This window comes from Mustela nigripes, chromosome 3 (genome assembly GCF_022355385.1).
Source record: "Mustela nigripes isolate SB6536 chromosome 3, MUSNIG.SB6536, whole genome shotgun sequence".
NCBI lineage: Eukaryota > Metazoa > Chordata > Mammalia > Carnivora > Mustelidae > Mustela > Mustela nigripes.
The window spans coordinates 17,711,402-17,855,580 of NC_081559.1; the positions used below are offsets into that span (position 1 = coordinate 17,711,402).

The 144,179-nt window shown below is 40.8% G+C and overlaps 4 protein-coding genes across 10 annotated transcripts; 2 read left to right on the forward strand and 2 right to left on the reverse strand.

The window, feature by feature from the left end:
* The first annotated feature begins 5,428 nt into the window (after positions 1 to 5,428).
* Positions 5,429 to 9,900, forward strand: FAM237A (family with sequence similarity 237 member A). Its single transcript, XM_059392650.1, has 2 exons — positions 5,429 to 5,837; positions 9,761 to 9,900. Exons 1-2 carry the CDS (start codon positions 5,429 to 5,431, stop codon positions 9,898 to 9,900), a joined length of 549 nt encoding a protein of 182 aa, XP_059248633.1.
* Positions 9,901 to 13,738: 3,838 nt separating this feature from the next.
* On the reverse strand, positions 13,739 to 59,945 carry DYTN (dystrotelin). The gene is made up of 12 exons (XM_059392651.1): positions 59,927 to 59,945; positions 56,110 to 56,184; positions 53,284 to 53,485; positions 50,927 to 51,012; positions 50,313 to 50,413; positions 45,816 to 45,887; positions 45,430 to 45,593; positions 41,129 to 41,240; positions 39,526 to 39,674; positions 23,075 to 23,234; positions 20,070 to 20,589; positions 13,739 to 13,842 (listed from the first exon to the last, which is right to left on the reverse strand). The coding sequence occupies exons 1-12, from the start codon at positions 59,943 to 59,945 to the stop codon at positions 13,739 to 13,741; spliced, it is 1,764 nt and encodes a 587-aa protein (XP_059248634.1).
* An 8,349-nt stretch (positions 59,946 to 68,294) lies between these two features.
* Positions 68,295 to 94,433, reverse strand: MDH1B (malate dehydrogenase 1B). 6 transcript variants are annotated; one of them, XM_059393310.1, is made up of 11 exons: positions 94,289 to 94,353; positions 89,921 to 90,033; positions 87,078 to 87,212; positions 86,394 to 86,536; positions 83,932 to 84,428; positions 80,591 to 80,732; positions 79,076 to 79,239; positions 75,960 to 76,099; positions 75,603 to 75,654; positions 69,811 to 69,879; positions 68,295 to 69,004 (listed from the first exon to the last, which is right to left on the reverse strand). In XM_059393310.1, the coding sequence occupies exons 1-11, from the start codon at positions 94,308 to 94,310 to the stop codon at positions 68,964 to 68,966; spliced, it is 1,518 nt and encodes a 505-aa protein (XP_059249293.1). In that variant the 5' UTR covers positions 94,311 to 94,353; the 3' UTR covers positions 68,295 to 68,963. The 6 variants fall into 6 exon arrangements, with proteins under 6 accessions (XP_059249293.1, XP_059249298.1, XP_059249294.1 ...); XM_059393315.1 differs by lacking the exon at positions 89,921 to 90,033 and having other exon boundaries at positions 94,289 to 94,433; XM_059393311.1 differs by lacking the exon at positions 75,960 to 76,099.
* A 154-nt stretch (positions 94,434 to 94,587) lies between these two features.
* Positions 94,588 to 118,646, forward strand: FASTKD2 (FAST kinase domains 2). 2 transcript variants are annotated; one of them, XM_059393309.1, is made up of 13 exons: positions 94,610 to 94,666; positions 94,908 to 95,025; positions 95,851 to 96,671; positions 99,783 to 99,886; positions 100,628 to 100,736; positions 101,264 to 101,387; positions 101,659 to 101,798; positions 103,333 to 103,505; positions 107,395 to 107,558; positions 108,540 to 108,743; positions 109,142 to 109,223; positions 110,621 to 110,735; positions 112,972 to 118,646. In XM_059393309.1, the coding sequence occupies exons 3-13, from the start codon at positions 95,949 to 95,951 to the stop codon at positions 113,089 to 113,091; spliced, it is 2,058 nt and encodes a 685-aa protein (XP_059249292.1). In that variant the 5' UTR covers positions 94,610 to 94,666; positions 94,908 to 95,025; positions 95,851 to 95,948; the 3' UTR covers positions 113,092 to 118,646. The 2 variants fall into 2 exon arrangements, with proteins under 2 accessions (XP_059249291.1, XP_059249292.1); XM_059393308.1 differs by lacking the exon at positions 94,908 to 95,025 and having other exon boundaries at positions 94,588 to 94,666.
* The last annotated feature ends 25,533 nt before the right edge of the window (positions 118,647 to 144,179 follow it).

A 144,179-nucleotide genomic window follows, 5' to 3' on the forward strand; every position in this document is an offset into this window, starting at 1 on the left:
CTAAACTTCACAGAGCGCTTCATAGGGGCTGTCCGCATTTCTTCATTTCCATTTCTCCTCAGCCCACTGCTCCTCCCTGAACACTCCTTTGAAATTTTCTCCTTAGGAGCAAACTTGGCAGCCTCCTATTTTGCAGATCCAATGGAAGATTCTTGGTCTTCATTTTATTGACCCCTTTTCTGAATCTGTGTGATATGGCTGATGTCTTACTTCTTTGTGAAAAATCTCTATCTCTTCGGCTTGTTAAGGCACCACACATTTCTGGTTTCCTTAACTCTGTTTCTTAATCATTTAAATGTGGGCATATCTCACGTTCGATCCTCTGGCTACTATTTTACCTACTTTACATACTTTTCTGTGAACTTTTAACTATTGCCTACAGGTAAACCTAAATCCCAAGTCTAGACTTTTTTCTTGAATGCTGTATCCCAAGTGTTTATAGTCTCCATATTTGCCCTGCCTATTCAGCATCTCCCTTTGGATGACAGTCGTTTCAAACCTGACATCTTGAAAACCAAATTCTTGATTTTTTCCCTCCAACTTATTCCTTAAAACACTTTTCCTCTCTTGGCTGGGGTAATTGCAAACTTCCAGTTGGTTAGCTCTCAAAAGTTGAAGTCATCTTCAGTTTCTCTTTTTTTCTTGCACTCTGTATCCAGGACATCAATAAGTCCTGTTTTTTGGTTTTTTAAAATCATCAAAATATATTCAGAATCCACTTATTTTCATCAACTCCATTGCTACACTTTTATTGAATTTGCCATATCTGGTCTTAATTTTCGTAGCAGCTCCCAACCGTACTCCCTGCCTCCGCCCTATCCCATATAGTCAATTCTTTATTGAGCAGTCAGAATCAGTTTTTGACCACCTTTCTGGCCTCACTTCCTACCACTATACCCAGAAAACACTCCTCACAACACACTTGTTCCATTCTTCCCCTGTACCTCACGTGGAGCATTTGTTCCTATGTTTATGTATGACTCACTCTTTCACCTTAATAGAATTTATTCAATATTTCCTCACCAGGAAGGGCTTCTCAGCATTCTATATAGAATAGCTCTTCTCCACATCCTTTTCCAATCCTGCTTTAGTTTTTCATGATCTTTTCCTTTTTCTTACCATATCTGACACATTTCACCAAATGTACATTTTGGAGGGCCTCGGAATGATAGACTCTCATTATGGACTCATACGTGGCACTGTTTGTTTATTAAATTAGCTAGTGAAGTGTATTTGACATAGAGCTGTAAATTCAATGTTCGACACAGAAACTGGAAACACAAATCATTATAAATATATGTAATTCTTTAAAAGAGTTATCCACTTATTTTAGAAAGAAAGAGAAGCATGAGCAAGGGAGGGGCAAAGGGAGAGGGAGAGGGAGAGAGAGAGAGAGAAGCAGACTCCCCACTAAGCATTGAGCCCCAAGAGGGGCTCAACCCCAGGACCTGAGACCAGCACCTGAGCTGAAATTAAGAGTCAGATGCTAGGGGAACCTGGGTGGTTCAGGTGGCTAAAGGCTAGACTCTTGGTTTCTGCTCAGATCATAATCCCAGGGTGTTGAGATCAAGCCTGGAGTTGGCCCAGGGTCTGTGCTGAGTTTGGAATCTGTTTGTTCCTCTCCCTCTGCTTCTCCCCCACCCCCAATCTCCAGCTCACTTGCCCTTACTCTCGCTCTCTCTCATAAGTAAATAACATCTTAAAAAAAATAAAGTCAGATGCTCAACCAACTGAGCCATCCAAGTGTGTGTGTGTGTGTTTGTGTAATTTTTAACTTAAAATATAAATGTTCTTTCCCCACTCCTAGAATGTAAACTCCATGAGTGAAGGGACTTTGTTTTGTTCCTTCTGCATACATAGCATCTAGAATAGCACCTGGCACATAGGCACTGGATAAAAAGTAAGCACTGCATATTTATATACCAGTATTTTCAAAGGAAATGTGAACATGCCCCAAACCAGAATTAAATCCTTAAACCTTACTTCTGTTCTTCCTTCTCTCTCCATACTTCTTTCCTTTCCTTTTCTTCCCAGAAACACAGAACTGCTGGATGCTCCCTCCGCGTCTTTGCTCATGCTGATCTCCTTGCCCAGAGGAGACTAGCCCCTCTCCTCTTGGCCCAGGACACCTATATAATTTCTTCTTCAAGAAGTTCATTGGTCACTTCCTCAAAAATAACTGCTCTTCCCTCTCTTTTCCCTTTCCTCTCCACAAGGTTCTCCCTGTGCTCCCACCCCTGCGTTTCTCTCAGGAACTTCTCCAGAAGGCTGAGAGCATGTTGAAGTCCAGGAAGCAAGTTCAAGACCTCACCTATTATCTTCCCCCCATCTTTAGGGTATAATTAGAAGCAGGCGTTAGCATGCTCAGTTCATAGACTGAGAAACTGAAGTACACTCCATCTAGTTTCACAGCAGGAGAAAAACCCAGAACCCCTCAGGAGTCCTTTTTGGAGCTCTGTTTCTATCCCCTGGGTAGCTGGTCAGTTCTTGTCTTTAGTAAACCTTGCCACAAGCCTGTGCTCCTCCCTGTGCCCTTCTGGAAGGTAACCATGGATACTACTGAACAGGCACAAAAGCCTTCAGTTAATGGAGACTACAAGCGGTTTTTAGGACACTTAGAAGGTTTTGAGGTGAGGGGCAAACCCTGGAAACAAACGTAGAAAGCAAACATAGAAAGCAAACGTAGAACTTTTGCTTCAGGCCCCCAGGCTGGGTGTGTTTCAGTTGAATTGGAAACAAATGTTCTACAGGGCCCTGGACTCTTGACAGTGTTTAGCCCCACAGTAAGATCTTAACTGTGAGTGGAACACCAAAACGGAGTCCCAGGCGGAAAGCAGGGACCCGGCTGTGAATCTGGAGGGGTGGACTGACCTAAGTGATGCCCGCAACAACACGGACTCCTGAGGGGATCCAGGCCACAGAGCCTGGAGGTAATGGAGTCTTCTGTCCCCAGACAGGGAGAGCCGCCAGCAAGGCCATGTCCTTTCCTCCCTCCGTCTTTGCCCCAGGTGCGTTTTTCTCCTCCCAGCCGAGGACTCCAGGTAGGCAGGAGAAATTCACACCCAGATGTCTTTAGGAGGCGCCCTATTTCCTCAGAGCCCTTTCGGACCCCATGAGTCCCGGGGTTTCCCTTTTTATTCTCAAACAAGGCACGCCTGAAGCGTGGGGATCTGGGGAGCCCCACTTGCGTCTAGACTGTCGCGGAGCTAAGTCCCAACTTTCCAGTTCCTGCCGGGAGCTCCGCGCCTTCCGAGGTAAGACCGGGAAGCCAAACCGCATATAGACTCAGTTCCACTGGGTGGAGGGTAGGTGTGCGTCAGGGTCAGTGCGCCTAAGCCTGCTGGTTACCTGAAGTGAGATCTCCAGGGGAAGGGGGGGCGGAGGAAGAGGGTTCCGGAGATGGACTTGGGGGCGAGAGGTGGCGGCAGTTCCCGGCGCTTTGACGTAGACTTGGAGAGGCGCCGAACACTCCCACTGCTTAAGAGGCACGGTATCCTTCAGGACGCCGGGGCTGGGGACCGTCACTCGCTCGGGAAGCAGCCTGCGCTTTTCCTCTTCACACACTCCAGGGAATCCGGGGAGGGTTGAGCAGGTAAGTGCGAAGGGGTGCCCTCCTACAACCTGGGAGTTGAGCATCGGTGTAAAGAATATAATGGGGCACAAAAGACACAGCCGGTCCTTGGTATCTCCGCCCTAAAGAGGATTATTAGGCCATTGAACCAGGTGTGGGATCGGGACGCAGGGAGCCCAGCGCGGGGCTGGTAGCGGGACGCACGAAGGACCCCAGGGTTGAGAACTTCCAGGGTCGGGGGAAAAACTGTCCTGAGAAGGGAACCTAAAAGAGCCAGTAAGATGAGTGCTGTGGTGCGAGCAGACAGGGAGTCCCGGACTACACTAACTTCAGCACAGTGGACAGCGTCCCGCGCTCTGTCTTCCAATAACCTCTGACGACTTGGAAGTGTCCCCGAAGGATAAACAGCCTTTGGGGCAACTTGACTTTGATATTTTAGTTCAGAAGAGGACGTATTGGATACAGTTTTGTTCAGGGAGAGATCCTGTGTAAGTGATCTGAAATATTTTTGAATAGCCTTGAATCTCAACTTGTCTTTTCCAAATGGGAAAGAGCATGTTCAAAGGCATTTCTGAAATACTGATTTAAGGGTGCCTCGGTATGTTCTGCTGCTGTGTAGAAGAGAAGGATTCAATCCTACGGTGGTATCCTTAAATGTTCCAGGATAGACGTATTCCTATGAGCTGTGCCTTGCTTGCCTTCGTGATACTCACATCTAAGAGGTTTGGAAATACAAGATAAAACCGAAAGGGAGCTGTGTATGTCCTCCTGTTTTTTCTTTATGTTAGAGTTGTTTAAGTGTGATTTTGTGTGGTCTTAAAGAGTCAGATAAGCTTTTTTCCTCGGAAAAAAGAAAATTTAGATTAGTATTATTTTAAGGACATTATTTCTCATTGCACTTGTTTGAAGTGTAACATCATAATTTCAAAGTGTTATGTAGCTTAATTTTTTAAGGATTTATTTCTTTAATAGAGAGACAGAGTTGGGGTGATGGGGCAGAGGGACAGAATCTTCAAACAGTGGGGGGCAGGGCTTGATCCCACAACCCATGAGATCATGACCTGAGCAGAAATAAAGAGTGGGAGTCCCAACCAACCGACTGAGACTTCCAGGGGCCCCTATATGGTTTAATTTTATTACAGCAGGCTTTGAGAGCCAGAAAAGTTGAATGAGAGGCAAATGTTTTCACTAAAATTCTTGAGATTCATAGGAGGAAGAAAAAAATGATAAAAACATTATCTTTATGAAAATTATATCAGAATCATGGAGCATTTTAGGTGTTGATAAAATGTCAATTGATTCTACTCTAATGGATTGAATATATACCTCTTGGCTTCCCTACTTTTAGCACACTACCTTATGTTCATTTTTATTTATAACATTTTACAATTCTTATGCTTTCTAAAAATTGAAAGTCTTCAAATAGGAAAACCTCTATGGATAAAATAGATTAAAATTCTTAATTGAATGGGGGTCCTGGATTAGAATAGGTAGGCTAAACTATATTATAAAATAATTAAAGCCATGCAGCAAGATTTTAAATTTTTACTTAATATTCTTTTAAATTATGTTCCTCTGTTCTAGGGAAAACAAGTTCACTTACTCATCTCATAAAGGAACATGTCTTAGGAATAAGTACTTCCTATCTAAATATTTTGGTTTTATAGTACATGGCTTGGCAATGTGTCATTTTAGATAGAATGGGACTTAGGGGAGGTATGATAAGACTATTCCTAGGGACAATGGTGTATTTCCTTTGCTGGCACCAAGGTTTTTAAAGGCATAATTATTTTCATTACTGAGTGGAGCTCAAGCAAGGATTTGTAATTTATTTCCATTCTATGCAGTTTCAGTGCCATGGCCGATCCTGGGAACAGAAGAGGGATCTACCGCCCCTTGACTCTTACCTGCTCTTTGCTCATTGTGGGAATGTGCTGTGTGTCTCCTTTCTTCTGCCATAGCCAGACAGACCTGCTGGCTCTTAACCAAGCTGATCCTCAGTGCTGGGAATCTTCTTCAGTGCTCCTCCTGGAAATGCGGAAGCCTCGAATTTCTAACACTGTTTCCGGTTTCTGGGATTTTATGAACTACCTGAAGTCTTCTGAGAACTTGAAGCATGGGGCACTGTTTTGGGATCTGGCCCAACTCTTCTGGGACATCTATGTGGACTGTGTCCTCTCCAGGAATCATGGCTTAGGAAGGAGGCAATTGTCTGGGAAGGAAGAGATTTCAGCAGCGCATCCACAGCACGCAGGGAGAAATCAAGGTGGTCACCTTTAGGTCCCAGGTCTTTCAAAAGGGCCAATCAAGTATGAATGTGCTCAGTTGTGAGGAAGGGGGAAATTGCTTTAGGGGAATTAATTGTGTTCTCAGGAGTGAACCCAAGAGCATACAAGAGCACACAAATGATAGAAGGATAGCACTTCCTTTTATATTTCATGGTAGCTGTTTATATCCACATATTTTCCTCATTCTCATACTTTATGTGAACAGCAGCAAGGAAAAGTAAAAATACAAGTAAGGAAAAGCATGATTCCCAAAGTACAACACAAAACTATAAAGTGATTAGCCTGAATATTAGCAGTCATAACCTGTCTACTTGCTGTGGATTTGGGAAGCTCTCACCCTTTTTAAATAGAAAAAAAAAAATGCTCCCTGTAAATGGAGGGTCTCCTTGTGATATATTTAGTTGGTGAAATGAAGGGCAGAAAAATTGGCTGGCTTGCAGATTTACTCCTTGTTGCTTTTTGAACAAATCTCAAATATGTAATTAACTTCCAGCAAGTGGAGTGATTAACTTTTAGTAATTTGGAACTTCCAACAAATTTAGAGATTCTCACTGGTGCAAATATTATATTCAAAAAAGTCTTTTCTGGGGGCAATAAAAAAAATGTCCTTTATGGAATTAGGATTAGAACAAATGAGCTACTGTGAGTAAACTGAGAAATAGATAACTTAGCCCTACCTATTCAAATTATTTTTTTTTCTGTTTTTAATGTTGTTTCAACCAATGATCTTCCAGTCCTTGCAGCAAAGGCTGTTTGGGTGGTAGGGACTCTTAGAATTACTTATGAACTAGTGCAAAACTGAGGCATAACTAATTTTTGTATATTTTATTGTGAGAATTGTTATATATCCCTATAATTATATATCCCTATAATTGTTATTTAACCCTATAATTTCTCTATTAGAATAGCACTTAACAGTAATAGTTCTAGGTCAATCCTTTCCAAAGATATTATAGAGCCTTTATATATCTAGTTTGTTTTAACCTCACTAGCTAAATATCCTCATGCTTTGCTGATCCATTAAACCAGATAATCCACTGCTGTTATTTATAGATAAGTTTATTATTTTGGCAAGTGTTATTGTTACTTAAACCAACTTCCATTTTTAGAGGAAATATTCTTTTACCAGCTTAGCTACTAAAGAAACACAAAAATAAGTGTCCTTCAGTGTTTGTTACCAATATTTAGAAACCACTTTAAGCAGAGGCTCTTCAGACGTCAGCATCCATAGAATTGGATATTTTCTTCCTTTGTAGTCTAGGACTCATTTTCCCATTCTTAACATATTTAGTTGTCATACTCAAGTCACCACCAATATTTATTGGGGTTTTTTGGTATTTCGCACTCACTTTAAATTACTAAAATATCTATGGAATAAATGAAAATCGTATTTTAGTTCAGACAAACATGAAAATAATTATATACATACACAAGGTCTTTTTCTAAAAGAGCTTCCAGTTGGTTTCCTGCAATGTCACTATCAGAATCATCTGAAGCTACGTGCAATTTTTTGGAGCATATTTCAACATAGCGTTTCCATCTTTTTTTTTTTTTTTTTTTTTTTTTTAAAGGTAGTAGATTTATCTTCAGCTTCAGGAGCCACTTCTTTTCTCTTGCTACAGAGTTGTTGTTGACTCAGCTGGTCTGCAAATTTTAGCCAGAGTGGCTATGTAGCAAGAAGGAATATTTCACTTTATTGAAGTTATTTTAATGTTGGCCATAAACAATTGTTTGCAGATCAGGAAACAAAACTTTCCATTTCGATTGTATAATCACAGTCAAAGAGGGTCTTGGGTCAAGGAGACACCATGTCTAAAAGTTAAATAGTTGCTGGAACATTGAGATTTCATCTCAAGAGGTTTGATTAAATCTCTAGTGGCTCAACTGGGCTCTGGATGTACCTGCACAGATTCTCCACTAATTTTTTCTATTGTCCTTGGGGGATTAATATACAGGTTAGGATGGGGGTGAGGGTGAAGAGATGTCTGTCTCTACAATTCTTGGGGAAATCAAATCACCAGAACAGAAGGAAAGAATGAATGTGTCTACATAATATGCAAAAAGTTTTCTGTTATTTTGACATCCTCAAATTTAAATAGTTTAAACACACTTGAGAAATGTTATGAATCATGTTTTGTTAAAAACATAAAACTCCTATATAATTTTGTATGTTAATATATCATGTTTGTCAATATTGGGCCAACAAATAGAAAAACAAGAAATCATATATATCTATGTAACCTCAATTAACTTCATTAACTTACTTAGACCTCAGTTTTTTCATCTGAAAAAGAGGGGTGAGGAAAGAATTAGAAGGCCCTCTTTACATTCTCTATTCTAATATTCTGTGATTCTGTAGGAAGGAATTAATGAAAGGCATGTATTTAACTAAGGGTAGAATCTGGAAGAGCTTTACCCCAAAGACAGCTTATTGAACTGGGTGGTGACCTGGATACTGTAGTTGTTTATAACAATGCTTGTCAGGAACAGAGGGTATCCAGAAATGAGAATTCCAAAAATTCTGAGGGCTAGAGATAGCATCACTTGGGGAAAGACTAAAAGATCATCATTATTTAGTCTAGAAAGATACAAGTCAATAACTGAATGTTAAAATGTCCAGAAGGTGTGAAGAAAGTGTACCCAGCTTAACCACTAAATTATGACACATTATGTCAAGGCAGAGAGAAAGAGAGAGTGAAAGAGAGAGTTATAAATTGAGGAAAATTAAAAAAATAAAAATTAAAATTAAAAAAATTACAAAAAAATTTAAAAAAAAATTGAGGAAAAGAGTAGACTGATAACTCCCAAATGGAGAATAACAGAGTTAAAGTTAACTCATGGGTTAATAAGGGCTTCAATGCAAATGAAGGGATTTTGAAGTATATCCCTGTTTGTGTCAAAAAATAATGGCCTTTTCCTTCAACAAACCTCGCTCTGCCAGTGAGAAACAGAAAAACCCGCCTGCCTGAGACTGGCTGTTTAATGTTCTAGAAAAATTGTGAATCTTTGCATTCCTTCATGATGAGAAAATTAAAATTTAGATATATAATTTGATGATGTTTGCAGTTGGCGTGTAACTAGCTGGCAAATGTTATTTTGTTGTTTATTTTTTAAACACCAAGCATTAGAGAAAACAATACTTCAGGAACATGTATGTAATTAGTTCCACAAATGCTTGATTTTTTTACTTTGCTTATTTCAAGAAATTTCCTAGTAACATCTTCAGAAATTACTCATCTAGAAATCGATCCTAAGGAAACGTTCAGAGATGTGGCCAACAATGCAGTACAATGCAGGATTTCACTGAAATACTGTTTATAACAGCAGAAAACTTGGAAATGATTTAAAGTAATGGTTAACTAAATTATGGAATAAAGTACATATATAAAGAACTTTAAAATAAAAATCATACAATGACCATTTTTACTTTTTTAATCAGAAAAAAGTCTTAATACATTAACAAAGAACTGTATTTATTATAACTTACTTTGTTATTTAAATTACAAAGGACACATAAACAGAGTTTTTCATATACATTCTTGCAAAAAATTTATAGAGACATAGAAAGTGACAGAAACAACAGACTTTCTTTTATTTTTAGAGATTTATTATTTGAGAGAGAAAGAAAGAGAGAGAGAGCCTGTAAGAGAGTAGGGGGAGGGGCAGAGAGAGAGAGAGAGAATCTTCAATCAGACTCCCCACTGAGCATGGAGCCTGTAATGGGGCTTAATCCCCAAACCCATGAGATCTTGACCTGAGTCAAAACCATGAGTCAGGTGCTCAATTGAGAGAGCCACCCAGGTGCTCCAACAAACTTTTTTTAAAAACCAAGGTGTTGATATTTAATTAACCTGAGAATAATTTGGTGCTCTAATAATGAGTTCCTTTTCTCTACTTTCAGGTGCATATTCTCAGCAACTAAGAACACCTTTCCTAAAGAAGAAAGAGTTGATTGAAGGTTTGATAAGCATGCACTTGCACAGGAGTGGGTCTAAGTTCTTTGGAAAAGTCACCAGTGGCCTGGAAATAAAGAGAAAATAAATCTCACCTCATAGCTATCTCACATCTTGGAATTAAAAAACAAACAAACAAACAAACAAACATGTTTTTCTTGACTATTGATCATTTGTTTAATTGAAATGGTGGAAATGTCCATAGATAAATCATAAGCTACATTCTCTTAGAGTACTTCCTAATGGTTTCATTCTTTTAGCCTGCTAGCATGTTCCTTCAAATGGTGACTTTACTGTCAGGTCATCCCACTGTCTGAGAGTTAAAATAGCTTCCAAAGAGGACCAGATTATTTGTCAGATTGTTTGTATTCACTCTGACAAATTGTTCTGGGATGCTGGATATTATTAATTAACCAGAGGGCCATACATTTAATTTGAATACACTGCCCGACTTCCAAGCTATTAACCACTGCTTATGTATAAGCATACAAAGGACTATACTTATTAATTACCAGTTACTGACTGTAATACCTAATTCTTGTTTGAAATAATATTTTTGAATAAAGCATTCTTCTAATGGAAACAAAATTAATAAAAGCTCTGGACCGCAAGTAACATTATTGGAGTATCTTTATTTAGACATTTGATGTTACCATTACTGATAACCTAAACTCTAATAAAATAGCAGTAAGTATGAGTATTTTATAATTAGTATATTTTCTATTTTTTAAAATTTTATTTATTTATTTGATAGAGAAATCACAAATAGGCAGAAAGGCAGGCAGAGAGAGAGGGGGAAGCAGGCTCCCTGCTGAGCAGAGAGCCCAATGCGGGGCTCGATCCCAGGACCCGAGATCATGACCTGAGCTGAAGGCAGAGGCTTAACCCACTGAGCCACCGATGTGCCCCAGCATATTTTCTGTTTTGATTAGATATTAAAACTCTGTAAGTGGTTAGTTATACTTTGCATCACAAAACAAACTAAAAAGTAAAATGAACAGTATTATGATAAAAGAATTCATAAAAAATTTTTCCCTGAAAAATGAACAGACCTGATGAGGTTCACAGTTCAGAAGTCCAATGAGCAAATGTATTTGAGATCCAGACACAATGTGATTTTTTATCTCTAATTACTTCCTCTTTCCAATTGTTCTTTCACAACCAATCCTGGACAATCAGTTTGAATTTCTGATACGTTAGCAATTTACTTGCTTTTTCCAGATCTAAAGGAAACATGAGTAAATGCTTTTTCATGGAAGATTGAGGGGACTCCTTAAACTAAAAACCTCATCTAAATGTAATGGGAATGTATTTATTTAGATATTCCTTAGATAAAGATGTAAAGGCAATTCCATGGAGAAAGGGTAGTCTTTTCAACAATCAGTGCTTGAAGAAATTTTGGGGAGTGATGAGTATGTTCATGACTTGACTGTGGTGACAGTTTCATAAGTGTGTAATATATCAACACTTTGTGGATCGTAATTATATGGAGTTTATGTCAATATACTTGTCAATTATACTTCAATAAAGATGCTAAAAAAGCAAAAAAAAAAAACAAAAAAAAACCCAGAAAAGGATTATCAGAAGATGCAGCTGCAATTGAGAATTAACCAAGTTCTAACAACAGGAAAATGAGTCTGGAGAAGGAAGTGGGGACGGGAACCAGCCTCAGCTTTTCTTGGTTGGGAGAATGAGCACGTTAAAAGCTGCCACATTGTATTTTTACGTGGGCTCATGGTTTTACTTTCCTGCCTCTTTCTCTGATACCTTTTATCACCTTCCTAAAAACCATCATGTAGGGTGCCTGGGTGGCTCAGTGGGTTAAGCCGCTGCCTTCGGCTCAGGTCATGATCTCGGGGTCCTGGGATCGAGTCCCGCATCGGGCTCTCTGCTCAGCGGGGAGCCTGCTTCCCTCTCTCTCTCTCTCTGCCTGCCTCTCCATCTACTTGTGATTTCTCTCTGTCAAATAAATAAATAAAATCTTAAAAAAAAACCATCATGTAAACTTATCATCTCTTATAAATCATGGAAGAAATGCCACGCCTGCTCACAGAAAAGCCTGCCCTTTGCTCTTCCCTCACCTGGGTACTATACAACAGAGGCTGCCGAATTTTTCTGTAAAGGATCAGATAGCAAATATCATGATTGTAGGCTATCTGTCTCTACTGCAACTAATAATCAATTCTGCTTTTGTAGAATATAAGAAACCGTAGACAACATGTGAGTGAGTGAGCATGGTTGTGTTCTAATAAAACTTTGTTTATGGACAATGAAATCTGAATCTGTATCATTTTCACGTGTCCCAATATATTGTTCTTTTGACTCTTCCAACAATTTTTTAAAGATGTAATGACCACTCTTAGCTCATAGTGTGGACAAAACAGGCAGTGGGCAGGATTTGGCTTGTAGGGTATGGCTTGCTGATCAGTGTTTTAGGGGTTGCTTATTAAAATCTTAAGGAATACATTATATGTTAATAAAAAACTCATAAGGAACAAGCTAGGATAAAGTGAGAAGGACAGTGAATAAAGTAAAAATAAAAAATTTGTAATGGGCTGAAAAGCAAATATTATGAGATTGAACAGGGATAACCTAGTCCTAATCCTATTCAATTGGACGTTATTTTCTTCTGGAACAGTAATAGAAATTACAGATCATATAAATAGAAATCCACATAAATAAAAAATGTCCTCTCTAAATGCAGCATGGATTGCACATGAAGATAATATGCAAAACACTAGAATCAGAGCAATAGTTATTGAGAGAAAGTACAGAGCAGAGTACAGACTCAACGTCATTTACTACTGGCCAAGAAACTTTGGAAAACTTACTGACCCTCCTTGTGCCATAGCTCCCTCATAAAATTCGATATCTACTTGCTAGTTTTGTCTTGAGGATTAAATGAGTTAGTGCTTAGAAGGTGCTTAGAAGCTAAGTGCTCTAACAGTCAAACAATTATCAGCTATATCTTTGGACATTATGGAATTAAGCATCTATACTGCAGTCATACATGCAGAGAAGGGAGGCTAACAGTTACTTTAGCCAAACTCACCACACATAGGATTTTATTTTATTATTTTTAAAAAAGATTTTATTTATTTATTTGACAAGCAGAGATCACAAGTAGGCAGAGAGGCAGGCAGGGGTGGGGTGGGGAGCAGGCTTCCCACTGAGCAAAGAGCCAGACTCAGAGCTCGATCCCAGGACCCTGAGATCATGACCTGAGCCAAAGGCAGAGGCTTTAACCCACTGAGCCACCCAGGCGCCCCACATATAGGATTTTAGCAAGAAATATTCATGACTTCAAAATAAATTTATTTTGAGATCATTTGTTGATTCCTATACAGTTATAAGAAACAATACAGAGACATCCTATATACTCTTCATCCAGTTTTCTTCCATGGTAGTGCCCCCTTGCATAATTACAGTAGAGTAATGCAACCAGGAGATTGACGTGGGTACAACCCACAGAGTTTATTCAGATTTCACCAGTTTTGCATCCACTCAATGGTGTGTGTGTGTGTGTGTATGTGTTTAGTTCTCTGCCTGTTCTCCGTCAGGAGCATCCAGATAGAAAATTTGGTCATCAATTCAATAATTTAAATGATATTTGAAGAAGACAGTAGCATGAATTCATGTAAATCACACACTTGGACATCCCTACCAAGGTATCTAAATTAAGAAGAGCCCTCTGCTGGAAGCTCAGCACACCCAGATTCAACTCGGCCTCTTACTCCCAAAGATTTACTCTGAACTGAAGAACTAAGACACATGAGTAGGGAGATTAAAAAAAAAAAATAAAACTTATTTTCTTCATGTTTCACACCAAATTCTTGAGAGGCAAAACACTTAATTCTTTAGGACAGATTATGGAAAATATGTTTCATCACCATCCTAAGGGGCCTTGGAGCCTGGACTCCTACTAATCACTTCAAGCTGGACAAGGTGATTTGATCAACAAGGGCACAGAAGGCCTTGGACAGCCGCTCAGCTCCACGGTACAGGTCCACGTTTACTGAAGGCTGCAGGCCTGAAATCAACAAATGGGAGAGTCCTTTAGAGAAAGCACCTGTAGGTTTTCAAGCTGATCTTGCTAAAGGTCTAATACAGAGAAGATATGGAAGCCAGCTCTCCCCAGGTCCTGATGACAAGGCCCTCTTTCTACCAACTGACAAATAAGACGGCTATTATTTGCCACGAACGATTCCTAATTGCACTTGGTTGTGGGTTCTTAAAGGGCATTTTTCCATGATTCTGAGCACAAATCTGAGTAACCAGAAAGCCCACTCTCGAGCAGTGGTCTTCAAACTCTGGTGTCTAAATAGATTTAGAGGGTGTAAAGACAGATTGCTGGCTCCTACTCTAAGAGCTCTGATTCAGTACATATGATGGTTAATTTTATGCCTCACCCTGACTGACTACTAAAGCCCAGAGGTTTGGTCAAACGTTATTCTGGGTGTGCTATGGGGGTGTTTCCGGACAAGATGAATATTTGAATCTGCAGGCTGACTACAGCTAATTGCCCTCCCTGATGTGGCTGGGCTTCATCCCATCAGTCGAAGGCCTGAATTAAGCAGAAAAGCTGAGTAAGAGAATTTCTTCTGCTTGACTGCCTTGTGGCTCCCACATCAGTTTTCCTCTGCCTTTAGCTTCCAATCAAAACAGCAGCTCTTCCTAAGTCTCTAGCCTGCCAGCTTTTGCACTGGTTCTTTTAGTTTTCCAGTTTGCTGACAGTAGATCTTGGGGCTTGTCAGCCTCCATAATCACATGGGCCAATTCCATAAAATAAGTCTCTTTCTGTATCTTCCTATCTCTATCCTATTGGTTCCATTCCTCTGGCAGTCCCTAATTAATATAGGGTATCAGGGAGGGGGCCCAAGAATTTGCATTTCTGGTATGGTCCCAGGTGATTCTGATGCCCTTGATCTAGGAACCACGCTAGTCTAGTCTAGATCAAGTTTAGTCTAGAATTACTGTGCTGCGAAACAGAAATGCGGAGCCTGTGTCTTCCTTACAACAATAACTAATTAAGCAAACCCATATATGTTGAATATCCACTCTGTAGTAAGACTTCTGTGAGCTCCATATTGTACATGTTGATGGACACTCTGATATCCCCCATTTCGATGTCTCTCAGGAAACTGACACTTAATGTGATCCAAACAGAACTACTGATGTGCAGTCCCCCATCTCAGCTCTCCCCATTACAATAAGTGTATCCCCATCCCCCCGGGGCAAACTACCACTTACTGCCTAGATTTCAACAGGTTTTACCCAGACTCTGTGCTCACCCCCTTGCCCTTCTCCAAACCATTCTCCACATAATGCCAGGCTACTATTTTTAAGGCCAGAGTATCTTTTTTTTTAAAGGTAAGCAGGCCATTATATATATTTTTTTTCAAAGATTTAATTTATTTATTTGACAGAGAGAAAGATCACAAGTAGGCAGAGAGTCAGGCAGAGAGAGGGGGGAAGCAGGCTCTCTGCTAAGCAGGGATGCTGAGGCAGATGCGGGGCTCGATTCCAGGACCCTGAGACCATGACCCAAGCCAAAGGCAGTGGCTCAATCCACTGAGCCACCCAGGCACCCCAAGGTACATATCTTAACAACGAAATATACTCCTTTCAAAATGAATGCCCAGCGTCTAGCAAAGAGTAATGTTGGAGGAATATTTGTTGAATGAATAAATGAGTGAATGTATGATGAATTCATTAGACTTTTTTTTTCTACATTCATGGAGCTTAGTTGCTGGAGGTCTGTATCTTCTCCCATCAACAGTAATTGCTTCTAATTTTACATACATACATACGTACATACATACATATGTACATACATATGTCTGAGAGAGAGAATGAGAGAGACAGAGAAAGATTCAATACGATTTCAGTATGCCCTTCCCCTGACCCGGGATCCCCAGGCAATTATTTGAGAAGACTACCTTCTTAAATGAGTGAGCTCGAGTGCTGCATTTCTCTCTCCTGAGCTTGCCCTGCCTTTATTTTCTTAGAATTTGCTAAAGTTCAAGCCTCATTTTCTGGTTATTTATAATAATAGTGTGGATGATAGTCTCACGTGAAGAAGAAAGGGACAGGAATAAGCCTCCCACACCTACTCCCCGGCCCTCCCTTCTCATCCTTAAAACGTACAGTGGCAGACAGATGACAAAGAGGATGGGAGAGAAGCTTGGAAAAGGGTTTCCGAGATGACACAGGACATTTCACTCACAAATGGAAGGAAAATCATTTAATGAGAAAATAATGTTATGTCTTTTTTTGTCTCACCACCGAAGCAAATAGTGTTAGATGTTTTCAAATTGAATTCCTTTACTGCAAGTGTAAGCTCAATGTTTGCTACTGATTTTCAACCCAACATTTGGCATTTAAAGAGGCTTGGGGAACCTCTTCTACATACTTTCTATTAAACTCTCAGTCTTGTGACATCCACTTACCCTGTCTTGGTGCTGAATGATTCTATGCAGTAAATGTCTACAACTCCCTGCCAACTGACCATCACGCTTGCTGTTTTAGTCTTATTAAGCTTTTAAGTAACGTATGGTTCATCTTAATTTCCAAAATGTATTGAATCCTTAGCAAAACTCCAGTCTGAAAGGACAGTCAGCTACAGGGAGGCAGGGAAACCGAAGGGACCTGTGAAGGAAAAAGCTGGGTTTTTTCCCGCTTTGCTTCTTTTTCTACTTCTATTCTTGCTACAACATGTCTCTCCAACCTATTCACCCCTTATTGTCTGTCCTCCTTGGAAGGGACAAAGAGGTATGATATTTTGGGGGTTCTTCCAACACAATCGATGGGAGGGCATGACCAGGCAGAGCCATCATGTGCCTATTCCAGATAGACATCTCCATGCCGAGACCTCCTGACTCCAGGAATAAGTGCTTATGATGGACACCTGGACCCTGTCCTTGTTCTGCCTGATTCCTGCAAACCTGAGAAGACACACGCACCACACCACAATTGCCAAGAAGAAGCCCAGACCCCAAGCAAAGACAAGACTCCCTCTTTTCCCTTCTGAGTCTCCTGGACACTCGTTCCTCTCTCTCTCTCTCTCTATATATATATCTTCAATAAATTTTGCTTTTGCCTCCTGGTGGGTCACATTTGATTTCCATTCTAGGACTCCTGCGGAATCACTAGGATGATCACAGCACCGGCTGGAGACAGCACCGGCTGGAGTCGTTGACACTATCTGAGTAAATCTTGGCGTGTTACAAACAGTGGAACTTTCTAATTTTCCAAATAATCCTCAAGTTAAAAAAAAAAAAAAAAAAGAACTGAAGCAGTAAGATGACCAAAAGCTTCCTGCTGTCATTGGATGCATCCGAGACAGAGAGAGAAAACAAAGGTTGCCAAGACCCTATTTTCGTTTGTTTGCTTTTCCTCCTCTTCATCAGTGTGGTCATGACACTTCTGGTTCTGATTAGGTTTGGTGTCGTTTTGGTAAGCGTGCATAGAATGTGCATAAATTATGGAGTGTACTTTTATAATCCATATTGCCAATGGCTGAGTAGAATTTGCAAAGAGGATCATATTCAAAACCAGACCGAACAAAGATATAAACTTACTTAGAAATATTTGAGTGAGAGGTGACAGTATTTATGAAATGCAAATAGCTATGGAGATTAACATAGATGCTTAAAAGCATTAAGGAGGGTCACCTGGGTGGTTTAGTCATTAAGCATCTGCCTTAGCTCAGGTCATGATCCCAGGGTCCTGGGATCGAGCCCCACATCAGGCTCTCTGCTCAGTGGGGAGCCTGCTTTCCCCTCTCTCTCTCTGCCTGCCTCTCTGCCAACTTGTGATCTCTCTCTGTCAAATAAATAAATAAAAAATCTTAAAAAAATAAAAAAATAAAAAGAGCATTAAGGAAACAAGGCTGATGTAAGAGAAATAAGACTGTCAGTTTAAATCTTATCAATTAGCATTTGCTGAATCATCACAAAATATACACACTATAATAACAAAAGGGAAAATGTGCACTTCTTGCTAACATTGTAAGCACTTTTGTATGATAATGCACACTTCTAACAGAAGCATCTCATTGGTTTTGTTTAAATTTGAAGTGGAAGAAGAGGTCATTTTTTAAGACTCTTTTTTTCATTTCCTACAAGACTGGACAATGCTAATTGCATCTTTATACATTATTGCGTCATCTAAATGTAGAAATAAGCTTTATCCTTTCCTGATTTCCCTTTTAATAATATAATCATGTGTGTATGTATAGGTATATAGATTTTTTTAAATAAATAGACTTGATAAAGTAACTTAAAATACGCATGAATCTTTCAGTTTCAGATATAAAACTGCGTAAGTGTTGGGACAATGTCTTCCCAACGTGTGTAGTCAATGTAGCTTATTAGTATACTGGAATGTGCAACACAGCCACTGGATTTGTGAAGGCTGTGAGGAAGCAGCTCAGCTGGAGAAACCTAATGAAAAATAAAAATGAAGATGTTAAGGACTAAAAGACTTTTATAAAATAAAAGTCAAATTTTTATGTGAAATTTTCCTAAGAAGTTCAAGTAGGTGTTGACTTTGCTTTGAGTGCTCATCATGACCCCAAAGAAGTAAAGATAGAAACACAGTGGGAGGAAACTTCTGTTGGCCTCGGAATTAGGCACAAGGAGTTCCCATTCTGTCTTGGTCTCGGGCAGTCTGAGCATGCGTCTGACATTTTTGTGATCTTGTCTTCTCTAATACAAAGACTGTAACTCCAACTTTTCACAGCACATATTTTTAGAATCACCAAATAATGATTTCATTGATTGGGCTCTGCCAACTTCAATACACAACTGACATTATAATGTCCTGATTCTATAGCTCTCCAACTATTATGGGATGGATTGTGTGTCTCCCTGCCTAAATCATATGTGAAGTCCTCACCCTGGCCCCCGTACCTCAGAATGGGAATATATTTGGAGTAGATTCTTTAAAGAGATAATTAAATCAAAAAAGTTATGTGGGGTGGGTCCTAATCCAATATGAGTGGTGCCTTCATAAAAAGCAAATTTGGATACGGGACCCCCACAGAGGGACACCTTGATCTCAGCCTTCTAGCCTCCAGGACTGTGAGAAAATTAATCTGGGATGTTTAAGTTACCCAGCCTGTGGTAGGTACTTCGTTATGGTAGCTCTAGCAACTCAACCACCAATTCAGAAATATTCTGAGAAGGCCTCCTCCCATTCAGAAACACATGAGAATGTTATCCTTCATTTTATCACAAATCTCTAGATGATCCCTCAAATATAAAAGATCTGAGGCTTTCAAAAAAGACATGGATATATGTACATAGATATATTAAGGTAACAAAACACTATAAATAAGACAGTCGAAAACACAAGAAATAACTATAGTTAAAAAACATTTTTTAAAAGAGCCTTCAGAATTTAGCAATGAGCTATATCTTACGAAGTAGACGGTGATGCTAATGATGGCACTACTTACATGACAGAAACCTAATCAATGATCCTCTGGGAAGAGGGTCCTTATTACCTCCACTTGTAAGTGGGAACATCAGGCTGCTCAGTTACATTTGTTGTAGTATTATTGATAATATTAACTGCAATAATAAAATCATCTAATATTTGTTATTTATTTTATATTTTATAATTTAACATTTTGTAACGTAAATGCTATGGAATTTAAATTTCACATAAAACTTGACTCTTTTTCTAGAAAAGCCTTTTAGTCTTTGACATCTTCATCTCATTTTTTTGGTTTGTTTTTGTTTCTCCAGTTCAGCTTCTGAAAGCTGCTGATTTGTAAAATATTTGTAGTTATTTACTATTATTGAATGCTTGGACTGTGTCAGGTGCTGTGGTAAAGCCTCTTATGGTCTATCAACATTAATGCTCACAAAAACACTGTGAACTGGGCAATACTAGACATCAATTTCACCGATGCTACTGATGTCCAAAAGGTTCCCAACTCTGTTACTCACTTGATAAATTACACTGTTGGGATAATGCTATAAAATCAAGCATTTAGGGACACCTGGGTGGCTCAGTTGGTTAATCACCTAACACTTGATTTCAGCTCAGGTCATGATCTCAGGGTCGTGGGATCGAGCCCCATGTAAGGCTCTTTGCTCACCAGGGAAATCTGCTTGAGGATCCTCTCTCCCTCTCTCTCTCTCTCTCTCTCTCTCTCTCTGCACCTCCCTGCTGTAACAAAAATTAAGTGTTTAAAAGGCAGCCTCAATCCCTGGCCATCACTATCTCCCTTGATTGTGAAAACCTTACCTGATGGCATTTCTAGAGTGAAGGCATCTGTCAGTTTTGACAACAGTTCTTGCAGTTCCTTTTCCTCGAGCTCATCCTTTCCCTCCTGGATGTTAACTGTCTCTTTCCTTTTTGCCAGTGCCAGAGTAGGACTGTTCATTTCAGTGGGAACAATCTGGGAGTTGTCCCGCAGCAGTCCCTCCTGAGAACTGGTTGGGGAGCTAAAGATTTCCTTTGAGATCTTTTGTGCTTGGCTTTGTGCCCTGGTGCTTTGTGTTGACTTCAGCTGTGAAATGGCCTCTGGTGATTCTGAATTTGGTAGAGCTTGCTCTGCATTTGCTTGACTTTGGTGACTTTTAGTGACTTTGGTGTCAGTTGCGGTTAGGGAGGCAAGAGGTTCCCATTCTGAACAATCCTCATTGGCTTTTGTGACCTGGGAAGAATCTCCTCCCCTGCAAAGCCTTTCAGCCTTTCCATGGTCACCCTTGGAAATCATACTTTGACAGGAAGACGAGGAAGGAGGGAGTGACTGTAACACTGCCTGAATAAAGAAAACTTGATGAAGAAACCAAAATTTATCTTACCGTTTTCATAAATGTGTTTAGTTTTAATCTCATACTAAGATTTTTTTTTTTCACAGACCTGTACCCCTGGGGATAAAAATATATGTTTATAAAAAATAAAAAATTATTAAAAAAAAAATCTCATACTAAGATATTTAATGCAAGATTTTTCTTTCTCCTTTCCAAATCCATTATTATTGATTTTATTTTATGCTGTCAGTTCAATGTCCATCTAAAACTATCCACAAAAGAGACAACAGCTCAGATTTTAAAATATCACAGGGAGTAATCACGAAGCATTTGGGGAAAAAAAAAATCTAGGTCCTAAATGTTCAGGTTCCAAAAATATCATAAGGAATTTCTAAGAACATCAGCATCTATTGAATTGGTAGCTAAAATGTATTACAATAAAACATGTTCATAAGAATCCACCTGAGAAGCTATGTCAGGGTGGGAGGCAGTCATAATAAGGCACAGGTTTAAAATCTAGGGCACAATTCCCAAAGTGTGGTCCACAGACTCCTGGAAATCCCTAAAACCCTTTCAGAGGTCTGTGAAGTCAAAATTATTTTCACAAGGATACTTAGATGGTCACTATGTTGACATTTGCCCAGATAGTGAAAAGTCAAAAGTAAGTAAGGCTAAAGGAGTTAAAGCACTCTTGTTGTCTTAGTACAAATCAAGGCAACACCAAATAGTGCTAGTGGTCATGGTACTCCTCACCATCACGCTCTCACAGCTAAAAAACAACCAAATAACAACAATGAACAGTTCCACTTAAGAATTCCCCCCCCCCTTTTTTTAAAGATTTTATTTACTTATTTGAGAGAGAGAGATAAAGCTAGAGACAGAGCACAAAGAGAAGAGGAGGGGCAGAGGGAGAGAGAGAAGCAGACTGCCTGCAAGGCAGGGAGCCCAACATGGGGCTCAACCCCAGGACCCTAGGATCAAGACCTAACCCAAAGGCAGACACCTAACCAACTGAGCCATTCAGGCACCCCAAGAATATCCTTGATGACCTAAAACTCTCGATTTTCTTAATTACAATTTGTCTTTTTAATATTGTATAGGATGAAATGGGAACCGTGTAAAATACCACTAATATTATTGAAACACAGAAGTTGCCTTTGGTGTGAAAGAATGACTTGCAGGCTCTAGTTCAGACTTGGATATTTGGTAAATATTTTCTCAAAAATGAGTGAAGTGAGATTGGCACAGTAAGGAAATAATTAACAACATGTATTGCCAATTTTAAGAGTTGAGTTTGTAAGCAAAAATCAGAATTTCAGAAAACACATTCATTACCATGTGCCTAACAGATTTCCAATTCCTAAAGACTTTCCCAGTGAGGATAATGGTGATATTAATGAATATGATTTCTTTGTCAGGGTGGGGGGTGGATATGTATAATGAGCATTAGGAAGCTTGGCATAGCTCAGTGAACTTCCACATTATATCACACTACAAAATCATGCATAGGTAGAAAATCCATTCAAAGAGCACAACAAAACTTTGTATTTTAATGGAGCAGTGTATGAAGTGGATATAGTTTCAGATATAATGCTGCAACTATCCTTTAAGAAACGAACACTTATTATGTGTTGGTGTACTACCAAAGAAAAAGATCTTCAATGATGTGAACAGGCTATTAAAATATTATTCTCTTTTTCGGGGTGCCTGGGTGGCTCAGTGGGTTAAGCCTCTGCCTTTGAGTCAGGTCATGATCTCAGGGACCTGGGATCGAGCCCCACACTGGGCTGTCTGCTCAGCAGGGAGCCTGCTTCTCCCCACTCTCTGCCTACTGGTGGTCTCTGTCAAACAAATAGATAAAACCTTTAAAAAATAAAATATTATTCTCTTTTTCAACAGCAAATCTCTGAGGCCAGATTTCTTCATATACTTCAACTACAACATTTTGCAACAGATTGAATGAAGCAGTTATGAAAATCTGTCTTTCGTTAAGTCAAATATTAAAGAAATGTTTAAAAAGCAATGTCACTCTTCTAAAATTTTTTAAAAATATGTAGTTACTGTTTAAAACTGTTCCATATATAATGGGCTTATTTCATTTTTAAATTAATAAACTTTTAAGCCACTTCTCACTTTTAATTTTGATCAAGGTAAAGAATAGCTATGACTCAAAAAGGCTCTTTGGGATCCTCAAAATGTTTTAAGAATGTAAAAGGGTTGCATAGACCAAGAGGCTAAGCATCAGTGCTGTAAAGGACCGCTTTGCCCTAGATCTATAGTTTCTTAACTGGCACCAGTATACTACCACCAGTTCTCCTAGTGAGTCTGAAGGAGAAGGAGAGAGTCTGAGGGTGAATGTGGGAGGAGGTGAGGGTATGGAGAGAAGAGGGAAAGAGAAGAGGCTGATCACAATGAGGTGAGAAGCTTCAGGCTGAAGTCCTCCCACGGCCAGTGGATTTGAGGTCGGACTTCTGGACGTTCCACACTTCCTACCTGGAGCTCCTGCCCCATCTGCTGTAGCTGGGTCCACAGGCTATCCTGGTTGGCTGTAAGCCTGTGAATCTTGGTTTCAAATCTACAACTTTTTTCTTCCTGCGAGGCATAGATGGCTTGCAACTTGTCTTTGCATCGTTTTAACTGTTTTTTAAGGAATCTGCAAAGAGGACACCTTTGAGTGTATTGAAAGGGAAAGAGGTCAGCTAACTAACTAGCTCCCTAGCGACATGGGCTGTGAGTCTTCTTTGTGGGAGAAGATGCTGGAGAAGTCCATGCCTCCACTATTATTTCACATTGATCAATGTTGTTTAATGTTGTTCAACCATTCACTACGCACCGCTGACCTTCGTGCCTCCTACGTACGTGACTCCACCAAGAACTTCATCGGCATTGGAGATGTTTTAGAAGACTCATCCTGCCTGTTAGGGAGTAATTTTGCCAACACACCTTGACTAGCTACCTAAATTTGAATATTGATTTGTTATCCTTTGGTCACTCTGTTTGGAATGAAAGTATACATGTCCTGGCCAAACACCTCACACCTGACCAGGATAGGGAAGGAACAACGAGACAGGCAGTTCATGGATTGTGAATCTGTTTGGGCTCCTCTTCCTAAGTCTAGTTATTCATTGGTTTAAGAATGAACCAAGCAGTCAGGGCAATTCTTTTAAAGCATTAAAATAAACACACAACCATAAACCAAATAATGATAAATAAAGTAAAACAAAACAAAACAAAACAAAAAGCAGATCATGTTACTCCTCTGCTCAAAACTCTCCAATGGTCCCCCCCTAGTTTAGAATACGCCAAAGTCCTTCGGAGGCAGACAAGTCCCAACAGTTGGTCGAGACCCGCCCCCTGTCTTCTTTCCCCTGCTCTCTGCCTCCGCTTGCTCCCGCACTGTCTTGCAGCCACACACAGCTCTTGGCTACTCTAACACACCAAGCATGACCTCCCCTGAGAGTCTTCTCTTCGGCCCCTCTGCTTGGAACCCTCCTTCTCCAGGTTCCTGCTCCCCTTACTTCTCGCGTCCTTCGAGTCGTCTCTCACAATTGTACTTTCAATGAGACCCTCCCTGATTGCGCTCCTGGAAACTGCAAACCAGGACTCCGAACCTTGCCTCCCCCACTCCCATCTCCTCCCTACTTTATTTGTCTCCAGGTCTAATTGTTACAGACCATGATACGATCTGAGATTTTGGACTTCACCTCCAGTCTTCAAACCTCTGGACAGTCACATTATAGGACACATTTTACTTATTATTTTAGTTATTTATTAATTACTCTATTGTTTAATAATTGCTTATTGCTTCTTTATTCTGGCAACTTTTTTCTTCCTTTTTGCTTGTTGTCAGATATCCCCCAGCCCAGGCCTAAAATAGTCCCTGTTACAGAGTACGTATACAATCAAAATTGGCTGAGTAAAGTACAATCTTACCTTTAATCATTGTGGTGGGCATATTTGTGGAATTTGTAGACATTATCTCACCAGTGCGAAATGCAAACGATTTCTCGATGTTGGAGCCTTTGAAATTCCTAATTACCAATTTCCAAGATCTTAAAGAAGTCTTGGAATCTGGGTTGGGTTTCCACCCATAGGGAGCATGAAGGAGAGCCCTCAAACGTCTAGACAGTCACACTCAGGTAAAATGGGAGTCTGACTCTAAAATCCTTGATCATAATTGGAGTTTCAAATATATCTTTATGATGGATTTTTCAGAAAGAAAAATCAGCCAGGGATTTGATAGCAGATCACAAAGATACATTCTTATAAGTATCTCTGGCTGGTTTTTTAGGCAGCGTTGTGCTCCTTATGACCACCAGTGATAACAGTTTCTCTCTTTTTCCTAGGATGTTCTCCATCCCCCAATCTAAATATAATTAACCAGATTATGTATGTTATCCTTAACTACTCAAATAGAGCCAAAGCCCTCTTTTACCTTCCTATTGGGCTATTTCTCTTTTTAAGGAATTTCTTCTAAATTAAAAAAAAAAAAAAGGCATGGTGATAACTTTGTAGAATTTTTTGCCATAAAAGCAAAAATGAATGCTTTTGGTTTGTCTCTGCTGTCGGTGTCTGTGCATTCCCACGTGGGTCCTACCTTCTTTCACTGTGGAGTGCATTAATGGATTCATGCGTTCTCCTCAGTTCATTCCTGAGGCTGACCACAGTCTAAAGCAAGAAATACAGAAAATAAATCTTTGGCTTTGGGTTTGAATTTAAACCACATTCCTAAAAATTCACCACAGGCATATGATAATTATATATATAAATTAAATATATAATACATATTAATTACATATATAAAAAAGTGAGTCCTATTTGGGTTTCGATTCAGGTATGATGCAGATGTTCATATACTCACAGAGAAGTTTCATGATCTCATATTTACATGATGCTTTTCTTTAAAGGATTTCAACATAAACAAGATCTTGAGATTTTAAAAATCCATTATAATAGTCCTTTGCCTGAGTTAGTTTCCTGAAAACCTCCTTCCCCCAAAAGCATCTACAAAAAGCAGCTGGATCACTTTCTCCTCCTTGGCTCAAGAAATCTTTCCTTTCAGGGCACCCAGGTGGCTCAGTCAGTTAAGTGTCTGCCTTTGACTCAGTTCCTGATCCCAGGATCCTGGGATCGAGCCCCACATCAGGCTCCCTGCTCAGCAGGGTCTGCTTCTCCCTCTCCCTCTGCCCCGCCTCCTGTTTGTGAGCACTCTGTCTCAGATAAATAAATAAAATCTTAAAAAAAAAAAAAGAAAAAATCTTTCCCTTCTATCCACCACCTTCTATTTAAACTTTCTCAACTTTCCGTTGCTCTCCGCATGGATGTGTACTGAGAGCCACAGCTTATCTCTTTGAAATCACCAAGGCTCTTTGCGTTAATAGTGATCAGCTCAGCAACTCTCATTTGGGGTTTTCCCACCAAACCTTGTCACTCTTCATACCACGTTCTGCTCCCTGAATGGCACCCAAATGCAAGTCCTGACCTGATCCAGCCTGGCCCAGCTTCTGGGACACCAGGAACTGGCCCTTGGCTCCCACGTGTCTGGATGGGAGATTGGATTTCATTACTCTACATTTATAAGCAGCTGTGGCTACACTCAGTGGCCTCATCTGGTTCCTGCAAATTATCTGAAGAGGGATTGGCCACCTTGGGAACACGGGTCTACAGGAACAGCCTGAGAAAGGAAGACGGAAGGGCAGGAAGAAGGAGCTGAACTACAGACACAAAGTCACGCCATCTGGTTGGGGTGTCCTCTGTGGCCCCTCCGCGTGACCTGGGCCCATTTGCCTCTTCATTCAAATGCTCAAGCAGCTTCCAATGCCTCACATAGTCTTTGAACCAGTGAACTTTATATTATTAATATCAATGTTATCCTGTGGCATGGGTCGTTCTGCAGTTGAGAAGCATTTCAGGTTAGCAATAGGTGCTATGCTTTAGGTTGTCATTCTCAACTGACACACATGAGGCTGTTTCCAATCTTTCAAAGTACAGGCAATGCTGCAGTGAACCAAGCTGTACCTGCTTCCTTGAGCAGATATGTGTGGGCAGCTTTCTCAGCTTTCAAGATTAATAGATACCAGACGTTTGCCCACATTGGGCACGCACACGACACATGCCCACGCACGGATATTTGAAAATGCATAAACACACCACAAACAAATGCAAAGATCTACCCCAAACAGATTACCTCTGGGGAAGTAGGAGCCCGCCCTGGGTTGGGAATTAGCGCTGAAAATAACTTTGTCATTATCTGAAATATCTTAACTTTTTATAAGGCAAACAGATTGAGGTCCTATTTGTATAATAAAAACTTTTCTCTTTCTTTCTTTCTTTCTTTCTTCCTTTCTTTCTTTCTAATTAAAAATGTTCTCCCTTCTTTCTTTCTAGATTTTATTTATTTGACAGAGAGCACAAGCTGAGGGAGAGGCAGACAGTGAGGGAGAAGCTGACTCGTCCCTGAGCAAAGAGCCCAATGCAAGGCTCAGTCCCAGGACTCTGGGATCATGACCTGAGCCCAAGGCTGATGCTGAGCCAACGGAGCCACCCAAGCACCCCTAATTTTTTTTTTTTTTTTTAATCAAAGGAAGAAATGAACTGCCTGAATAAACATGAAGAACGTGAGATAGAATGAAACGAGAGTGAAGTAAAGAAGAGAAATCCAAACACAGAACTTCTGTTAAATTTCCTCCTTCGGAAAGAAAAAACGTTAGTTTATAAAGGGGGGGTGCTGCATTGTGAAAATGGCTCTTATTCAAAAGCAGGAGCTAGAGGGCTTTTCAGGGCGACTCCGCCCGTGGAAGCCGGCCGCTCTGCCGGGCGCCCACGAGGGGGCGTGCGAGGTCCGCGGCGCGGCCTGCAGAGGCTCCTCTCGGGCCGCTTAGGGTTAAGGCGCGCATGGGCCGCAGGCGGTGCAGCGGGGAGGAGGAAGTGCGCGGGTGGCCCCAGGACCTCTGCACGACTGCGGCGTGGGAACTTTTTTCTTGGGTGATTGAAAAGCATTACAGATACGATTTTGAAGACCTTCCTTAGGGTCAGACTATACTGATTGAACTGATTGGAGGGAACGCCTGCCGGTGCTGTCGCAGAGGGCAGGGCAAATAAACAAGGGACTGAAAACGTGATAAAGTGTTTGCAGACCTAAGAACACACACACGCACGCACGCACGCACGCACGCACGCACACACAGCCCACATGTCATCTCTAATTCCTGTGATGGAAAAATTTCATTGGAATTTTTTTTTTTTTGTTAAGTTTGTTCTTTCCCTTACGTCTTCTCTTCCAAATTTCCTGACAGTTTCCTTATTTGTGGACGTACTGGTTTTCCTCCCCCGCCCCCCCCCCAACCCCACTTTTGAATAGCATCACATTGTGTGATAGCGAGTTGCCATAAGACGCTTAAGGGGAGAAGGAAATCTTTATCTGTAAGTTATATGGGCACGTTTGGGGGCAGAGACTTCGAATCTATGGACACTGGTGTAATGTAAAGACATCAGAGCCGAGTGCAGCTTACCTGTAGGAGGTAGACTTAGCCACAGTCCCCTCATAGCTGAGCTTGGTCCGCTAAGTGGACAGTCCAGGTGACTGGCTGCAAAGGGGACTTGTACTGTGGGAGTGAGAACTGACCACTTTGGAGAGCAACAGGTAAGAGAAAGTTCATGTTGCTCAGTTACATGTAGATGAGGGTGGGTTTTATGTCTTCTTAAGGGTGTTAATATTGAGTCTTCTAAAACATGCCCAGACAACAATACAAATTATATTTAATTGTGTGGACCACCATAGCCATTAATTCATGGTTTTTAGCTGAAGTACTTTTTTACAATGAACTTCATGCTTGCCAACATCAGATTAACCTTATACATGCTACTCTTCATGAAAAACTATGCAATTGATTATGTGAAATAGGCCAAAGACTGACCAGGAGTTATGTATTTTGAGAATATAGGTTTTCCTAATAGATACTGATTTGATCCTTCTGATACAAATGTGAAGATTTGAAAAATAAAATAGTTTAAAATACTTTAGCTAATTTGAAAATCTTGTGGAAGTAAGTAATTTTCTTAAGAAGATGAAATTACCAAAGTTAACTGAAGAAAGCATTAACAGACGATCAATTTTGAAGAAAGAGAAAAAATTATCTAAATATTATAAAGGCTCCAGTGTCCTAGGGTTTTACTCCTAAATTCTGTCAATTTTTTAAAAAGATTTTATTTATTTATTTGACACAGAGAGACAGTAAGAGAGGGAATACGAGCAGGGAGAGTGGAAGAGGGGAAACAGGCTTCCCGCTGAACAGGGCACATATGTGGGGCTTGATCCCATGATCCTGGGATGATGATCTGAGCCCAAGGCAGACACTGAACGACTGAGCCACCTATGTGCCCCCAATTCTGTCAGTTGTTAAGATACAAATAGTTCTTGGGCTCCTGGGTGGCTCAGATGGTTGTGCAGCTCTTCATTTCAGCTCCAGTCATGATTTCAGGGTCATGGGATCGAGCCCCACATTGGACTCTGCACTCACTGGTGAGTCGGCTCGTGGATTCCCTCTCGTTCTCTCTCTCTCTGCCCTTGCTTACACTGTCTCTTTCAAATAAATAAACAAATCTTTTTAAAAAATAAAATAATTCTTACCTTAGATAAATTGCTTCAGACACAAGAGAAGATGAAAAAAGGAGTAGCTGCTGAAAATGCGCAAAACTAACAAAGACAGTGTTGAGTGACAGAAAGAGAATATTCTGACTCATAAATGTTGCGATTCTAAATGAGAAATAAGCAAAGCAAATTTAAGTCATATTTAAAAAGGATCCACTCTGAACAAATATAGGTGTTGGTTTCAGCAATGCCAGGAACGTTTACTCTCAGGGACTACTGGTGCAATGCTCCCAACAGGCAAAAGCATGAGATCATTTCAATTGAGGCTAAAAAGGAGACTTAAAATAAATAAATTCAAAATCACTTCTGATTGCCTATTTCCACAAAACAAGACAAAACAAAAAACAAAAAAAGTAAAATAGAAAAAGGACTTCCATAAAATTAAAAGGAGTTTCAACCCAGCAACTAACACCATCATATTTAATGGAGAAGCATAAGAGAAGTGCCCTCATTAAATCTCCTCCCATTTAAAGGAAAAGAAGCTGCCCGTCATCTCTTGCATTATTCAGTATTGTTCTGAAAGATCTGGATTCTCTCGGGAATGAAGACATGCAGTTGATATGAGAGGTTTAAATATTGGAGAGAAAGAGACCAAAATATCCCTCCCCCCGCCCCACACACTGCATGATTGTTTAGTTAGAAGCAAGAGAGTCAAACTAGACCAGTATTTGAAATTAAGAGAGTTCAGAAAGGTTTCTCTTTATAAGAAAACCATTAAAAAATCCATAACTTTCCAGTATACCATCATTAATAATTAAGGAAAAGATACTTTTTCTTTATTCAAAATAAGGGAAAGGTCTTTATTCAAAATAAGAACAATAAGCATAAAAGAGCCAGGTGCCCTCAGTGAGAAACCTAGACTGAGAAGTAAGCCACATACAGCCATTACTGACAGATGTTTGCACCTCAAAATACAGGTATAATGCAAATCAAACCAAAATACTCGTAAGATTAACCTGGCATCTTAGAAATGATTTTAAAGTCCTTCTAGAAGAATAATTGTTTAATAATAGCTAACAATTTAAAAAATCAAAATAGCAATCATGTCAGCAAGACACCAGAAGAGGGAGCCCTAGCCCCTCCTAGCCATCATCCTACCCCAGCCACACGGATTAAACATCACCTCAGTTCTTGTTTCTGTCTGGGGAACTCAGGGAAGGACTAGACCGTATGTTCAAGGCCTGATTTCACTGGGGGTTGCCTGAAGAATGGGCTATTTCAGTAAAAAAGCAGGAGTAGGGGAATATCCTCACCTTCTAACGTGCCATCCACAATAAAAGCCAGGTAGATTTAAACCTTAAATGTCCAAAAAAAAAAAAAAAAAAAAAAATCAAGCCACGTTAATACCACCCCCACCCCCAAATCAATCCATGTCACAGCAATACAGCTGAAGGCTCATTTGATTTTTTTAATGCAGAAAAATTTTCCAAGCATAAAATTGTGTGAGAAGTCAGAAAAGGTTAATAATGTTTTCATAGGAATTAAAAATGTCTATGTATAGCAAGTCACATTATAAATTAGACTAAAAGGAAACAACCATAAAGAAAGGTTTCCCACAGCTAGAGTTTTAAAAGCTCAAATACATTAATCAAACAAGCTGACGCATCGGTAAAACTGGGCAGAGAACAGTGACAGAAGAGCAAATACAGTCACCTTCTAAGTGAAGAAGAAATGGACATTAAGGCAAATAAAACATATTCTGCTCATAAAAGTACCAAAGTTCAAAATTTGATGATAGTAACAAGTTACAAGTAAGAGTAACAAGGATCAAGAGAAATAGTTATTTGAATTCACTGGGTGCACAGTTTGGTATATCCTTTCTAAACAATAATTTTTCAGTAAGTATTAAGAGTCTAAAAATATTCCCACTTCTCATCCTAGTTATCCCACTTAAAGAAATAAACCCTACTGAACTATCTGGGAAATCATGCACAAAGAATAATGTACAAGGATTTCAATAGTATAATTTCAAGTTTTAGCAAAAATTGGAAGTAATTCAAATATCCAACAAAAGAAGAGGGGTTAAATAATGTTATATCCATTTAAATGAAACCTGCAAAGCAATGTGTCAGAAAATTTGTAATGGCAATGGGAAATGTTCAAAAACACTGATATAGAAATATATCAATAATACATTCTGCAGTATGATATAAACTATATCAGAAGTATTTGCAGGGAAAGAAGCACACTAAAATATTAACATATTAACATTAAAATATTAATATTAGTAAAGAGTACACTTGTCACAATGGGCACTGAGTAATGTACAGAATTGTTGAATCACTATATTGTGATTCAACACCTGAAACTAATATAACTCTGTATTTTAACTATACTGGAATTAAAAGAAAAACCTTAATAAAAATATTGAAATAGTGGTTATATCATGGTTTGTAATTTTAATTTTGTTCTTTGTTGGCTTTTCCAAATTTTCTGTAATAAATATGTAATGCCTTATGATTGGAGATAAAAAATTATTTTAAACAATATTTTCTTTGATCATGTTAACATCTTGAAAATATTCCATACACCACACTGAATCTCACGGCATCCTTACAACGTGGTCCAGATTGTTTGTGCATTGGTTCCTTTACCTTTTGGACTCACCTGAGGATGTGGGTTGCTGTTGTCGGTTTGCTGAGCCCGAAATATCATTGGAGATACTTGTCTGGAAGCCTCTGTGGCTACAGTTTCCACTGGTCTAGTCCATCTTTCATGTATTGGTACTTCAGAGCTACTGTACGGAACCAAGATCCTGTTATAAAGCAGAGTTTTATAAGACATTGTAATGATAATTATCAGGCATGACATGAGGAAAGCCTTTTTAGAAAATGTTAAATCAGATATTAACTCTGATATTCAAAATAGCATTAAAGTAGCATAACTTCCCCCCCCCCCCCCCTTTTCCCATCCAACTACTTAGGTGATAGACAGCAATCGGCCAATAATGGAAATGGAGATTCTATTTACTGCCCTGCTTCTTGATGATCTAGGAATAAGAATGCAAAGAAATTAAGGAATGACTGCATAAAATCCCCCAAGGTCATCCTGTTCAGGTCAGATACTAGGGGTTTTGAGCACAGATGTGTGCATAATTATTGTGTCATACTGGAAAGAACATAGAATAGAGCAGTCAGTTTAAGGGCAGACATATTCCATTTTATGTAGTTCCACTTAGTTTCATTCCTTTTTTCAAAAATGATTTTATTATTTATTTATTTTTTTAAAAGATTTTATTTATTTATTTGACAAAGAGATAGAGAGAGAGAGAGAGAGATCACAAGCAGGCAGGCAGGCAGAGAGAGAGGCAGAAGCAGGCTCCCTGTGGAGCAGAGAGCCCGATGCGGGGCTCGATCCCAGGACCCTGAGATCATGACCCAAGCCAAAGGCAGAGGCTCAACCCACTGAGCCATCCAGGCGCTCCCAAAAATGATTTTAAAGCATCTCATCATCTTGAGTTATTGAAGATAAAAGATGGAAAACAAAAGCAGAGAACTCCTCGCTCACAGAGATTTCATATTTAATGAACAGATGAACATACGATTGTTATTGACATGATGTGACTTTATTTCTACAGAACGTGATGGGCTCATAGGGAGAGAAGTGATTATTGTGTGGTACACTTAATTATGCAGATAAGCCGTGGGGGCATTTGGGGATAACCCTGGACTTCCTTGTCACATATCTTTGAGTGACACATTCTCTTTCTACCCTATGTGAGATCATTTTGATTCCTTTGGGTTGTTCCATACTGTTTTCTGTACTCATCCAAACAGCAAATATATATACTGAATTTGTTTTTGGAACAAAAATGACATTTCATGCATACTGTTCTGCCACTTACACTTTTTGTTAATGGAGGATGATGAATGCTCTCTACTGTCATAGATGGGTGCTTAAATTTGTTCATTTAAGTGGATTCATTATATTCTGTCGTCTGCCTGTATCACGGGTGTTCCACCATTTTTCTACCGGTAGACTCTTAGGTTCTTTCTGGTTTATTACTCCACCCCTCCAGTGCTGTTATGTGTGTCCTTATTTAGTATTTAGTGGTACTTTCATTCCTATAGGATCATCCCCTTCAGTATTCAAACATGCTGTTACTTTTCCCATCATAACAAAACATTCTCTTCAAGTCAGGTACCCTACCTACACTATCCCTTTGTTCCCTCTACTGTAACAAATCCTGGAAAGAACTGGATTCGGTATCTTCAATTCCTCAGCTCCCATTCTCTCCTAAACCATCTCTAGTCTGATTTTTTTCTACGACCACCGTCCTACCCTGCTCTTTTGGAGGTCATCAATGATAGCCAAAGGCCAATTCTTACTTGCCCTCGCACAGCATTTGACAGAGTAGACCACGCCCTCCTCCTTAAAACACTTTATATACCTGCCTTCCACGATTCCTCATTTCCTTGGTTTTCTCCTGGATCTTTCATCTTTTTTGTCTCCCCTAATGGCTCATCTTCTGCTCTCCAGGTGTGTAGTGTGGACTGTTGTAGGGCTCAATCTTCTATTCTCCTCTTTCCTGTCTATACTCTCCTTGGTGATCTCATACAATCTCACAGCTTGAAGAGCCATCATGCCAACAACTCCCAAATTTGTACCTCTGGGAGGCTTTCCTCCAAATTCCAGCCATGAATGGGGAATGGCCTATTCAACATTTCCATGTGATGTCTGAGATATCTCAATCTTAACATAGCCCAAACAGAACTTCTTATCGTTCCTCCCAAATCTGCTCTACCTACAGCCTCGCCATGTCAGATCACAGCTGCTTTCTCCTTCTACCTACTATGGAATACTATACTATACAATAGATTAGAGTAGATACAAGATACAAGAATTGACCCATAGATCTGAGGATGAGAATATCAGTTATCTTAATTGATCCAAGTATATAAGGAAATCTGATATGTGAGAAAATTGGCATTTTAATTAACTGGGGAAATGTTAGCCTAATTGGCTATGCATCTGAAAGAAAGCAAAGCCAGACCCTTGCTGAAATAAATTCCAAATGGATTGAAATTCAAACTCAACATTAAAAAATGAAACACTAGAAGAACATTTAGAAAGTTACGTGACCTTGCTTCTACCCTTGCCTCCACCCTGCCTTCCCTCTAGACTATTCTCAGCATCTCCACTTTCTGCACTCTGCCACACTGGCTTCCTTGCTGTTCTTTGGACCTGCCAAGCACACTCCCAGATGGATAGCCAATTATGCTTTTGTGTGTGTGTGTGTGAATGAAAACACCACATTTATCATATGTTGGGTTTCCATTTAGGCTTATATCAATCATTAAATTTTGTATTCTTGTCCTCAGATCTATATGTCTATTCCATTTTCTTAGAGAGAGAGAGCAAGCATGGAGGGGCAGAGAGAGAGGAAGAGGGAGAATATCAAGCAGGATCCATGCTCAGACCAGAGCCAGACAGAGGGCTCGATCCCATGACCCCAAGATCATGAACTGAACTGTAATCAAAAGCCATATGCTTAACCAACTGAGCCACTCAGGTGCCCCCCATTCTTTTTTTATATAATGCTATTTGGTCTTGGTTGTTTATAGTAAATTTTAACATCGGTTGAAGAACATCCTTTCCCATTAGTCTTCAGTTTCATAATTTTAAATATTCTTGTTTAATTTATTATTCCAAAAATGTCTTCAAAATAATTTTTTCCTATTTAAAAAACATCGTGATTCTATTTGGAAATGCACTTAGTTTAAATACAGTTGATTCTCATTACTGATGGCCATTATACTCTACACAGTCACTGTTAACAATATTAGGGAAAATTGACCCACTGCTTCAAGGGGAAATAAAAGGTTAGGTTCTTGCTAGTCTCTGGTTAGATTATTTTTGTCATCCAAGCAACATATAACTTTGTTTTATACATGTCTTGTATATGGACACCTTATTTAATACATACTGTCAATTCATTTCACATAGAACCTATGGTCAACAGCACTATAGCTCATGCTTGAATGAAGGTTGTTTAAGATACATATTTTCTTCTTAAGGTGCTTCATAACCTTTCTGTGCTTGGGAAGAGCAGACAACATTTCAGCACGGTGTTTGGGGGCAATTTGCACTAATGAAATCACCATTAAAAAGCACAAAAATGTGAAAAGGATGTGTTTATGATATGAGATCTGAAACAAGAAGACAGAATGATTCTCAGTTCGACCTCAGGGGTGCATCAACAGTTCAAATATTTTGCCACTCTGTGCCTGTCTGCAGATGACCAGGGAAACATCACAAGTATTGATTTTAGGGTTATACATAAATTTTCATGAGTAAGTGCATTCATAAATACAGAATCTGTGAATAATGAGAATCAATTGTATTAATTTTTGGAGCATGTACAATTCTTATGCCAGAGTCTTCTCTTCCAGGAATTTGATATGTTTCTCCTTTCATTCAGGTCTTATTTGCTGTATTCTGAAATATTATAGTTTTTTAAAAGGTGGTTTTTGTATCCTTTTTGCTAAGCTTTTTTCCCCTAAGTTTCTCTTTAAAATAATTTTTACAGGTACTGTAAAGGGGATTTTAATAAAATCTCTAGCTGACGACTACTATCATAATGAAGTAGTCATATCATATGACTATCATAATGAAGACCTACTAATCTGTGTGTATGCATTTTATTTCCCACTACTCCAAGCCTATTTATTCTAGTTATTTTTACTAGAGCTACCTGAGCTTTCTTGGGAACTTAAAATCATATTACCTGCAAATGAAAGTAATTTTGTCTGTTTCACTGTTTTAATTTTCTTTTTTATTATATTTGCAAGAACTTCCAAAACTATTTAATAACAGTGTTGATATTTGGCACCTAACTTTCAGTTATGTTTTTTGCAAATGAAAGTGTTCTCAGTGTAAACTATTATATGTAAAGTAAGTGAAACCACATGAAAAGGAGGTTTATTACCTTGCAGGATATTTGCTAAATCAATGAATGAATTTAGTATCATCACTTGGCAAAATCACAAATCTCTTAGAAGATGGACAGTAGTAATGTGTCAACTTAATAGATATTAAGGATGTGTTTTGCTTCTTACCACATTGTTAAATAATAATGTCCCACATTCCTTTCTCCTAAATAAGACACTAATCAGAATTTCTGAACTCATTAATATCTAGGTGAGGCTGAAAATTATTACATAAGAATTTTACTTTGGGGAACACTGTTGTACTCAGGTGGACAGAGTAGAACACACTGACATTCTAAAACCCTTTAGCTTTGCATAGCGATTGAATTTCCCTTTCCTCCTCTTATCTCTACTGATGCCACTCTGGGAGTAGGACAGGTCATCTCTACTATCAGGTGAATTCACTGAGTCACAAAAACATGAAGCCACTTCCCGAAGGCTACACATCTGAATGAGGACAAAGCTCAATCGAATTTCAACACTTTGTAATCACTCTTGTGACACGTTCCCATGCTCCATTCTATAAGAGTTCATGTCCTACCTTATTACCCCCATCAATCTCTTCACCACACATCCTTCATTGTATTATTCAGGCCATTGACCCATCATTCAATAAACATTTATTGAGCATTTGTCAAATTTAGACATTAGTTATAGATTCTGGAAATATATCTGGAAACAATAAAAATTTCTCCAGCCCTGCCCCTGAGCTTACATGATACCAAACAAACAAAAAATAAAAGTAAAATATATAGGGTGTAAGGTACTGATGAAATGCTCTGAAGAAAAATAAAGCAAGGGAGAGGATTGTGAGTGCCAGAGGGGGACAGAGGCTGAAAGGTTAAGTAGTCACGGATGGGGCGCCTGGGTGGCTCAGTGGTTTAAGCCGCTGCCTTCGGCTCAGGTCATGATCTCAGGGTCCTGGGATCGAGTCCCGCATCGGGCTCTCTGCTCGGCAGGGAGCCTGCTTCCCTCTCTCTATGCCTGCCTCTCCATCTACTTGTGATTTCTCTCTGTCAAATAAATAAATAAAAAATCTTTAAAAAAAAAAAAAAAAAAAAAAAAAGTAGTCACGGATGGACTTAAGGATGAGATAGCATTTGAACAAAGACCTCTACGGGTCTTTATTACTATAATAATAATTATTATTATTTCTATTATTTTTTGAGAGAGAGAGAGAGAGCATGTACATGTGTGCAAAGTGGGGGAGGCGGCAAAAAGAGAGGAAGAGAGAGAATCTTAAACAATCCCCATGCCCAGTCTGGAGCCTAACTCAGGCCTCTGTCCCATGACCCTGAGATCATGACCTGAGTCAAAACCACGTGTCGGAAGCTTAAACAACTGAGCCTCCCAGGTGTTCCCCCTCTAGGTCTTTAGGAGTGAGGCTCAAGCCATGCAGGTTGGTGGGCTTGGGATACTTCCTTGAGGTAAGGGTTTACGTCATTAGAGGGGCCGATCTGGCTTAGTCTTGTGGGGCAGGGGAAGGAATGAGGCCTGGAGCACAGATAATGTGGGGCTGGGGAGATGAAACTGGAGAGGTTTGGGGGGGGGGGGACATGCAGAACTTTTCTAAGCCATTATGACTTCTAGTTTTTAGCTTTAAAACAATGGGAGGAGAATGGAGGAATTTGAGGCTAGGAGTTTGGGGGAGGCGGGCACATGAGGGATGCATCATATTTTTACTTCCAAAACATCAGTCTGGCTTCAGTGGCCAAAAGAAATCAAATTAAGAGTCTGAATCTTTGTGTTCTAAGTATGAGAATGTAGGAATTTAGACAAGATCTCAAGTATTCAATAAATCCAGATGACTAATCGACACATTGTATTGTTTCTATGCTAGGGAAAGATGAAACCTGCCTTGAAGAAGACAGATGAATTGGTGCCTGATATCTTTGTTCTTATTTTTAAATTCCTTGTACTATATTAAAGATACACATCAAATGATAAATTCCCTAACTTTGAAGATATATTGATAACAACCTGTTAAGTAAATGTGATATGGGTATAATAAATGGCATCTAATTGGAATGTCAACATATACTTTTTCCTTAAAGAGCTATAAAAACTTGTTTAGATTGGAAAGTGACAAAAGGACCCTAAAAATTAGGTCTGGGATTGAGACAGAAATATGCTGGTGGGTGTCTGAGAAGAGATTAGGAATTATAAAAGGAATTAGTAAATGAATACCATTCTGATTTAAATCTATCTGTTCTACTCTCACTAGATAAAATGGTAGTGAATTAATATTTCTGGGGTTTTTTTCCTCCCCGATGTTTGATGATCATAAGCCCACAGAAACATTATCTTTTTGCTTTATTTTCTACAATTTTTAATTTTGAAGAAGTGGTTACTTCCAAAATTAACATCACAAAGACTTTTGTAAAAAAAAAAAAAAAGATTTAATTTTAAGTAATCTCTGCACCCAGGGTGGGGCTTGACCTCACAATCCACAAGATCAAGAGTTGTATGCTCTACCTACGGAGCCAGCCAAGTGGCCTTATCACAAAGACTTTTTAAAGTCCTCTTTAGGCTGGCAATCTTTTGGTAAGTGATGGGTGACCTCATTCACCAGTCATGTTGGGTATGTTTTGGCTTAACCCTCTGGAGCACAATTTGGTGTTCTGAATTTTGAGAGTTAACAGAGTTAACAACTTTTGATCCAATGGTTTTACTGGAGTAAATTTATCTTAGTAAAATATTAAAACTATAGGAAGATGCATGAATAGGGATGTTGACTACAGAGTTTCAGGGGGCAAATTCTAAAAATAACCAAAATGTCCAATGATATAAGGGGTTCCTTGTATGTTATGATACTTCCTTATAAGGATGAGAGCGAGGTGATTAAAAATAATACTTTGGAAACTAATGACATGGGAAATACTGTCCATACGGAAAAGAAAAGAAGAATGTAATATTGTATCTACTGCATAATTCCTGTTTTGGTAATACTAACACGTGACTAGCATTCGTCTGTGAGTGATAGGATTCTGAGTGTCTTTCCTTTCCCTTTTTAATAAAAATTCAGTATTCATTCTAAGTTAGGCTTTCAAAAGCAAACCAATAGAAACTAAAGATATAAAAACAAAAAACAAACAACCCAGGGATATAAAGCAGTCATTCAAATACTTTAATATTAAGTGTCTTCCGTGTTTGATGCTTTAGTTGGAATAATTCTAAAAGATGGGATGGGCCATTTAGAAGTATTTTTTGCCTTTTGTTCTGTTTGAAAATTAAGGATCATTTCTGGAGGGGAAGTGCATCTTCAGCCCCCAGCCAGCCCAGCCTCCTGCCTTCTTTCTGACCAGCATTAGGAAACCAGGCCTCAGGGCTGCCACTCTGCAGGACGGTCACTCACAGACACTCACCCGGCCTGTGTGTCATTAGCCAGCTTCCCTGGAGTCGCCTGGTCCAGCAGCCACCGCCTTCTCGAAGTTTCTTTTCTCCTACTGCGTCCTCGGAGCAGGTTGCTTCTGAGGGTCCTGACCAGGCATTTCGTATTCTCCTTTGGCGACATCTGCCGGAACGGCCACCCGTAAAAAGGAGAGTCCTATCAGAGTACCTGGGTCTTTTTTCCTCATTTGGGCAAACTGGCCACCATGAAAATTTTTGGAACTACTTCACTCACTTTTATGTCCTCAGAAAAATCATCTTCCTTCCGTACTACCTGCATATCTTGCCACTCTCTCTGCTTGTCCACAGAGTGTAAGTTTCCAAATTAAATACCACTCGCTTACAATTAACCCCTCTTCCTGAAAGTGATCCAGGAACGTGGAATTCTAAAGCAAGAAGGGGTACGGAGCAGGGCTAAATCCAGGGCTGCCAATAGTTGGGGTGTGGATTCTCTTCAGAACTGCATGATCACTGGTGGAGTTATCTCCAGAAAAATGCTATGCATATAATTCTGTATAGAATTTCAGTGGATTCACAGACCCTCTGAGGTCCACCCGTCAACCCCACGTTAAGAACCTTTGCCAAAAGAACAAAGGAATGAGGTATCTTATGAAAAATTTTCAGCCCTGGAAATCTGAAGTGTAGTAACAAAATGACCACACGGTGTCAGTCTAACATCGATAAGTCCGATTCCTCCCCTGAGATTTAGGAAAAGGGAGCTGATGGGCCAATGAACTTGAGCATCTGGGTTATCCACGTTCCGCAAAACAATGCCCACTGGGAACTCTTTAATACCTCCAAGCACTTGACTTTAGCGGACCATTCATGTTCAAGAAAAGGAGGTGAATTTGTCTTTGGTAGGGATAGCTAACCAACACCCTTCACTACTGCCCTGTTTGAGGGTGATACCTCTGTACAGAGAAACTGAGTAATGGGAACTTAGTGAAGAGAAGAAAGTGTTCTTTGGGGAAAATGAAAATGCTCTTCATTTAAAATTGACTTTGCCATTTCTCTTTTTTCTTCAAAAGGTCTAAATTCTCTTGCTGAGTATTTAGAATTTTCTTAAAGAACATTTAAAAGGCAACTATGAAGTCTTAGTTTTCTATTCCTTCCATCCAAATGCAGATAGTAATTTTTCCCTTTCATTTTTCCTAAAGAAAAAATACTGGAATTTCGGGAAGAGACATGTGAAAAGAGAAAAGTTTCCCCAAAAGATAGTAATAATTGGAAATCTGATTTTCTCATTTTTACCAAACCAAGCCTTTTCTTTGAACCGTACTCACTTCCAATGTTTCTCCCCTTTTATTCCTCAGATATTTTCTGCCATATATTGTGGGACCAGTCCCGTGAGATTGAACTCTGTTTGGCCTTTTCATGTCCCCAAAGGTTCTATTAGAATCTATGATGTAGAGAAAGCATATGGATATTGAGAGGTATTTTCAGTAAAGTTTGTTTCTTCCTTGTTACTTCCTTGAATATTATCGCGAATGAAAGGAACAGAGAAAGTCCTTTAGTTGCTGTAGCTGGCAGCCCTGACTGGATTCATAAATCATTGGTGTGCAGTGGGTTAGAGGTTACCTGGACGCAGACCTCCATCACAGGATGGACCTTCTGGGGAGATCCTCTGTGAAGCCCAGCAAAGAAGCACGCTTGGCAGAGGTCAAAGTTGAGACACTTCAGACAGCGGTATCTGCCAATAACAGTGGAAGCGCGGATAATGTCACAACCAGCCCGTGAGCAGATCAGGTGTACAATGAGCACCCCAAAACATACAGGACACATCTACGCTATCAAGGAAGTGCAAAACTTCCCCCAAACTTTGTAGGGATGTTAAGTGACTCTAACATGTTTATTTACTCAAAGAATTAATCTTTTGGTGGTACTTTTTTTTATAATATGGCATTATATTAACATAGTTTCGCCTAGCAGACTACAGTCTGGAAGTCTGATTCATGCCCCCCGTGAATATGCCAAGCACGTTGCCTACGCAGGGTACTGTGTGCCACAAATCTTGGGATAGACCCCTAAGTCTGGGGCCACCTCTTCTGTGGCTGCACAACGCATTCATATATTTTGAATTTAGTTGCCCACTTAAAAAATAAAATAAACCAGGAGATGTTTCAGTATATTCTGACCTTTGACTCCTTTTGAAAATTGTCAACATCTGATAACACTGGACCTGCATTTCCTGCATGGTACTGGGGAAGATAAAATTGTGGACAAAGAATCTGAAATAAAATGTGCGATTTTCTAGAAGTCCAGCTGTAGGAAAGAAACGGGGTGGAGGAGGGGCTAGTTCCTCTAGCCAGTGTGTGGGGGAGAGGGTCGGGGAGAGACCCCTGCATCCAAGTTTCTTAACACATCAACCCTGAAGTCCTTCCCATACGAACAGTGGCATCCTTAAGTCTCCGGTGGTAACGGGGGCGGGGGGGAGAGTATCTTGAGACACGGTGGGAAGGAGGGGTGTCTCATAACACTCAGGGAAAATAGGGTGATACCACACCTCTGTGCTCTTCAAATTTCATGTCTTGCTGCAGAAAGAGGTTAGGGAAGCTTGCAGTACTAACTGGCAAAGTTAAGCAATATGTGATTATACGCCACGTGTGAGGCATTGGAAGGCAAGTGCTATAGGACGGAGAGAGGCAGAGACACCTGGGGGTGGGTGAGACGTTTTCATGGAGGAAGAGCGCCTTTGGGCTGGAGACCCGGGAGGAGGAAATCACAAGGAGAAAGAGTGAGGGAAGGGGGCTGGAGCCACGAAGGAGGTTTGGGGCACCGCACACCTGTCGGACCTGAATTTCAGACATTTGGATTATTCTAAAGAACAGAGGAATCCAAACTTGGAATGCCCCTGAGGCTGGATGGCAGAACAAGAGAATGTAAGGTCTGTGCAGCCAACCGTCAGCTGCCCTTGTTCAAGGCTGTACCCCAACACCTAGTTCCATGGTAAGGTATTAATAAATAGTGTCCAGCGGCTAGAATAGGAGGTAATGTTTTGGAACACTTACTGAAGGGCAGGCAGTATACATGTGTTGACCATGGGTCATCACCATGAAAGCTCTTTAAGGGAAGGTGTTCTTATGATTATCGTTTTTCCAGATGAAGAAACTGAATCAATCAGATTTTAAGCGACGGACACCAAGTTACACAACTTCTTGGTCCGCGGTAGAAGTAGGCTTTGAGCCCAGGGATACTACCCGAATGGAGAAATAGCTATTTTAGCAACTAGCATGGGCCACCAGTGCCAGAGGCTTGAGGCAGAGGCACACACCACCATTCCTAGTGACCATGAAGTGGGAACGTCAGCTCGGCTGTTCAGAGGATACCTAGTTAATGCTGCAGACTTTTCAATGACCATTAGTTGAATGAAGTTAAGGGAGTGACTTAGCTTATGCACAAGGAAAATGGGACTAGTAAACTCTGCCTTCTTGGCTGCCCTTGACTTGTCTGGGACAATACACTGACCCCAACCTTGCATTAATTCCTTTATGCTCAGAAACTACCCACAGGTATACAAGGAAAGGTATGGTATGAATAATGAGATTGGTCTGTTGATGTCTTTACCAGGAAAAATCAAGTTGGTTTTTTTTTTTTTCCCCAATGTCATCTCAACTTACATCTCAACTTAGCATAAATGGGATGTGTCCAGCTAAAATATAACACTGGCTTAGCACCGATCTATGGTCTTTGCACTTTTTCTTATTTTAGAAGGTTAAGCCTTTGCCTTCTTCCTGTTACCTCCAGGTCTGCAAACACTTCGGCTCTAAAATGACTTTATTAATCTCACTAAAACATAAAGCCTTGAGGTTATCGCTGGAGTTTGGGAGAGCCAAAAACAAGAGTTTAAGGTTAGGACTGTCATAAATTCCAATAATTTCTAATAGACGCAGAAGGTTACAGCTAAAAGAAGCCTAGCACTCCAATGGGCCCAGCCCCCCTTATTTTACTTATTTTACTTAAAGAAACTGAGGTCCAGAGAGGTTAATGGCCTTGTGCAGGTATCCAGGTGTCTGCATGTACGAGAACTTTACATTGACTTGGATGTCTAGGACGAAGGATGGTTTGCAGAGGCATTTCTAAGAAGAAGTGAATTTCATTCTCAATAGAAAGGGAACTGAACTGAACTTTAAAAAATTGCACTTCTTGCCCTCTGCCTTGGCATGACCTGTGTCATTCAAGCTCTTTGAGACTCCTTTATAAAATAGGAGCAATAGGGGTGCCTGGGTGGCTCAGTAGGTTAAATCGTCTGCCTTCAGCTCAGGTCATGATCCCAGGGTCCTCAGATCGAGCCCCGCATAGGGGTCTCTGTTTAGCAGGGAGCCTGTTTCCTCCACTCTCTCTGGCTGCCTCTCTGCCTACTTGTGATCTCTGTCTGTCAAATAAATAAATAAAAATCTTTAAAAAAAAATAGGAGCAATAATATCTGCTTTATGTTACACATAATACTTTTGAAAAAATATTTCAGTGTAAAAGTTGTATTTTATATAATTGCAAAGTGAATCCTGTACCTGGTCCAGGGCAGTGCTTGCAGTAAATACTCAATTAGTGTTTGTTTGTTGGTTAAATGATCGCAACGTGCATATAACATGATAAATCCTATTCACGTTCCTCCACGGTCCAATATAAAGAGAGTTTATCTTTCATTGTGGTGTGGAGATTTCTTTGGTTCGGTTTGCTCAGTTTCCAAAGGTCCTTTCCATTTATGTTTTATTGCTTAAAGGATAGTTATTTGCAGAGAGGTTTTCCTGAGTGAAATGTCACCATGTCCTCAGAATTCTCTGCAAACCCTCTTCGTTTTCTCGGCAAAGCTAGAATCTTCCAGCTTCCTAGCGGATCCAGCAGATGGATTTTATACCCACGGGGGGCATGTTTACCATCTGGGTTAGTTAAGATCTGAAAGTATAAGATGAGAAGAACAGAGTCTCCAAGTCCTCACTCCTGCCCCTTCTGGACACCCCGTTCTTTGACTTGTTTTTAGCAACCCAGCTGTCCCAGCGAGTCAGTCCTACTAAACCTTCAGCTCCTGCCGGGATTCATTCACCAGGATAATGGCATCCCTGGGCCTGGTGTTGACCTGCTAGTTTCCTTCTTTCCTCCCCAAGTCTATCTGACGTTAATTTCACTTCCTTACTGTTTTATTTATGAGAGACCAACAACACCCTTTTCCTAAGGGAGGGTTTGACTGTCTTCAAAGATATGGAAAGATCTCCCCTAGCTTCCCAGTCCGCCCTTTCCTCTAAGCAGAGTGAGGATCTGGTGTAAGCTGTGCCCCTCCCTGCAAACCTGATTTTTCCTTTGGTTCCTGAGACCCTGTTCCCAGTTGTCTACACTGGGAGGCAGCATGGCATCATGATTGCAAAGCGGTGCCTGGGGATTCAGTCTGCCAGTAATTACTTGCCACCATGTGCAAGTTATTTAGCTTCTCGGCAAACTGGGGATAGTAATATCACCTTTTATAGAGGTTTTAGCAAGTCCTTAAATGATATGATCCATGTGAACCACTCAACTTAACACTTAATAAACTATTATTAGTACTATAATTCTTATGCATGATTCCAAAGTATTTGGAAGTGGGTTTTTTTTTGTTTTTTTGTTTTTTTTTTTTTTGGTAACAGAAGAAAAAATATTTTTCTCTTAGAGGAATAAAAACGTTTATTGATCAGACCACGTGCCAATGGAAGAATTTAATATTCTATTAGCTGTAGAAGATAAAATATAATTTATTGTTAACCAAGATGCCCCATGCAGAAAATTATTGACCCCGAACTAACAGCTGAGTTTCAGATGTGTGAGGACCACGGAAGAATCTGGAGGGATGTAGCTCCACCCCTAGACCCCGTTGGAGCATGACTGTGTGAAATATTGATGAGTGACTGTACCTCAGTCCTGTGATTGGAAAGTTCCTGCAGATTCTACACCGGGCAGGGTGAGTGACCATTTCTGTAGCAGATAACCGGTAGCAGGTTGGGAGCCACAGGAGGATGGGAGGCTCAGACTGCAACCAAGACAGGAATTTTTCTTCTTTGATTGTTGGGCTCAACACCTGAAAAACAGCGTCTCACTCAAATAGGTTGCCAGGCATGACTCTGGTCTCTCCTGCAGAGGAAAATGTAGTTTTATCTTCTTTTCTGGCTGTTTCTGCCAAAGAAGTCTGTATCTTATACTAGGTTGTCTGGGATGCTGTGCCCAGCCACCGATCTGTCATTTGAACCAGTTAGCACACAAGTCTGCCCCCAACTCCGGGGGACATTTGCATGGTACTCACCCCTTGGAAACAGCTGCGGGTAGCACTTTCCACAGAGCACAGAGTGCGACTCTCCCCTACGACCGCTGGGATCTACAAGAGGCAGGAAACTCCGAGTCAGCTGTGAGAAGCTGGAGAAATACATGACCCCTGGAATCAGCATGCCTGAGTCCTGGTGCTTCCAGCCACGGACTCACAAGTACTTGGTGTATGACACTGGATGAACTGCCCTCATTCAAGCAGACAAGAAATGTGTGGGTTTTGTGCAATGTCCGAATGGGGAGAGTGAATGAACACGGGAGAGGAGGCAGCCAGGAGGAAGGGGGAGACTGCGAAGAGTGTCCAGCCATTGGGGTAGTACTTACTGGGGGATGGCTTCCATTGTTTCACTTCTTATGCTCCCAGGGATGTTATTTTCACCCTCCTTCACTTGTGAATTAATTATATGTAACAATGATACTGTATTCATGTTCAGAGCTGTTTTAAGAAAAATCTTTCCAAACACTTTCATAGCATCCCATTTTAACAAACACCAATTTCGGAGCGAGGGCAGTAGTCATTATCCTTGTTCAAAGCAAGGGGCACTTGAGATTTAATATTTTGCTCCGGATAAAAACAGAACAAGATTTAGCTGCAGAATTGAGATCTCACTTCATGACTCCTTACTCTGTTGATGGGTAGGAGGGAGTCACAGAGCTTTGTCCTTTGGACTCACATTGTAGGGGTTCCAAAGGTTCCATCTGTGCTGGTTTCCACCTTTCAATCAAGGTGACCAAAGGAGTTTCACTTAGGGACTAAGGATCCCTTGTGACTGCCAGGAGGGCCAGGGACTTGGCTCTGACATATCTAGAGGCACAGATGCGTGTCCCTGTCACCTCCATCTATGCCCATGTGGTCAGGAGTCCTCATTTCACGTCTGATGTCTTCTCCAGCACAGGCTGTCAAGAGGCATCGCCTGCAAGCTCAAAAGTAATTTCGAAGACCCCCCTGCTGAGTCCATCAACTCGAATAAACATTCTTCTAATCAGGAAAGTGGCACTTAGAACCACTTTGCTGACAATTAGCCAGGCAGGAGTCAACAAACATTTGCGTAATAGTGACAAGATGGCTGTACTTTAAATTGATAATAACCCCATCACCAGCTGAACAGAAGTAACTACTCCCTACGTCACTTGGCCTTTGTCTGAAAAACTAACTCATTATCCATACTGTGGCCTGTGAGTGTGGAGGAACTAGCTGGACACTTATTAAGAGGGTGTTTCTGAGCCCTTGGAAAGGGGGGTTAACTTCTTGTAAAATAAGGGAAGGGGATCAGGATTCAATTGAATCAATGAATCAATCAAGATTCATTGCCAGCTCTGCGATGCTGACATCAATCAAAAGAAAACTCACTTCTGTAGTGGATTTTAGCCTCCATATTTGGCTTTAAGTATGTGCACAAAGATTTTGTGGATTAATTGCCCATTTGACTAATTTCTTGCAGGTGTGCTATAGAAGACTGCATGTGGCTTAGATGGCATGCTACCCCAGGCAGAACGCCACTTGAAATGATAATTAGGATTCTTGGGGGAGTGGTTTGAATCACATGGTGAGGCCTGGAATTTTCTATGGGAATCCATCTCTGAGTTCTTAATGGAAGTCAATGGGAGGATAATTTGCTATGCAAATTTCCACCTTCCTAAGAGTTTTCTCAGGAGCGTCCTAATGTGGGAGACAGAGCCCTGCTGGAGCTGCCATTTCAGTGGCTCATTGACCTCAGTTGAGCCTGGAACAAGAGCACATTTTTAGGGCTTGTTGGGTAGGGTGCTGGTCTGGGGCTACAGTAGTTACAAAGTGAGAACAAGGATTTCTCCAGGAAAAGGAAAATGCCCCTCAGAACACCTACTTTCATAATATTCACCTAAGCTCCCCGCCCTCGCCTTTTAAGTCCTACTGCATAAATAGGTGGACCGACTTTGCCACTCTCTCTGACTCTCCACCAGCTTAAGTCCTGAGGCATGAGGATGGTTGGGTAGTACCTCTGCCTGGCAGATATGCCTGAGAGTCAGCAGAAAGCTGGTAATGGGATCTATGTGCCACCACCACCACCAGAACAGCTCTGAAATAACTATGCCTGATGTTTAGCTTTCTAAATTTAAAAAAAAAAATCATCACTCCATTTGAAAAAATATGAACATGTTGAATATTATTGGGAATTTCTAGAACTAATGAAATATTAATTATTATGATCGATACAAACATGAGATGTTAAGACCAAATCAAAGCACAGGTAACTTTGGATAGGTTTTTCTTTCTCTCTCTCTCTTTTTTAAAGATTTATTTATTTATTTATTTGAGAGAGAGAGAGAGAGAGAAAGGGAGCAAGTGTAGGAGAAAGAGACAGAGGGAGAGGGAGAGAGAAAGAATCTCAAGCAGACTCTCCACTAAGCTTGGAGCCTGACATGGGGATCAATTTCATAACCCTGAGATCATGACTTGAGCTGAAATCAAGAGTCAAATGCTCACCCAGGTGCCCCCAGGATTGGTTTTTCTAAACCATACCCCCTGTCCTAAAGTTCTAATAATCTTTCTCTTTACCCACCTCCTTCATGACTATTCCTAGTTCAGAATTCTTGGTCCTGAAGAGTACCAGAAGAATAGAGTACCTGAAGTACCTGAAGAGTACCTGAAGGTCCTGAAGAATATGCCACCCCCTTTGGCATATGGATTATTTTGAGCTAAAGGCCAATGAAAACCAGCAGATGCAGGAGAAGCTCTAAAAGCAGGAAAGAAAATGTATACTTGTCAACAAAATGTCTACTTATGAGGGAAATTTCAATTTGCCAAAGATCTCTCCTTCTTCCTACTAGCAAGAAGAGGACACTAAACAACTCTTATCAATGGAGAAGGGACCAACCTAAATCCTCACAACAAACTTTACTAAACAACCCTTGCTCATCATACTTTTCCTGGTAACCTTTTCATCACTTTCCTTCCCCACTGGGAAGCCCAGAACCCATTTGCCTTTGTTTAGCTCAAGATTGTATGTAAGCCTGAGTTCTAGTCATCCCTTTGAGTTACTCATCACTGGGCACTCCCATGTGTACGTGCCATATACATGCTAATAAACTTCTGTTTGTTCTCCTCTTGTTCATCTGTCCTTTGTCAGTCTAATTGACAGGGCTCCAGCCAGAGAACCTTATAAAGTATTCTTTCTTACAGCCTAGATACAGGAGAAAAATGACAGAAAGTTATTATTGCTTCACAGTGCAGAAAACTCACTGTGAGGACTTTATAGGAGCTGGAAGAACAGCAGAGGCATCTTTGAAGCAGGGGTAAAAGGCACACTCGGACAGAAACCACTTCCACACAGCACTGCATTTCATTTATGCTTTCATTAATCTTTGGTCGAAGGCCTTACAACCAGGCACTTTGTAAACCGTTGGAGACATAAACATGAGTGCAATACAGTCCTTCCCCTTGAGAAGCACTCTAGTGTAGAAGGCATACATCTGATAATAATGGCAACAAAATTCAATGAGTGCTATAACAAAGTTATGCACAGGAAGTTAAAGAGCTTTCAGTGAGGAGGTGACTAACGATTTGAATGACTTGAAAGATGAACAGTGTTTTCCAAGTGATAGGCAAAGATATTGCCGATAGATGGAGCTGCACAAGTCAGGGAGGAGAACTCGGCACATGATGGGCAGAGCAAGGATTTTGATATATGGAAGTGAAATTGGCATAAAAAATGCAAGGAAAAATTAAAGTCTGTGGAATAAGCAGAAGAAACCACTGGCGATCTTTTCAGGGGTGATACCTGAATGTATAGAGATATGCATCATTTTTTTACAACTATTTTACAACTCTGCAAGAGAATCAAAGTTAACGTGCAGAAAACAGATTGAATTGTAAATAATTCTCATCTATAGACATGCAAATCAATTCTGGTCTGGTTAGGGACTCACTCCCAACTTCCCCCAAAAGCCAGTCTTGCATCCACCTGCAAGTTCATTTTAATATTCCTTATCTATCAGTTTGTCCATTCTTTGGTTATTTCTTTCAACTAGTTTCAACACCTTACTGATACCCTTTTTTAATTCATAAATTAAATACATTTTTGGACTGGTGTTCATTTTTATAGTCCTATAAAATCATGATTTTACCTCTTTTGAAAAGAAAAGGATTGGGTCAAATCATGAAAGCTTTTCATATGATGCATAAATTCTTTAACTTAGGCTTTGTTCTACAGACAAGCATGGGCAGTGAAGAATTTTAAGCATGAGGGTGACATTTGCATTTTGGAAAAGTCACTGACTGCAGTGTGGGGGCAGAGTTGGAGAGAGGAGAAGCTTGAGTTAGGAAGTGATTATAATGGTCACATCTATGCTCAGGTAACAGCAGTGGCTGTAGAGAGGAAGATTGGCATGGAGAACTGTATTAAGAGAGAACTGACACTGTAAAAATCAGGTTCTTTGATAATAAAGGTGACTAATATAACTGGAGCGAATTTAGAATTCTTAAGTATTAGAGATTTACCTGCTGTAGATCTGTTAGTAGGTTTCTCAAAATGCTTCGAGTCATGCGTGCCCCAGAATCATAAGCTCCCCTGGTATTTTCTGCATAGAGCTGAAAAAGAGCTAGACATACAAAGGGGGAAAGAAATCTTTAAAAGGAACACTTGCCATACGTCTTGGAAGACTAAGTGCCTTGAATTCTAAGCAGTTTATTTGTAGGTATGAAGGGAAAAGGAAAGGAAAGCCATATTTCTCGATTGTTTGCTTGCTACTTTGAAGACTTCCCAAATGAGGTAATTTGACAACTAATGGAAACCAATTCACATTTCAACCTCCTGATAGTTCAGCACATCAGCGATGAAGACCACGAGGTTGGTAAATGGCATTGTGAGGAGAGTCCCGGTCTTTAAAGGAATAATAACTACTTCTGTGCCTGAAAAATCCCCACACAAATAAATAGCGAGGACGACCAGGTTATGAATAATTAGAAAGAATAGATCGACACCTTGAAAACTTTCTTCATGCTGACTGCGTATCGAAGAAAAGCCACACGGCAGGGGAATAGGAATGGGTGAAGAAGATAGTGCTTTGGAGATTTGGAGGTCACTACACTTGATAAACAACTCGGTGAGTTACCTCTGTATTTTGTAAGAGGGCTGTCCCCGGACAAAGCAATCAGGACAGCAGCTGCAGGCACAAGCTTGAGCAAACCCGTTCCTGTGCTACATGGCAACAAAACACAGAGACAAGAATGGGAAAGGCACGGTGATTCTGGGTGAAGTTACCTTATAAAGACTTTAACTATTAACAGAGACTTCTGACATTATTTTCCAAGTTCACACTTTCTTTTTTTTTTTCTTTATTTTCTTTCTTCTTCTTCTTTTTTTTTTTTTTAAAGTTCATATTTTGGTCTGTTTTCCTATATCTAGGTTTTGGCAGACTAAAAATTGAATTAAATTTTTTCATCATTCATTCACTCATTCATTCATGTGCCCAACGCATATTTATTGGATGTTTTCTTGGTGCTAAGCAGTGCACTGGGCCCTGGGGAAACAGGGAGGCACCCTGTCTTCAGGGAGCAGGCAATGTCACTTCCTTAGGATGCACATACCTAGAAACCAAACAAAGATACAAGCACAGAAACATGTACATAAAAGATCCACAAGCTCACAGACCCTCACTTAGAGCCTAATCATCTGTTGGTCACTGACTGTGCAGATCCAAGCCCTCAAAACAATGCCTCAAAGGCAAGAAGATTGTTAGAAGCAGGGGTTGAAATTAGAAATGATGGTCAAAAGCTTAATGTTGGAGGTGTTTTTTTCTCGCAAAAAAAAAAGTTGTTTTTTGTTTTTGTTTTTGTTTTGGTGCGGGGAGGGGCAGATGGGGAGTGAGTGAGAGAATCTTAAGCAAGCTCCAAGCTCAAAGTGCAACCCAAAGAGGGGCTCGATCTCACGATCCTGAGATTATGACCTAAGCTGAGATCAAGACTCAGGTGCTTCCTCAAAAGCTTAATGCTTAGCTAAGGGCACCTGGGTGGCTCAGACAGCTAAGCATCTGCCTTTGGCTTAGGTCATGATTCCAGGGTCCTGGGATCGAGTCTCTCATTGAGCTCCTTGTGCAACAGGAAGCCTGCTTCTCCCTCTGTCTGCCACTCCCCCTGTTTGCAGTCTCTCTCTCTATCTCTCTATGACAAATAACTAAATACAATCTTTTTTAAAAAGCTTAATGCTTAAGGAGTCTGAAATAATGAAAAAATAGCTTAAGAACATGTTTATATATTATTTGTGTGGTTAAAAAAAATAATAAACTAGAAAAGGAAACACTAGGAATTCGCCAGATGGCTAAACTGTGCTTGCCTCTGAGAGGCAGGATTTGGGGTAACATTTCTTCTTCTTTACTCTTTTCTGCACTTTCCAAATGTTTTATATTTACTATGATTTTTAAAAATGCATTCTAAAAGATGAGCCCTCCTCGGTCAAGACCACCCTAGGAAAAAGAATGAAGTGCGGCAGAAGAAGGGTAGACCCAAGAGCCACGGGAACACACAGTCACAGACACACACACACACACACACACACACACACACACACCATTTACTTTGGGGCATGCATAATTAAGCCTTTGATATGGTCTAAATTGGCTTACAGGTGCAGAAGACTGAGTGTTTGGATCCCTCTGAAATTCACATGTTAAAATTCTCACCTCCAATGTGATGGAATTTGGAGGTGGGACTTTGGGGTGATTAGGTCATGAGATTGGAACCCTCAAGAACTGGGTTAGTGCTCTTCTTATAAAAGAGAACTCAGAAAAAAAAATTAAGTAAAAGAGAACTCAGAGAACTCCCTCACCCCTTCCACCACAGGAGGACACAGCAAGAAGATAGTTCTCTGTGAATCAGGAAGTTGGTCCTCATCAAACACTGAAAAAGGCCGGCACCTTGACCTCGAACTTCCCAGCCTCCGGAACGATGAGAAATAAATGTTTGTTGTTTGAGCCACCCGGGCTACAGTATTTTTGTTGCAGCAGCCCAAACAGACTAAGACAACGGTTAGCCACGCATGCATAGGTTAATCAACCTTATTGTACCTGAGAAACAAAACAAAAACCAGTAACTGGTTATAAGAAATAAGCTACCAGGGACCCAAGAAAAAAGTTTTCTTAGTAGTTTTCTTAGTAGTTTTTTGTATGCATAGCTAGATAACCACCTTCACAAAAGGTGGGCATGCCTCCGGAGTGGAAACGAGTTTGTGTGAGACAGAAGTCATGTGGATTTGTTTTTCCCTTTTTTGCTATTCACGGGTCATTTGTATTAGTGAAGCTGATAAACATGTACTTCTTCATCCCCCTCCTGAATGAATAATACATTTGTGGAAAACAAAGAAGCTTTCTTATGTAACAAACCTCGAGCAGACCTTAGATGACACTAGGCGGGCCAATGACCAGCGGTGACTAAACACTGTCTTGAGGCCACAGGGTGACCTTCACACTCTCACCTGTCATACATCGTTGTGAGAAGGCTCAGAGTGAGTTCTGAAGCTCTGGGATGCACCTGTCCTGGTTTGTCCACCCCGACTCTACGAAAAAGCTCCTGAAGAGCCCGAGAGAGCTGCTGCACAGGGAGCGGGGTCTCTCTCGCTTCCCAGAGGCTGCCACGGAGGAGGACTTGCTGAATCAAAGAGCTGTCCATCAAGTCCACTGTGGAAAGCAAACAGGAAATTATCTTATTTTCCAATAGGAACACAGGCTTCAAATAAAGGCTTCAAATAAAGCAAATGTCTTCTAGTGTTTAATTAAGACTTTTTAAATAGCAACTGTTTTCTTTAAAGGGAATTAGAATACGACCACTATTTGGATGAATATCTCTTGTGTAGAATTCAGACCTTTTTAGGGGGATAGCAGATTTGATTTCGGAAAAGCGCATCTGTTGGGAAAGCCTAGTTATAACATTATTCCCAATGTAATCTCTAGGATATTGCTTTGCAGGATGACATTGAAAAGGGGAAAAAAGTGAGAAAACTGAAAAGCAGCCTTCTAAGGAAGTTAGGGCACTGTGCTGAGAAGTGGTGAAAACAGTTCTTCGACTCTTGATTAACTGAATTGAGCAAATTTACCTTTTGTGTTCAAATATAGTTTTCCCTGTCCACAGCCTTGCTTCAGAAGGAATATTGTGTTAAAATGCAATTGCCCAAGTTAAAAAACAAGTGATCTTTATAAAAGTGCAGTTGCTGAATTATCGGGTCCGCCCTTGGCTCAGTGATATTTCTTTTTGTTGATCTTGGTTCCATCGGTATTTTTATCTAGGAAAGGCACTTAATAAAGCGAACGTGGCTTACAAAAAATAATGGTTTATTTCTTATGTTTTTTTTTTTTTTTTTTACCACCTCCTAAAAATTTTACAAGGCAATGAATACAAGGAAGAATGAAATAGAGCTAACCCTATGGTTTCTTGCAGACAGAGGATAACAGACCCGATTAATAAACACCCACTTGCACCATCTGAGAGATGAGGATGTCAGTGGCGCCCAGAGCTGCTGGCCTTGAAAATGCTTCAGTCTGTGGAATGATAAAACCCGGCGCTTTTCTCTACTTCGTAAATCAGCCTCACAGATAAGAAATCTAGCAAGTATAATAAAATTTTTTATTTGTTCTCTGATCCTGCTTTCAAAGGGAGAGCGTGCAGAAGCGAGGAGTAGGTTTTAGGTTGTGACTTTAATAAAAACCTGGCTGCAGGTGGTGGAAAGTGCAAACTGTTTTATCGTTATTCAGTCACAAAACTCATCACCTTGGCCGGTGCGCTGTACGCAAGGCGCTCTTGTCCTCCGCGGCGAGATCTGTATTACAGAGAAGCAGATAATGGTGGTGTGCGTGCGTCTGCCCGCAAGATTTATGCGGTGCCCTGGGATCCTGCCGCCTGGAGCTCACCGTGTGCTTTATCTCAGCCATTGGGACTTTCTTGTTTTCCGATCACTGTTTGGATCTCTCTTCTGGGGAGAGCTGTGAACTACTGGTTTTGTGTATTGTTAATATTCCCCCCGAGTATTATCCAAGTTCTAATGCCAGGGGTGATAAAAAGTTCAAAAAGGTATATCCTCAAATTTTACCGTTAGTCCACACCCCAGGCACTCAGGAGGGAGGCTTACAAGAGCATTTGCCACTAACTTTCTTCGATGGGAGAAATTCCCCAGGAAAATGGCAGAATCGAGGGTAAATTTTTGGTGAGCGTATTCCACCTTTTATTGGTCTCTGGAATAATAAGTAAGAGTTATATATGAATTTGTAAAAAAAAAAATGTTTTTTTTTTTAAAAGCTGGGGGTCTGTTCTTCAAAGGGCCCTTTTGCAGTAGGGAAATAGAGAAAACGAGTTGCGTTGGTGGAAGAGATGGTCCTTTGTCTCCCCTCAGTTGTCTCTCCTTCTTTTCCTGCTGTACTCTTACCCTTGGGCACTTTGTGAAGCACAATTTGAAAATCACTGGTCTAAAGAACTTATTAGGCAGAAGGCAAACTATGACAAAAATTGCAATCTTCACGACAAATGTCATAGGTGTAACACTTCTTTAAGGTCTGATCTGATCAATGTCATAAATCACTTCACATGAAATTTTTTTTTTTTAATGCAACTCAGCACTTACTAGAAATCAATAACTTTAGGTCGAATCCCTGTTGTTTTTCATACATAGAACCCAATTTATTTCATTTTGAAGAATTTTTACTAAATAAACACTTTAACTGTATTTTATCTTATTTTGCCCATGATAATAATATAGGAAAAGAAAATCATGGCATTCAACCAGATATAAATTTAATGCAAAAAAGCAGTTCTCAGAGAATTCTTGAGATCGTTTTAAGATTTGTGGCCCAAGGGTGATTCATCTGAATGTATTTTTGCATGTTCAAATAGAGGGGCATGGCTTCAAAATGCAAATCTTACATGGTAGAAGGAATTTTTAATTTTCATGCTTAAATCTGCATGTGTAGATTCTAAACTAATTTTATAATTTTATTTTGTGTTAATACTGGTATCCTGAAAAGGAAACAAACAAAAAATGTCCAGAAACCAAGTAGGAAAAATAAAAAAATAATTAAAACCTCTTCCACAAGTTATTTTCTCTTGTCGGACAGTGAAGCTACCCGTGGGTAGCGCACAAAGGCTGTACCCTCCGCATTCTATCATCTCTGCTACTAATAGGGTAAATGCATAGACCCAGCCTTCTGGAGCTAGCAGTCACTCGCATGGGGGGGAGTCCTTGTTTTCTCTGTGAATTTTACATCATACATCAGGATCAGATTATTTCAAGTTTTTAAAGAGATTCTGTACTTACACTGGCACAGAGTTTGCACTGATCGTAATTTGAAGGCTGTTCTGTAAATGGAATTCTCAATACTGTTAAGGGCATCTGGAAAGAAAACATGAAATATCATGGATAAAGGACCATCTCATTAGATAAATCCCACATTAGAGAAGGGAATCCTAGAGATCATGTATGTAGCCATGTTGTTATTTCTGCAGGTGAGGAAATCAACGTCTAGAGCTTTCTTTCCTACCTGGGAACAAAAAATAGTGGTTGCAGTGTCCTAGGCTGCAAGTGACCCTACAGGACATCCTTTGAGTCTACTAAACTTTTTATATAAAAAGGAAACAGCCTTGGGGCACCTGGGTGGCTCAGTCAGTTAAACCTCTGCCTTTGGGTCAGGTCATGATCTCATGGTCCTGGGATTGGCCCTGCATCGGGGCTCTCTGCTCAGCAAGGAGTCTGCTTTTCTTTCTCTCTCTGCCTGCCCCTCCCCCAGAACTCATGCATGCTCTCTCTTTCAGATAAACAAAGAAAATATTTTTTAAAACTGGGAACAGCCTTGTGAGTCAAACAGGATTAAAAAAAAAAAAACTCTGTAGAATATGAAGTCAATTTTGTAAATAAATTCTAGTCAGATGTACAGACAAAAATTTATGCATATAGGAAAATGACACAAAAGCTCTCCATCCATTCATTCCTTCAGCAAATATTTATTGAGCTCTTACTATGTGGTCCCAGCATGATTCCAGGCCCTTGAAATACAGCAGTTAACAAAACAGATACAAATCCTTGCCACGTGGAGCTTAATTTCTCAGGGCAATTATCAAATGGTTCATAGAGGTTATCTCTGGTTGTTTGAATTCTTTGTAGAGTTATTTTCATTCTACTTGTTGATATCACCTCAATGTGTTTATGGAGAGTGTCTGTTATTTTTACGATCAGAAAAGAATTATTATTATACCTTCTTTTGAGAGTTACCACCACCAAGAACACTACAACAATGGTTAACATTTCTGAGCCCTTACCGGGTCCTGAGTATTTACCCATCCCTTTCACAGTGTGGTGGAGAAGAGAAAGCTCTGGAGTCATAACTAGTTCCTTTTCTTTTTGGGGAAATTAGTTTACTATTTGCTCTTCACTTTCTTCATCAGATAAGTAGATATGTGTGCTGGAGACATGTTTGTGAGTAGAAACACAGGCAGCCCTTTAGCTCCTGCTAAGCAAGCCCTACAGCAAAACACATACAAGGGGACTGCCCAGTGGCTTTCACCCATTCACATCCATGTGGCAGGATAATTTATATTGATTTTAATTTCTTATTCTTGCAGAGAATTTAGAGGATGAAGAGGCAATTTTTCCGTGTCCCTTCCTGTGTGTGTTCCAAGGTCTAAACTCTTCATTCCTTTGGAAGATTGAACAGCTTCTTTGTGTTTAAGGGGCCTCTGTAGAGTCAGCCCACCCAGACCTTTGTATGAAAGGCCCATCAAGGAACTAAAGCTATTCATGGAAATGGGGGTTTGACTCAATACTAATAGAGTTTCAAGGACCAAGATCAAGGGCAAGTTGTTCTTCCAAAGCAGAACAGGTGCACTGGTTCAACAGAAGAAGGCTGAATGGGGGCTGGGTGGACTGAGGAAGAGGTTTTTGACATAAATACCACTGTGATCCCCCACTTTCTGTGTCCACAACCTTATCCCCTCTCCTAGTTCCTCCTCCTTGCCCCATACACGCCGTCTGGACTTCCCTTGCTTGGAAAACCAATCTTGATTTCAGGGTCACTCTAGCTATGGCTGTCTCTTTCCTGAAGCAGGAGAGGGGCTGATGCCTGGACAGGAAGTCCTGAATAGTTCAGATCAGATGTTCCGTGGAGGAACCTGAAAAGGTTTTTATCATGTGTTTAAGGAATGGCTCCTTCCCAAACTTAACGGAGTCTGAATTTCATACCAAGCTACAAAGACTTGGTTTTGGTTTAGAAAATAATGTTTCTTTCCCTGAAGTGTTGAGGCGGAAAAGTCCTAGCTGTTATATATGTGGGGATTGAGTACCAGGCACTGTGCTAACCCACTGAGGGGCTTATGGAGTCAAACCAGTTCAGATCCACACCTGGGGAGTTAGAGCACAGCAAAAGCTTCTCCCGGAACATACCCTAATTCAATGATTGGTATGTGACCATGACTGGAAGACACTTACTTCAGGTGAATGTGCCTAAAAATGTCATTAAATAAGCAATCTTAAGAACACTTTACATCTTAGTTCTCTCTCTCTCTCTTTTTTTTTTTTGAACAGAAGCAACTATATCAAAGAAGCAGCTACAATCTGCTCTTAATCTTTTATTATTTAACATTTCCTTATGTTTTGGAAATACTTTTCAGTTTTCAGCTTGCCAACATTAGACTATGGAGAAGTTAGAAGAAACACCTCTGCCCTCTATCTGGAGAAGGGAAAACACATCGAGAGTAGCCAGAATGGTGCAAAAATAGTTTTACAGAACTGCAATGCCCAACATTTTCTTTCCTTCTGGAAATTGGCCAGTTTTTGTGCCCTGGTTCCTCTCAGATGCACCAAATGAATCCAGAGAGTCAGCAAACTCGGGCTCTGCAGGTTTTCCCCGATGCTGCCGCTGGTTCTGTACCTGCCATACCATCTGGCCACGGCACTCCTGTCAAATTACGTTTTGCAGTGTCACCTGACGCAGTTATGCAGCGTAACACGGCAAGCTGTGATCGAGTACAATGTGGAAAATGAATGAACATCCCAGGTGATTCACTACCAGCTTTGCTTCCTAAGGGCTTTTTTTTTTTCCTTTTCTGCTGGTGGGGGAAAACTCAAGAAAGGAAGAAGTCGTTTGATGTATGAAGCCCACAACTAGGCAGAAAGCAGTTTTAGATGCTTAAAGAAATAATAATCCAAGCTACATATGGTCTTGTTCATGAAAGCAATTTGACTGGGAAACATGTTTTGCTTTAAATGATTATTTTGTCACTTTCTACAGATTCTACAGATTCTGAGACTCTAAGGAACAGGCTATCATCTCTGGTGGGATGATCCAAAAATAGATTTTTGGCCAGTGATTCTCAAAGTGGTTCTGGGTGAGGAGCGTCAGCATCGCCTGGGAACTTGTTAGAAATGCATGTTCTTGGACACCTGGGTGGCCCAGTCAGTTAAGTGTCTGCTTTGGCTCAGGTCACGATGCCGGCATCCTGGGATCCAGGCACCCTCCACACTGCATTGGGCTCCCTGCTCAGCAGGCGAGTCTGCTTCTCCCTCTCCCTCCCCCTAGTTCATGTTCTCTTTCTTGTTCTCTCTCTCTCAAATGAATAAATAAAATCTGTAAAAAAAAAAAAATTACAAGCCACTCCTGGGCTTACCCTGGCATTCAGAGGTATTGGTAGAAAGGAGAATTAGTGCCTTCATACCCAGTTATCAAATATTTATACAGTGACAGCTGTGAGACCTTTCACCCAACTTTGGGCCTGCATAGTACTGTGAACCTACCCTTGATGTTAAAATATCTGCAGTGATGTCATTTTAACAGTAAACCATGAAGATATACAAAAATTAGGTAAGCTACTTTTTGTGTATTTGGGTAGTAATTTAATGTGTAATTGTATCGAGAACAAGTCTTTTGCTAAGTACCTGTTGGTGCTTTCGGGACAACAGACCAAATGCTCTTCCATATATTACAAATTTCTGTTTAGAAAAGAAAGAAAATCTTCTTAATAACCCACTAGTTTCTTTTTCTGCCAGATTCCCTGTTTTGCACCTCAGAAGTCTGAAAATAGAACATCTGGGCCTCAATTTTTTGTTTATAAACTATGCTCAGAAACTTGAGAATGATACTCACCTTGTTTACCTGGGTCCATTTCAGGAATTTCTTGGAAGGGCAGATGGCAAGAGGGTCCCTGCAACAGAAAATAAACCAATATTTGAAGCAAAAGGTTTTGCAGTTGGAAGGGGGAAGATGGGGAGAACCAAATGACAACGAGGCAAAGTCATTTCACCTGCGGAACGATGAATAAAAGGGGTTCCAGGAGCCTGTGTAATCTCTTGGGAGGATAAAAATAAGGAATGTGGGGCTAGATGCCTCTTACACTTATATCCTCCAGGGCATTGGGAGCTGTATCTCTGAAACTGCGAGCAGCTCCTGAAACTAATATAGTGAATAGTTGGAACTGCTGAGGCATTGTAATTTTAATCTCACTTCAAAAAAATGTAAACTTACTTGAATCTTTAAGCACAAAATTTGAAGCTCTCAATGTTTAAATTTCTAACAGCACTATGCTAAATAATCTACTAAATAATCTATTAAATTCCTGACAGATACTATCCATTTGAACACCTTATCACATATATATATATATATATATATATATATATATATGTGTGTGTGTACACAGATTTCTATCAATGTTTTATTTTAAGAAGAGTAGTCAAGGACGCCTGGGTGGCCCCGTCGGTTAAGGGTCTGCCTTTGACTTAGGTCGTGATCTCAGGTTCTTGGGATCCAGCCCCGTGTTGGTCCCCTTGCTCAGTGGGGAGTCTGTTTCTTCCTTTCCCTCTACATCTCCCCCTCCCTCTGTGCTGTCTCTCAAATAAATAAATAAATAAATAAATCTTTAAAAAAAAAGTAGTCAGTCACCTGTTGTTTCATCTTGTAACTATTATTCAAATTACCCGTGTGTATGCATATGTATGTATATATATTTTTTTTTACTGACAACAAAAAGATTGGATTAATGGGTTACGCTATGAGAAACCTTCCACGGTTCTAAGAAATAACATTTTTTCACATAAGCAGTTGAAAACTGTTTTGAAAAGTCACATGATAATTAAATTTCAATAATACTTTCCTCCTCTTCCACTGAAGGGATGAATTAATGGTAATTTTACAAACAAAAACTGACTACACTCTTTCATTAATTAAAAAATGGCAGCTAAAGTGATAATCCCAGACTTGCCCCAAACTAGGAAGGTTCCAAATATATCCAAGTAAGATTTGTTTTGAAAAGTTATAGCAAGGACAATCAGATCAGAACTCTTTTTGGTGTAGAAACTTCTCCCCTGAGCTCTCCCCAAAGCCCCCAGGTGGGTGCAGGAGGGTCCAGCCTCCTGCTCCATCCACAGTGCAGCCAGAGATGAAATTGATTTGCCTCTTCGCCAGCTCCTTACCTTTTTTACTTTACTGGGAAGCAGGTTAGCCAAACAGCCTATATAGGTTACTCGGCAGTTTTGGAAGAGGGAAAAGTTGAGTAATAACAGATTTCCAGATGTGGCACTCCTATGGAGAGTTGATGACTTATTCTGACTGCCCAGCAATTTCATGCAGAGCAGTGACATTGAGGCTACAACCCTTTTTAAGGCCTCACAAAAGTGCATTCATTAGTAATAAAGATCTTGAATAATTTAAAGCCACTCCTACATCTCTGTTTCAACGGGCTATTTCTGTATTACTCTCATGTGTAGGAGAGGCAAGTAAAGCATCTTCTGGGTGTTGTGGAGAGTAGGGGTTGCCATAGAGATCAGGATATGGTAAAAAGGGCTCCATTTCCCAGGTAATGGCCATCTTACTAACCATCCCAGATAAGAGTGACCTAGAAATGGAATCTAATTTATTTGATTAATTCTCTCATAAATACAGAGGTACTGCTACACATTTTTAAAGGGCACAAAATATAAAGCAAATGTTCAAAATGGTAATGATTTGTGCATATTTCCTCTGAAGTTTTTAGTATCTTCTGAAAATGTCTCTATTTTTGAGAAATTCAGATTAAAAATAAACCTTTTGGAATCCTAGTATTTTATAAATAAAAAATGGTGCCTAATGAGCCAAATGTATTAAAACTTTACCACTAGTGTTTTCAGAGTGCTGGAGAAGTAAAGAGCTGATTTTAATGTCTCTCAAAAGCGTTAGAACCCAAAGCACAAGTATATTACTTCATAAATATACTACTTCTCTGTGCCCTGGAAAGCCAGAATGTCTGGGAGTCCATGGTCCCAACTGAAGCATTTAAAACAATTATGACAATTGGTCACTAATCCACTCCAGAATGTCTCATAATAAAAATCAGTTTTCAAAAGTCAGTATGATATCCAAAGACAGCCAATGTATTCCTTTCTTTAAGAGAAGTTTTAGTATCATACTATCGGTTTCTTAAAAAACAAACTTGGGACATTTTAAAGAATGAAAAATGGATTAACAGTGGGATTAGAATGGATCAAGAAGAGGGGAGAAAATGACCCGTCACGTGCCTTCTCCTATATAAATTATATTGATTTTCTGGAACCAGATAAGACAGTGTGGGAAGAGAGTAAGTTTATCTCACATGAAATCTATGTCTTTGAGTGTTGGAGACTTAAAGTTGAAATCATATTTGTAAGTTTTATGTTCCATTATATCTTGGCAATAGAGGGCATTGGGATGTTTTAGTGAATGCTGCCCTGTTGAGATTTGTGCAACCCTCTGGTGCTGATTAATTATGTGTCTCAAGAATCTTAGCAGGAAAAAAAAAGTTGTCCGAAGTTTCAGTCAAAATGACATAATTACATAGATAAATATTTAAGTACATACCAATGAACTAAGGTTTGTTGGAAAGTAACTTAAGCAAATGGGCAATTGATCATCTGAGCTTTGTGCCCTTTCCCCATACCCTGCCCTATGCACCTCTTCCATCTAGCTGCTGAGTTATATCGATTTGTTTCAAACTGGTAATCTGGTAGGTAAAATATTTCTCTGAATTCTGTGAACCCCTCTAGCAAATTAATTGAATCCAAGGAGATCGTTGTTGTGACCTTTGATCTGTAAGTGGGTGGGTCAGAAGCACAGGGGACAACTTGGTCTTTGAATTGGTATCTGAAGTGGGATGGGGGGGGGCAGTTTTCTAGGACTGAGCTCTTAACCTGTGGGGTCTGATCTTCTCTCCAGATAGATAGTTTCAGAATTGAGTTGATCTGTAGTATACCCAGATGGTGTTGGAGTCTTGCTTGGTGGTGAGGAAACATATCTCAGAACTGTGAGCAGAATTGTGCTTTGAATCCTCAGGGTTCACTTCCCACACTGTATGACCTATCATAGGCACTCAAGAAATGTGTTGAAAAAATGAATCAGGAGAAACTGATTGGCATTAAGCAGGAAGAGAGTGCCCTGCCCATCTCAACCAGTCTCTGTTGTATATGGCTTAGAGTCTAAGGTCATCAGATTTCCAAATCATCTAAATAATTTTCCTTGTTCTAAGCCTTCTGATAGTAATTTTGTCTTGCACATGAAGTGAATTCACTGTTAGGCCTGTGGACATGTGGTATCCTCAGTAGTTCTATTTTAAATCTCAGATTTATAAATTGGCATTCTTGTTCTACCATTAGTCTTGTTGTCTTGGTTGTGTGAGGATCACTAATGGTGCCCACTAACTACACTCCTAATACTGCAAAGATGAAAAACAGGTTTTGGTGGTGGTTTCTACCAAGTAGTGTCACCCTAATAGTAACCTTTCTGCTTCCTTGAGGGACTCACTGGTTTTTCCTTTTCTTCTATACTTCAAAAGTAATAATGGATATTGTCAGAATTTAGAAGAGAGGGATCAAAAACATATAATGATCAGAGTTGTATGTCAGACATTGTTGTAGATGTTTAGAAAACATCAGAATAGATGAGTATCATTCATTCTAGTGTGGGAGTTGGACAATATAAGTATAACAGAACAAACAACATAATTTTAGACTATTTAAGTGCTATGGAATAAAACAAAGTATAGGCTTGAGATTGCTAATAAGGGCTGATTACAGTATTAAGTAGCATGGTACAGGTAGGCTTCATTAAGAAAGAGTAATTTGAGTGAAGACTTGAAGTGAAGATGCTTGTTAAATACCACTTGGGGAAATAGTATTCCAGGTAGAGGCTCTCAGGTGGAGGGGTGTCTGGCAGATGTAAGATACAGCCAAGAGGCCAGTGTGGCCAGAGCAGAGTGTGATGAGAATGGGTCTCTCTGTAGTAGAGAGATGCAAAGGTGGGGGTAGAAACATTTTATAAGGCCTTTGGGGCCATTGTAAGGACTTTGGCTTTTACTCTGAAGTAAATGGAGAGCTTCAACAGGCTTTTAACACAAAGACGGTAGGATATGATTCATATTTTAAAAGAAAGCACCACTTTGGCCACCATCCTAGAATAGTGTATAGAAGGTCAAAGATAGAAGGGGGTGATAATGGTGGAGATTGGCTTCTGGAGAATCCAGAATATTTTGAAAGTAGAGCTAACAGAATTTTCTAAGAGACTAAGTGCAGAATGTGAGAGTAAGAAAAGTCATGGATGACTCTGAGGGATTTGGCTTGAACAAGTGGAAGGATAAAGTTTCTCTTTAATGAGATTTTGTGGGAAGAGTAGTTTTGGGGTGGGAGATGTTGGAATTAAAAGGCAAATCTGGGACTTGTTGATTTCCTTGCCTATTAGCCATTTGACTGGGAATATTAAGTAGCATAGATGGGTCTCAGGTTTGGAATAGACGAATGCCTGGTGATAGAAATTTGGGAGTTACTTACATATAGATAGCATGTAAAGTCATGGGACAAGTTGGGATCATGAAAAGATGAATGTAAATGGAGAAGCTAACCAAGGACAGATCATTGGGGTCTCTTCAGCATTATGAGGGGAGTAGAGGAGGAACTAGTAGGGGATACTGGAAAGAATGGGGGGACTTCATGGACATTCAGTAAGAAGAAAAAGCACGAGAGTTTCATGCCCTGGAAGGCAAGAGAAGTGTATCAGAGAGCATCAATGATCAACCATGTCAAATACTGATGGTAGGTGAAGTCAGCATGGGGACTGAGAGCTCATAATGGGATTTTTCAAACATCGAGGTAGCTCTTGGGGAATGAAGATGAAAACTTGCTTGGTGGACTTAATTGATTGTGATCATTGTATATTGTTCTTGAGCAAGACACACTCCAGTTTGTGGCCGCTGTCCCAGAGACAGGTAGCATACCTATCAAAAGGAGGAGACTATATATTCTGCAACATCCCTGCTTATGACCCCTTTGTATAGAAATTGTGCTTCTTCGTACCAGTGAAGTGAGAAAGTTGTGATTAGATGTCCCTGTGGACTCATAATTTCTGCCCCCCAAAAATTAATGTGAGGGACAGAGCAGTTGCTTACTCTTGGGAGGGTTACTAGTTTTGCTTCTAGCAGCTCAGCTATAAGCTTATATAACCTTTCTGTATCCTCTGCAGAATGAGTGAGCACTCAGCTTCGGGACAAGGCAATTTTAGGGTTAAAGATGTTTTGATTTTGTTTTGTTTTGTTTTTAGAATTAAAGTTTTTTGTGTTAAGGCCAGCAAATGTGCAAATGACAATTATATAGGACATCATCCCCCACTTGTACCTGGTAGCGAGTAGAGGGAGGAAAAAAGATTCTTGAACCTATTTTTATATGTTGGAGTCCCATGATTTTCATTTTTCTGAGATAAAAAGAAAGAAATAATGATTTGGCCAAGAGAGGGAAAGCCACCTGCTGTGTCAGACCTAAAGAGGCTTCAATGAGAAAAGGTTTGGGGACACTCTAGGCAGAGCAGACGATATGTGTAAAAGCAAGGCAGGCTGCAAACCTAAGGTTCATAGGATTGTGGTGGATCAGTTTGGATAACATTAAAGAAGCCCAGAACTGGTTACTGGTAAGGATGGAGAGGAATCCTGTGGTCAGAAAGTGAAATTCAGACTAAACTATCTGGGGTATAGGTGTAAGTAGAAGGCACTGGGATGTGACTGACTTAGGGCGTGACTGCCCATAGGCTAGGCAGTGTTGTTCAAACTATGGTCCCCAGATCAGCGACATCAGCACCACCTGAGAACTTGTTAAAAAATGCAAATTCGCAGGCTCTACCGGAGACCTACTGAGTAAGAAACTCTGGAGATGGGCCCAGCAATCTGTTTTAACAGGTGATTCTGATTCATGCTAATGTTGAAAAACATTGGTCTAGGACTGAACTAGGTGTTTACTAACTGGAATTGGGGAGAATATTACAAATATAGGAGTCAATAAAGGTTTTGAGCCTGGCTGAGTGGAAGAAGTCAGTTGTTTAAATTATCTAAATGTATTTCTTATTTGTTTTTTTTTTTTTTTAGAAACAAGTAATAACAAATTGAAAGATATTTCTCTATCAAGTTATATAGCTGTTGGCTGTAAGTGTATACGGTTTTATATGACTGTCATAATCATATAAATATAGTCATATACATATATGACTATCTCTACTGGCTAACAACTAACAGGGGCCTAAACCATAGTTGTTTATTTTTTATTTGACAGAAATTCTGAAGTTGGTCCCGAGTGGGTTAGAGGCACTTTTAATTCATCAAGGTCTCAGTCCCAGGTGCCAGGTTTTTCCCAAGTGGCAGGCTTTTAGTCTTTCCAAACTGCCAGCCTCCTGGTGGAACCATACTGGTGATGTATCTCTTTAGATCCACAAAGTGGCTGCCCGAGCTGCAAGCATTATATCCTTGTAGAAGAGCATTTTACACGGGAGGGAAGTTGGTAGAAGCCAGAGTGCTTTCTTTTCCTATGCCATTCATTCATCTCCAACCCCACTTGCCCCCCAATCCAGAAGACTTCTTATGTATCACCGTACAAAACAGTGATATGCCCCCCAGACCACCCACCAGCACATGGGATTAGATTAGATCTAGCAAGATCCATGCCCTGGGTTTGGGCCTATTGTACATCCTAATAAAATCAGAGTTCTGTTAGTCAGGGTAATGGGACAGCGCTATCGGGAGAGCAAGTAACAGTGCTTGCTATAGTTATAAGGACATAGACACTTAACCTATATTTCTGTGATCAGTAATTACTTTATTCGCATACTGCTTCTATCTGAGTAATCTAAATTTTCTATGAATATTTTGCCCTCATGCCTTTATCATGACAGTTGCAATAATAGAGAGAAATTATTTTTAATAACCTCAAATTAAAGTTATTTCTAATAGGAAGACTGGACTTGAAATTTCCCAGTTTGGTCTGTTATTCACACCTGGCTGTTTTGACAACTAGTGCATTAGCTGAAACAAAACAAAACTCTCTGATAGATGTTTCTGAAATGGTACCAGCATTATTTTTAAACAAATAGCAATCACTAATACTTTCCTTTTGGTGTAATTCCATATTTTATATTGAGACAAGTGTGTGATACTATGTGTAATGATTAATATCAATTTGTTGTGTGCTCCTATGGGAATTTATCCTAGAGTATCCTGGTCATCCTGTAGGGTTCAAACATACAATAGCTCATATTCATGCTGGAAAAAAAGCCTGCTGGGGCTGAATGTTTCCTACAACGTCTCTACAAAGGAGAAACTGCCCCTCTCTCTAGCCCCTTCTAGATGTCTACCTAGAGAAGCTGCTAACTATCTGAATGGTCAGGGCTCCCCCCACTGGAAAGTAGATCACTAAAGGGTAGGGCCACTGCCTCGAAAGGTGGTGGATCTTCATAGTTATATTCTCTATTCTGGCTTTGCCATCTGGTTTCTGCTGGTACATGATTGGCATACTGGATTCAAGGGGGAAGAAACAAGAAGCTTTGCTTGGGTTTCTTGGTCTGAGTCACATTTTCTAATCTAGCTCAGTTTTACCATAGAGAAGCCCTATATGTGGAGGAGTGACCACCACCTGCCCAGCGATGTGTAGAGCACCACTGACTTCCATCCAGTTAGTGCTCTCTGTGGCCATACTCCCTTGAGGATACCACAAGCAGAGGCAGGGGAAATGGTAGGATCAGGTCACAAAACCTTACCCAAAGTCCTTAACTCCGACAGATACTAAGTTTTCTTTACAATAACATCAAATGGGGTCCTGACTTTGGAAACAAGCAAGTTAGTCACAGTTTTGAACCATAATGGTGCAGAAGCAAGGAAGGAGCATCTGAAAATTTCCTGAATTTTCAGAAAGTAATTTGTACTGTGAAAGCTATTTAAACTACAGAGAAAGCACAGAGATCAGCAGTTTTTAAAGCAACTCCTGGGCTCTCAAAAGTTCCTAATTGGCATTTGTAAAACATTCTATTAGCTTGAAAATATATGAACATATTGGTTTGACTACTACTACTTTAATAAACACTATAATTTTTACTTAAACTATATAATTATATGGTAAAAATATTATGCTTTCCTTTGAAAAATCCATTTATTCAGGCCACATCTGGTGTCAAGAAACAGAAACCTATTCCATCTGAGCTAAAGTAAAAGAATGATTTATTATAAAGATAATTATCCTAAGTAAATCCTAGAAGAAATAATACACAGCCAGACTTTATGAAACTGGTGAATCTGACCAGCTCTGAAGACCTCACAGCAGAACTGTGTGGCTCTTTCTAAGTCACTGCCTTTACCATGATCCAGATACCAACTTACTCAGCCATTTTTCTCAGTGCCAGTTGTTTGACACCATGAGAGAAATCTAAATCTAAATCTGAATGGTCCCCCTCGAGTAAGGTGTGTTCATTCTAGCCCAATCAGTTGAAACCAAGGGGGTGAGAACAGCTGAGCAAAGATGGCCATTCTTGTCCCTGCCTTAGGCATGGCCTCTGGGGGGGAAGGAGGCTCTCTTAGAAGCATGTACAGGCAAGGATGCATTGACTGACCATTGTTTTTTAATGTAGTTTAAAAAAAAAAAAAGACAATTGACACCAAACTATATGAGAAAATAGGACAATAAGCAAAACTGTGAGTGGATTCAGGTAACCCAAAATGATTGAACTCACTTTTTTGTGTGTGCACTGTCACTATTATTGTCTAGCATAACATTATCTAAGGTGGAAGCCAATCTTTTAAACTATTCTTCCCTAGATACAGGCACTCATGGGTCTTTCCATATGTACTACAACACCAAATATCTTTATGGTTGGTCTAATTTATTTGTTGCTCTTCCACACTTTTGTCTTCAGAATCTGTAAAAGGAGAAGAATGAAAAGGTGTAACTATTTAAAAATCCATTAGTAACCTGTGTTTTTTTTTTTAAACTAGATTTACATTTTCTCTCCTCTTTCTCCTATTTCCTGGTTTCCTGCATTCAATCTCATTCAGCTGAGGGAGTGTGTGTGTGTGAGGGAGTGTGTGTCTATGAGGGACATCAAACCACAAGACTATCAAATCTTTTACATAAAGCAAATCTTAATTCTGGCCTCTCTCCTGACCTTAATCTATTTCTACATGAAGTGTTGTTTGGTTCCTTTGTTTCCATTCTGAATCTTGTAGCTACATATTTCCATTTCTGCTCTTGGCCCTGCTTCTTGTCTATGTACCAATTCTAATTCCCCAAAGTTAACCCCACTCCAAAGCCCATCATTCTATACATTTTCAGAATGGAAGGTGCCATGGATTTGTTCATTTTATTGGATATTCAAATAAGAGTGTTGGAGCCGTGAGTGAATATCCTGAATGGCCAATCCCAAAGAAGTCTGTATCAGCCTGATTTTCAAAATATACCATGACAACTAAGTTATAGACTTTGAAAATCTAGAGTTGCAGATATATGTTTCCATTTCCTTACTTATTCATTCTGAAGGATTCAGTTGCCATTGACATAGCCCTGATTATAAATGTAGAAAGGGAGGTTCCAAAAATGTCAGCAAGCAAAGCTGGGGATGTGGGTGGGGGGAGGGTTTGATTATATCTGGGGGCCATTTGATCTCTTCTACACAGTTCTATTAATAGAATAAGAAAAGACTAGTTAATGTTTTGTTTCCCCACCTACCATTTATGGCTTCTTGACCAAAAGGCTTTTCAGAAGTGGGTTGAGGAGTCAGATCTAAAAGATTCACTGCTGGAAATAGAGAAAGGGCAGAACAGAGATTTTAGGATCTAAAGTACATTGATTTTTGAAGTTAGTGTCATTTTCTCCTATCCTGTTCCTTCCACGCCAAGTTCTTCTGAATGTCTTGTTCTTGGGGAGCTGCAAGATGCCCGATCACCTGTATATGGAGTTTTGAGAACTGGACTATGTTCATTTGACGACAACATTATTCTCTAAGACTGAACAACATGAGTCATGACCATTAGCACTACCGAGATGGTTTGTGATTCGATTGACTTAGTGTCTGACATAACCAGGATCTTTTTCGTCATCTTTGATTAGATCAGAACACATTCTATCTTTATATTCTGAAATCAAAATAAGCTAAAACATACTGGATTTAGAATATAACTAACAACGATGAAATGTTCTAGGTCAGTATTTTTCAAACTTTATTGACCATAACTCACAGTAAAAAGTGCATTTTATAGGGGCACCTGGGTGGCTTAGTTGATTAAGCATCTGCCTTTAGCTCAGGTCGTGATCCCAGGGTCCTGGGATTGAGACCCACATTGTGCTCCCTGCTCAGTGGGGAGTCTCCTTCTCCTTTTCGTTCTCCCTCTGTTCTCTCCCTCTCTCAAGTGAATAAAAAGATCTTTTAAAACATGCATTTTACATTATAGTCCAGTATGTGCACTTGTGTGCTTACAATAAAACAGAAGAAGTTACATGAAATAGAACTTACCCTTTTCTTGTTTTTTCTACTCATCTTTGGTTTTCTATTGTATGCTAGTGCATTGGGGAAAAAAAAATCTGGTCTTCTCACTTACTCTTTTCTTATCACTTTTATTCCAGTTCAAGGAAAAAATGCCAGTTGTTAAACTGGTTTCATCACCTACAATTTTTTTTCTTTTGTCTTAATAGGCTCCATAAGTAGAATAGAGCCCAGCATGGGTCTTGAATTCACAACCCTGAGATCAAGGCCTGAGCTGAGATCAAAAGTGAGATGCTCAACTGAGCCGTCAGCTGCCCCACCCACAACATTTTTTTATGACCCACTGAGCCCAGTGTGGAAAGCACTATCAAGTGATATTTGAGTCTAATGCTCATTCAACATGCAGCCTCTCAAACAACCTGAAATCAGCCCCATTTTCTCTACTTTATTACCACTAATGTTCATTTGTCTGTGTAAGATTATGTCTTAGTAGAGGGTCTAAGAATCTAACGTTTTAACTAACAACATGGATCATTCTGATGCCTGAACTTTGGAATACATACTCTACTTGGCTCTTTTTCAACCATGCTGGAAAGATGCCCGTCACCTTGGTCATGACAGATCTGACAGTTTTTGCTCAGTTCTCTTACCAGGGCCTTGGAGCCCTCAGTTGTTTCCTTGAGTATTGCTCAATACCAGCTGGGCCAACTGGAACAACAGTGCGGCCACCCAGATACCTAGAGATACTGTCTGACTGGACCTCTTTGAATACCTATTCTGTCTGGGACTGAGCTCAACACAGTCCTCCAGGCAGTGATTTGGGCGACTCCATCATCCTCTAGGGGGCCAACGAGAAAGCAAGATTAGTTCTCTAAGCCTGACGGCATCCATTTCATGCTTGTCTCACCACCTACCAGCCATGTTGCTGAGCTCTCAAGCAACCAAACTGGATGACCTCCCCATGCCTCTTCCAGTCCTACTCATCCTTTCAGGATCCTCCGTTCTATCCAAGTGACTCCATTTATTGTCTTCTCAATACAGCTTTAGATTGCCTCAAGTTCACACCTCTGGTCACCTGAAATGCTTCCTCTGCCCATGTGTCTCCTCCTGGTGGGGCACATTTCACAGCTTCTCTTACTCCACCTGCGGGTTTCTTTTCCACTATGACGTGAGTAATTCCTACTCATCCTTCCAGACTCAGCTCCCATGTCCCTTGTACTTGAAAGCCTTTCCTAACCTTGTTGTCCCTGTCAGGAGAGCCCCAATGTGGTTCAGTTATACCTGGACCTCTCTCTACATACTACTTCTTTCTCAACAGGGTAGGGTTTTTGTTTGTTTGTTTGTTTTTAAAGATTTTATTTATTTATTTGACAGACAGAGATCACATGTAGGCAGAGAGGCAGGCAGAGATAGAGGAAGGGAAGCAGGCTCCCTACCGAGCAGAGAACCCAACGTGAGGCTCCATCCTAGGACTCTGAGATCAGGACCTGAGCCTAAGGCAGAGGCTTTAACCCACTGAGCCACCCAGGTGCCCCTGTTTGTTTTTAAAGATTTTATTTATTTATTTGTCAGAGAGAATGAGAGACAGAGAGAGAGAGGGGCAGGCAGAGGAAGAAGCAGGCTTCCTACTGAGCAAGAAGCCCTATGCGGAGCTCCACCCCAGCTCCCTGGGATCATGACCTAAGCTGAAGGCAGACACTGAACTGACTGAGCCAACCAGGCGTCCCTTTAAGGGAAAAAAAAAATTTACTTATTTATTTGAAAGAGAGAGTGAGTGAGCCAGCATGAGCAGGGGGAGAAGAGGGGGGGGGGGAAAGGGGGTAGAGTGAGAAGCAGACTCCCTGCTAAGCAGGGCTCCTGATGTGGGCTTGATCCAGGACCTTGGGATCATGACCTGAGCCATAGGCAGATGCTTAACCAACTGAGCCACCCAGGCACCCCTAAACAGGGTAGTTTTTGATTGGCTTTGCTGTTTCCTATGCTAGATGGTGAGCACCTTGAGAGCAAGAACAATGTTTGATTTCCATTCATGTCCCTAGGACCTAATGCTGTTTCTTTCTTTCTTTCCATTGTGCTAAAACATGTAACATGAAATCTACCTTTTAAACATGGTTTTTCAGTGTACAGCACAATAAATTGTACTGTATATGTATGTATACATTGTTGTACAATAGATCTCTAGAATATTTTCACCTTCTGTGTAAGAACCAGTAGTTTCTTCTATTTTTTTTTTAAAGATTTTATTTATTTATTTGACAGAAAGGAAGATCACAAGTAGGCAGAGAGAGAGGGGGAAGCAGGCTCCCTGCTGAGTAGAGAGCCTGATTCGGGGCTTGATCCCAGGAACCTGAGATCATGACCTGAGCTGAAGGCAGAGGCTTAACCCATTGAGCCACCCAGGCGACCCAGAACCACTAGTTTCTGGATAAATCAATGATCATTTGATTACTTTTAGCCATCTTAAGTCCCAACTAGATCTGAAGATATGACTAAGTCTTCTCCTTTGTATATTACAACTCTCTTTTCCTTATGCATTTCTGTATTATTTATTATATATTCTCTTTCCTTTTGATCTGTCTTGCTTTGTTTTATTGACATTTTTAATTCATTGTATATCCTGGCATTTACTTCTTTGTATTCTCAGGGCTCCTTTCTCCAGACATGTCTTGGGGCTATAACTCTGTCATTTTGTCCCCAGTGTCTGTCACAGTGATCAGCATACAGAAAGTACTCAATGAATATCTGGTAATTTCCTCCAAGATTTTTTTTTTTAAGATTTTATTTATTTATTTGACAGAGAGAGATCACAAGTAGGCAGAGGGAGGCAGAGAGAGAGAGAAGAGGAAGCAGGCTCCCTGCTGAGCAGAGAGCCCAATGCGGGGCTCAATCCCAGGACCCTGGGATCATGACCTGAGCTGAAGGCAGAGGCTTTAACCCACTGAGCCACCCAGGCGCCCCTTCCTCCAAGATTTTAATAGATTTTAAATATGACCTGGTTGTTTAATATAGGATGAGAGTTACAAAAGACTTAATTCCTACCTTGCGGCTAATAGATGGTCAAATTCCTTTCTTTGAAATTTAGTGTTAAGCTTTGGATTATAAAGGACATTTTTTTTTTTCAACTGATATACCTACCATCTGAGACTCTTTGATTTTCCTGGTCATTGTATGAGGTAGGTAAGGTGGTCTTTTCCTAGCTTTTGGCTAAGTCAGTCTCTTAAAGTCAAGAAATTAAGTATTAAATTAAGCAAAAAGATTAAACAAACCTCATGCATGAATCATCTCATTGATATGCTAATAAGTAGAGATCTCCAAACTGTGCAAAATTCTGATTATTTTCAATGCTCTGATCTTGGAATCTCTGGAACAGTGCTTTGGGCAAGGTCTGAAGATAACAGAATCAAGATTGATCGATCTATCTATCTAGCTAGCTAGCTATTTAGGTATCTATAACTTGAACTTTGTTAATGAAAATGGCATAAAATCAGGTTATTCTTTTTCATCAGACCCTCTATAATGCAAGATTATGGAAAATTTAGGATTAACTACCAGTCAAAGGAGTCAAATTTAGACTGACTGCTTTAGAGCCCATTCTCAGAAAAGGAATTTGCAGCTCTCCTCTGCAAAAGCAGGAAGCCGCACAGAGGGCTTCTAAACTCTGGAGATAAAAGAGTTCCAGTGAAAACCAACTGCTCTTCAGACTTCTGTGTCTGTGCCCTTGGATTCCATGCTGCTTTGGCCTTTATTTCCTTTGGCCCATTCCCAGTGAGTTGACCACTAGGCAGAACAAGATCTGAATTCCCAAAGCCCATCCTCTGCCTTAAACATCTTTTCCTCTAGGTCTGGTCTCTCTGTCCTTTCCACACTGCCATATTTGACCTCACTTAAACCCTCTCTGGTCCTGACCAAGGTCAGTCTGCTGTCTCCTACCAGGTTCTTTTTACCAGTTAATTCATTCTGAGAGGCAGCAACTATTTTGATTGAGTGGAATCTATAACATACTTGTTAAATATTTTCAATATTTAGAGATTAAAGAAAGATGATAGAACTTCCTTATGAGTTTAGGATTAAAGAAGGTGCCAGTGAGAAAAATAAGCTTATTAAAATGTATTTTTTAAGTGAACTAAAAGTAAATGGAATGTTATGGGTTGCATTGTGTTCCCAGAAAGATGTGTTGGGAATCCCAATCCTTGATACCTATGAATTTGACCTTATTTGAAAATAGGGTTTTAGTAGATTTAACCAAGTTATGATGGGGTCGTACTGGATTGCGATGACTGGTGTCCTTTTAAGGAGAAGAAACAAGACACCCACAGAGAGAAGACCAGCACATGAAGACAGAGGCAGAGACTGGCGTGATGCAGCCATAGCCCAGGACACCAAACACTACCAGCAGAAGAGGCAGGGAAGGGTGCTTCCCTAGAGCCATCTGAGAGACCATGTCCCGGCCAACACTTGGATTTAGGTCTGCTAATCTCACCTGTTCGCTAGAGATTAAGTTTCTATTGTTGAAGCTACCCAGCTGGTCGTCATTTGTTACAGCAGGTCTGGGACATGAATACATACGTTACACATACATTTATAAGGTCATTGTGTTTTTAAGAAGGGATTTCTTCAGCATTCTTATGAGATGTTTTATTTTGAAGGACACATTGACCTTGGCAGTTTATTTTGTCAGAAATTTCGTTTAAAAGTGATAAAACGTGGATTATAATGATCAATATTCAATAGCAATTCAGTTTTTTTTTTAATAGCAATTCAGTTTTAACAATTTTTTTAATTTTTGAAAATATTTTATTTACTTATTTGAGGGAGACAAGATCTTAAGAGCGAGAGGGAGCACAGCATCAGGGTGGGGCGAGAGGGAGAGGGAGAAGCAGTCTCCTTGTCAGAGGAAGCTTGACATGAATCCCAGTACCTGGGATCATGACATGAGCCAAAGGCAGGTGCTAATCAACTGAGCCACCCAAGTGCCCCAACAAATATTTTAATAGTCTTTTAGTAGCAGCTCAATAAAATATCACATTGAAAAGGTTACCTGATTGATAGGGCTGAAAACTGATCAAATCTCCAAGTGCAACAAGTTTCTCCTGTTGAAAAATTTTAGAATCAGAGAAGTAAATGACCACAATTGCTAACTTAATCCATCTTCAATAGAAAAATATTCTGAGTCTTGATTTTTAAGTAACCAACAAATATTTTTAACATGCCACACATTATGTAATGTAATGAGTAGGGTCTTCTGTTGATTTCTTCAAGCTCCTATTGCCTCCTGATTGTTTTTAGGAAGAGGATATAAATTGAACCTACAGAAATTCAGTGTATGCCTTAGCCCAGAGGAATCAGTTTATGGTCATTATCAAAGTCATCACTCTTGTATCTATTTGGACATTACCTGAATGAGATCACTTGTCATTCTGGTCATTATTGGTTCACTGATTTCAATATCTTTGAGATCTGTAAGAGCTACCCAAGTTCCATTCTCAAATTTTACAGGCATAGAAAAGACGATCCCTTCAGGAATACCAAACTGGCCTGTAGTAAGCAAATAGAAAGCAAGGCAAAACAGAAGCGCTCAAAACAGTAAACCCATCATGTAAAACATTGTAGAAAAGGACAGAGATCGTACATGATTTTTACTGGTAATGGTGAACTAAATTTTTGAGAATTCCTTTCCCAGGAGGATTCAAACATTTAACCTAGAAATATTGCCTGAGCATCTCTCCCAGTTCGGACAGCTCTCTCCTTCGTTACCCTCTGAAAGAAGAACTACAGTTCCCTCTCGTTACCCCTCTGTTCCCCCTCATTTGGTTCAGACCCCCTGCCTCTAACTCGGGGGCTCATGCAGTCTTTCTCTTCCATTTCCTCTGGACTCCTTTTGTCTGCTCCCTAGGGCCTTCCCTTTCCCCCTCAGTAGCCTAAGACCCCAAGACATTTGTCCAGCTGGCCCTGCGCTCTTCTAGCCCGCTGTGGTGGTCCCATAGCTACAGTGTGAAGCTGGGGTGGGAGGGAGAAGGGGTTGGGGAAGCTGATGATTGCCCAGCAGCTTCCAGGGCCCAGTTTGGATGTGTTCCAAATAAAAAGATGGACAATACTTACTACTAACTAAGCAGCATTCAGATGCAGTTGCCCCCCACTGCCTTTTGTGCCTCAATCAAACAAGAAAATTATTCTTGCCATTTTAGTCATCTAAAATGCTGTCTGTAGAACAAAAATGTGAAGATAATGAACAAACCAGGACCTAAAAGGCCTTTCCTTAAAGGGCTTCTGTGGTTCTCTGCTCACTCTCTTTTTTATCTATAAAGAACCAACCTTATGGGTGGACAACATAGAGAGTATAACTACACGGTTTCAGGGAGCCAGGGATTACCTGCTCTTTGCCTCCAATACTGCACTGTTTATTGGTAAACTACTACAGAGATTAATTAAACTGTTAGCAAATAAAGATAAGGTTTTAAATGCCTATTACACTAAAAAGGTAACATACTGATTTGATTCACCTTATTCATTAAAAGCATGCCCATATACCTTGCTGCAACTGAAACAAGATTTGCTGAGTGTCTAACTGTGAAGGAAGACCCAGCCAGAGCCCTGCCCCCAGGGTGTATGCACTCTAATGGAGGGACTTACACAATGAACCACACCACCAATAAGGGGGCTGGAATGTGCTCCCTGACAGAGGAACAAAATGCTGTTCATGTACAGAGGAGAGATAGATGACTTCTGACTTGGGGGATTTGGAGAGATTTCCTTGATCTGCATGGTTAGCCCTGGAATAAAAGGCAGGATGGTGGCTCCACTAATAACATAAGGAACACAAGAGGCGGATTGAATGGAGAGGAAAGATAATGAGTTTGGTTTGATATATGTCTGTCTGAGGTGACCACATGATGTTCAGGTGGCAGTGTGAAGAGAGGCTGAGGCAGGAAGCTTCAGCGGTGAATGAGTTTACACAGGGAGAAAGTAAACACAATGGAAGAGATGTTTTAGATGGAGCCCAGAACCCAGAACATCATCTCTTCTCACATTCCTGCACTTCAAAAACGGTTAAAGTCCCCTGAAATAGTTTTTAGCAGATGAAAGCAGGGAGGCTGTAAAAATACATCTTCAATGAAGACATGCAAATGGCTATCAGACACATGAAAACATGTTCATCATCACTAGCCATCAGGGAGATTCAAATTAAAACCACATTGAGATATCACCTTACACCAGTTAGAATGACCAAAATTAGCAAGACAGGAAACAACGTGTGTTGGAGAGGATGTGGAGAAAGGGGAACTCTCTTACACTGTTGGTGGGAATGCAAGTTGGTCCAGCCACTTTGGAGAACAGTGTGGAGATTCCTTAAGAAGTTAAAAATAGAGCTACCCTATGGCCCTGCAATTGCACTACTGGGTATTTACCCCAAAGATACAGGTGTAGTGACAAGAAGGGCCATCTGTACCCCAGTGTTTATAGCAGCAATGGCCACGGTCGCCAAACTGTGGAAAGAACCAAGATGCCCTTCAACGGACAAATGGATAAGGAAGATGTGGTCCATATACACTATGGAGTATTATGCCTCCATCAGAAAGGATGAATACCCAACTTTTGTAGCAACATGGACGGGATGGAAGAGATTATGCTGAGTGAAATAAGTCAAGCAGGGAGAGTCAATTATCATATGGTTTCACTTATTTGTGGAGCAAAAGAAATAACATGGAGGACATGGGGAGATGGAGAGGAGAAGGGAGTTGAGGGAAATTGGAAGGGGAGGTGAACCATGAGAGACTATGGACTCTGAAAAACAATCTGAGGGTTTTGAAGGGGTGGGGAGTGGGAGGTTGGGGAGCCTGGTGGTGGGTATTATGGAAAGCACATACTGCATGTGCACATAGAGCACTGGGTGTGGTGCATAAACAATGAATTCTGTTACACTGAAAAGAAATTAAATTAAAAAAAATATATACAGTATTTGCAGCTAGAGAGCAAGCTTTCCATGCTCCCACTGGTGCCCTAAGGTCTGCATCCTGATGTGCCCTTCATATCCTGACCCCACACCTTAGCCACTGTGGCCCCTGCGGGATGTTCTTCCCACACTAGTCTGTCAGGTCAACACTACTCAGACTGAAGGCTTCCTGGGGGGCCACCACTTTATTGAAGTCTGTGCTGACTCTTCCTGCTGTCTCCCTCAAACCGACCTTGCTTTCCCTTCCTCAGCTGGGATACAGTGAGAACAGCTCAGTGGAACTTGGGTTTTCGTAGCTGGCTCTTCTTCCCTCTGCTCTAGGTCTCCTGAAGGCAGCAGCGCTGTGCCTGTTCCCTGTGCACTCACACAAAACATCACAGAATTTCTGAATGGATGAGTGAGTGAATGAATGAATACGTACATGAATATGAAACTGTGGAAATCCAACAGCTTACAGACCAGGTAAGGCAGAAGGTGGGGACACAGAAGCAGGAGCACAGGTATACACGGAGGTCTGAAAGTAGTACCAGATAAAAACAAACCAACCAACCCAGATTTACCTTCACTTAGTACTCCTAAAGACACGATCTCCCCAGGCGGCGAGCCATGGTACCAGTATTTCAATGTAGTAGCTATACTGTGCGCAGCTAAGATGGCTCCAAATTGTTTTCCTGTGGCTGTCAGCTTTTTAAGAGTTTCTACGTATTGTCTGTTTACCCACTCACTGTAAAGAAAGAAAGAAATGAATTTACGAGGGAGGGAGGAATGGGAATGAAGCAATGCTCCTTGGGTCAATGGATCTCAGTAGAAGAAATCATCTCCATAAAGGAGAAATATGACGTCCTGTGCACCTTCCTTCTTCAACATTCTTCAATCCTATAAAAGGTCAATCGAAAAGTAATGAAATATCACAGAAAGGAATCCTGAAGTGTCAAGTGAAAAACAAATGAAATATCGGAACACAGAAAAAGTAGTCAGACTCCAAGAACAGTTACTCCCGTTACAAAGAATTTATTTTATGCAGATGTTATCTTGGAACCAGTGGTATCCTTTATCCTAAAGAAAATGATATCCTAACACATTGAATTATGCACAGTGAGAACTGGGGAAATAACCAAGTCGTTGTTATCATCTCAAGTTCAAATTCAGGGAGTCGTCCAGCTGATAAAGGGCTGTTCCTCCTGAGCCAGCGCCTACAGCTCCAGGAGACACTGCCTTTACCCAAAGGAAACAGGTACCAGGGGGGTGGGCTTGGCGGCACACCATTTCTGAGCATGGAAAAAGTATCCCTGGCCTGAGGAAGGGGCAATGGACAGGAAGTGTTACAGCTGGAAAGGGGCTGCAAAGCTTAGAAAGAGGCTTCAGAGCTGCTCCTTCCCTTCTCTCCTCCCCTGCCCTGTCATAAAGATGGTGCTGACTGCGGTCGGGGGAGGGGCCTTGGGGCTGTACCAAGCCATTTCATCTCCCTAACGACCCTGTAAGACCCAGACTATGAGACCATTTCCATTTTGCAGATGAAAAACCTGAGGCACAGAGAGGTTACATAACATCTCTAAAGTCACACAGCTAAGAAGTAGCTGCTTGAGAATCCCAACCCAAGCGGCTTGGTTCTAGAGATCGTGCTCTTTCCCCGGTCCTCAGTCCTGCCTCTCCTGGAGCAGAATGTCCAGCATGGCCAGGGCCCGCTCACTGTCTTAATTCCTTATTCTCGAAAATGTTTCCACCAATTTCAATTTGGATACATGTCTCTCTCTCTCTGTGTTAAATAAGACTCATTTTGCATATGCTTGCTTTAGAGATAAATTTAAAGGACTATGTGAGCTACTTTAGGGATACTCTGAAATATAAAAATTCATAATAGTAAAATCAAATAAATTGGATGTGGGGATTGGCCAGTTGTGATTCTGTGAAATTTTCTGTATCTTCAATAGAGCACATAAACAAAGGTGATTATGAACAATGCCAGTGTCACATCATTGTGGTACAAAGACTTCTAAGATGATTTAAAGAATTATAACAATCATTCTATATGTCTCCAGCATTGTTAGTATACCTCACTTAAAAATATACCTTACCTATCAAAAATCAAGCTCAAAACAGGGCGTGAATAGTTAGGAGGTCCCCAAATAGCACTCTCATATCTGTAAATCCTGGCTTTTCTCAGATCGATGTAGTTGTTTCCACTAATATTACCCCAAACTATCACATTTTTGATGCCTGCGAAGAAAAAGAAATTTAAAATTAACATAATAATGTGCATGCATAGAAAAAAATGACCTGTACTCTATTTTTTGTTTTAGGGTTGATCTTTTTGCTGTAAAATGATCTACGTTTATGCTTCCCCCGAACGTACAAATGACATGGATGATTTCTTGGATCATCAGGGATTGGCAATTCCTAATCATGGTCATGTGTAGACCATATAAGTGAGTTCAAGAAATACTGAAATGCTCCCTGGAAGACATTGCTACTGAAAATTATACTACTGGTGTGGTCCTAATGTAAACCCTCTGCTTAGAGTGTTTAGAACTTTTTATCTGCTTTGGTTCTGACGAAGAGTTCTTGATTCTAGCCTGGAATAGAGATTTGGTCAAATCCCTTAAGACCTGGATGGGTTTCATTTCCTTGCAGAAGGAAGGCGTTATAACGAGAGGACCCCAGGAACATTCTAATCAATAAGTAATTGAATTAGATTCTGTGTGTGAGGCATTTTGAGTGGAAGGTTTAGAAGGAAACACATCACCCCAACTCCTTGCAGCATTCTGGGGGTGGAGGGAAGCAGGTAAGAAAGCAACTACTGTACAAAGTGATATGTACTGTGAAGGAAAATAAGAGAATAGGGGTTAGAAAGAAATAGGGATTAAAATCTCTATGATTCTAAAGCTGTGGATCTTCTAGGAATGGTGTAACTGCAGTGATAATAAGTCATTTTATTGGTTTGTTAACTTATTTATTTGCTTGAAGACTATCCAAAGTCTAACCACTTCCTACGGTGGAGATTAAATTCTCTACTGCTATGCATGAGGTAAGATTGCTGTGTGGTTTCAAGTAATGAAATATCCTTTCTGACTTGGCTTATCTAGGAGTTCACTTTTCTCAGACAATAACAAGTTGAGGTAGGCAGTAACACTGGTGGTTGCTCAGCAGCTCAAAGATGCTATTCTCTTGGCCTGCCCCTCATGGTCCTAAAACAGCTGCAGCAGCTCCAAGTATCACATTCGCACACGGTTGTGTTCAAAGGCAGGCAGTAGGGAAAAGAATTTTTCTTGTCAGACTTCAGGCTCTATATAGCTCTGCTAGAGAAAATCATAGTGGACATCTGCTGTTTTTCCTCCTAACATTGCTTCCTACTGCTTTTCTTTAACAGCATCCCGGTTTTCCTTTAAATAACTACCCTTTCTCAATTTCAGTCCATATGGCTTGGGGTGGGGCTGTCCTTATCCCTCAGGTCTATCAATAGGCATGAGTCCCAGATTCCAGACTCCTGGCCATGACGATTGATTTGGAGATGGGCAAATGGCCCAAGCCTGGCCAATGAGATATTATTTTGCTACTTTTGTGCACTCGAGAGAGCAAGCCCTCTTTCTCCAGAGGTAAGCTCAAGCTCAGCCATGAATGCATGAGTCTGGAAACACCAGTGGCCAATTTGCCGCTTCATACAGAGAGCCTGACTGAGAATCAAACCAGTGCTGAGGAAAGTAGAACAGAGTAATAGATCAAGAGAGAGCACAAGTCAGTCCTGCTGTCGTCAGTGGAGCCTCAGCATCCACCTATGCCTGAAAAAAAGCTCTCTCTCTGACTAATCTCTTTGAGTGGACTTGCTGTCACTCGCAACAGAGTTTCAACCAACCCAGTGCACATGGTCTGATGTCACACATAACAGGGTTATATGTGAACAAAACTCAAGGGATATCCTGGAAAGATCTGTTACCTTCTTGGGATCTGGGCTCTTCCCTGAATGACTCTCCTTGACGTCAAGGAGACATCACTGGTGTTAGTTCCCCTTGCTCCACTGGCGTTGTTGGCTGTGCTCTGCAGACCATTCCCATTGACTGCTGTCCCTCCAAAGCCTCTCTTTCCTTTACCCAACATTTTTCCATTTATCTTTCTTCTGCTTCTCATATGCTTATTGGCTTTGGGTATAGGAGAGCATACAATTTATGGCACCACCAGGCCCATATGAGAGCAGCTTTCTGGTTGAAAGTCCCCACCTTGTTTTAAATTTTGTAACACTGCCTCTTCTTGGCACTTTGATGTCATATCAGACATATCAGAAATCTTTTGTGATAAAGCAGTGTCTACATACCTGTATGTAAGGTTGGCACAGAGATAAAATGATTAGAAAATGTTTCTTTTTTTCCTACTGAAAAATTTTATAGTAATTTGGCTAGGGTAATCACTGGTCCTGGGGGTGAGGCACTGAAGATCTGTATGCGAGAATACCAGCAGAGATGGTTCTTGGGCCTCACTGTAAAGCAATGGGTGAAACAGTTCTTGCTATAATGTGTTAGGGGCTCCCCAAAGCCCTTTATAGCCCTGAATTAGAGCATGCCAGGCTCACATTTCATTGTCTCCCCATTGTCTTGAGGGAATGCCTTGTACCTCCCTGCGTTCTCAATGGGCTTTTTTGCACCTGCTCCATCTCAAGGCACCGACACCTAACATCTTTGTTGAAGATGATAAATGTTTTCCAATACAGCACTCCCCTTTTAAATACAATAATCCATTTTCTGATCTAGTCTCATCCTCATGAGGTTCTGATGTCTACCAGTTCCAAGACTAATTGGGGCCAGAGGCTGATCAGATAGCAGGACCCCGCGAACAAGTTTAATAACCTTGCATTGTTACATGGGTGGGGAGTGGGGTGAGGCCACTTAAACACATCCCTGACGATTTTTTTTAAAGATTTTTTTAAAACATGGATTACCTTAGTTGATTATTATTATGAAAAATTGAAATATTAGGTTTCAAATTATAACATGAAAAATGGAAATCTTATTATAGTAAACATTGGTTTAATTTTTTAAATGATGGACAAAGTCAGCCTATCAGGAAAAACTGTAAGAAAAAAATGTTCGCACTGCAGGCAAATCACACAGTAGGGAGATCTTTGTATCTGCTTCATACTTTCTATTCCAAATATCTAGAATGTCTAGAATAATCCTAAGGGGCATGTTCCTAGCAGATTTGAAATCACATTGTTGAAAAATAGAAACAGGGGGCACCTAGGTGGCTCAGTGGATTAAAGCCTCTGTCTTCGGCTGAGGTCATAATCCCAGGGTACTGGGATCCAGCCCCGCATCGGGCTCTCTTCTCAGCAGGGAGCCTGCTCTCTCTGCCTACTTGTATTCTGTCTGTCAAATAAATAAATATAATCTTAAAAAAAAAATAGAATCAGAAACAGAAGATCACTCACACGAGGGGGTTGTTCTTAGTTTTCTGGCCAGTGCAGCTCTAGCTTGGCCTTCCACACCCAGCGCCACGGCGATGATGTTGTGGGCCACATTTGGGGCGTATCTCATAAGCAGAAATGTTTTAAGATTCACAAATGTTTTTCCTCCCACAATAACTCTGACAGAATCGTGAGCATTTTTCTCGATCAGGTATCCATAGAGCCTACACGGAGGAAGCTGGCTTCGAATGCAGTCCTCTAGACTGTACACCTCCCCGTCAGTGTTCTCATCCAGGATGATGATCACGTGGGCTTGGCGGAAGGCGTCCTCCACTTGGGTGCAGATGGAGATGCTCCGGAGCAAGGGGGCCACCAGGTCTCGCATCTCTGTCATGATAATGTGGAGATCTTCTTCTGCCTGCTTATTGCCAAGTAGATTCAGGCTAATTTCCGTGTGCATTCCAAATACTTCGCCACTTGTCAAGATGGGAATTAGGTTGTAGCAGACACGACCAGATGCGCTAATAAAAACGCAAAGCCGGATTATGAACAGTTAAATCTTTTGTTCCTGCTAAGCCTTTATTCTTAATAGATATTTCTGCAGGTCCATTAATAGGGTGGTTTACTATCTTAAATAGACATAGACTTTTTAAGGCAAGAAAGCAAAAGTTGAGCAAAAAAGTGCTTGCTACTAATCCCTTGCTCTGGCCATCTGAAAACAATCCCCAAATAAGAAATGTACTTGCTTAAAAAGACTTCAAATAAAATAGAATATGGAGAAAGCAACATTTAAAAGAATGGTTTCATAGTACTTTAATTACATATTTACATTTTCTTATAAAAAGTCAAGGAAATAACAAGTTTTATTTAACCATAGCTCTTTCCTACTTTATACTTTCATCTATAAAGTCATGACATTTTTTTGGGAGAGGACTGTCTTTTCTAAATCCTTGTAAAGAAGCCTAGGATCAGCCTAGGCTAGGTATCATGTATCTGTACCCACAACTCAGCAAGTATCTGGGTACTCTATAGCTTGGCTACCAATCGACAGGTGTAATCAGCCTGATGGGAGTTTGGAAATGCATCTGGGCATTTTTGAATTTCACAGTGGGTTTAGGGAAGGGTTCAATGAAGGTGTCATCTGTATCTGTACCATTTTAATCATTTAAAAATATCTAAAGGAGATGTAATATTTATTAAATCTGGGTGTGAGGTTCATGTTGTACAATGAGGTACATCATTCCTAATTCTTTTCTGTATTGAACTATTTCATAACAAATAATTTCCCAAAGAAGCATTATGTTAGGATACATGCAGGTGTAGTAAGAAAGAAGGGCAGTGTGTGAGAGACACAGTGAGGGCTGGGGAGGGAGAGAGAGAGCAAAAGGACAGCAAAGGACACCGAGAGAGAGAGAGAGGGAGTGCAGAGACAGAAGGTGCTAATGGAGGTGTGCCCAAGACTGAATGCGTGAGAAACAAGAGATAAGAAAAAGGAAGAAGGAGCAAAACTGAGGTGTAGTAATAAACCCTGACAGGTTTGCTTTCTGTTTTTTATAAGTTTTGATTGCTGAGGAGGTATCCGCTTCAAAGATGTCTACGTGTAATAAATGCACTGCCAGCCACACCACTATGGCGCTAGGGGTCCTCCCACTCTGAGGCTCCATTGTTTTAGACATCTCCGATGTCAATAACCAGCCAGCTGGACCACCTGTTTTTTTCTCTTTCCAAGCTGTAAGTTTCCACTCCTAAGTTTTAAATTCAGCAATATACAGTGAGCCCACCAAACCTAAGTCCCCCACTCTCAACCCCAATAAAAGCAAAGCCCCAGGCCCACGTGGGCTCACATGTTCTCTCTCTCTGTCTGTCTGTCTGTCTCTCCCCACCAGTGACTTCACTGTGTGGCTTCAGGGGTGCCATGTCATTTCCAGGATGTATAGGTAACAAACCCCTTTTCCCCATGTTTCCTGATGGTTATTGCTAAGGGGGTCTTGCAAACGTAGTAAGAACCATGGGCTGGTCCCGCCACACACTGGTTACTGAGGCCGGCACTCAACAGGAGGATAGCCCTAGCAAGTGGGAAAGAGTGGGAGGGCAGCAGGCAGTGCGACCAGAGTGGGGCGAGGAGAAAGAGAGCGAGGGAATGGGAGGGAGGGGGGCATGGCGAAGAGCAAGAAGGCCAGCAGCGGATAGCATGAGACACACAGAATGAGGGGACAAGAGATAAGGACAGGGTTATCAACGGAATGATCTTTGCTATACGGTTGCTCCTAGATTTCATACGTGTGTGTATATACACATACCTATAACCTAAAACTTAAATATGCAGCTATATTGGGGGATATACATGTAGATACTCACATATCTATACATGCACATATCTACACATATGGATCTCAAACTTGAGATTCAGGTGTTCTTCCACCATGGATTGAATCCCTTTCTAAATAACACCCAATCTCATGAGTCCTGGAGTTCGACTGTCCCACCTGGTGATCCAAACCTGCAAAGGCTGGATGAGGTCTTTCCTGGTTTCTTCCTCCAGTTCTTTCTCCTTATGTGTCTCCAGGTTCTCTTGGGCAATTAACTTCATCAGCTCAGTGGTCATGCTAGAGGTGACACCATAGTAAAGCTAAATATTAGGAAAGAAAATGTCAAGACTGACAATGATCATGATGGAAAGTTCTTGTTGAAAGCCAGAACAGAATAGAGAGAGCACTAGAGGGTACTATGTTAAGCAAAACAAATCAGCCAGAGAAAGACAATTATCATATGATCTCTCTGATATGAGGACTTTGAGAGGTGGGGTGGGAGGGTCCTGAGGGATAGGGAGGGAAACAATGAAACAATATGGGGCCAGGGAGGGAGACAAACCATGAGAGACTCTTAATGTCGGGGAAACAAACTGAGGGTTGCTGGGGGGTGGGGAGAAGGATAGGGTGGCGGGGTTATGGGCATTGGGGAGGGTATGTGCTATGGTGAGTGCTGTGAAGGGTGTAAGAGGGATGATTCACAGACCTGTACCCCTGAAGCAAATAATACATTATATGTTAATTAAAAATATGAAAAAAAAGAGAAGAGAACAGAGAGAATACTTTGGAAAGCAAGACATTTGAGGAAGACATGAGAGGATGGTAAAGTTTTGAGCAGACAAACAAAATTAATCCATATACCTGGGCATATTCCAGGAATTCATTATATCCTCCCAAAAGCAACCCCTTTCCTCCACGATCCAACAGCTCTCTCCAAATGATGGGGGACTTTTTGTGATTCCACTTATTCTTTTCACACAGATCTTTTAACCACTCCTATTGAATGATATTCCAAGAGAAGTCATCCATTGAATCTGTCTCAGAATTCAGTTCCATACTGCAAATTCAGACACAAACTACCTTGTCCCCCCCCACCACCACCACTGAATATACATAATAAAATTTAGATATCTTTACACTATAAAATATAAATAGAGAAATGAGTGGTGAATGAAATAACTAATTAATCAAATACAAAATACTTCTTCAAATTTGTTGACCAAGTAAAGGTACTTAAAGTTGCTTTCTTTGCTGAGGAGACCGGGAATGCAAGTGGTTGGACAAAGTGATGGTTCATGTTAAGTGAAACAGAAATGCCAGACCACCACAGAAGACAGTGCGAGAAGGAATCAGAAAGCTTAGAAAAATAGGCATGCTGGAGTGGATATGCTACTATGGAAGACTAGAAACCTACTAGTCCATTACGTTCTCCAGAAGAGCCTGAAGAATGACCACATTCATCAAAATGAATGTGGTCAAAAGGACATTAAAAGGACTGCTGTCTATCCTAGGCCAGAGCTATTGAGGAACATGCTCAACATGGACTCCCCAGCGGAATCAAGGAGGCTGAAATAAAAGAGGCTGGGCCAGTGCCCACCAGAGGACATCTATTGTGAAAAAACACGGGAAAATCCAGCAGATAAAATCTCTTTGCTAAGGCACAATGGGCTCACAAAAGAGACAGAGGTTATACCACAGCCCTAGAGAACAAGCCACCACTCACCAAAGCTGATCGAGCCACTGTTGCAGTTAAGTGTCCAATGTGCTGGCAACAGAGACCAACACTGACTCCCTGATAATGACACTACCCTTCAAAGACACTAACCAGCCTCTTAGTGGCAAGCTGATTGCATTTCACCCCTTCCATCCTAGAAAGGGCAGTGATTCATCTTGACTGGAATCAACATAGATTCTGGGCAAAGGCCTACTTTTTATGTTTATAGGGTTTGACTAGCACCCTGCCCAAGAGCTTATAAAATGTTCAACCTAGCAACATGGGATTCTGTATAACATCACTTTGAACCACTTTGGAGTAAAGCACGTGTGGGATTGGGCATGTAACCATGGGATGCACTGGCCCTATCATATTTTACATCACCCTGTGGCCTGAGAGAGGGATAGGACTGTCCACTGAAGGTGCTCAGAGGCTGCTGCCTTATAAGGATAAAGCACTGTCTTTTGGGATGCAATATACACCACGATTCAGTATAGTGCTTTCCCCACGAGGTGAAACACATGAATCCAGGAACTGAGGGATGGAATTAAGAGTGATCCTGTTTACTCCCAGTGACCCACTTGGGGAATTTGTGCTTCCCCAAACCCACTTAACTCTAGCTTCTATGGATCTGGAGATTTTAAATTCCAGAGGTGCAAGGGTATTTCTATCAGGAAGAGTTCCTTCCATTAAACGTTAAGCTATGGCTACCGTTTGGTCACTTTGAGCTCCTACACCAAGAGACAACAGTCAAGGAAAGGGAGTTACCATCTTGGAAGGAGTACTTGGCCCTGCTGATCAGGGACATGTGGGCAGGCATCTAGGTGAGCCACTGGGGCATCCTTAGTACTGCCTTGCTCAATTTTGACAGCAAGTGTACACTTGCTGCAGTCACATCCAATCACAGCCTGGGAAACTAGGACTCAGACCCCTGAAGATACAGGGGTACCTATACCTAGACCAGAAGAGGGGGAGGGGGATTGACACTGGATCATAGATAAGAACAGTGATGAGTGTCAGTTACAGCCCTAAAATGATATGCAGTAGAGACTATGGTTCGTTCCTTTCACTGACTATCCTCTTGTCAAGTGTCCCCAGGGAAAGACACCAACCAGAAACCCAGAAGAGCTGTTCCCAGATGGTGTGAACTTATATGGAGCATGTAGATCCAAAAGACACAACAACTGGTGAGCTATAGCAGATCCTGTCATATGTCATTCAGATTTCCCCTTTATGACTGAGACACTCATTCCCTGGGTCACACGATGGCTCAGTGCTGAGTCTCTTTCCAGGAAATGACCTCAGAGAGCTTCCCTGGCCTAGTGTTAAGTCCCCTGCCCAGAAGCAGCCTGCATCCAAGGACTGTTAGTTGTGTCAGTACAAAAGCTCTGCTTCTTGTCTGTATTTGAGGTATCTCTGAAGGGCCACCCCAGCTTCAGAGGTCCGGGCTGGCGGAGCCCTCTGCCACAGCACCACAGTGGTTCAACCTCTCCCACTGTACAGCTCTGCTGTCCTCATTCCTTCCCACGGCATGGTTCCCAAGGGTATCCACCCCACCCCCCGTAAAGGAAACTCCTTCCCCCAAATCTCTGTCTGTTTGTGGGGAAACACAGTCCCAAAGAAGGGTATTTCAAATAAGCAAGTGCTTCATGTAAGAAATCAAATGGAGAATGAAATGTTAACCTATTAATATAATTAACTAATTATATTAACCTATTAATATAGGTTACCTAGATTCTTGGGAGAAAAAAACAGCTAAATTTATTCTACTGATTGGTTAGGGCCTCATTTGTTTTACTAGGTGTGAGGAAAAAAAAACACATAATGTTCTGAGACTGCTAAGTAGGAATTAATTTTATTAGTGTTAAAATATCAGTGGAACATGATATCCATTATTGGAGGTCCATCTGATACACTGGCTAATATTTCATTAAATCAAAACACATTTTTGTAGAGTGTGTGAGTTTAACAAACAACAAAGGCTTCTTACCTCCCAAACCTGAGGATGCTGTGTAATTTTATGTACCCGAAAATCAGGAAGATTCTTTTGTAAGTAGTCTGCTAGGAGTTCTGCTTTAGCATAATATGGGCAATCTGCTCTACCTAAAAGAGTTCAAATTTGCAACATTTCCTTATATCACACAGAAACCATCATGTAGTTATAAGTATTTGTCAAATAATTATAGAACTAATCATACAGTTATGATACATTTTATAACATAGAATTATAATATAAACTGCCACCATATAAACTTCTGGTTTTTATAACAGTAGTAAAAATAAAATTATCTCATAGGAGGTCAAAATCTTAAGTAATAAAATGTGGAAAGAAGAAAAGGCTACTGGATATTTACTCTCCTCCAGTAGTATGCTAGACCTCATATTCTCTAAGGGGCTGCCATGCTACTAACTAAGCATGAACTACGAATAATGACCTACTCATTAGTAGCCACTAAAAGGCAAGGGGTGAGGGGAGGAGTGGTGGTTAAATCACATGTAGATTTGATATGCGTTGTGGGGAGTGGTACAGCGGGGCCGGGGAAGAGAAGCTGAGGGAGAGAAAAAAGTCTGGGCTAATTCCTAATTTCTGGCTTGGGTAGATGATCCTGCACTTACTGGACAGAAGTCACAGGTAAGACGTTTAATTACAGACAAGTGCAGCTGGAGGTGTGTGCAGTCTATCTAAGTGGATATGCTCAGCAGGTAGCTGTACCTATCAGTCTGAAGTGCAGGACCCATGCAAGGGCCTCAGAGACATATTTTGCAGCCATCAACACGCAGGAAGATAAAGCCACCAGAGCAGATGGATTGGATATCTGATGGGAGTCGGGGGGACAGAACCCCTCTGCAACAGTCTTCCCCAGTTACTCCCAGTCATGAGTTCTTCCACTTCATAGCGACTTCTAAATCATCAGCCCTCTCAACCACTCCCTGTCTGTTGGCCTCCCTGTTTAGTTCAAATCCATGGTTCATGAATTCAAACCACACTCTGGCTCCTGTTTTAAATTATCTTGCCCCACTATGTTTCTGGCAAATCAGCTTGGTAAAAGCCTCTCTCCCCAGATGAACACAGTTACCTGCCCTTTCTGTGTCTCGGCACCCCTGGAGAAACATGGTAGAAGCCAGCAGAGAGGTGCCATTATGAATTCATGGTCACCAGCCTCAACTGGCCTTCAACTCTGCCTGGAGAGCCTTCTGTTTTCCTCATCAGCCCTCTCTTCTGTTCTCCACAATTTCCATTCCAAACGTGGCCCCCTTCTTGCAAACCTCCTCCTTCTCTCCATTTTCCCACACTGTCAGAGGAGATAAACTTGCTTTCTGCTTTATAAAACCAAAACCAAATCAGGGACGCCTGGGTGGCTCAGTGGTTTAAGTGTCTGCCTTCGGCTTAGGTCATGACACCAGGGTTCTGGGATCAAGTCCCGCATTGCGCTCCTTGCTAAGTGGGGAGCCTGCTTCTCCCCTGCCCGCTGCTCTCCTGGCGTGTGCTCTCTTCCTCCCTCTAACATAATAAATAAATAAAAATCTTGGAAAAAAAGAGTGATCTAAAAACAAAACCAAGTCATACAAAATGTCATCATTTGGGGAATCCCCTAACCTCCTGCTATCCTACCTTCAAGGCTTTCTGCATCTGGACTCATCCTTTCCTTCCTTCTCCTATTCTTAGAAGGCAGCTTCTACCTCCTGTTCAGCTCTAACCTCACCACGTAGGCACTAAACCCCACCCTCTTCCTCCCTCAGAACTGCCGCCAACTCTGCTTAATTGGTTAACAACTCTTTTACCATCTTATCCCTATTCCTTTTTTTTTTTTTTTAAAGATTTATTTGTTTGTTTGACAGAGCTAGAGATCACAAGTAGGCAGAGAGGCAGGCAGAGAGAGAGGGGGGGGAAGCAGGCTCCCTGCTGAGCAGTGAGCCCCATGAGGGGCTTGATCCCAGTACCTGAGATCATGACCTGAGCCGAAGGCAGAAGCTTAACCCACTGAGCCACCCAGGTGCCCCCATCTTATCCCTATTCTTAATGGTCCTTTGCCATCCTATTGAATACAGTCAAGTGACATTTATATTTCTCCTGTCTTAAGAAACAAAAAGTGTGTGTCCCTCTCTAGCTATTGTGTTCCACCTGTCTTCTTGTATTAAAACTTCTCGAGAAATTTCTCTAAACTCGCCATGCCCAGTTCTCAATGTTCATTTACCTCCCATCCCCCTGCAACCTGGCTTTCGCCACAGTGAGGACCTCCACGTCACTCCATCCAATGGATCCATTTTGATCCTTTTCTTGCAGACGTTTGCTTGTTGGCATTTGCCTTCTTCCACCTTTCTGACACACCCACAATGTTGGGTTCATTCTTCAGGTTTTCATCCTACTTTTCTGCTCATTCTCACTATACTTTGTAGGTTCTTGTTCCTTTATCGATCTACTAAAAGGTTAGCATTCCTCAAAGAATCTGCATACTCTCTGCCTTCTTCCTGGCTGACCTCCATTTCCTGGGTTCAAGTGGCAATCTGCACACCCAGTTTTGAGCTCTCGCCTTACTTAGATGTTTATACCTCCCTGTATTTTTCTATCTCCCTCTGAATGTCTCATAGGCCCTCAGCATATCTAGGGTAGATTTTGCCACAGCTCCCCCACTAAATTTGTTCCTTCTCTTATGTTCTTTATGTTCAGTTATTTAAGAGAATTAGGGATATCCAGAGTATTAAGCCTACTTTTCCACTTTTTTTTTTTTTTTAATGACTCATCAGCCCATTTTCCCAAACCACTGATTGGAAATAATTTTAATTCTTTCTTTTCCCTTGCCTTCCTCCAGCCAATCAGACATTTAGTTCTATGAATTCAGCCTCCCTAATATCTCTCCAGTCCACTCAATTCCTTCCATTTTCATTGCCTACCATTCTAGGCCAGGCCACCACTATCTCCTTTCTGGACTATTGCAACTAACTGGGGTCTTGGCATCTGATCTTTGTTTTTCCATAGAGAACAACATTCAAATAAAATGCAAATTTGATTATGTCCTCTCCTTCCAAAAACACCTTCTATGTACCTTGGATAAAGTCTGGAACACTGAACATGGCTCATAAGAATCTATATCTAATTCTGGCTTCAGCCTATGATACTCTCTTTCTTGTACCCTTTGCTACAATCCTACTAAATCTATTTCCATTTTCTAGCTTTTCTCATTCCAACCCCAGTCCCTGCCACGTATCCGTTAATCACTCTCTTCTTCCCTACCTCCTTTCCAGTAGGTAACTCTGCTTGAAGATCTACTCTTAAAAAACCACTCCCTCTGGGAAGGCTTTGCCTGACTAAAGGCCCCTGCTACTGCTCCTATAGAAACCTCTGCCACTGGCCCATATACAACATTCTTTGTATGTGCCTGTATCGCTGCCTTCCCAACATATAGTCAGTCAGGGCTCAAAAATATTCTTCTGAATGAATAAAGATGCAAAGGAAATAGATTTCTAGGCAGAAGGGAGATGTCAATTGCGTTAATGCATCAGAAAGTTCCAGTTAGGACCGGACAGCTTCTGTAAAAGCCATTGGTGGCTCTGGTGAAGGTCATTTCTGACAGGAGGCAGAAGTAGAAGCCAGATTCAGTGGAAGAAGTACTTGAAGATATTAAAGCAGTCTACTCTTTCAGGAAACTTGCTGAGAAGGAACGGAGGCAGGTACAATAGCCTGTTGTTTTTACTAAAACCCTTTAGTGGTTTTCGGGATGCCAGTGACATTTTCCATCCTTTTCCTCCATTTGCTGACAAAGATGGGCTTTCTAAAATGCAAACCCAATAAAGATATACTCTTGCTTAAGGAATTTTTAAGACTCGTCATTGCTTTCAGTTGAAACACTTTTGTTTGGTGCACTTTAAGTGCAAGGATCTGCCTGCTTCTCCCATTCTGGCCCTAGATCCAGTCACTTCCTCCATATCTAGTTCCTCCATTAGGCTATGAGACTTATAGCCTCTGTGCCTTTCTCTGGAATGGTCTCCCCATCCCAAACCTTCAAAAATCAGCTCCTGAAACACCTCCCAGAGCCCTGTGCACATCAGCCTCATTTCGTTAATTACAGTAAATCAAAATTACTTGTTTACATGTTTCTGTAATCCGTGAGACTGAAAGTTCCTCGAGGGCCCGGGTATATCTTCCCCTCACTGTGTCCCCAGTGTCCGGGAGTGCTTTGCACAGGACCCTGCCCAATAAGCATCTTTAAATAAATGCATAAGAAGCCTGGGGTGGTCCATATAGAGGTTGGAGTTGCAAAACAAAAGGCAGTTAAGAAGATCACTGCCCAGAGACCACAGGGGGTGAGTAGTTGTCGATGTTTTGAGCGAACCACGGGCGGACGTGGGGACCACTCACCCGCAAGCACGAATTTGGCCATTTTAAATCCACGACCCACCGGCAACAACCGCGGCTCGGCGGTTTCCTGGCAACCACGGCGTGGCGCAGGCGCACTCTGAAGCTGAGCGCAGGGTCTGGGACCCTGCCAGAGAGGCTAGGTGTTGGGGCACGCGATCATACATTGTCTTTAAAAGCTTCATGCTTTTCCCTATCCCTGAACCCAAGGAAACTAGTCGCTCTCTTCGGTAAACTTTCTTCTCTCTGAGCAAACCTCTCCGACTACCGCGAACGTAAGCTTTTTGACCTATAAAGGATCCGTAAAATCTCGCGATACGCCCCTCTCGCAGGAAAGCTGTCATGGCTGCGCCTATATAGACCACGGGGTTCTGACCTCAGGTGAGTGGGCAACGAGAATAGGCGCAGCACTTTGCTGTGCTACACCTTAGACTTCTTGCCTTTGGAGAAGAGTCTCAGGAGTTGCTTGGGCCTTAACTTTAGGGAGGTGGGTTAATACTGGGTGGCCCACCTTGGGAAGTATTATCTCCTAACAGATCTGGCGATACTGGCCGATTGTGTCACCCTCCCAATCGCAGGCCGCGTGCAAGCATCACTTTGGTTTGTTGCTTCCTCTCTTCAGCGGTTCACTTGTCCCAGTCCATATTCTTAAAGTCCGGGTTTGCTGTTGCTAAATCTTCATGATAAAAAGGATTCGTCAACGTTAAAACTTTTTCATTGAAGGCATCTCCAAAGCAATGGTAACATAAAATTCCTTTCTTTCTTTTTAAATTATTTTTACTAACACATAATGCATTATTTTCTCTGGGGTACAGGTCTGTGAATCATCAGGCTTACACATTTCACAGCACTCACCATAGCACATACCCTCCCCGGTGTCAAACCCAACCACCCTCTCCCTACCCCCGTCACCCCCCAGCAACCCTCAGTTTGTTTCAGGAGATTAAGAGTCTGTTAAGGTGTTTCTCCCTCCCCATCCCACCTTGTTTCATTTTTTTCCCTTCCCTACTCTCCACAACCTAACCCCCCTCTCAAATTCTTCATATCAAAGAGATCATATATAAAATCCCTTTCTTAAGAAACTTTGTGGGAACACTTTTCACCAGTAATTTCACTTTATTTATTTTTTAAACTCATTTATACAACGACTACTTCCAAGGTAACCTGGCTTCTCCCAGAGAAGTGGAGGAAGCCCATATTGGTAAAGTAGTTTTACTGTTATTATTATTATTATTTTTTGTCTGTTTGTTTTTTAAGATTTTATTTATTTATTTGACAGAGAGAGCACAAGTAAGCTGAGCGGCAGGCAGAGGGAGAGAGAGAAGCAGGCTCTCTGCTGAGCAGGGAGCCCTATGCAGGACTCTATGCAGGAGCCTGGAATCATGACCTGAGCCAAAGGCAGTGCTTAACCGACTGAGCCACCCTGGTGCCCCTTAGTAGTTTTACCGTTTTAATTTTTAAAGTCTCCATAGGTTCCTACTTCGGTGTCTATTAAGTTCATTTCATTTCATTAAGTAAAAATTTCTCTTTAATTTTTATTCCTTTTATAACTCCTTTCCCTACAGGAAAACAACGGCATTTCTTCTCTTTCACTCCTCCTTGAAGTGATATTGCATCAGAGACTACTTTAAAGTGATTTGAAAGTGTTTGAGTGGATAGCGCAATGAATAACAGAGCAGGTGCCATTTTTTGGAACCTCAGACAATTCAGTATTTTAGTTCCTACAAGCAGAACAATAAGGCTGTATCCTTTGGGATTTTCCAGACCAAAAGTTGTTTATTCAAACTGGAACCCAAGAAACCTTCTTTTAAGTGACTTTGGTAATGGAGTGCAGTCATCTGCTAGACATCTGTTTCAGGATGCCTTAATTTTTAAATCAGGAGGTAATTTTCAAACGAAGGGGATAGGCACTGAAACAGTCCTTACAGTCAACAGACCGCTTTGTCCTAGAAGACTGTCATTTGATTCAAAACACTCTCTTGACTCTGATAATGCACTGAAGAAGGCAGCATTTCATCATAAGGCCTCCAGTGAAGATGTGCTCACCAAGGAAACAAAACCAACCCCTGTCAACAATAAAAAGCTATCTGAGGAGTGTAGTTCTTTGAGTGATGTGTTAGATAAGTTTTCAGAACAACCTACATTTCCCAGTAGTAACTATTTTTCAGCAATGTGGATAATTGCTAAACGGATGTCTGATGACCAGAAGCGTGTTGAAAAGCAACTAATGTTTAACCACCCTGCATTTAATCAGCTGTGTGAACAAATGATGAGAGAATCCAAGATCCTGCACTATGACCACCTGCTGTTCAGTCTTCATGCTATGGTGAAGCTTGGAATTCCTCAGAACACTCTGCTGATACAGACTTTGCTGAGGGTGGTCCAGGTAAAATCAAAAAGAGGTGTAAATATCACTTTACACGGCTGGCACATCTTAAAAGAATGAGGGGGAAATAGAGATGTATCCTCCTTGGAAGAAATTATTAGTGGAATAGGTAGTTTATATTTATTTCTGCATATATATGATTTAGAGACCATAAGTTAACCAGGTCTTTCCTTCCTTTTGCTATGGAAATTTATGAAAGCTTGCACCATTTTTCTTTGCCAGAGGTGACTAATAGTAATAAACTAAAATGAGGAGAGATATCAAATATACAAGAAAAGGTTGGTTAGTTGAAGGTAAGAGACAAGAGGGGAGAACTAGTATTTATTGAGTACCTACGCTTTTTACTTATTTAATCCTTTCAGTAGCCCTGCCAGGTCAATGTTTACCTCAGTTTTGCCGATAAGGAAACAGATTTAGTGATGTTAAGCAACTTGGCTAAAGTCAAACAGCTAGTGAATTCATTTATTTATATGGTAAACATTTATTTCGTGTCAATTATGTATCAATTTACTACACTTGTCACTAGAGAGATTTAGGATACGTGATTCTTGTCCTTATAACATAAAGGAGAAGACATATTTTGTAGGCAATTGCAAAACTAACCAATGTCATTTAGTAAGTCTGACATTTGCTAGATTATAGGAACTGACCTGAGCTCAAGGGAATATAATTATGGACAATATAATGGCCACAAGAGAGCTTCTAGCACAGTGAAAGAAAATACTATCTTGTAGAAGTGTATAACCGACTTCTAACTTAGGAGAAGTTAGAAGTCCTCTTCCCCTTTATGGTGGGAAGAGGAGACAGGAGGAGGATACAGGATTAGAGTTTGAGGCAGAGATATATGCATATAGTTCGAAAACAGAATTGCCTCATGTAATCCTCAGTGTACCTTTTAAAACAGTTGCTTTCATTTTACTAGTGATTAGGAAATTTAGGCTTAGGTTAAATAACCTGCCCAAGTTTACCTTTCTGTTAATATATTTGTAGGTCTTAATTTGCTGGGTGAATTAACAAACCCCTAGTTCATGGTAGAACAAGGATTTAAGCTCAGTAGGAGATAATATCCAAGTTGAATCCAAAGAATGAGCAGCAGTTTGTGAGTGAAAAATGGATAGTGAAGGGGGTAGTATTGCAGAAGAGGATTGCCTCTCCATCCAGAAGAAAAGTTCAGCAGGTTTGGGGAGCTGAAAGTAGTTTAGTGGTGCTGAAGTATAGACTTCTGGGGTTATGTGTTTGAGGGAGTAGGGAACAAATTGTGTAATTCTGACTGGGGAGGAGCAGTTCCTGGTGTAGAAGCAAGATCTGAGGCTAGAAATGGGAGGAGGGGGATTAAATCATAAAGAGCCTTTTATGCCCTCATAAGGAGTTTGGAATTATCATATGGGCATTGGGGGATCCATTGAAGTATTTTAAGCAAAGTGTTTACATGTTCAACTTTATATTTTAGAAATGGACTGGAGGAAGGGTGAAATTGGTTAAAAGAGCCACTTTTAGATTCGAGCAAGGGAGTCCGTGTCCTCTTTGTTCTCACTGAAGCACCAGATGTGATGAAGAAATGATAGTCCGTTGAAGTAATAATTTACCTTTTAAGGGTGGACATCTCAGATTTCTAGACTCAGTGATCAGAATTAAATAATTTTTAAATTTCTTGAGGATAATCTCATATATAGTCCTATCCTTTTTCCCTCCCACAAGATTTTATTTATTTATTTACAGTCAGAGATCACAGGTAGGCAGAGAGGCAGGTGGGGAGGGGTAAGTAGGCTCCCCGGTGAGCAGAGAGCCTGATATGGGGCTCGATCCCAGGACCGTAAGATCATGACCTGAGCTGGAGGCAGAGGCTTTAACCCACTGAGCCACCCAGGCACCCCTATAGTCCTGTCCTATTATAAAATTAAGTTTTTAAGGATATGAGTTTTTAACTTTAGCTTTTTACGTTACTGTGATTTCTATATGTCCTTCATAAGAATGAATTTTTATGTGTGTGCGTTTAAACCACACAATATATCCATGTTTATTTGGTAGACTGTATTCCCTATGTAGTTATTTAGAAGTGATTATAATAAGTCACTCTCTGGTTGATAATGCTTTTACTAGATCCTGGACAGGTATCCAAATCAGCATAGCATCTTGCATTGGTCCAGTATGAGTGAATATTTGGAATCAGAATATATATATATGTATGATTGTGTCTCATTGACCTGTTGGAATGTTGTAAAGACATTTTAGCTAAAGGTGAAAGGTCAGTAAGTCATTAGTGAATTTGCCTTTTAGCCAAACAGTCTTTCTTTCACAGCAGATATTGATGGGATGTTGTGAATTGCTATGGAAACCCTCTTTTCTTTTTCTTTCAGCCTTTTCCATTTCTACTTAGTACCTGATTTTGACCTGAGACTTTGTGCCTTGTTAGTCACTCCATTTTAGCAAAAGAGCATACCTCTTTCAGCCCAAATTTCCCACCTGTGATGACAACTACTCTTGTGAGGTGTATGAATTGGTTGTGATTAAACTGTAGAGCACTAAGTAAGCTGTGTTATTACTATTCACTTTCTGAATTATGTATGCCCTTTGCCATTTCTAGAATCTAGATAAGTGCCTCAACCCAAGAGATCCGAAAGAAATCGGAGCCTGGGCTCCCCTTGATACCCAGATAGTGGTGGTAAAATGGATAGCAGATGTGGATCAGAAGATTCACAACTGAAGTTACAATTTGATGCCAGGAAAGCATATAGAGAAGTTATGCGGAGAGCTGTCTAAGGTTCTTAGGAATGGACAAATTACCCCTTGTCTTCATGCTGAGCTTGAGTCCTAAGAAGAAGTAAAAATTGTGTTTGATAAAAGTTATTTCAGAAGCAGAGGAATGCAATCCATATCAAGTGGGTATTCAGTGGTAATGGTAAATGTAAAAAATGTGTGGATAGGTAAAAGTGTGTATTGGTTATTTGGAAAATTCACTACATATGAAATTTTTTTCTCAAAGATGTTTATTATGGGCTATGAATTATTGGTTTGATACTTAATCATTTAATTGAAAGCTTCAGTGCTTTTGCTTAGGTGAGGTAGTCTACAATAGGCTTATCTGCAGTGTTTTTGTAATTTTTTCAATAGGAACGTATCAATGAGTGTGATGAGAAATGTCTTTCAGTCTTGTCAGCTATTTTAGAGGCAATGGAGCCATGTAAGAATGTGGACGTTCTTCGAGCAGGTTTGTGGTAAGCACTCTCCTGTGCTTTCTTCATGTGGCTTTCTCTACTCTGTGTATATCTCAAATAAAAAACTACAATGAAAGTTGACTTGCCTTATTTGGGTGGGGAGAGTCTTTAATACCTTATTAAACTTAAAATCCTGATTCTGGATCACTAGAAATAATGCTTCTTTTAGGGTCCACCATAAAAAAAGTATGAATGGTGTTGAATTCTAAATTGATCTTATAACTGATGTGGGCTGGGAGCACATGGACATGTATTCAGCTCATAACAGTTACTTGGGTACTTTGTGGGATTACATGATAAGGACCTGGCCCAAAAAGAGCTTGAGTTCTATAATTTATAAAATTAATGCAACTGATCTAATGTCATAGGTCAGTGAGAATAAGACTTAATTTCCTTTGTCTTTGCGGATGCATTGGGATATCTTACTATAATCTCCTGATGTAGAGTATCTTGGATTTTACATTCAAAGCTGTGTGGTAATTTTTGTTTGTTTATTTAACTCATTTTTAAAGGTAATATCCATGGGTGTCCTTTTAAAGTACTCATCATGATAGTAGAATAATGTGAGAGGAAATAGTTGGTCTTCAATCTTTAACTACTTACATTTCCTTGGGCAGGTAGATTATTTTTGTAGGGTCCATCTTCCTCGCCTAGAGGTAGGAGCTCGACCATATAACTTCTAAAATAATTCTTCTGGTTTTCAGAATTTAGGATTGTGGTATTTATTGTGTTTAATTACAGGATACTAGCTGATCAGCGAGTCTGGAAAATAGAACGTGTCTTTACATTACAAGCTCTGATAAGATGTGTTGGAAAAGATGCACCAATTGCTCTTAAAAGGAAACTGGAGGTAAACACATTTTGAATTTTCTTAAAGTGGGTAAGATTTGAAAAAAAATTTTTTTTCTTATTATCTGCTCTTAGTTCCTAGACTTTGTTGTGCTTTCAGGTTCAATTTTGCTAGAGTGAAGTAATAGAAGTAGATTTGTATTTATTTGTATATATGAATAGGTACATATTTTTAAAGATTTATTTTTTTATTTGAGAGAGAGAGACAGAGAGAATACATGTGGGAGTAAGAGGAGGGCAGAGGGAGACAGTCTTCAAGCAGACTCCTCGTTGAGTGTCAAGCCCCAACACCAGGCCCACTCTCACCACCCATGAGATCATGACCTGACCTGAAAGCAAGAGTTGGATGCTTAACCCACTGAGCCTCCCAGGTGCCCCTGTATATATAAATGTGTATATTTGACCTGTATATTTCTTTGTATATTTCATTGTATATTTCACTTTGCTCAAACTTTATCCTTTTTACTTAAAAATAAAAGTTTAATTTACTTTGCCAGAGATTATAAATTGAAGTTTGTTTTTCTTTAGATGAAAGCCTTGAGAGAATTAGACAAATTTTCTGATTTGAATAGCCAGCACATGTTTGAGGCATTAGCTGCCATGAATCACCGCTCTGTTGTTCTCCTGGATGAATGCAGTAAGATGGTCCTAGGTAAGGGGAATTTTTCTTTCATGATTTTTAGCATCTGACCTACTGTTTTGGACTGTATTTGTTTTAAAAACTTTACTGTTATACAGACAATAACTGATGATATGATTAGATCTAAATTTAATTTTGACTTTAGTTTTTTTGTGTTTGTCTTTTACAAAATGCAGTGCTATATTTTTCTAAAGAAACAAACATTTTGAGTGTAGAGTATCTTGGATTTTACATTCAAAGCTGTGTGGTAATTTTTGTTTGTTTATTTAACTCATTTTTAAAGGTAATATCCATGGGTGTCCTTTGAAAGTACTCATCAACATATTGCAGTCTTGCAGAGACCTCCGTTACCATAATTTAGATCTTTTTAAGGGAATAGCAGATTATGTGGCTACGACTATTGACATCTGGAAGTTAAAGCAAGTAAGTTTGTTAACAGTTTAGAATAAGCCTCAGAAACTTCCAAGAAGCAGATCAATTCATTTAACATTCTGGGTATTTCTGTATCAGCTTTATAGCAGTTAAGAGACCAAAATATTCCAATGTTGAAATGACTTTTGAAAGAATAGCTCCTTATCATTTCTGTCTAGGAGTTTCCTGTTAATATATTATTTAATCTTTTAACCATCTTTCTGAAAGAGAAACTATGTTGTCCAAAGTTTGTTCTTATGTTTGTTTTTTAAAAGATAGCATGATAATTTGGATAATTAGGATTATTTCTATCTTTCTATTTTTCTTTTTTTAAAAACAGATGATGTGATAGGCTTATGCATTTTGAAGTGTAAAATGTCATTACTTAGTGACCATGTCTATCTTTTATTTATGGAAAGTTGTTTTGTTTCTTCCAGAGTAAGAACCTTTAAATTTGGGGGCTGTATTAGTATTAGAAACATATAATGAAGCAGCTGGTAAAAGCTTCTTTTTGTACTGAAACAGTGGTAATTGTGTTCAGTCCCTAGGTTCACTTTACTTTGGAGGGTAAGGGGCATATTGAGTTTACCATGGAAATCAGTTTTGGAAAGAGAAATACTAATAGTGAGAGTCTCCAAGAGGGAAATGAGAAGTGAACTGGAAATTTTAATTTAATCACAGTATATTTAATCTCTGTTCTCATTTGTACAACTCAATATTGAATATAGAAATTTTTGAATTACCTCTTACATGTTTTGAATGTGGAATAGTTCAAAGTTGAGTTGGTCATTTTGAAAAACCTTAGAAAAGGTATATGTAAGGTATTTTTAATTATGATATGTTAGTCACCATACAGTATATCATTAGTTTTTGATGTAGTGTTCCAAGGTCCATTGTTTGTGTATAGCACCCAGTGCTCCCTGCAATCCATGCCCTCCTTAATACCCACCACTGGGCTAACCCATCCCCCGCCCCTCGCTGCTAAAACCTTCAGTTTGTTTCTTGTAGTCCATAGTCTGTCATGGTTCATCCCCCCCTTGGATTTTCCTCCCTTCATTTTCCCCTTCCTTCTCCCAATGTCCTCCATGCTATTTCTTATGCTCCACATATAAGTGAAACCATATGGTAATTGACTTTCTCTGCTTGACTTATTTCACTCAGCATAATCTCCTCCAGTCCCATCCATGTTGATGCAAAAGCTGGGTATTCATCCTTTCTGATGGCTGAGTAATATTCCATTGTATATTAAGGTAGTTTTTAGATCTGATGTTGTAAGAAAGGATTTATTTTTAAATGAGATGGAATTATGGAAACCATTGTATGCCCTGGTTCTCATTTATAAAAAGGGGTTGCTTATTAACTTAATATCTAATTCAGGAATTGCTGGAATGGATTTTGTGAGGAAAAGAGAATTTTTCTTTTTAGGGAATATTCTCTTCATCCAGACAGTTCTATTGCTGTTTTAATTTTTTGAGCTCTAAAAAAAATTACTGGTAGCATTCTATAATTATTAAAATGTTTTCCCTCAATTCATTCTTTTTTAAAGGTTATCTTTCTCCTCATTTTATTTGAAAACCTTGGCTTTCGACATACTGATCTGATGGACGTGTTCATGAAGAAAGTGATAGCTGATCCTGCCTCTCTAAACATGAAAAGCATTATCTGTATTCTTCATGTGTATTCTTCTCTCAATCACTTCTACAAATGCCAGACCTCAGAGTATGTATTTGTTCTTTTAAAAATTTTTTTTATTGCTGCATAACATACTTCAAGGAAAGGTTACATATTATCATAAGCTTAATACATTGTTACAAGTGAGCACATCCATGGCTGCCACCTGTATCAAGAAACAAGGCTTGGTAGTCTTTATTTGTGGAGGTTTTTTTGCTGGGTTTTTTTTTTTTGTTTGTTTGTTTGTTTGTTTTTGTTTTTTTGTTTTCTTTTTGGTCGTCTTGCTTGTTTCTTTGTTCTTTATGGTTTTATTTGTTAATTCAGCCTAGGTCTTCATTTGAAACTCTCCTACCTTATTCCCTCAGTTCCTAAGTTCATAGTTAGTTTTGACTTTGACTATCCATTTGGTCCCAAATTACTGCTTTCTATAATTTTCATTTTTAACCTTAACCTTGCATTTCTACTACTAAATACAGCAGTTCCTCAGACATGCTGGGCTCTTTCCTACCTCTGCTTTCCACCCAGAACATCTTTTCTACCTCTCTGGATCAGTTTGAGTTCACTAAAAATGAAAGAAAATATATGTAAGATGCCATTTTTGTAGAAGCGCAGACCTTGGAGATGTATTACTCAGGTTTGAAGCCCGGCTCTGCCATTCATAAGCTACTTAACTTTTGGCAAGCCACTGATCTGTGCTTGGGTTTCTTCATTTGTTAAAATGGGGAGAAGACATAAGAGTTACTCCTAATCACATTGAGTCTTTAAGAGGATTAAGTGGGTGAATCTGTGTAAAAGAGTTGTGGGGTAGCCACAGGATGACAGGAATAAACTAGACCAGTTCCGAGGGTCTCAGTGGCAGGAGTCACAGACCGTCTCCGTCATCCGTTGAGTGACTTGACTTCAGTTGCATTCTGTCCTTGGGGTTTCCATCAGGATTTGGATTTCTAAAAGAGGAGATCCGATTGAGTTTGGGTCCCACACCCTCCTTTTGGAGTATGTACCCAAAGAAGTGCTGGCCTCCAGCTGCCCACCGTAGCCTGCACTGTATTGAAGAACTTGGTTTGTGCCGCATTTCCTGTGCTTTGCCTGCTTGTTGCCTCCAGAGCCCCTGTGCTTGTCACACCTTATATGAATCTCTGGTTGAACCTTGACACAGAGCTGGGATTATTTGTCAGAAAGCCTGTGTCTGCTTCTCAGCTGGAAAGCTCTCCAGAGTCAGACCCAGATTCTTGTTATTCTGAACTTAGCACAAGACCTGGCACAGAATAGGCATCTAATGAAGGTTTCCAAGTATCCCCCAAATTCCGTCACTTTCTGTTCTCCTTGATTGGTTTTCTTCTGAGGCTGGCTCCCATGTACCTTTAGTACTTTCTTGACAGTGTCAAGTTGAGTGGTAAGTAGAACTCCAGGAACAGCCACATGGATTCCATGGTATTAGGAGAACAAACACTGGGTGGTTAATGAGTTTTTCAACTCACTGTGGCCATCCCAAGACACAGCGTGGTCCACATTGTCGCATCATGTTCCTTGTTCTTCCAGACTACTTAAGGAGTCAAGCCTTGGATTTCCAGAGGAAGGCAGTAAATGGAGGTACCAAAGGAATACTTCAGGGGAGAGAGAGAGGATGATGGTGTCTTCGGCTGCAGTGGTGGATTTTTAGAAGCAGGCTAACTCAGAGCATTTGAGAAGTTGATTAGCAGAGAGTGGTAGAAAATTTGGCTTACTTAGCACATTGTATATCCACATGTGGCACATTAATAATTTTGTTTATGTGGTGGCTCCTGGGAGAGAGGGTCTGTTAAATCCAGAGTGTGTTCCTGGGTTTGAAACCCAAGAAAGAAAACATTTTAGCTTTTCAACTGTCACTACTTCAGTTCTTTTTTTCTTCATGATCTGTACTTACCACCCCGTAGATAATCCCAGATTTGCATCTCTGGGCCTCAGTGTGCTCCTGAACTCCAGAACGTCTGTGGCTTACTTGTGGTCACCATAGATCTTCTTCTTCTTCTTTCTCTTTTCCTGCGTCCTCTTCCCTCTCCTCTTCCTCCATCAGTTATTTACTAAAAACTGTATGAAATGATTTTTAAAACCACTTTTATTTATTCATCTCATGATTAACGTGTAAAAAGCTGTACATATTTAATGGATACAACTTGTTGTACATCCTTACTCTTGCTTCATCTTTTTCTACAGACATTCTCTCCTTTGTGTCTTCCTCATCTAAATTGGTTTATTTAGCCAGAAAACCTATACCAAGTACTTGGGTACTCAGGATGAAGATGAGTAAGACACAGTCCTTTTTTTTTTTTTTTTTTTTTTTTTAAGATATTTAAGTAATCTGTACACCCAGCATGAAACTTGAACTCACAACCCCGAGATCACGAGTCACATGCCCCCCCAACCGAGCCAGCCAGGCTTCCCATGACATAGTCCTTTTTGCCAGGATTCTGTGTAATGGGTGAGGTTGGCACAGATTTTGGTAGTTAAAGACAGCATGAAAATTGGAGTGATAGATTTTATGCAGAATATATGACAGTAGAGGAAGGATGCTCCAGGACGCTAGCGTGGTGATGTGCAGCTACCTCCAAGCAGTGCTGCCTGGAGGAGGTGGTACCTGAGCAGATCCTCAAAGGTGGGGAGATAGGAGGCAACCATAGACAGATAAGCAGGAAAGAAGATTCTGAGCAGAAGCGACACCATATTCAAGTCAGGGAGCAAAGAACAGCAGAGCATGTGCAGGGAAGGATGTAAAGTTGAGTGTTAACTAAAGCAGGAGATATAGAAGTGGGATGAGAAGATCCGAGAGGTGATTACCCCCCCAGTCTCCAAAGACGGTCCTCTGCCGCCTACCCTTTCTGGCCTCACTGCTGTCTCTGGGGCCTGTTCCCTTCTTCCCCTAGTAACTCCCACAGTCCTGCTCTAGCCTATCACAGCCTCCCACTCCGTCCCTCAGCCATCCGCTGCTGCCCATGGGACCTCCCAGCTGACCTGAGGCCATTTCCTGTATAGCCTCGTCGTGCACAAGGGCTCACTGCATCTTTTCCACGTCCTGAAATTCTCCTTATCCGCAAAGCTGCTCTGTCTCCTTCCTTTCCTGTGTGCCATCACTGTCCTTTGCATGTCGTTCGTTTTTTTCTTCCAGAACTGTAGATAGCTTATGTCCTAAGCTCAGGTACCACCTCCTCCAGGCAACACTGCTTGGAGGTAGCCGCACATCACCAGGCTAGCGTCCTGGAGCATCCTTCCTCTACTGTCATATATTCTGCATAAAATCTATCACTCAGAGCCTGTCTGTGCCATTTATTATCATGTCACCCTGAGCAAGAGACCCCGCGTAATTGGATCTTCGCTCTCTTCATCCATGCTTAACTGCCGTGCCATACTGTAGAGCATTAGTTCTGCATGGTAGGATTAGGCTGGAAGTTCTTTTAACTCAGAATATTTATAGCTACAGAATTTTAATTGCTGGTAAAACTGGGAGTGTTCCAGACCTTACAGACATACTCATGGTAAAAATTCAGGAGAATGATTAGAAGGCTCTGGAGCCTGACAACTTGCATTCCAATGCTGTCTCTGCTTCTTCCTGCTGGTTGTTCTTGGACAAGTTCCTCAGCCTCTCTGAACCTGTTTACTCATCTTTATTATGAGAAGAATACCTACCCATAAAGTGTTAATAGTAATTAAATGGGTCACAGCCTATGAAGTATTTACTCTGTACAAGACATGTAGCAGTAGCCAACTAAGATTTATTGAGAACCTATATTTATTGTGAGATAGGCACCTGACCTCAAGGACATGCGGATACTACCAGTCTGATTTTCTCACTTCCTTTCTTTGGACTCCTTAAAGCCATGGGTTCTCTGACACCCCACTTTCCCTACCATAACCTGGTTTTCTATTTATATTTGAAAGCTGACTTTTCTTTGTTCCCTCGAAGGTTCCAAGAAGTTATGGTTAATTCTCTGACCGGTTATCTTCACAACATCTCTTCTGAAAATCTACTGAATGCTGTGTGTTCATTTTGCTTGATGAACCATTTCCCCATGGCCCTTATTAATCCACTTCTCCAAAAGGATGTCATCAAGGAGCTGCTGATACCAGGTATGATGTCAGCATACGGTCGTGACTGAAATAAGGCAGTCCCACTAGCTAGCTTCCTTGTGATTCTGAATGGGGTCATTGTTAGAGCAGAGTTAGTTAAAACATGCAGATACTACTGAGGAAAGGACCCAAAATGGTGAAGTCAGAGGTCGGTGCTTCAAGCCGGCAAACCTATGCAGCCTCCTTTAATGACCGACTCTTAGGTATAGAAGGCAAGGATCAGAAACACATCCCCATTGTTCCTTTTATTTGTACCGTCTGCACCTGTGCAAAGGCCGCGTGTTCACCATGTTCTTTATGCCTCGATCGGAGGCGTTTGTATTTCCTAATCCTTACATACCACCTTTGGAGCTGAGTTCAAGTCAGTTTTTGCAGCCCTAATCACTTTGTCACTCCTGGCCTGTAATGAGGACACAAGCTTTTAGATCAAGCATTCAGATAGTTTCCACAGTAGTGAACTTAACTTACTCTTAGAACGAAATTAATTGTTGACTTTGGGTCTTTACAAAGAAAAGCAATATCTGGCTGGATGTACAAAATTCAGTAATGGGTCTGAGAATAGAGACGTTTAAATTCTTTTACAAACAATGTTAGGAAATTCCAGAGTCAACTTGTGAAGCAGGAATAGCACGTGCTGATTTTTTAAGGCAGTGACAGTGGGGGAAACAGCTCTAAAACCCAGGAAACATGGATTTGAGTCCCAGCTTGGCCTTTGGTTAATCATAAGGCATTTGAACCTTCCTGGGCATTGCTCATCATTCAGTGAAGAGTTTACACTAAGTCACCTACAAAGAGCTTCTAAACTTTAAAGCATTATCAAATACCGGGCACCGGTGTAGGCTCTGTGGGGACTAGGGAGACACACAGGTTCCTCCTGAGAAGAATCATCATTAGCAATATAGGTACATTAATGCAATGTCTTAAGCTTAACATTAATATTTCTTCTTAACTGTATATTTTTCTTTCTCCCTTTTTTTTAAGGTGACGAGAGCAATGCTCACAAGCTTCGTATTTTGGCTGCTTGCCTAAAACTGGATATTCCATGTCAGAAGGCCATAGACTTCGACCTGCCACCACGGTCATCCACGACATATCAAAATGTGAAGGTGGCAGACGGGCTAAGTAGCCTTCTGGGAGAAGGATACTTCTCAAAAGACATACAGTTGCCACATAATTATCATATCGGTATGGGGGTCTCTGTGATTTTCCTCTATTGTATTTTACTTCTTTTCCTTTATTTTGGGCAAAGATGAAGAGTCTTCCATGGCAGGTTAGTGGAGTGTTGGCTCTGGAGTTGGACTGCCAGGTTGGGAGTCTTGCTCTGTACGTGCCAGTGATGTGTTCGCGAGGTGCTTACCTCCTTCCCTTGTCCATAAACTGGCAGTAAGCGTCGTGGAACCTCATACAGTTCCCGTGATGAATAAATGAGATGATGCGTGTAAACTCCAGGCTGGAGTTTGGCACATCGTAAGCTCATCATATGTTGTGTCTGATGCCATTATCATTATTGGTAGCGTTAGTATATATTTTGAAACTGAATATCACTTTGAGCAATGTTTGAAAAATTAATTGTTTTCTTTCAGATTTTGAAGTCAGAATGGATATTAACAGGAGTCAAGTGCTTCCGTTTTCCGACGCAGTAACTTCTGCTGCAGATATTCAAAGGTTGCTGACATACATTCATTTGCTGAGCTTTCTGAATTTAATTCTCAAAGACTTCATATTAAGTAGCAGTAACAATACTAAGACCTGTTTCTGCAGAGCTTGTGATATACCAAGAGACTTCTCCTCCATTAATCTACTGCATAGGTGTAAATGCAGACGTTCCTTAAAGACAGTGGACTGGAGTTGAGCCATGTAATGAACTAGGCAGTTTTTACAGATTGGGTTTTAAAGCCGAGTACCACAGTAAAACAACGTTTACATGCTTGAAACTATGGGTGCGGATGCTTCAGGTCCCGTTGCACACACCGCGTGTTCAGTCTTTGTGGAAAGGCACTAGTAGGCCCTGCGGGGCACACAAAGATGAGTCAGACATGGATTGTGACCCCAAGGAACTTCTGTCCTCATTGCTTCGTAGGATGTGCACATAACTACAGTAGAGAGAGGCAGAAAACGCTGGAAACCTGTAAGGCTTCACACTCTGTCCGCTCATGCCTTTCCATTCTCTTCCAACTCTGTGACCTTTACCCCTTTTCTGAATTCATCTAGCTTGTTCCTCGGCCATCTTTTTCACTGTGACCCTCCCTATGCACGTTACCCCTCTCCCCCTGAAAGAAAGGCTTTCTCCCAGACCTCTATGAAAGATTATTTTTCGTTTTCAGGTACTGGGCCTAATAATACAGTAGCTCTCGGCCTAAAGTACTGAGGCGAAGTGAGGAAATAATGAGCATTCCTTTAAAAAATGACATTTCTTTTATGCTTTCTCAGATAACAGCCAAAGTCTAACAGAAGACAGTAGCGATACAAAGGTCTTGTTTTCCCTCCGACCAACTTAATCTTTCCAAAAGGCCAAGAACAATGAAAAAACAAATTACACCTTCCACGTTTCGTTAACGTACAGATTTTATCATTTTAACAGTCTCGCCTTTCTCTTAGTGTTTTCTTCTTTGTATTTGCTCTCTCCTTTCTGGTTTTTAAATGCTTCTCTCTCGGGGAGACAGTATGTACCACAAGAGCATTTGCCATTTGGTTTATTTACATCAGTACTTCTAGTAGCATAAATAATTATATTTAGATCAGAGATTAACGCTACACAGGAAGGCCATAAAATGCTTTCTTATTTGGATATTTTGCTCATCAAGAATATAGCCATTCTTAAAGATGGTTGAGAGATAATCATGTAAAGCATTATTAAAAGCTTTTGGTTTCTGTAGCCTTCATATACTGGAGTATTTGCAGAGGCCAAGTAACAAGGAGGTGGAGGCAGTTGGGTAGGAGGGAACGGTGACAACTGTGGTCAGCAGAGAACTCAATTTTGAAATCTCCAAAGAGGAATGCAGCTCGATTGTAGATGTAATCTCATTAGTAATGGGTCTCCTTTTGTGCATTTTCATTTTCAGAGTAGCTGTACTGTGTGTTCCTAGATCTGCTTACTGTTTGGATTTAGCCCATCCCAGAGGATTCCTTGCTATGAAATTGCGACATTTGAAAATAATGGGTTTTCACGTAATCTTGGTAAGAAAAAAATGCAAACGAAATACTTTTCTGTTACTGATGTCCATTCTGCTGGGGATTTTGTGGTTGAGCTTGGTTATGAGGACTCTAGAGGAATTGTCGGCAGTGTTGGAGTAAGTACCTTAGTTATTTTTTCTTTGGAAAAGAACATTTCTGTGCATGAGTGGTTCCTGCTCAGCGGATAACTATTATTTACTAGGAGTTTTATAAGTGCAACGTTTGGTAAATTTTATTCCTTTTTGTTAAGAGGAAAATGTAAATAATTTGTTTTCTTATTTAACTTAAGACCCATGACATGATACTCAATTTCCAGAGTTTCTTGAGCAAGGGAAGTAAAGATGTGAATTAAAGCTTTGTGTGATCAGGGGCTGGTGTGAGGCTGTTGTCAGGTGGTTGTCACTGGAAAAAGTTAGATGGGCGTGAGAAGAGAGTTCTTTCTCCTCCTTCTCACACCTCATTTTGATTCTGAGCTCTGCAGCTTTGCTAGGCCAGCCTTTCCAGATGTCTCTGTGTGGAGCAAGAACCTTTGAATGAATCTATCTACATATATATTTCTATTTCTCTGTCTGTGTGTCTGTCTAAAGGCCACTCACTTGGTCTTGCACATAAGGTGAAGTGTGAAATTCTCATCTTCATTATGGTACTTCTGTATCCAAACGTGGATTACGTGCAGATTATTGAGGTTACGATGGCATGTTTCTCTTAATGGGCTACTATTTAAGACTTTTTCCCTTAATGGATATTATATGGATTCTCAGGAAGATTATCCCAAGAAAAGAGTTTTTGCACCCATTAGAGGGCCTTTAAAGTTTTTAGAATTTTCACTGGTAGAGCTTTCTTCAATCCTAGCACATAGTCATACTAAACCTTTAAAATATGAATAATTTATAAGATAACACTTGTTTTTTAAGTTTTTTATTATTATTTTTAAAAAATTTATTTGTATGTTTGTTGGGAGGAGAGAGAGAGAGCACAAGTAGGGAGAGCAGCAGGCAGAGGAAGAAGCAGGTCCCCGGCAGAGCAAGGAGCCTGATGAGGGACTTGACCCCAGGACCCTGGAATCATGACCTGAGCCAAAGGCAGATGCTTAACTGACTGAGCTACCCAGGTGTCCCGACACTTGTTTTTTTAAATTAACATATAATGTATTACTTGTTTCAGGGGTACAGGTCTGTGAATCATCAGTCTTACACACTTCACAGCACTGACCATAGCACATGCCCCCACCCAGTGTCCATCATCCAGCCACCCAGCCGTCTACCACCCCAATCCTCCCACTCCCCTCCCCTCCAGCAACCCTCAGTTTGTTTCCCGAGATTGAGAGTCTCTTATGGTCTGTCTCCCTCTCTGGTTTCATCTTGTTTCATTTTCCCCTCCCTTCCCCTATGATCCCCTGTCTTGTTTCCTAAATTCCTCATATCAGTGAGGTCATATGATAATTGTCTTTCTCTGATTGACTTACTTTGCTTAGCATAATATCTTCTAGTTCCATTCACATCATTGTAAATGGCAAGATTTTAGATTTTTCTTTGATGGCTGCATAGTATTCCATTTTATATATATTCCACATATTCTTTATCCATTCATGTGTTGATAGACATCTAGGCTCTTTCCATAGTTTGCCTATCATGGACATTGCTGCTGTAAACATGCGGGTGCACGTAACATATCCGATAAAGGGCTTGTAACCAAAATCTATAAAGAACTTACCACCCAAATTTAACACCCAAAGAACAAATAATCCAATCAAAAAATGGGCAGAGGACATGAACAGACATTTCTGCAAAAAAAAACATCGAAATGGCCAACAGACACATGAAAATTTGCTCCGCATCACTCGGCATCGGGGAAATACAAATCAAAACCACAATGAGATACCACCTCACACCAGTCAGAATGGCTAAAATTAATCAGTCAGGAAAGGACAGGCGTTGGCGAGGATGAAGAGAAAGGGCAACCCTCCTATACTGTTGGTGGGAAGTAGGCTGATGCAGCCACTCTGGAAAAGAGTGTGGAGGCTCCTCAAAAAGTTGAAAATAGAATTACTCTACAACCCAGCAGTTGCACTACTGGGTATTTACCCTGAAGATACAAATGTAGTGATAACACTTGTTTTTTTTTTTTTTTTTAAAGTTGGCTTGATGTTACTTTGATATGCTTGGATCTCAAAACTAGTTTTTATTTTACATGTCATTGTCTTCTTGCAAACTGATGATTTTCCCCTTTCTTTGGTAAGGTCTATAATTGGGAGGTGGAAAGGCTGGAGAAGAAGGATGTAATCACATTTTTGAAGACCAAACTCTACTCAACTGAAGCTTTTCTTACTGCTGATGTAAATCTGCAAAGCACGTGTTAAAGTCAAAGCAGCCTTTTCATATTAGCAGACATAAGTTTGTAAAAGAATTTTAATAAAGACTACAGTTCAGTTGTCAATGGAATTCACCTGACTGCTCAACATAGCAGAACGTGATGCTTCAGTTCACCATTAAAATCAGCTTTAAGAGTGGAAGAAATGTTCTTGGCATTTTTGAAGGTGACCCCAGAAGGGTCACTTTTCCAATCATACCTATTCTTTCTAGGTCCCAGATAGTTGACAGATTCGTGGGCTGTAGGTTTTACTTTTGCTTTTTAGCTTTCATGCATTAAACACTGGTTCCTTAGTTGTGATGGGCTGCGGCTGAGGTATTCAAGACCTTGGGCGGGTCTTGTGTTCAAAATCTGTACATCTGCACTCTTACCATAAGCTGTTCTGGGACTCGGGCATTGACCACATTTTTCAGTGTTGACCATGTGGGCAGTTTAGCCAAGTGCTTGAACTGCAGCGTGTGTTAAGAAGAAATGGAAGTAGCATGTGCAGAATGGGTGTGGGTCAGGCGTCTGCATAGGCAACAGGCACTTGAGATGGAAGTGGTTCGTGGGCCACGCTGAGAGATGCACAGAAGAGACCGTGCAGAGATGTCAGGGAGTCCAACTTTATTAGGCTTCGGATTGCTAACATCACTTTGGCCATTGCTGAGATCATTCCTTTGCCCTTTCCATTTCCCACCATTTCATGAAGTCTTTTAGATTAAATATATAGCTGAACTATGTTGTGAGTCAGGCCTGAGGACTGTTTTTCAATTGTTTATTAATTCTTTTATTGAAATATTAGTTCATATCTGCGGTATAGCTGTCTACCTAGCGTTTGACTCACTGTGGACACAGTGAGTTTCGCTTATGAATCCTGAGTGCCATATTAAGTTGGTATGATTTTACGTCCTTGCAAGAGACTGGATGTGTATGTCCCCACCTCTGAATTCATATGTTGAAACCTAAGCCCCAGGTGACGGTATTTGAGGTAGAGCATTGGGAGGTGATTAGTCCACGAAGGTGAAGCCCTCATGAAATCTAGTACTCCTCTTATAAAAGACCCCAGGGAGCTCCCTTGTTGCTTCTACCATGTGAGGACACAGTGAGATGACCACTTGCGAGTCAGGAAGAGGGCCCCCACCAGACACTGAGTCTGCCAGAGCCTTGATCTTGGACTTGCCAGAGTCCAGAACTGTGAGAAATAAATTATTGTTGATAAGCCACTGAATTGATGGGATTCTGTTAACATCAGCCCAGATGAACTAAGATACCCCAAATACACAGACCTCGACACTTTGCTCTCCGCCAAACCCAGCGAAGTACTCACCTGTGCTCTCTTTGTTACCTTAATTAACTATGGAGGTGTAGCTGCGAGTAGGATCCTCTGGGGGGCCTCATTTCCTTATCTCTAATAGGATAAATTATTTGCCACGACTATGCAGGTAATAGGGCAGGGCTGGAGCGTGAACCCAAGCTGAATCAGGCTTAAGAGAGACTTGAACCCTGGGTCAGTCATAAAAAACCTCCAGCATAGGACTATTCAACTGTCAGAGATTTTACCCGTTTATCCAACCTGCATTTAGAAAAGGTTGGGGCCCGTATCATTCCATCCTCTACTGCCCTTTGGCTTGGGTCTCAGGAAATCTGGATTCTGGTTCCGTATTGGACAGCACTGAGCTTTGTGTCTTTGGTCAAATGATTCAATCCTTAGAAGCTTCAGAATGAGAATTAAAAATATTAAAGAAATGAAGATTCATTCTTTGAATATCATGTATCTGTTGCTTCTAGTGGCTAATTATGGCTCATGGTCAAAAGGTTGGACAGTTTCTGGAAGACTTGTAACTAGCTTTTGGGGAAGTACTTTCTTTGCATTTGTATCAGTTGGCATGGCAGATAAAAAATCACATTCCTCTTTTACACTAGTATTACTAGAATCAGTATTCTTTATTGTGAGACTCCAGGTACAACAAAGGGAAACAGCTTAATAATATATGTCTTATCAGAATAGAGAAATTTAGGGCACCTGGGTGGCTCAGTGGGTTAAGCCGCTGCCTTCAGCTCAGGTCATGATCTCAGGGTCCTGGGATCGAGTCCCGCATCAGGCTCTCTGCTCAGCAGGGAGCCTGCTTCCCTCTCTCTCTGCCTGCCTCTCCATCTACTTGTGATTTCTCTCTGTCAAATAAGTAAATAAAATCTTTAAAAAAAAAAAGAATAGAGAAATTTATTCCTCCAGGAGACTATTCATATATTTTCCTTTTCTGGTATTCATTCAATTGACTTAAACAAAACAAAACCAAACCCAAGCACACAGCCCCAGTTTGATTTCTCAGACCTATTTCTCATTCAGTGAGAGAGGATCAATGAAATGGGAGTTTATAAATCCAAATTCTGACAACTCTTGATCAAGTCACAACATACTTGGTATCTTAGTACCACTATCTCCACGCTGTAGAAATGATGAAACTAGCCCATTTTACTGTATCAACCAAAGAAGAGACCGAATGTGAAAGATGGAAGTTGATGGGTTTAGATACACAGCTTGCTTCTGATGCGGTCTGTGGCAAGAAGTGAGCCAGCCACCTTGTGAAAGAAATTAGGTGTCGGGAAAAGACTTCAACTTCATTTCTGTCTAAATCTGTGTTCTGAGTCATGTGTGTGTGGAGCAGTGTTAAGATTATTTTTTTTTTTTTTAGTCTTGAACTTCTTTAAAATGTCTACATAGGTTATAATTACATCAAGTATACACAAAGGTAAACATCAAGTCAAGGGGAAAGATAGATTTTTTAAAGATATTTATTTATTTGACACAGGAGAGAGACAGGGAGAGAGGGAACACAAGCAGGAGGTGTGGGAGAGGGAGAAGCAGGCTTCCCACTGAGCAGGGAACCTAATGTCATGTGAGGCTCCATCCCAGGACCCTGAGATCATAACCTGAGCTGAAGGCAGACGCTTAACCTACTGAACCACTCAGGCGCCCCAAGATGGTATATTTTTGACAAATATTTAAAGAGATCCTGTAAGTTGATAAGAAACACTAATGTAACAAAAGAAAAATGAGTAAAGAACTGATCAACACAAACTTCAGTCTACTACTAATGAAAACCATGCACATTCAAAAAAATGAGATATGTTTGTCTTTTAAAATAGCAGTGGTGTTTTTTTTTCCCCTTCCTTTTAAGAATTCCAGTACTGCTGAAGAAGGTGTAATGAGGTAGGCACTTGCATATGCCCCTGGTAGAACGTGAACACCTTTCTGGAATACATTTTCCCCTCCCCTCCCCCCATATTAAAAAAAAAAAATCTTTATTGTATAACTGACAATGAACTGCATATATTTAAAGTGTAGTTTGATACATTCTAACATTTTACATATAAAGTATCCATGAAAACATCCCCACAATCAAGATAATGAACCTCCCCACCACCCCTAAAAGTTACCTCCCTCTTTGCCTTTCCCTTTGTTCCCTGGAAACCACTGGTCTGTTTTTTTGTCACCATGGAATGTTCTTTGGCTGTATGCATCCAGAGTCTTGGAAATATTGATATCTATTGATATTGACCAGTAATTAGATTTTTAATGATCTTGTGCCTATATGCATACATAGTACATACTTGATAAATATTTGTATTACTCCTGCATTGTAAGGATCCTTATCACTCCATTGGTGGGGTATTTCACTGCATAGGAGCCAGACATTGAAAATTACGTGTGTTCATCATTACTGGAATATATATATTTTCTATGCCTTTGCTACTCTGAGTACGGTCCAAGACCAGGAGTGTCAGATCATCTGGGAGGTTGTTAGAAATGTAGAATCTTGGGGCCCATCTCAAGACCCTTTAACCAGAACCTGTACTGTAACAATCCCAGGTGATTTGTATGCTCATTAAAATCTGAGAAACACTGTCCTAAGACATCATTTTAATATTTGTAAAATTTCTGGATGTGCCATAATGTACTTGATGTGGGGAAAACCCTACAATTATATTAAATGGAAAAACAAATACCAACTCCATATACTAGGATTTAAATTTTATTAAAAAAAATACAGCTTATTTAATGCATAGATGTGCATAAAACGACAGGAAAGAAAAGGATAAAGATGGAGAGAGTGATGTTTCTGAATAGAATTGTGATTTTTATCCACATTTTTAATATTTTCAGAAATGAATAATTAGAAAACAAATCATTAATTGATCTCAATTCATTCCTAAGGCTTGATTCTCCAAACAGCATTGTAGTAATTAGTGATAACCATGAAGAGCTTACTTAATGTATTCCCAGAATCATGGGTGATATGAAGAAGTTAAGACAGCGATCCTCTCAAGTTGCTTAACAAGATAAGATGCCATTATTGTTTGCCAAAAGATAACCTGATATGTGAAAAGGCTCCAAGCAAAAGGGAAGAGGAAGTCTGAGGGGTCACGGGGTTGGGTTTTCAGAGCTGACTGTACAGAGGAGAGTGAGTATGATTTGGTAACATACACAGGGAGACCATAGATAATCTGAACATTTCTTGCAGGTATTTTATGAGATGGAACAGCAGCGGTGGTGGTACATGTGATAAATTCTGAGAACTAAATTTTAAAAGGGAAAGGAGCCAAGAAATTATCCTCTGCTTAGAATGTTAATGTAGTAAGTAAATAAATTTACTTTACTGTGAAATCTTGTTCTCCATGTGATAATGTGGCTCTCGCTACTCCATTCCAAGCCCGACCTTTACGTCATGGTGCACATAGAAAATGAAGTGTTTTCATAACACTAAACTAAAGAGTATTTTGAGTGTTTATTTGGCACTTAGTAGAACAAAATATTGTCTTCATATGCTATAATAAGGATGACAGTCAGTAAAACCCAAAGTATTACAGAAGATTTTAAATATTGATATTGTGTAAAATTCCCAAATATTTAAAAAATATTTTAATGAGAAACTTGATCTTGCTCTCTAGATCTTGCTCTCTAGACGTAACTGTTAAATATTAAATTGCATGCTTGAAATGGCTATATCCAGTTCCCGATCAAGGTATTTTAATGATGAGGTCTTCGAATTCTTGGTCGTCACCATTGACAAGAAACTTTGTTTACATAAGTAGCTGATGAAACAATTTTAAACCATTTTTGAAACCATTCAAAAATTGAAGATTTCGTTTAGGGCCTAACAGCTCTTCTTGTTCTGTCATTGACAAATGCGATGTAGATTTTTTTGTGTGATAATACAAATGGGTTTGAAATGCATGGAATTTTTTCATCTCAAGTATTTCTAAATATTTGAGGTACATGTAAAACCAGGGGGCAGTGTACATGGATAGCCTTAGTGGGTCTTACTAACATGATGTATGTCTCTAATTTTGAGTGGAAGTCTTTAGAGCAAAATTCAGAAAGTGTTTTAAAAAGATATCCTGGGGTGCCTGGGTGGCTCAGTGGGTTAAAGCCTCTGCCTTCAGCTCAGGTCATGATCCCGGGATCCTCGGATGGAGCCCACATCGGGCTCTCTGCTCAGCAGGGCCTGCTTCCTCCTCTCTCTCTGCCTGCCTCTCTGCCTACTTGTGATCTCTGTCTGTCAAATAAATAAATAAATAATCCTTTAAAAAATAAATAAAAAGGTATCCTATTTTTGGCTCCACGATAGTGAAGTTCTGATTGTGTGTGTGTGTGTGTGTGTGTGTGTGTGTGTTGTTACAGCAGTCACCCTGCAACTAGTTTGGATGTCTCTAAGTAAACAGAGATAAGTCAACAGAAGAGATTTTAGGGCATATACCTCGAGCTGTTCTTGTGAGGATGTGGCCGTCCCCAAATCCAGCTGTCTGCACCTCACCATTGAAACTATCCAGCAGCTGGAGTGTCCCTGGTCCATATGGTCAGCAGCTCAGCCAGCAGCAGGCTTCTTAAGTAGCTGTCTGGGTAACTGGACACATTCTTGGCTTCACACAATACATCCCAGCACAACAGGGAAAGCCAATGCTTTTCATCTTTATTCTTGGGAACTGAGGGGTGAGCTATCAGGTCCCACTCTGTCTAGACTGCCCCTTCAAGGGAGCGCTAGGTGAGGTGGCCAAAAGTTGCTTTGGCTGCCCAGGCCTTTGTGACTACCCAAAAGGCTTGGAGGACAGAATCTCTTGATACACTTTTAACCCCTTTGTGGTGCATGGGTGTGCTGTGGCTCACTGATGGACGCAGGGGACCGAAGTCTATACATTTCCCAACGTTCCTTACATCCTTGAGTTCCGGATGTGACCTGGCTTCCTCCAAGCAGATGTACCTGCTTGAGATTAAGAAGGCCAGATGAGGAGCAAACCATTCTTTCTGCCAACAACTGAGGAGCATTTGATTTTTCTGGAATAGCAATAGCAGAGGTCCCAGGGTGTGGTGCGGCAGGATATGGGGCGCTCTTTTGCTGGTGGGAGTTGTGACGAAGATGCTGGGACTCCAGAACTAAGAACCAGGCAGCATCTTCATGATTTTCCAGCCTCTGTGCGGTCTGCAGAGATAGGCGCTCTTCTGCACAGCCCATTTTGTGCTGGTGGTCTGAGTCTCACGCCTGGAAGTGAGGCTGGAGGTGCTCTTCTAGTTCTCCCTGTCACCTTGTAGGAGGAAGCAGGCTTCTCTGAATGGCCAGAAGTTAACATCTAAGCACATCGTGTTTAAGCTGGATAGAGTGGTTTTTGGTAAAGATACTGGAACGTTATCTATCTATCTATGTGTTTATCTATCTATCGTGGAGCCGAAAATAGGATACCTTTTTAAAACACTTTCTGAAATTTGCTCTAAAGACTTCCACTCAAAATTAGAGACATCCATCATGTTGGTAAGACCCACTAAGGCTATCCGTGTACACTGCCAGCTCGTTCTACATGGTTCTTACCCTCAGGAGAGTCTTCCAGGCAGCGATAAATGTTCCCTGGCAGATGAAAGGCAAGACCTCTTCTCTTTATTTTCTGCTTGTGCACCCAGTTTTCACCATACTTCTCCAGTTTTCAACTCTGGAAATCTGTCAGTTCCATCTCAGGCAATCTCTGTATACTAGGACCCGCATCATCCTGAAGAGGGAGAGAATATCATCTAATTTTTGCCGAATTGTTTTAGGAAATCCATTCCTATTTTTGAAAAAAAAAAAAAAAAAGGCAACGAACGGGGGAAGACGTAGAATTTGTCAAATACATAAAACTTTCATCTTGTCATAACTTTTAAGTTAAATTAGACAAAAAAGCCAATGCTACCCTATTTCAGAAACTTTGAAGTGCTTTGATGTCACTTAGACTCATCAGAAAATCTCCTGTCTTACCTTATTAAATGCTAGCCTCAAAGAAAATCAAAGATGAAGGAAACCGGGCAATGGCGTCTTCATCAGCTCGCGGTTCACATCAAGTTAGCAACCACCGCTAGTGCCTCTGCAGCCGCTGCAGGTTGTAGGCAAGAGGGAGGCCTACATAAGTAGCAACCCACGGAGCTGTGCCTTCGAAGTGCCCACTCTCTACCCAGCCATGCCCCACCCCCAGCAGGACCCACCTCAGCCACAGGGCTGGGGTTGTAAGAGGGCTCCTCTGCTCTCTAGCTCCTTCCAGTCCTCCTCAGGGAGCATCCGCCTCCACAGCCATTTTCCTCAAAGCCCCACCTCAGGCCAGGGCAGGGAGATCAGAACAGGGCTCAGCCTCCTACCTTGCCCAGAAATATTTCTTGGCTGGCGTGGGTAAACACGCAGCCACAAAGAAAACCAGAAGCAAGCGAGACAGTGCTGGTCACAATGTTGAGGATGTGGATGTTAGAGTACTTGTGAATGGACGTGCTCACTTTTGGAAAAGGACAGACTCTCTGCATTTCTCACCAGGTGCTTTAAGAAACACAAACCCACCAAGACTTGTCTGATGCGAATTTCATTTTGATTTTGAGAGCCATATGGGCTTTTTTTTTTTTTCCATTTAAAATATTCTCAATTGTAAATACACATCTTCTGGAACTGTTTGTAGGGGTGCAGTTCAGTGGCACTGAGCGCACTCCCACTGAGGCACGGCCATCACCACCCTCCCTCTGCTGGATTCTATTCTGCCTGCAGAATGGACACTGGTACCCCCTGAACAGTAACTCCGCATCACTCTTCCTGCCAGCCCTTGGCAACCACCACTTTTTCTCCATCTGTATGAATGTGATCACCGTAGGTACCTCATATGAGTGGAATCATACAGTATTTGTCCTTTTGTGTGATGGCTTATTTCACTCAATGTAGGGTCCCCTGGGTCCATCCCTGTGAGAGCAGGTGTGAGCATTTCCTTCTCTTCTAAGGCTGAGTAATGCCCTATTGTGTGTATATGCCACATTGTATTAATTCATCCATCTATCCATGGACACTCGGGCTCTTTCCATCTCTAGCATCAGTGTGTTGTGGGTTTTTTCCCCCCCAGAAACACGTTATTCTCTTGAGTGTCAAACTGTTTTAAATGTCAGTTTCTCATTTCCAGAGCATTTTCTTACTTTATGGATGATGTATTTCTGTCTCTATTTGTTATCTATCATCTCCTCTCCGTAGAGTCTTTAGTTGTTTATTTTTTTTTATTTAAGCACATGTTACAGTAGGACATTTTATGTGTACTGATATCCCTTCACTGTGGATTTAATATTTGAAAATAGCAAAAAGTCACATAGGGAAAATTTGATTAACCGAGAGGCTGATGACATTGCAAGAGCAATGACCATTTACGAGGTGACTCCTATAAGCCGGGCACTCACTGTGCGAGCCCTTCATTGGTAATCTCATCCAGTCCATACCACAACCCTGTCTGGTGGCTATGAACAGATGTTAATATCATTTTATAGAACAGAGCTTGATACTCAAGGGCTTTCAATGACTTTTTTAGGGGTGCACAATTAGAAAAAAGAGTGGAATGCCTGGGTGGCTCAGTCGATTAAGCGTCTGCCTTCAGCTCAGGTCATGATCCCAGTGATCATGGGACATGATCCCATGATTACTGGGAACAAGTCCCACATCAGGCTCCTTGCACAGCAGGGAGGCTTCTTCTCCTTCTGCCTACTGCTTCCACTGCTTGTGCTCTCTCTATTAAACAAACAAACAAACAAATAAATAGACAGAGCTAGATCCATAACCCAAGTCCTCCTGACCCCAAGGCACATGCATGTATCATTATGCCGCTATTTCTGGAACTTTCCTGATGATTGCATTTACTTGCATACTTGATGAAAATACAAATTGCTGCTCTCTTTCCCAGATACACTGAATCAAAATCTACAGAGAATGGGCCTGGAAAAGTTACATTGCTTGACATCATGGTATCTCCACCATATTTTGGTTAAACATGTAACATAATGTAACAGGAGATTGTGTTGTGCAGCTCAGGGCTCTGCAGGCAGTTCCCAAAACAGACACTCAAGAAATGTTAGGAGCATTCATCAGTGGTATGACAGTAGCGGCTTCAAAGTGACTTCTTTGGAAGACAAGACTTATTTGAATGTTCTGCTGTAGAGTCATTAAAATGAGCAGCCTCACAGCCATGTCAGCACCACTCACATTTGCATTTTATAGTGGAAAGAGTAAGACAGCCCTGGTCTGGGGTGCTGGGGAAGTTTCTTCGTCTGGCTGAGCCTTGATTTCTTCATATGTAAAATGGGGATGCAATGCCCAATTCGAAAGACTACTGTATATATTAGAAACAAACATATATACCTTATCATGTGGTAGGTGCTTAATCATTATTCGTTCTGATAATAATAAAGCAAATTGTCCATGGCAGTTGTAAATGTGAGCCACAATCCTTCGCAGTGATCATCGTGTAATCAATTAGTCCACTGGGGTTTCCAGTTGACATAAATCTGTAGATGGATCTAGAAAAATGTGTGCAGAGAAGCTTCTGTGGCTTTCTCATGTAGATAAGGGAGGGCTGGCTGCAATATTTTAAAAGGAATTTTATAGTGCATGAGCAAGAAATGAATGGCACTCTCCCCTAGGTGGTGCTGCATCATCGCGAAAAGGCAAGGGGGAAAATTGGTGTTTTTAGAGGTGACTTCCTTGTGGTTTGAATTTCAAATAAGAGCAGGACAGCTCCCTGGGACATCTGGGAAAAAATGACCAGGAAGAAAGAGTCTTTTTAGTAGGACTGAGTGTACAATACTCTGGCCTGTGAGGCCCCATTAGGTCCTGAGTTTGCTGTAGTTGGAAACAGGAAGCGTGGTCAGGCCAACTTCTATTCATTCCCTGTTGGAGCCGTGACTGATTTTGACAGATCGAAAACCATTTATAACCCTGCTGTGGGGGATAGGTTAGCCTGGGAGGTTAGGACTGGCCCCTGCAGGGACCAAGTGTGGGATTGGAGGGATATGAAGATCCCTGGAATATTCCAAATATATATGCTAATGAATTTTCACAAGAAGAGCCCTTTATCGTACGGTGTGTATCACTGTGCATTCCTCAGATACCCTTGTCCTTTCCAACCTCAATTTCTGGGCAACCTATTTTTTATTCGGCATCAGAAGCGATAGCATCTGGGAAGTGAATCTGATGAATTCTGTCTGGCAACCAACATCCTTCAGACTGCCAGATCCTGGGGGAGAAAACCGAGATGCTCAGGAGTTGGTTTGGGGCCAGATATACCTGTCCTTGAGGTCCTGGTGTTGGGGGAAGGAGGCTGGCCAAATGCAGAACTTCTGAAACTCCACTTCCTGAGTTCATTTCCATTTTGGCAAAATGTGACTTTGGTTTCCAAGAGAAAGACTTCACATGTATTAAAATGTCTCAGTTGCTGAAGTTGCTTTGTGTCCTCTACTAAAGCCTTCTGCCATCAATCCCTATCTCCCAACACGTTTTCAAATGTGGTGTCTTTGGAAGGTAACCATAGCAACAGAGCTTATTCAGAAACGACTGAATCTAGGCAATAAAGAGAGAGGCAACCCCATGGTATTCTTCCCTGGAAATTCACAGGACACTGTTGATTCTAATAGCTGCCTAGGCTGAGTATTATTAGCTACGTTCTAGGCACTGTGCTACTTTAAGACGTTTGATTCTTACCCCTGCTCTCTGGGGGTAGTCATCATTATCCTTTTAAACAGCTGAGAGAACTGTAGCACAGAGATTTTGGTGGCTGGTTCGTGGTTGTACAGCTAGTGAGATCTCCTGGGGCCTGAAATCAAAGGGCCTCCTATATGCCCTGGGTGTGCTGCCTTGCAGGGAAAGCGGGAGAGAAGCCTTTCAGTGTCTATTTTGCAGGTAGTAAAAGTGAGTCACAGAAATTGTTCGAGGCAGAACTTCTGCCTCCATCTCACTAACATCCTTCTGTTAGCTCCCAGGATTCTCTTATCTGATGCTCAGAGCAAGGCTTTGTGATGACCGTGTTTGTATCTATTTACAGACGAGGACACTGAGACGTGCGGAGGTTAAATGACATTTCCCAAGGTCACAGATATCATGCTGAAGAATAAGAAACCAAATCCATCTCTAATTTCATGTTGACTTCCTAGATTTGGTGCGTTAAAAATATTTCATCTCTCCATCTAGCCACCTATTCATCCCTTTCATAAGGACTTCTGAAAGAATTAAGTACCCGATATTTTGTATGTTTGACAAGGGTTTCAGGATTAACTTTAATTGAGCAGAGATGAACTTCAGTACAAGCATGAGACCACCCTTGACCTGAGTATTGTGGAAACACTGTTTATGAATATGAACTTTTGTATCTTGGAATTATATATCCTAATTAATCTAAAAATCCATACATCATGTGTTATAGCTATGAGGTCCCATTTATCTCTGTAAGTTGACTAGAATGATAACATAGAAGGATACTATGCTTAAAATATTTGGTTAAGTCGAAAAGCTGAGATATATTCTCAGAAACGTGATCTGTAATCCTAGCTAGAGCCACTTGCCCTCCGGGGTGTATGGAAAGGAAGGATGGTTTTCATCCTGGAGGGCGTGTTGGTGCCTTGGACTCGCTGTTCACTCAGAGAGGTACAGCCATGACTCATGGAATGACATTCCAGAGACCCTGACTCAGAATTCTTCTGAGATCTTGTTGTGAGTCCTTTGAGGATTGGGGGGCCTGGAGATAGGATCCTGACTCTAGCCTGCAAAAGCCTAAAGGGAGGTGACTGCCTGGATCTGCTTCTGTTGGCAGGGCCAATGGAGGGGGGCCGTGTGACAGGGCTCTAGGCTTCCAGGCTGGGTTGGGGAGGGGCATGGCCTGGATGCGTAATATCTGCTTGAGTCATCCTGAAAGACATCGCCCTAGAGGACTTCCTGCCAGGGCACAGGAAGCCCAGCAAAGAGAGTGCGTATGGTGTATTCACTGTCAGCCTGAGAGAGCGCTTTGGGGGTCAGGGGAGGGACACTGTGGTGTCAGAGGGCAGCAGCCAGCAGAAAGGGGGGTGATCATGTCTCTTAAGAACCCCGCAACACTCCCCCCCCCCCGCCATGTGAGAAGAAGCCAGCATCTATGCAGCCGACACACAAAAGACATCTTCACAGAATACAAGGTCATCGGTTAATAGACCCTTTATCCCTTGTCCCTGGTCTCCATCCTGACCCTGTGGGAGCCACAGATTGCACAGCGGGTGGGGCAGGGGAACTGGGAGAAAGAGCCGGATGGGCAGACGGCAGAAGCAGAGACTTGCTCACTACTGAGCAGGGAAAAGGAACCTTAAGTGGATGAGAGATTAGAAGGCTTTGAGAATAGGTCAGTGATGAAATTCTAATAGCTGTACGTGAGGCTATTCTCCTATCCCGGGGTGGCTGAAACCACTGCAGGGTATGCCTGAGCTGCTGGCGTCCTTGCTGGGCGAGGTCGGAGAGCGGGAGAGCGGGCGGACGGAGAGCGGGAGAGCGGGCCGAGCAGCAGTGGCGGGCCGGGGAGGCAGGGAAATGGAGGCGCTTCCAGCCCCATCTGGCTGGCACAAGGGGCTGGTTTCACGTCCCACTAGCCTTTCAGGGGCATGATAGATTTTCAGAGGAAAAGCTGCATTTCCTTTCCTTGCTCCTTCCTTCCCAGCAGCTCGGCCTTCTCTAGAATCCATACCCTGTGCGTTTTTTTCTTTTAACTTCTGGCCAAAGAAGGAGCTCCAGCCCTCTTCGGCTTGGCTTCATGTTTCCCCCCTGAGGATTCTTTCCAGAAAGAAAGGGTCCTTCTTCCATCGCTTGCAGGCCAGAGCTGCAAACTCCCTCGCGGGGAACTTTGTAGGTAGGGCCTTCAGGATGAGGCTGGAATCTGAAGGGAGTAAACGCAACAGTTAGAAAAAACGATCCCTTGCCATTAAAGCCGCCTCTGATACTGCTCATTACGGCATAGAGCGTTACGTGCTGTGGAGCCCAAACACGAGGTCTTCATCTGCAATTATTTATGCTCACCAGGGAGGGAACGGATTTTTTTTCTCTGTTTATTGTTTTATTCATGATTAACCAGCAGCATAATGATAGGGTTATAATGATAATAACACGAAGAATGAAAATGTTCGAGGTGCAATTTCCAAGCAAGATGCTAACCCTAGAATCCCCGAGAGTTTCAGAGGCGGGGAGTCTGTAATCGTGTGTGTGTGTGCACGCGTGCTTGCACGCTCTGTCTGTCCTAGTGGAGAGGAGAGGGGATAAGTTTATTCTGAATAGGGAGGAGGTAGGTGCAGCCCGGGTGCTTTCCATGCCTTCCTCAGGCTGCTTTGCTTTCAAAGTCGGGAGTGGCCCTCCAGTCCTTCTCTTTCCTTCTATCCCTCACACAGAATGAGAAATAATCATTCCCGGAGCTAGAAGGATCTTTCCTGCTTGTGAAAATCCGCATGTAATTGTTTCGGAGAGGCAAGAGTTCTACTTCAGAAGTTCCAGAAAATTCTAGTGTCCCAAGGGCCGAACTTGAGTCCCCAATACCCTCTTTCCCACCTTCTCAACTCTGGAACGGGGTTTGGTTCTGTGACTTGTGGCTTTCCCAAGGTTCCTGGGCCTGGTCCAGGAAATACAAATACAAAGATCTATCCCTTCTATCTGAGGAAGCAAATTCTTTTGAGTATCCTCAGTCAGGGCAAATCTTCATCTTTTGCATTTGGCTGTAGTTTTCACAAATGGTTAAAACTCCCTCACAGCTAACATTGGTGAATGAAGTTGATAAAACTGAGTAAAACTCTTCTTGGCCAAAATGTAGGCTCAGAGGGATAATTTTCTCCTAAGATGTAAAAGCTAGCTCTGGCAGCAGTTCCAAAGGAAAAATGTACCAAATATTTTGAACAATGACAGCATCATGGGAATGAATATATGGTGAGTTCCCAGGGAAACTATTTTAAGCTCAAACCCACATATATAATATGAAAATCACAATACTAGCCACTGTCTTTTAAGCTCTTTTCTCAAAGGTTAATTAGATAAAACAATACAACTTTGATGTATATGTTATCATGCCCATTTTACAGATGAAAAAACCCGGTCTTAGACTCTCCAGCCACGTGATTTAGCGCTTAGTGTTTCAGATTTGATCCAAGAGCCATACATCACATATTCCATAACTTTATGCCAGTCAAACAGAGGGCAAGTCATTTTCAAAGAAATCTCATCAATTTTCTCTCATTTTTATATTATGATATGAATGTGCAGTACATTATCCATAGGTGATTTTTTTCATGTTTGAATTTCATCATAGATGAGACTCTTCTTTCCTTTCCCTTCTTCTCCCCCCCCCCCCCCCCCGCCCCTCCTCCTTTTTCTTCCTCCCCTCCTCCTCCTCCTTCTCGTCCTTTCTCCTCTACGTATTCTTCTGTATTTTGAGCTGTAGAGAGGCAGTGGAACTAGAAGAAAGACCGCTGGACCGCGAATCAAAAGACCTACGTCCCAGCCTCTACCTCTGTCATTGAACTTCTTCAGGTATTGACTTCTTTGCCTGTATAATAAGGAGGTCACGTAGAACTTCTCTAAGACCTTGGGGCGCCTGGGTGGCTCAGTGAGTTCAAGCCTCTGCCTTCGGCTCGGGTCATGATCCCAGAGTCCTGGGATCGAGCCTCGCATCAGGCTCTCTGCTCAGCAGGGAGCCTGCTTCCTCCTCTCTCTCTGCCTGCCTCTCTGCCTACTTGTGATCTCTGTCTGTCAAATAAATACATAAATAAAATAAAAAAAAAGAACTTCTCTAAGAACTGAAGCTCTCCGTTCTTGACAAACGACTAGCATAAGCCCAGATTTCCAGTTCCAGCTCTTGGCTAAAAGTCCTTCCCATTGCCCCCAAACACGATTTCAGCTCCTAGGTGAGCAAGCTGTCCTCCCAGAAGGAATAATACACAGTGCTGCATAGATCAAATTCAACATTCAATGGCACAGCGAATAAAAAGTTTTACACAGTTAAAATGTTGGCGTGTGGGATCTAATGAGCTCCAGATGCCTGACCTCTGGAAAGAAATGATTTTGGGAACTGTAGCTGTGGAAGAGTCTAAGGGCATCAGCATCTGGTGTGAGTTACTTGGAGTGAAGGGAATAGACCGCATTTTTGTCTTCTTGCCAAGCTGGGGAAGGCAGGCAGAGATACTATGGAATCTGTGTTCTCACCTTCTGAGATAATGCTGACACTCTTCCAAACTCTCTCTCTCATTCTTCAGGAAGTTGTGGAGTCCACTGGATCCCGACTTCCTGTCCTCAGTTTTCCCTGGCTTTTCATGCCCTCGAGACCACTGGGTTTTAGGTCTGTTCTGATGAAGGCAGGCTCTCTTGTTGCACATGGCAGTGACTTTGACCACTTGTACTTGTTTTGGTCAACTCTGCTACTCCTAAAGAGTCCTGGCCAAACCCCAGACCTGACAGCGTCATTCCCTTTCCTTATTTGAAGTATTCACACTCCCTGTTGCTTCTGCACATACTGCATGCTGACGAGTTGGACCTGAACCTGCTCCTTGAGGTTCCTCTCTCATTATTCTCCCTCCTTGGCATCCTGTGCTCTAGCCTCGGGGACCTTCAACATTTCAATCTCATTTTCCCAAGCATTTCCGCATGCCTTCTACTCTCCAGAATCTCTCCCACAATTTCTCCACCTGGAAAACTCCTAAATCCATGCAGCTCAAACACACATTCCCTGGGACGTCTCTCCTCACTTGTTCCTGCCCCATTCATGCTAGTCTCGCCATTTCTCTGTTCTCATGGCCTTGCGATGTAGTTAGGGCTAGAGAAAAAATATCGCGTACTCCACCCCCCTCCCCCAATAAATCAGAGAACTCTTCGTGAGTGCAGAAATGTGTTTGATTCTTCCCTTTATTTTCTGGAATAGAGTAGAATTGGCTTTCAGGCAATGTTTAAGTGAACAAATGAAGGAATGAACAGAAAGTTCAAGAAACCAGTATCTCAGTCTTTTAAAGCTTCTCCACCACGTTTCTCTGATTGTCTTGTATACAATAATTTATCTCTAACAGGGGTTCTGTCATACTTACATCCTTTTTGAAGGCTACTGTTCAAGGATAGGGAAACAACTAGCATTCTTCCAACTTTAGGAAGTTGCTACAAAACAGCACAGAGAGGAACAAACAGTAGACTCACTTGGCTTCACAAAATGCTGCTGCTCCTTGAGCTCAGTCAGCACATGGATGTACACTTGTCTTAGAGATATGCTTTGCATGCAATCATTCTCTGCGTGTAGTCTTGCAAACAAATAGGTCTCACAACTCTGAAACTGATCAGAGGCAAAAATGTAGGTCTTCCTTCATAAAACAGGATTTCATTCTGATCTTTTTGTTTTTACCTTTATTTCAATTTATTTTTGAAACCCCAAGACACCCAAGATATGAAGCTACATTTATTTTCTTGACACCAGATTCTGAAAAAAAAAATCCTATTTTAAAGATTCTTAGTACTGGTTATCTGAAATAAAAATTGAAAAGTATTGAGAGTAATATTTTAATAGGACATGGTGGCTTTCAAATACACGATCTCATGTGATCCTTACACAGTCTTGTGGAAGGGACAGGGCAAAAATTAAAATCTTTGCTTTAGAGGTGAGGAAGCTAAAGCTCGCAGAGCAGAAGTGATTTGTCCACAGCCATATAGCTAGGAATTGGCAGTGTGAACACTGGACAATTATGATTATATGGGCACCCCCCCCCCCCCACCTCTTGTTACAAGTATTTGTAAGTGAGAAAGCTCTTGCATTGTCACACAATGTTTTTGGCTATCTTTCCAAGTCTCTAACCTCCTAACACAAACAATCCATGTTGGGCAACTTGCAAAGTTACTCAAGGAACTTCTCTGGGTTATTTTTGTGGTCTAGTGAGAATACAGGAGACAATGGCACGAGAAAGGACAACAGTGAACATTGACCATTCACTTGATTAAAGGTTTGATGCAGAAAGTGACTGGAGTTACTTGGAGGGAGGAATAGATTGTGGGATTGTGCATTTTTATTTTGTTTTGTTTTGTTGTTTTGTTTTTTAAACTGGGACTATCCCTCTCTCCATTCTCAGGGAGATACAGACAGTGATAGAGAATATGGTGATTCCTTTTATTTGACTAACTGGATCCTTTTCAGAAAGGGTGAGGGTAGTAAATATGTTAGGAACTCAGTTAAAAACAATGGACAGTTTAATATTCAGCAAATTGGGTGTTCCCTGTTTAGCTTTCTCTTGTTAGAATAATGGAATTTGAGCATTTAGAACATAGCTTGTTTTGAAATGATGCATGAGTTCCCAAAAGCCTTGTTTAACATATTGCTGGAATAATGCATATGAGATGGTTAAAAATGGAAGTAGGAAAAAAAAATCCCCAACACCCTCAGAGGAATTTGCAATTCATAAAGTTACTGACAATTTTGCATTATAGTTGTCATGGTAACCGTGCTAGGCTTCTGTTCAAATGTTTCTCAGAAGGGGAAGGAATAGTATATAATAAGCTCTTCAAGTGTAATTTTTTTTATTGTAGTTGAATTAGTGTGTAATTCTTATGTGAGTATTTTAGTAATCCATGAACACGCACTCTAGTTATGGTTCTGATTTCTTATCTCCGTATGCTTAAGCAATGTATGAGAAGTTGCTGGCGACTAGCAATGCTTGGTAATTAATTACAAAAATAATAACAAAAAACATTAACCACAGTAATTAATTATAAAAGTGAAAAGCATTTCAAACTTGACTGTAGTAAATTTCCTAGACCAAAGCATTGACTTGCTTATTGATTCAAAGCGCTTTCAGCCAGGCATTCAGGCTACATTCACAAGTCACCCCTGGCCCCTTCTATCCTTTTTCAGACGAGTCCTATATAGTGAATAAATGAGGACCAATTAGACCAAAATAATACTTCCATTTGGCCATTTGGATAGGGAGCTATTTTTAAATGGTAATTGACTCTGTGCGTGCGTACGTGTGCGTGTGTGTGTGCTTTGTTCAGCTTCTGTGAAGCAAGTCTAACAGCTGGGCCAGACCAGTGCATTTCTGGACATGGAGCTAAGGTCATTTCGGGTCTGATTCTTGAGTCTTGAGAAGAGAAGAAATACTGGCTTTGGAGTCAAACAGGCCTGGACTGCATCAGAGCTCTGCCTTTTACTAACTGAGACCTCAGGCAAGTCCCTTAACATTGGGAACCTCAGTTTCTTCATAGGTGTGAATGGGATGGTCATGTGTGTATTGTAATGTTTGTCTGAATGAGAGATCATTGAATATGGACCACTCGGCCCAAAATTTGGCACCGTGTATTAGCTGCCTATTGTTGTTGTAACACATCTGTGCAAACTTCGTGTCCTAAAAGCACACACATTCAGTATCTTATGGTGCTGGAGCTCTGGAGTCCAAAATGGGTGTTAGCAGGATAAACTCAAGGTGTTGGCAGGTCTGCCTGCCTGTCTTCTCTCCCTAGAAGAGAATCTGGGCTTTGCTATGGTTCTTGCTCTTCCAGCTTTAAGGACTGCCTGCATTCTTTGACTCCTGGCCTTTTCCTCTGTCTTCAAAACCTGCAGTGACCGGTCAGGTCTTACTCACATCTCTTCAGCCTGACACTGTCTGTCCTTCTCTTCTGCCGTTAAGCATCTTTGTGATGACACTGAGCGTACCCAGGTCGTCCAGGATGAACTCCCGACTTTAAGGTCAATTGATTAACGACCTCAATTCTCTCTTGCCGTTAAACACAACACATTCATGATTTCTGAGTATTAGGATGTTTTGGGGGGTGGGGGTGGGGATCATTATTCTGCTTACCATACACAGCAAGCACCAAATAAGGGCCAACTATATACTTTTGTGTCATTCTTATTATTCATAGTATCAGTAATAGTAGAACATTTACCACCTAAAAGAGGGCCCACACAAGAGCTGGTGGAACAGAGAGAGCCGTCTAGAGAAGAAGTCTGGAGCTGCCTGGATTAAATGTTGGCCCATGTACCAGATTAAATGTGGGCCCTCTGTTTCCAGACTGTCACACTTTAATGGGTTTGCATGGGTCCTGGACGTTGGAACCCATATCTGAAGAGCCACCAGGGGCACAGAGTCTCATTTCCCATGCGTCTTGTCTTGATGTGTTTCTAATTATGAGAAGCTTTATTTCCTTAACATTGATTTTTTATAAAAATTTGTCTTTTCAAACTGTACCAATCCTTAAAACCTAGAAATTACCTCTCAGGAAGAAAGGCTTCCAGGATCTGGATGAATATGCCTGGAGGTGACAGTGAGTGTTCTTGGTAATATTCTGCCAAGAGATGCTATGGCCACGCTAGAAAGTAATGTCAGTGCCTGTCGGCCCTACGAGAAAACAAGACGGGAGAGGCTCACCTGCGTCTCTCTGCACTGCAAACAGAACGAAAGAGGGTTGATATTAGTATGAAGGAAATTATTCCGACCAATATTCCACCCCAGGATGCTGTGACCAAGGGGGGTCATGGAGCTACAGGTCTGGAGGTCTCATCTGCTTGGGATGGTTTAGGTGGGCCTGTTGGTAAGGTCAGGCATCTAGATGGCTGAAGGGCCACCTAGCTCCTTTCTTCCCTTATGAATCACTGAACTTTTTTTCTTTCTGTCTCCTAGGTGGGGTTTGCATTATTGCTTACACAGTTCTCTCCAGAGCAATCAAGCAGCTGGGACATCTGTTGTCACTGTTTACAGTGGACACATCCCCTACGAGTCTGAGATGCTCTGGCTTCACAATGTACACTGTAGTTTGGAGGAGCAATTCTGAGTCATCACCACTCTCTCAATATTCTGTAAGAAGGCCTTACTTCTGTTTCGCCTTTCCTGTGTTTATTCTAATTGCTTTTTTAATTCCCTGATTCTTATTTGGCCTCTGTTCTTATACTTTGGGCCAACTTCTACTATTGTCATTTTTTGGGGGCTAGGTATTTCCTTCTCCTTTGATTTAGTCTATGTATTTTCTCAAGAGAATTTAATGGGGATTGTTTTATAAGCAAACAACCACTCCTCCAAGTTAATTTTTTTCCAGTTTGATTTGCATAAAGTACACGTGTATGAATTCTTGTGCATTATCAAAGAATAGACAATATGATCTAAGGAAACTGGGTGATTGTCTCTTTTTACAAGAAATCTACTCATGACTAAATACAAGAAATACACTTATTTGCATTTCCCCTAGAATTTTCCTCCTTAGTTCTTTTACATTTTCTGTGCTGCTAACATGTGTAATCCTTACTACTGGGGGAAGGGGCGGGACTTTGAAAGAATGCATTTTGATTTTGTTGATTTACATCTTACCTAAATTGACCCTCTTTGAAAATACAAACTATCCTTCCTGTTGCAAAAAAGGAGATAAATGTTGCTGTTTACTGGCAGCAAGATAAATGGGAAAGAGGAAGAATATTCCAACTGTAAACTTGTCCTCTCTTTTGCTTAGGAGCGAGGATGGAATCTTGGTCTCTTCAATGTGCATATTCAATAAATGCAATAGCAACTCAATAAATTAGTTTGACATTTAAGTATATAAAAGAATGTTTTAATTTCTATCCAAAGGATTAATTTCAAGGACCTTACTTTGGAAAGCATCTATGCCCTGATTGTTTTCCAGCTTTGGGGGCTATTCAGTTCTTCCCAGTCTTTCGGGAATGTAACTAGAATTTACTCAAGTTCCGTTTTCTAGTCTTATTATACTTCAGGATCTCTACATTCTCAGTTTCTGGACTTAAGTTGACAGGTACCAGCAATGGAGTGTGTCAGTCATCATTGTGGTTCAACTTGTAAGACAATGAGGTGAAACTGATGCCTTAGGTGTAAGACTAGCTCACGTGGTAGTCCCAGCTCAGCCATTTACCAGCTATGTGGGCAAGGTTCTTTACCAGGCTGATCATACCAATCATCCAAACCAGGGTACTTCTAAGAGTGAAGTGAGTGTTATCAAGAACTAGGCCAGGACCACAAGCACTAATCAGGCCAAACCAGGATGCATGGTCACACTGCTGTTGGTAGTATTAGCTCTTTCCGCTATAATATGTATAGGAAAATGTAAATATATGAAAAATACCCATGTTATAAGACATTGTAAGGAGTAAACAAGACAATGAATTAAGAGTTATTAGTTCAGAGACTGTCATACACTAAGGGTCAGTAAATGTTGGTTATTGAACTAACTACATGTACCCAAATTTTTATGTTCCTCAGGACAATCTGAAACAATAAATACTATCAACAATTAATATTTATCACTTGCTTATTATACAGAAATCACCAAGAGATCTTGAGTTTCTTTCTTGGAACAAGTGTGCTGTTTTCCTGTTTCCTTGAAGTATGATGTAGTAGTCTTACCATCCTAACCCGCTGACTTAGTTAATTAATTTTCTATTAAATCCATTTCATTAGAATGCTGTATCCTGTTTTGAGTTTAGATAAGGAAGAAGTTATATAGCAGTTCTCGGTTTGGGTTGAAAATTTTACAGTGCAATCTAATCACCGTGGAGAATTTCTTCCCTTGTTAAGTGTTCCTGAGTAGAGATCTACTACAAAAAACTGGATTATTGCATGGCTTTTTCAGAGGCTAGCTGTGTTTAGGAGGCTTCTACTATTGCTGTACTTGCAATAAAAATGTGTGTAATTGTGACCAAAGATACTCTTCTTTTTTGCCAAAGATACTTTGTAGATGCTTTAATTTTGTGTAATAAAGAATCAAGAATTGGAGATATTAGAATGTCTGTAATGCAGTTGTGATAAAAACTCAGTTTAGTTGCACAGAAAAATTTGTTATAACTAAAGAAGGGTGAATACCTTGAAAAATACTTCATGCTCATCAGACAAAGATTTTTTATTATGTTCAGTTAGCCACTATATAGTACATAATTAGTTTTTGATGTAGTGTTCAATAATTCACCAGTGAAGTATAACACCAAGTGCTCATCACAGCACATGCCCTCCTCTATACCCATCAGCTTGTTATCCTTCCCCCCAACCTCCTTCCCTCTGAAGTCCCCAGATTGTTACTTGGGATCTATAGTCTCTCATGGTTCATCTTTCTGTCTGATTTCTCCCTCTTTGGGTTTCCCTCCCTTCCCCTACGGTCCTCTGTGCTATTGTTTATATTCCACATATGGGTGAAACCTTACGATAATTGTCTTTCTCTGTTTGACTTACTTCGCTTAATATAATCCCCTCCAGTTCCATCCACATCTATGCAAATGGTGGATATTCATCATTTCTGATGGTGTATATGTGTGTATACATACCACATCTTTTTTTTAATCCATTCATCTGTTGAAGGGCATCTTGGCTCTTTCCACAGTTTGGCTATTCTGGACATTGCTGCTATGAACATTGAGTTGTATATACCCCTTCTTTTCATTATGTTTGTATCTTTGGGGTAAATACCCAGTAGTGTAATTGTTGGATTGTAGGTAGCTCTATTCTTAATATCTTGAGGAAGCTCCACACTGTTTTCCAGAGTGGCTATACCAGCTTGCATTCCTACCAACAGTGTAAGAGTGTTCTCCTTTCTCCACATCCTCGCCAACATTTGTTTTTTCCTGTTTTGTAAATTTTTGCCATTCTAACTGGCGTAACTGCCATTCTAATTGTGGTTTTGATTTGTATCTCCCTGATGGCTAGTGATGTTGAACATTTTTTCATGTGTCTGTTAGCCATTTGTATGTCTTTCCTAGAGAACTGTCTGTTCATGTTGTCTGCCCATTTTTTGACTGGGTTATTAGTTTTTTAAGTGTTCAGTTTGAGAAGTTCTTTACAGATCTTGGATATCAGCCCTTTGTCTGATATGGCATTTGCAAATATCTTCTCCTGTTCTGTGGGCTGCTTCTTAGTTTTGTTGACTGCTTCATTTGCTGTGCAGAAGCTTTTTAGCTTGATGAAGTCTCAAAAGTGCATTTTTGCTTTTGTTTAACTTGCCTTTCGGACATGTCTTGAAAGAAGTTACTGTGGCCGATGTTGAAGAAGTTACTGCCTGTGTTCTCCTCTAGGATTTTGATGGATTCCTATCTCATATTGAGGTTGTTCATCTATTTTGAGTTTATCTTTGTGTATGGTGTAAGGGAATTGTCCAGTTTCATTCATCTATATGTAGCTGTCCAATTTCCCCAGAACCACTTATTGAAAAGACTGTTCCCTCCCCTCCCCCCACCCTTTGGATATTTTTTCCTGATTTGTAAAAGATTCATTGACCATAGAGTTGAGGGTCCATTTCTGGAGTTTCTATTCTGTTCTATTGGCCTATGTGTCTGTTTTTGTGCCAGTACCATATTGTCTTGGTGATCACAGCTTTGTTATACAGCTTGAAGCCAGGCAAGGATTCTGAAGAACACATTCCCAGAGCTGACTATGGACACAGTAAGTGTGTGCTTGTTTCTACTTTTGTAAGATATTATATTGGACCTTGTGGAAATGTCAGGACAAATGCTCTCTTGCTGACATAATTTAGTCAATAGTTGAATTGTTGAGGATAAGTCTCTATTAAGAACCCCATAAACTAGTTTCATTAATTCATCCATTCATCTATCTATTTCTCCACCCCTCCTTGTTGGCTATATAACTTTACAGTGGTCTTCCATTTTGATTCTGGTTTCAGACATGAAACTTACTTTGGCCAATGAGTTGTTGGCAAGCATGGCCTAAACAGAGGCTCAAGAGTGCTTGTGCAATCAAGCTTATTCTCATTCTTATCTATTTCCTCACCATAAAAATATCTATCCTAGCATGTTGGATGATTAGGATACTTGGAACAGAGATGAGTTAGCCTAGTCATTCTAGCCAAGAATATTCTAGCTCAGCTGCAAGCCAGCTGACCCCTGTACATCGATATATCTCCCTGTACATGTGAGATTGTTTAACTGAGACCAGATGAACCACCCAGCCAAGCCCAGCCAAGATCAGCAGAGCTGTCTGATCAAACATCCCAGAGACACAAGCAAGAACTGCTTAGTGTTGTGTGGGCACTGAAGTATTGTGGTTGGTTTGTAGTCAGCATTATTGGGAATAGTTAATGATATAGCTTCAAAGACTCTTGTCCTTACATCTTTTCTCTTTGACAACCACACTTCCATTTAAAAAAAAAAAAAAAACAAAACATGTTGCATATTTGGCCACTGAATGTTCTCACACATTCTACAGTAATTTCTTTGGAAGAATAAAATGACTGTTTGGAGGTATTTACTTCCATGGGTGTATGCTTCAGAAAGATTTGGATTGAAACTGCAAAAATCCTGAGTGTCTGTGAAATGGAGGAGATTCATTCACTTATCTCCCATTTATTGGATGCTTGGTTGCTGGCTCTGTATCAGACACAATGCTGGGCATTAGGGAAAGGGAGGGAGTGAATGTAAGTAAGCCTATTTGTGCAGACTTGGCATTCTGCTGGAGGACACTCTAAATGCGTAAATAGACAACAAACAGCACAATATGGAAAGTACTAATGTAGAGGGATGAGCACAGTTTTGTTTATTTTAAAATCTAGAGAGACACAACTTTAAACAGAAACACTTAAAGAAATACTCACTCTACTAAGCCTACGAAAACAGGTTTCCAGTTGCAGAATGAATAATTCACAGGGATGAAACGTACAGCATAGGGCATATAGTCAATGGTATTTTAGTAGCATTAGATGGTGACAGATGGTAGCTACATTTGGTGAGCATAGCATAACGTATAGAGTTGTTGAATCACTATCTTGTACACCTGAAGTTAAGGTAATGTTGGTGTCAACTATTCTTTGATTAAAAAAAGAAAATTAAAATATCCCAGAAAATATTAAAAATATGATTATATTATTCACGCATTCCCTCAATGAATACACATTGAACACCTGGTCTAGATAAAAGAGTAAACAATCTGCTTGGAGACTATAAAAAACAAATCTTTAAAGGGTTTATAATCTAGAATGGGACACCAGCAAAATAATTAATATAAATCAGAAGGAATTAGGTGGTAGAATGGAGGTTCAAGGTATAATTTAAGTGGAGAGCAAAGAACAATTAATTCTCATTAGGAAAATCATGGAGTGCCTTAAGGATGCCAGGGAATTTAAGCGGAACATCAAAAAATCTCTGATTTATATCTACTCAATACAAATAATTCTACAAAATAAAGGGTATCGGGGTGTGGCAGAAGGCTTAGATCTCTGGCTGTAAGATTTGGGGAAATGAAAGCTATGAGATGCTGCAGAAGAAGCAAACCTTGGAATACTGAAGGCTGGAGGCCTGGGTTCTTTCCTTGGCAGTATAACTCATTGGTTGTGTGACTCTCACCAAATCAGTTAGCCAGTTGGGTTTTCTCATCTCAAAAATAAGCGAAGGGATTCTGGATGATCTATACAGACTCTTCTAGCTTTAAGACCCTGATTAATCTAATTAAACCACTCATCGTGTACTTAAACCCAACAAAATGTCCAATACTTTCTATTAAGGGTAAGCCAGCATGGGCTTAGTTATTGGGTGTCATGTTTAAACTCACAGTATGTGAATATTTCATACATTTCCGTTATTCATCTGTGAATACACTTCAGTCTTAATGTAGCACACTCAACATGATGGAAATTCTATTTTGGGGAGTGTCAGAATCATTAGTCCAAGTGAAGTGATGGAGGCTTGTGGAGAAGTTGCATTACCTAGTAGAGCAGCAGACGGCACTGGGTTCAAGTGCTTGTGCTATCACCCGCAATGTAATTTTCGTGTAAGTCACTACTTTCTGCCGCAGTGTTCTCTTCTACAAGCGGGGATACCAATCTTCCATAAAGTGAGGAGCACAGAAGGTAATGTGGTCAATGTTACTCATTGATAGTTCCTTATGGATAACATAGGAGTGAATAAGTGAGATCTCTGTATGAGGTTATCCCTCCTTGTATATAAGAGATGTGTTCCTGAAAAATTATATATGGCTTGGATTTTTAAAAATCTCTTTTGTATTTGAAGTTTACTCCTTTGAAAGTCCCTGCTGTGACTCCTCTTTCCAAACAATTCTTTGTTTCTTAGATTATGTAAAATTTGAATTTATAAAGCAGAGCAATTATTTTCTTGAAGAGTGGATTATACAATTCTTCTCAGTGTGGAGTCAACTGCTAGTTGTCTACTCAGTATTCATTTTCCCCTTCTTTGTAAATAGATATTATTTGAGGTACCAGTGTGCTCAACTCAATGACTTCATTTCATGGTATTTCTTGTATACAAGAGTGGCCAATGTGGAATGAGCTGAAGACAATGGGTAAGGCATCAGGAAGAACTCCCTTTTACCTATCAGGAAGAGTCCCCCTTATTTCAACCCTTTTCTTGTTTGGAATGAAGGTTGGGAGTCTACAGACCCAGAGACATTTTGTGGCTTTGAGAATGGAAGTGCTACCCTAAAGATGGTGGAGCAGCAAGACAAGGTATTTTGTGGTGTGGCAGATCAGCCCTGAACTGTCCATTTTTGGACTTCCCTTTCAGTGAGAGAGCAACAACCTTCTATTTGGTTGGAGCCTCTGTGATTTTTGTTCTCGGATATGAGCAGTTTATTGCAGTTTCTAATTGATGCACCTATTGGTGACATTGTTGAGGTCAGTGGGCTTGGGGGTGGTGATGTGCCTGTCAGAACTAGAAACCAGAGTAATAATCATACCTGAGTACACACGCTGTCCCTGCCCAAGCTAATCATCTGAACAAAATCCTACAAGACTAACCAGTTAATGTTGACAATACTGTAGTTTATAAAGTTTATCAAACTCTCACTTAGATGCTGGGGAAGCCTATAGGAACTGTATGTAGTCTAGTCTTGAAGGACCAGGGAACTCTTCATTATAAAGTTGATGTTTATGTTGGAGACTCAAGGAAAGCAGCAGTTAGTTACTAAGGCCAACGTGAAAGGAAGTGGGGAGGGCAGTGAAAAAGGCATTTTCAGCAAAAGGAACAAAAGACACAGAGATAGAAGTGAATTATGTCTACTTGAAGGAACTGCAAGTAATCAGTCCATAAATGGAATCTAGTGTCAGAGGAAAGGGATAGGGAAGTAGCAAATAAGGCAGGAAACCAGGCAGGGGAGCAGATCAAACAGACATTGAAAACCACATTTAGGCAGTTTGCTCTCTTCTAAAAAGGATGCACTTCTGCTTTTGACAGCCCACTGTGATGGCACGGAGGAGGAAGAGTGGGACAGGCAGGCGTTGGTTGTGTCAGTGAACCAGGTATGAAATGACAGGACTACACTAAGGGTATGGCGTTAGAAACACAGAGTGGACAGATTCAGGAGATAATATGGGATGGAACCAGTAGGACTTGATGAATGAGTGTCTTAGTGCCAGTGAAGAGGGCCAGGTTTCTGACTTAGGATCTGTGTTAGTGCAAATTTGAAACTCTCCTGGATGTCGTATTTGCTGCCTCATGTAAGAATCCTAAATGTTGGCTTCCTATTTAAAAATGGGCTTGGTCACAATTGGCTTAGTGAAAATTAAATTTTATTGATAAGAAGGGTAAGCCATCTGGCTGTACTCTGACTGGTTGATATCTATTTCTCTGGGTATAATAAAGATGTAACCTCTGCCACAGGAAGCTATTACCTGATATTATTTATTTCCTGATAAAAAGGGAGCAAATCATGCCTGGACATCTGGGGAAAATGAGTTTCTAATAAACCTAAGGTAGTTAATGTCTAAATGGGAGTTTCTCTTGTGATGATAAATGTCTACTCTGTTGAAATAGTTTCCATAAAACTCAGTAGGTACAAGGGTAAAGATATTGTGTAATTGTCAATGAGGCAGTAAAGGGATGTTTGTTTATTGGGTTTATAATCAACAATGAACTCTAACTCTTATGAAAAATGAAAATGTTTTGGTGTGCCAGTTTAGCAATAGAAGCCTTTCTTTCAGAAAAAAAATTATATTTTAATATGGATTTAGTATACCATTCAGTGGATAATAGAAAAAAATATGGCTGGTGTCACTGGGAAAAATAACAAATGGTAAACATGTGCGGGAGTACAGTGCTAATAGCTCTTAGAACAAAAAAACCGTATTGCTGACCATTCAGTGTACACAAAGAGCTCTTTTTCTCTAATTGTTCTATATAATTTTTGCTCATAAAATCCTTCACTGCTAGACTGCTGTCTGTATTAGTGGACTTCCAGAGTGTGGCAGCAAGAGGTGAAGTACAATTTACCTCGACTACCTGGTTGTTTTTCTCCCTTAAACACCTTGATGAAAATAATGAATTGCTTCTTTGGCATTGAATGTCACAGAAACTCATAAGACCAGTATGCTGAAGATGAGTATGTCACACTCAATTGTTGTCCTTGTCTTGGGTGCTCTCTTTAGACTCGGTTGGGTGTTGATGATCCTCTAGAGGTCTTAGTGATCACTGAGCCCCAGTGGGATATGTGGTTATCTTCTACTGATATGAAGAGCAACAACAGGGATTCCTTCTCTTGGAGAAAGTTATCTAGAACCAGTCTGTATTTGTCAGGGTCAGACTAAGTTACTGGAGCAAAGAGACCCAAACATACTATGGTTCAAATACACTGAAGTTTACTTCTTTTTTTGCATAACAATCCAGAGGTGAGAATGAGAAGTGTTGGATAAGTGGATGGCCCTGCCCCCCTAGCAATCTAGGGTCTTAGGTTCACTGAGACTTGTTGCTTTGCCTTCCCCTTGATTATTGTCCACAGCTGCATGATTAAAGCCATGCCATAAGCATCACATCATCTTTCCAGCCCATGGAAAGAGGAAAAGAGGGAATTGAGGGGAACCAGTGTCCATTTAGAAGATATAACACAGAAGTTGCCAAAATTTGGCCAAAATATCATTGCAAGGCCACACTCACCTTCAAGGAAATCTGGAAAATACAGTCTCTAGTTGAGTGACCAAGTATCTAGGAAAAACTCAGAGTTTTCTAGTACTTAAAGGAAGATGGTGAAAATAGTGATACTGGGGGGTCATATGGTTATCTCTCCCTTTTGATTTTCTTTAGTGACTGCTTGTCTTTCCCTGAGGTGAGTTTTATCTTATGAGGTATGTATCTTACTGATGATGCCCAGATGGTGACTGTTCATTACTGAGAAAGAAACCATTGGAAACTACGTATTTCAAGTGTCATGTTTAAACTGATACAATTTGAATATTTCATACATTTCTGTTATTCATACATGAATACACTTCAATCTTAATGTAGCAAACGCAATATGGTGGTAATTACATTGTCTATCATATTTACCATCCTCCCTCAAACTATATCCAAGGGAAACCTAAAATATAATGTTGAGAATTTTTCCGTAATGTTCCACAAACTTGTGCCTGGAACATGACAATTAACTAAGGAATAAATGATGACTCTTGAAATTGCCAATGGGGTGTTTTGTTTACTTAACACTTAAAGAAGATATATAAAGAGTACATTTGTATTTCAAAATGGGAAGTTTTGGGGCACCTGGGTGGCTCAGTGGGTTAAAGCCTCTGCCTTCGGCTCAGGTCATGGATCCCGGGGTCCTGGGATCAAGCCCTACATCAGGCTCTCTGCTCAGCAGGGATCCTGCTTCCCCCTCTCTCTGTTTCTGCCTGGCTCTCTGCCTACTTGTGATACCTGTCTGTCAAATAAATAAATAAAATCTTTAAAAAAATAGGAAGTTTTGTGTCTTTTGAGTCAAATGTACCTGAGAGGATTTGGGTTTTTGTTTTCTACTGCAATGTTAAAATGGAAATTTTCGGTAGGGTTTCCATGACGTTCCTTAGTAGGTTGGTACTGATGAATTGAGAGGGCTTAGTCTTTGGAAGTTTAGGAGATACAAGGATTTTCTGAGATTCCAAAAGAACAATTTGGAATCATTCATGGATCTTCACACTTTTATTACAGCACTAACAATATTATCCCTTTAGAATATGATTACCTATCTTTCTCCCCAATAGACCGTGAACTCTTTGGGGGAAAGACTTTTCCAACTTTGGGTCTCCTGAGCCCAGTGCACACTAGGCACAAGTTTGGGGTTATTTGAAATGTTGAATGAATTGATGAGGGAGAGGGCAAGTGGGGCAACAGGGGTGAGAAAACCTTTCAGCTTATCAAGATGTAAAGAGGAAAAGATGGTCATGGATACAACAAGTCCAGGGAGTTCCTACCTGATGGCTCTCTTTTCTCATGGGGTATAAGAAGCTATCTCCAGCTGATTGTGAGTGGGGGCAGGGAGATAAGAATTTTGAGAGAGTAGAAAACTTTGAAGTGGTTACTTGGAAAACACGAGACAGCTGATGGAGAAATACCTGGCAGGATGTGATCTCTTTTACCTCTAGTCCCATCTTCTACTTATTACCCTCTTTTTCCCTGTTGTCTCCTTCCCATCACTGATTAAAGATGCTCACATGCTTGCATCTTAAACACACAAAACCCTCCCACAACCCCAAATCCCTCTCCAACTATTGCCTTCTTCCACCTCCCTTTCAAGGACAAACTCCGAAGAAGGTCTTTGACCTCACTTCTCTACTTTTCCTCTTCTCGTTCCCTCTCCCCCACAGACTTTTCTCTATTTCCTTCATTGGAATCATTCCCACTAAGTCCTAGTGATGTCCTTGCTGCTAAATGCAATGCAAACTTGAGGTCCGTATCTCACTCGATTACAGGGCAACTTCTGACTGCTCCTTTCTTCTTGAATATTTCCTTTTCTTGGCTTTAAAATATTTGTGTCTCCTATTTCTCTATCTGCTCCTTTCTAATATTCTTTACAGGCGCCTCTTCCTCTGCCTGTACTTAAGTATTGGTATTCCCTCTTCCAGGTCTCAT

Bases quoted from the DNA above. Each gene is read 5' to 3' on its own strand.
- DYTN (XM_059392651.1), bottom strand. The intron at 41,241-45,429 runs GTACAGTCACTC...TGTTATTGGCAG, and splicing joins TTTCCAATCACAGGACTGAG to ATACCGCTGTCTGAAGTGTC. The intron at 13,843-20,069 runs GTAAGGTTTTCA...TGTTGATTTCAG, and splicing joins CACTCTAGAAATGCCATCAG to GCCTGCAGCCTTCAGTAAAC.
- FASTKD2 (XM_059393308.1), top strand. From the start codon at position 95,949: ATGAATAACAGAGCAGGTGCCATTTTTTGGAACCTCAGACAATTCAGT. The intron at 107,559-108,539 runs GTATGATGTCAG...CTTTTTTTTAAG, and splicing joins CAAGGAGCTGCTGATACCAG to GTGACGAGAGCAATGCTCAC. The intron at 109,224-110,620 runs GTTGCTGACATA...TTTCATTTTCAG, and splicing joins TCTGCTGCAGATATTCAAAG to AGTAGCTGTACTGTGTGTTC.
- MDH1B (XM_059393310.1), bottom strand. From the start codon at position 94,310: ATGGCCAAATTCGTGCTTGCGG. The intron at 80,733-83,931 runs GTGAGTGATCTT...TTTTCTTCGCAG, and splicing joins ACTAAGAACAACCCCCTCGT to GCATCAAAAATGTGATAGTT. The intron at 69,005-69,810 runs GTAGGTGGGGAA...CTCCTTTTACAG, and splicing joins TGGTCAAGAAGCCATAAATG to ATTCTGAAGACAAAAGTGTG.
- FAM237A (XM_059392650.1), top strand. From the start codon at position 5,429: ATGGCCGATCCTGGGAACAGAAGAGGGATCTACCGCCCCTTGACTCTT. The intron at 5,838-9,760 runs GTGGTCACCTTT...CTCTACTTTCAG, and splicing joins GCACGCAGGGAGAAATCAAG to GTGCATATTCTCAGCAACTA.